The 142,696-nt window shown below is 44.7% G+C and overlaps 7 protein-coding genes across 8 annotated transcripts in view; 3 read left to right on the top strand and 4 right to left on the bottom strand.

The window, feature by feature from the left end:
- Positions 1-9,837, bottom strand: part of LOC118794448 (serine/threonine-protein kinase SBK1-like) — a 15,206-nt gene extending 5,369 nt beyond the window's left edge. Inside the window, exon 1 of the mRNA XM_036552700.1 lies at positions 8,873-9,837. Within this exon, the coding sequence (XP_036408593.1) occupies positions 8,873-8,910 (38 nt within the window). The 5' untranslated portion in view covers positions 8,911-9,837. The remainder of the gene's footprint in view (positions 1-8,872) is intronic.
- An 11,470-nt stretch (positions 9,838-21,307) lies between these two features.
- On the top strand, positions 21,308-45,839 carry LOC118794732 (exportin-6-like). Its single transcript, XM_036552993.1, has 24 exons — positions 21,308-21,796; positions 23,977-24,067; positions 24,358-24,470; positions 27,845-28,042; positions 29,661-29,820; positions 30,887-30,964; positions 31,376-31,928; positions 33,812-33,938; positions 34,688-34,797; positions 35,975-36,083; positions 36,566-36,658; positions 36,875-36,944; positions 37,133-37,292; positions 38,013-38,105; positions 38,720-38,864; positions 39,320-39,469; positions 40,086-40,275; positions 40,993-41,148; positions 41,633-41,747; positions 42,944-43,115; positions 43,466-43,627; positions 43,804-43,902; positions 44,269-44,499; positions 45,241-45,839. The coding sequence occupies exons 1-24, from the start codon at positions 21,794-21,796 to the stop codon at positions 45,340-45,342; spliced, it is 3,480 nt and encodes a 1,159-aa protein (XP_036408886.1). The 5' UTR covers positions 21,308-21,793; the 3' UTR covers positions 45,343-45,839.
- Positions 45,840-47,735: 1,896 nt separating this feature from the next.
- LOC118794819 (nucleoside diphosphate kinase-like) lies at positions 47,736-54,559 on the top strand. Its single transcript, XM_036553098.1, has 5 exons — positions 47,736-48,550; positions 51,919-52,049; positions 52,350-52,451; positions 53,420-53,532; positions 53,653-54,559. The coding sequence occupies exons 1-5, from the start codon at positions 48,382-48,384 to the stop codon at positions 53,771-53,773; spliced, it is 636 nt and encodes a 211-aa protein (XP_036408991.1). The 5' UTR covers positions 47,736-48,381; the 3' UTR covers positions 53,774-54,559.
- Positions 54,560-61,774: 7,215 nt separating this feature from the next.
- LOC118794808 (rab11 family-interacting protein 3-like) lies at positions 61,775-102,793 on the top strand. Of its 2 annotated transcripts, XM_036553087.1 has the most exons (15): positions 61,775-62,709; positions 77,674-77,767; positions 80,439-80,530; positions 83,122-83,294; positions 89,218-89,406; positions 92,082-92,216; positions 93,471-93,506; positions 93,934-94,027; positions 94,249-94,352; positions 94,715-94,855; positions 95,753-95,834; positions 96,513-96,650; positions 97,219-97,374; positions 97,821-97,961; positions 98,459-102,793. In XM_036553087.1, exons 1-15 carry the CDS (start codon positions 62,248-62,250, stop codon positions 98,570-98,572), a joined length of 2,151 nt encoding a protein of 716 aa, XP_036408980.1. In that variant the 5' UTR covers positions 61,775-62,247; the 3' UTR covers positions 98,573-102,793. The 2 variants fall into 2 exon arrangements, with proteins under 2 accessions (XP_036408980.1, XP_036408981.1); XM_036553088.1 differs by lacking the exon at positions 92,082-92,216.
- Positions 102,794-106,949: 4,156 nt separating this feature from the next.
- LOC118794815 (transmembrane protein 204-like) lies at positions 106,950-116,541 on the bottom strand. Its single transcript, XM_036553095.1, has 3 exons — positions 115,466-116,541; positions 113,908-114,063; positions 106,950-108,141 (listed from the first exon to the last, which is right to left on the bottom strand). The coding sequence occupies exons 1-3, from the start codon at positions 115,743-115,745 to the stop codon at positions 107,897-107,899; spliced, it is 681 nt and encodes a 226-aa protein (XP_036408988.1). The 5' UTR covers positions 115,746-116,541; the 3' UTR covers positions 106,950-107,896.
- A 2,129-nt stretch (positions 116,542-118,670) lies between these two features.
- On the bottom strand, positions 118,671-122,895 carry antkmt (adenine nucleotide translocase lysine methyltransferase). Its single transcript, XM_036553097.1, has 6 exons — positions 122,815-122,895; positions 122,361-122,546; positions 122,172-122,276; positions 121,824-121,964; positions 119,807-119,857; positions 118,671-119,316 (listed from the first exon to the last, which is right to left on the bottom strand). The coding sequence occupies exons 2-6, from the start codon at positions 122,520-122,522 to the stop codon at positions 119,119-119,121; spliced, it is 657 nt and encodes a 218-aa protein (XP_036408990.1). The 5' UTR covers positions 122,523-122,546; positions 122,815-122,895; the 3' UTR covers positions 118,671-119,118.
- Positions 122,896-135,988: 13,093 nt separating this feature from the next.
- On the bottom strand, positions 135,989-140,784 carry LOC118794813 (meteorin-like). Its single transcript, XM_036553093.1, has 4 exons — positions 140,430-140,784; positions 138,623-139,065; positions 137,164-137,223; positions 135,989-136,465 (listed from the first exon to the last, which is right to left on the bottom strand). The coding sequence occupies exons 1-4, from the start codon at positions 140,528-140,530 to the stop codon at positions 136,152-136,154; spliced, it is 918 nt and encodes a 305-aa protein (XP_036408986.1). The 5' UTR covers positions 140,531-140,784; the 3' UTR covers positions 135,989-136,151.
- Positions 140,785-142,696: the final 1,912 nt, after the last annotated feature.

Here is a 142,696-nt window from a genome sequence, read left to right as displayed (position 1 = left end):
CGGAAAAGCAATCACGCTCTTCGGATCCCTGGTTCCAGGTTGCGCTACCCATGGCTCCATCTGCACAAAGGATGTATGAGTGAACTCAGGCCACACGAACTGCTAGTCATCATGTGACCTCACTCAGCACTGCTGCTGGTTCCACAGAGACATCAGAAGAGAGGAAGCGTGTGAGACTAAATATGGCAGCAGATAGCTGAATGCCGGGGACAGAATGTGCGGGCTCTTCTCCGCAGAGGCAGCTGCTAAGTCAGTCCTCATCTGAGGGTAAAGGAGAAGCACAAGTACTAGGGCATTGTAGTTTGTCTTGTAACCAAAAGAATACATGCCTGAATTCTGGCCTGTGTAATGTTGTGCAAGGTAACCTGAACTTTCAGTCAATTGCATCCAATGTGGCACGCACCTCTGGTATCTGTTCCCTTGTCCAAAGTCTCTTAAAGTAAAACATTTACTTTTACCGGTATTGAAGATGGGCACAGTATGGTTGGCTTATCAAATCATTACACTTTACCAAGACATCGATACCTTCGTTCCAGGAAACACTCCACCACACTTTTTTTCTTCCTTTCAAAACTGCTCTTTTCTTTTCTTTTCCCGATATTCACATGTAAATTGACAGGAAAGAATGTGTTTACTCAGACTTTACAGCTCAATGAAGAATGACAGATAACAATACATACTTCCATGCAAAATAAGCACAGTTAGAGGTCTGTAATACGGTGAGTGTTTTCAACATTGAGATATGGAGCCATCCTGAAAACAGCAGCAATGTGTTCTATGAAGACCCCTGGGAGTTCAGCCCAGGGCAGACGCAGTGTATTCTCAGCGATGTGCAATAAACTGAAAGGCAATATTACTTCCAACACACTTAGGCAGCACATATTCAAGTAGGGACTCCATCTAAATAATTGCACAATTACTTTCCTATTAACGTGAATGCCAACACACTCATGCATAATGCATCAGTACATGTTTATGCAGTGACTCCACATAAATATTTGCACAGTTATTTTTCCATGAATGTGACTGTTTTTACTGGTGCTAATGTAGGGTTTTATTTGTTTACCACAGACTGCACTATAAACCATTCTTCCTTCCATGGATTAACTCCATCCATGGAGTTTGTGTACTGTGCGGTAACACCTCAGATGCTGTCTAGAGGGTGCCACAACACTCTGTACCACCCATTGGAAACCCTCATTCAGCTGCTTAGCACACGGAGCAGCTCGCAAAAAGACTAGCCCGCAATTAAAAATGGGACGCTACCTATTTTAAGCCTAAGGAAACTTGAAGGACTTACATAGTTAATACCGTGACATAAAATTAGCTGCTGTCAATACGCGTCACTTGTGAAACAATTTGCAGTTACTGCACTGGCACACTCTCGCCATGTTGCGTGACGTCCTACATGCGAAAGCTGTTGTAGATCCACGAGCGAAAGCTGAACAGGTCTGACATGATGAATGGGAATAAGAGGGATCTGGTGGCACACAGTGTAGGCCCACAGTGTTGACTTGACAGTGTGGACACAGTAGCGTGTCCACTACAGAAGATTATCATCGAGGATCTTCTTAACAAAGCCAGGTCTGCATGGGTTTAAGCCCACACCAGGGAATGAAGGAGTTGTGCCAAATGGCCTCCTAGAAGAGCCTTCAAACTAAGGAAAAGGTAAATGGGTTTTGAACTGGAACACAGACGATCAATACAATTCCTGCTGCAGAGACCAAAGTCTGTGTGGCACAGACACTCCACCACTGTGCATCTGTAACCTCTGGGAACAAGAGCTGCTGTGCTTTTCCACCTGCAATAACTGGGGTAAAAACTATATTTCACAACCCAAACTGGGTCAGCCTATCACAGACTGAGATATGCAAACTAGGCCTACTTCGGTTTCGTACGTCAATTAAGAAAAAAAAAAAAGCAAAGTTTCTTTGAGAAAAGGTCTGCGCGCCATGCGAGAAGACGAAATGTGCCGAATGTCTCCTTACTTTTCTGGACAAAAAGTCTGCTCCAGCAAACACACACTGACAGAACACCGTTTACCTCTCCTGTACTCTCGCGCTGAGTAATACCCAGCTGCGATCTTCTTTGTGTGTTACTCTGATCTTTCTCACAACAACAGGCATGGTCTGGAAGAAAAGACCCCTGCCATCCCACTCTATCCCTGCCAACCCACACCTGCCTCGATTGAAATGAACTGCCTGACAAAAGCACGGCCCTAATCATAGCCTTGATCGAGTACACAGAGCAGATTGCTCCTGGTCCTGTCACGACAGTTTGACTGTATGCAAATGGACTGTTTTTCAGCAGGACGTAGGGTCTGACAGCATGGCTTAATGGATGTTTTAAGTGTTCTTAATTTAACCTGCTTTTCTGTTTATGACAAATATAAACATTCATTTGCTAATGGCTAATGCTTTGTTGTTGTCTTTTAGATGTGGCTTGGGCTAGAACATTGCTTGAAAGATTAATTTGCCTTATGTCTCGCGGTACATTATTGGGCATTGCAACAGAATTACATAAAAAGAGAGAGTGTGTAGATGCTACAGCAAACCTCTACCAATCTATCTATCTATCTATCTATCAATGTAATAGATAAAGCACAATTCAAAGAAAATAAACTTGAAAGTTGCTGTAGGGCCTTGAAAAATACCTTACATAACTGTACATCTTGTAACTTGTATAAACACTATTAAACATCAGGCTAAGCATTCTGTCTGTTGGACTCTGGGTGTTGCTGGTCCTTCCACTCTTATATAGTACTTTTGCCATTGTCCTATTTAAGATGTAGGAGACAATGGTCTTTTCTGCCTTGAACAGTGACAAATTTAAGAATAACATCAGCCTCCTTTGACTTCACAGCATGAATCAGTCTTCCATCTGCTTCCAAAATGTACTTAACAATGATAAATGGTCACCAAGGCCTATATTCAATCTCACCGTAATGCACTTTATTTTAAACACTGACAGGGGAATTCAAATAAGCGTTATGTTCTTTTGTTTAACATACATTAAGCATTGACTATGGTTATTATGGAAATAATTTGGCTTTTATCACATTTACGCAATCTCCTTATACAACAAAAAGCTAAAACACAGCGACTAAAAAAGTGATAAAATTTATGCCACAATAGCAAACACATTACATACAGTATGAGTTTAAAAATACCCTTTATCTATATTAATTATTAAATTTTCAGAAGTCTAAACATCTGCAGCAGGAAATGAGTGAAACTGCATCCATCCTTGCTCAATGAAAGGACAGACAAAAAATAAGATTTCTTGTTGTGACTCATTCCACTTTACTGAGCTCCTTCTTCCTGATTAGCATTCAAGGCTACATCACCATTGAGATACCTCTCCTGAGCCTCATTACTCTGTAAAATGGTGCAGGAACCAAGTAGGACACGACCAGCTTTCTTTCTTCAAGCCAGGTTTAAGCACCACTCCCCTCTCACTGCAGCATTGCATCTGATCAGCTGTGTATCTGATTACCCATGCAGGACTGTTCTGGAGTCAGCCACATCCCTCCCACCTGTCATCAGGGTGACGTGAAGTGCTGCTCTATGGTGCCCTAGTGCAGTTTTTTTTTTTCTTCTTCTTTTTTCCTGGAAGCTTTCATGAGCTCTCAGTCCACTGACCTGCTTCTGCAGAATGACTGACCCGCAGGAAGCATTAATGTGGCGTCCGGTGCAGGTGAGTTCAAAAATAGTTTTGCGAGGACGGCACTTTTCCTCAGATCAAGGTTCAAGAAGCAGTTTGCATCTTCATTTCGTGAGCAGGGAGCCTTGATGTTGAGTTCACATTTTGCCCATAGATTCAATTTGGAGAGAAACAAAGAAAAGCGAATTCGGCCTGGGCAGCGCAATGTTTCTGAGAGCAGACTGTTCGGGACGTTTCAGTGATGGACGCATGAGTTTGTGTCAAGACTGACATAAACACAGTGAGGGGAAGTTAACTTGTAGGGCATGCTCCTCCTCGTAGTTCTGAATTCACTGCTCTGTAATCACAAGGTTACTCTTTTAGGAGACTGGACTGGGATTTCTCTTTTGGGCAGCTACGCTTTGATAGGACTGTGCAATCGGACACCGAGACTCTCAGTGCCTCCTGGACCAATCTAGGTGGACAAGCCTCCCCTCTCTCTCGCTCGCCTGCAGGGCTCATGCTCTCCTCCTCTGTTGTGAACGGGACAGGAATGTTCAAAAAGAGCAACTAGCCACCCGCGGGAGAGTTTCTGCGGCCGACCTGAACAACCGCATGTAGGACAGCGGGAGAAGGAGGCTGAGGGAAGCTTAAATTGATTGGCCTCTGAAAAAAAGAGTGTCAGCGGTCTCACTTTGGCAATTCTGGCAGGAAAGGAGGGGCCGGGCGCGTTAGAGGGGCAAGGGAGCAGAAAGGGACTCTGCCATCTGTCACCGTGTGCTGGATCTGTCAGGTCACATCCACCAAATCCAGCCACCTTCAACCCAGGCCATGAGGAACACAGCAAAACCGCCTCCTTATCCAGCGCCTCACACAGACCAGGCAGCAAAGCACCTCATCACCTCACCTCACCCGCCCCCCCCCCCCCCCCTTTTACTGACCACACCCTTCGGTGCACAGTTACAGTCACTACGAAAAAGCCCTTGATGCAAAACACACAACGACCAAGGCGACCAACAGGATCTGTTCAGTCTGAATCAGCTGGTTCAGACTGACTGTGTCACTGACACCCTTGGTGTTTTGAATACCCTGAAGACAAACACGGGTTCAGAACCTGCACCGTCCAATCCCCCACTTCCACCCAATCCTGCACTGTCTCCACCTTCAGATGACACACAGCTAGTAGTGAGGACACAGAGTCCAAGACGAGCACATATAATCTGCGAAGTTGGGTTGGATTACAATTTCTAGGAAACACCAATCTGAATACTGCAATTATCAAGACCAATCATACCAATGCGGCCCTCCTGTGGGTGCTGTTCCTGTTCAGTTCACCCAGCTACCTGTGTTCTGTTCTGGTGCAATTTCTGTCTTTCACTGCTACCTGTTTTTTTACTACACCAATAATGAAAATAATGCATTTCCCACATGATAAAGATTTCCCACTCGACACAATGAGTGTATGTAAATATATACAGGCAATTTGTAAATCTGATGTAGTTCTGGGCATGTGCCCTCCTTAGTGTATAATGTAAGTAACTGTGATGTTAATTATGTTTTTTCTCCATGATGTCAGCACTGCTCCTGCGGAGAGCCAAATTGCCCCACAACACAAGGCAGTTCGACTCTGGGAAGACTGTAAATAAGATAAGTCTAAGCACAAATGAGATCCCACTACGGGCACCGATGTGCATGTTCTTCAGCAAGTCATTCATTAACATCTACGGCTTTCTGTGGATTTGTTTTTCTGTGCTCTCCTGCTGTGAGATTTCTGCGTGCCTCCTTCGCCACAACAATACATTGCACACCAATAACTGAATTTATTGTCTCAGCATGTCTCTGTGTCGTTCGTGACAATGGAAACAATATTACAATTTTTGCAAGCTTTGGTTCCAGTTCTGGATTTTCCAGATTTAGTGGATTAAGTAGCGAATGAAGAAGACAGCTATTCAATTGACGTGGGCATCTACGAGGATGCATGGAAAATAAAGCAGTGTCTGTTGAGCCTGTATATATAAAATCTTCTGGGGAAAGTGGTCCAATATTTAATCCAAGTGGTAAGACACTGCACCAGAACAACTCATGATCTGCCTTGCAGGGAGCTGTAAAGGCCAGAGGATTGCTGAAGACATGGGCATGGCTGAAACTCTGTGCATAAAGTAAGCTTTTCCACCACGCGCCAGGGAACCTGCTGCAGAATTCATCCCAGCTGCTAATCCCTGCTGCTGAAAAAATACAGACAATCACTGGAATAAAATGGCAGCCCCTGAGCTGATTATACCTGTCTCTGCAATCAGCTGAGCATATGTGTCAATCCTTTTAATCCTACACCATGCGGCTGTCTCCCCTTTGAAGCCATCATGCAACTGTCAGCATTATCAGGACCATCTCTCTTTCTCTCCCATGCCCCTCTCCCCCCCCCCCTCAATTTTGTCTCTCTTTCTCTCCCCTTTCTTTCTAATTGTGCCGTTTTATGCACTAAAGGCCATTGTTTCAACTTTGCCAATCACTCCCTCACTCATTCAATGACAGATCAGTCCCCTTTCTGTTATTATGCTTAATATGAACTGCAGTGTGCTTCAGACATCAGAGTGGTAAGTGTCTGACCACCAGACAGTCTGCATTCACAAGTGCTCCTGTTACACGTTGCTGTGTGGGAGAGGGGTTGTTAAAAGTCAATCGTTCACAAAAATTGGTTTCAATTCATGGGACACAAAATGTCTGGGTTGGAGAAATATTAATTAACAGCTTGGTGAATCTATGATAAAACATAATCAGTTGGAAGCCTGCAAGCATAGGGGCTGACTGACCAAGGACCATCAGTTACATCACGTTAAATTGTATTGTTGTAAATAATTATTAGAATCTTTTAACAATAGAGTGATTCACATGTCCTATTCACTGTCTGCCATTTGCCTGTCCTGGACTGGTGTAATTATCCACTTTTGAAATCACGTTGCAATATCAAAATCAGTGCCACACTGAAGCCTCAGTTTAAAGTTTGCTCTTCTGTTTTTTTTTTTTTGTTTTGTTTTGTACTGCTGCATCTCACAGTCAGCATGAAATCAGCCGCGAGCACACAATATTACTTGAAATGAATCCTCATTTTCATGCAAAAATAACAGCTCTTAGATGGAGAATATTACTAATACTGCCAAGAGTGTTTGTGTGCTTTGATGGCTGTCTGAGTGCTGTCTCTGCTGAATAATGTCTCTGGATTCATCTGTGAAGTGGAAAAACTGTCAGAATTGATAGTAACCTAGGAGTGCCAGGCAACACATGCTAAATTACAGCGAGGGGAAGTGTACGTGTTTCCCTACACTTTGTTGACCATTATGTGCAGCTTATTTGTCTTGTCTAGTCCTTGCCTGTCTGGTAGGTCAATACATGCCACTGGTAGGTTCAGGAAAAAAAGCAAACAGCCCATTACTGGGTTAATTAATTAGTCAGGCATTGATGGAAACAAAGCAGAATCAGGGCTGCTACTGAACCTCTCCAAGGGCCAATTTCCATGTGTCTCCTCTGCCTCTTCCAGCAGCTGGAACTGAACATTTTCATGAACGAGAAAGGTGCTGAGCACTGGAGAGCCTAAGATGTTGACAGCATGTATCCATAGCTGACAGATTTCAGGCCAGTTTGTTCATTTGAGAAGCCCAAATGTCATAGCCAAAACACTGGTGTCGAGCTGGAAACGGGCGTGTTCAAGTCATGCCCACATGCTGTGTATGAACAACAAAGCCAACAGGTATAAAGAAAACTAACAATAGCTCTAGCACAGCCATTTATGGACATTCTTGGCTTCAGATTAACATAAGAGAAAGGTCTGTTGGTTTGGTTTTGTACTCCCGGAATGAAACACAGAGAGGAAACTCAGGAGTCTAAGAGAAAGGCTGCACACAATGCACCCACAGAAGTTCACCCTGCTGACCAACGAGTTGTCTGCCCATCATTGTTGCTGTCTTTTTGTACAATGTATACAGATTATGTAGTAGTTATGCAGTCTTGCAGTGACATTAACTTGGTTCATTTCATTTAGAAACTGATGACAAGCAGTTTTCAAAAAAATCATGTTAATGGGTTTGTGATGTTAACCCAGGGGATTGTTAACTGAGATCGCCTGTGATCTTTATCCTCAAGTGTACTACAGAGCCATTTGTTTGCATATCCCTCAAGAGGACTTGCAAGTTCCACTGAGCAATAAAAATCAATCCAGACTAGGGGAGCTGTAGGTACTGTGGTGCAGACAATATAACAACTAGATTAATAAAGCCCAAAATCAATACCCAAGCAATCATACTCAGGAGAGAAAAGCAGTGTTGAACTTAATCTGAACTGAATAAAGCCATTACACTCCATTCACCTCTGCACAATAATAGCAACCGAGTATTTTTTTAATGATAAGAGGTCCTGCCCTGTCCCACACCATTAAGATGTTCAATTTGCCAACAACGCCGTCTCTCTGATCAAAGCATCACAGTTTACCATCATTGGTGTTCTCCAATGACTTCCTTTGATTGTTTGTCTTGTGCAGACAGCTGCTTGTATACTCTTTAATGCTGAAGTAATGTTTAGCAAAGAGAGTTATTTGATTATCTTTTAAAAAGTGAGAGGAAAAACACTTCAGAAACCCATTAAGGAACTTGGGACCCATTAAGAATGCCTGTGGACAACGTCAGACAGAAGAATGCTCAATCTGAGGAATAAGCACAGTGCTCATTAATGGAAGTTCATTAAGGAGATCTAGGAGATGTTAGAGGTGTTGCACTTATTTAATTAAGAAAGCAGCAGTAAAGTGAGAATTGAACAGCTTTGTCTGAAGCATTGTTCGTGATTTGAAAAAAAAAAAAAAATAAAAAAAATCTCCTGGTACATTTCTGCCACAAGCACACATGTTGGTGGCAACACAGAGGCAGTTACAAAAACAAATCAAATGTGTTGCTTTCTTTCAAGGCACCCAACGGTACACTAAACTGTATGCGCTCATTTATCTCATCAAATCCAATGATACTGTATTCACTAGTGTGAAGACGAATATATTGCAAATGCACACTAGTATGAAATTTGCAATAGTTTTTGCATCCTGTATCAAGAAAAGTATAGTATACCTCTAGTAATCCATATATTTTGCATGTAGATACATCTTCTTCAGCACAATTAGAACCATATGTTTTAGGTAAATATTTTACTGTCGCACAGTGGCGTGTAAATTCGACGCTCTGGAATAGCTCACCTGCTGGCGACCTGTCTTTCTCCCGCATGGTCCTGCATTCACCCGCCGCGTTCGGAGCAGCTTCGCTCTCCCACTGTCGCTCCAAATGAGGGTGATTGTAATGTAGTAAGGTCCAGTTACGGATCCTTTTTTTCTTCAAGTGCGTGCGTATGTATCAGAAGTTTAGTCGCCCTTAAACATCTTCAACTGGAATGTATCTACAAAGTATCTGTGAAGGCGAGTTTAGTTTAACCGTGCACCGAGTTTTGAAAGAAAAAGAAGAGCTCCTTTATCTAACTGCTTCTTTGCGTAGTATCTGTTGATGTTCTTCTAATGGGAGGAAATTAAATTCTCAACTGTATGATTGTAAGTGTCCTACCATGGAGCGTTTCCTGTCTGTGCTCTGTGCGTGATTGTTTGCCTTCGGATTCGCCCTCGATTCTCTTCAGTCTGCTGTGGGTTGACTCTAGAAGCAGGTGACTTCGGCATTCACACGGTTCGCATAGTTCATCCAGACAGTCACAAAGCCGTCGACTTCCTTCGCGCAACTGAAGCGCACTAAAATCTGCGAAAGCAGTCGTAATCAATTTCACGGGCTTTTCATTTTTCATCGCCTGTCCTACGATGAAATCATCTCAGATTTGCAAACCCCAAATTCTTAACATCCCACTTCAAATTCATGCAGTAATTTCAAGTGCATTTTTTTTTGCCTAACAGTGCAAGTTTTTTTTTCAGTTAGTCTGAATAAAACGCGTTTTCTTAATGCCAGGTAGACTAATACAATTAATGCCAGGTCGAAGTTTATTTTTATTGTTATTTCTTGATTTCTTATTTTTCTTGTTTCCTGGGATCAACTAGTTGGTTTATCCGCGTCGTCTCCGTCCCGTCTGCCTTCTCTGCTCCCTACACTCGGGTTTGTCTCGCTTTGTTATTGATGTTGGTCTCTAAATTGGAGTTCATTCACTTGCCTTTCGTTTTCATTCCTTTTCATTGTTCGTTTCTGTCTCGTGGTCTCCACCTCCCGGCGACAGCGCAAGCGTTCACGGGCGCTGGGTCCTAATGCCACGGCTAGTGCCGGCGTTAAGTAATTGACGCTCCGGGTAAGCGCTTGTTTTTGTTCCAGGTTTTTGAACGGAGGTTAATGGGAGTGGGTAATCCGAAGATAATAAAACTAATTATGCCTAAACAAACTTTTGCGTTGAAGGGTAACTGAACAGATTATAGTGCAAATTTTCACAGTTTTTAGATAACTAATGAAAATGGGGATAAAATACATAGATAAATGATGAGAAAATCCGAGGGTGATTTCTTCAGCAGAGACCTTGATCTCTCAGTCTTAAAATACATTTCCAAAAAATAAGATCATCCAGAGAACAGCCACACGCATAGTTCATTTGAGGTCAGTCAGCTTAGTCGTGGATGTTTTTTCTTTAATTTATTTACCTCATCTCTTGACTGCAGGCATATGGACAGTGGCTGTTTGGCTGAAAGATGGGGTTCAGAACAGATTGGACTGGGGAAATTATATTGGTGATAACTTCATCAACTTGTGTTGAGTTACCTCTCCTAATCTTAATGCATCATCAGCAGGGGTCTGTTGATGGTCAGTTGGAGCAGGCAGCAGCTGGCCTCCAGCTGGCTGAGACAAGTTGCCACCTGAGACGCAGAGCTGTAGATGCCCTCCTGGACCATGGGGGTGGTGAGAGACTGTGACCAGTGCACAAGCGCAGTGAAAATTACAAGGTGATGTAGAATAGAGGATGTTCAGCAAGAGGGGGAGGTGTAAAAAGAGATAGATGTGGATGGATCCGCAATCATCTTTCATATATTCCATTCTGCGCTCACCTTTTATTAAAGAACGCCGTAAAAATGAAAGACCGCATCGTCTTTGTGCTTCCAATTTCATTTCTCAGTGACGCGTTTCCCTCATTCTCGCGGGGTGTTCGGAAAGTGTGAGTGAGATTTCCCTGAAGGTTACGCGGAGCAGCAGCCTGTCATGAATCACGCTGAAGGTCAAGCACTGCTGCAGGAATACCGCAAAGGTGCGAGCGGAATGAGAGGGGAGACAAAGCTATGGTGGCAAACAGCCCTGTTTCCTTTTTTTGCCGTACGTTTGTCTTTTTTGTCTCAGTTCGTCTTGTTCTTTTGGCTGTTTTCTTTCGCCTTTTGTTGCTGTCACCTCTATTTCTCACCGCATTGGTTGCCCTCCATTTCTGCTGATTCTTCTCACACCATGGCAGCAAGCGTGGATAAGTCTCATAACCCCCAGGGGACGTGTTTAAGCGCCCACATGTTGTGAATGGGCCTCCTCTAAATGGGGCACCGCTGAGGTGTCAAAGTCACCCACAGACAGACAGAATGGGGAAGAGATGTTCTGTAGACATTGTTACCTACTCAAGAAGACCAAATGTACAGTGACTTACAAACTCTGTGGTATCATTACTTCCCAGAATGTTTTCGTTGTTGTTTGTTAAATAACAAAGATGTTTTATTTTATGGTACACCTCCATGCTTACAAATGAAATTTAAATATTGAGAAATTCATATGTAACCCTTTGTACAATTAAATTCTGGACAGAGCTGGTCATTGGTCTGGGGTCTGGATTCCTTCATGCTGTCAGGCAGGGGTTGGCCTGGGTTGGGACACTGGCTGAGGTGAGACAGAGACACTGCAGGCCCAAGTGAAGTGGTGGAAGTCTCAGGCCTGGGCAAGGTGGGGGAATGTTCAGGTCAAACTGAAGTGGCAGATGCTTCAAGCCTATGTGAGGCCACCTCACAGGCGGGATCCACCTCAGCTGGGCTAAGGAGTGCTTCCATGTTGTCTGGTGCCAATTAGAACCTCTTCTGGACCATTAGTAAAGCCCCTACTCTTTTGTTTGTCTAGTTTAGGCCTGTGGTGTCTTTTTTATCTTAGATAACAAAATCCATCTACCAAGGATTGAATAAATAGTGGCAGGCTGTTTTGCCATACATGTTTTCCGTTTCATTTCGTTTCCTAGGTTTTAGTTGTAGTTTGACTTCAGCTCCATTTTTCTTCTATTTTTCCCTGACAGCTTCCTTTGTTTGTCATTTTTACCTCATAAACCTCTTAAAAACCCATTGCCTGACTACTTTGTGTCTTCACTGACCATATTCAATAGGAGTTGTGGTGAGTGGAATGTTGGAGGACACTATCCAGCCTATGTTTGGAAGGTAAATCTATCTCTTTTAAAAATACCTCCTGGATTTGTAGCTTTTGCCTATATATTATATTCAGCAGAGAAACAGGCACATAACTGTTTATCACAAGTTCTTCTTCTTCTTATTATTATTATTATTACTATTAGATTGCCAAAGGAGTATACAGACTACTACACACTTCAGACCTTGCTGACAGAGAAGCCATAACTGTCAGTTTGTTTGTTAAAACTAAGCTGATCCTACAAGCGCTTACTGACTTTGAAGCAGTTGGTCGCTCAAGCAACTAGAGGCACATTTAATCCAGGACAGCCTTATGTAATCTGCATCTGCTGTGGTGTATGTAAGCTTTAATTAGAATTTTGAAAAGAAGGAAAAAAAAAACAATAAAGAGCTTGCTTCATCAAAAACATGAAGTTTGAGAGGCAAAGTAAAAGGACTCCGTGTGCTGGGTTATTTATACACCGTGGCTCACCAATTTGGGAGAAGTCAAACTTGATCTCCTTGGAAACATAGCTCATTTAAGGAGCAGATGTTGGGGTGCTGAAAGGTGTTGCACAGTGGAGGTGTCCTCTTAGTGTCAAGAGTTAAAAAATCACAACAAATCACTGAAGCATTGGTCCTTTTTTTGCAAAAAGACAGCATATTTCTCTATGTATTTGTTTGGTCATATTCAGATTGAACATGGTACATATCAGTACTGTAGTCCTGTAAATGTCAGAATTAAGCCTTGAACACATGATCAAACCCTTATTCAGCACCAGTAATAATTGTTACACTTTTACTATGAACATGTGCAAGGATTATTGTAGAATCTTAGCGGCTCAGTCAGCTAAAACATTTGTTCCAAGCACAAACTGAGCCCTACACCTCAGGTTCAAAACCAGCCGTGTCATGAGCTGACAATGACTGGGTGCCCACCGCAGTGGAATAAATTGGTTTCATTCCACCTGGGGTAGGGGTGGGTATGTCAGCGGGATCCCCTCATCTCTCCACTACAGTGCCCTTTAACAGCTCATGAGGCACCTACCGAGTCCCTCAGTGATGTCAGTGGGGATGCTCTCATCCTCCATTTGCCACTTACCCTGCTGTGGTGCGCTGTGGGACTGGCAGTGTGAAAAACAGCTGCTGGCTGTGGTTAGGGGGATTGTGCTCACCTAGCTTCAGCACTACTGGAAGTTAGGGTGGGAAGAGACGAGCCTAATGTACACTTGGTGTTTCCAAATTGGGTGAAAAAGGGGGAAAGGCAGAAAGAAAAAGGCATAGATCATAGCGTGTGTGAGGTTGTCTGTAAGTGACCATTAGGTCTCTGAGATACAATTGCTAAGAACCTACACGTTGTAACTCACTTTATGACAATTCAGAAATTTTCCACCACAGCTGTGTTGCATGCTGGGTTTCATGAGCTGAGCTTGCAAGGAGTACTGTCGACTGCCAAATGAAAACTGGCCATTCAATAATGTAGTGTGCCAGCAGCTGTTTCTGGCAAGTGGTTTTCTCTAAAACAACAACATGAAAAAAGCGGTGAGCAGTGAGAACTGCAGAGGAAGAAAGACACAAAAGCAAGAGGACATGGCTGCCCCAGGAAAAAAAAAACACATGGGCACAAGCTGACGATGAGATTATTGAGCTTTGATGAGAACACGAGCATTTATTTTAACCACCGTATATTCGGTGACACCATCTGGCTCAGAAATCATTACATCCTGAGGTCATGACATGTGGTATCCTACAACTCTCTAATTTCAACCAGCTCACGAAGTGTGGCACGTTCACTCGCAGTATGCTTGCGCAAGATTTTCAAAAACTCTGCTTTTTATTCTAATGTTGACGGTTCAATTACTACATGCTTTTATGTGAATTCAAATATAAAATGCATTGTTCTCTGCCGCAGTTTATCAGTGTGATATTCACGTACTGTAAATTCACACAGCATTCTGGGAAATCTGCCATCTCTTTGGTGCCCAAAATAGCATGTGTAACCCAGGATATGGATGTGCTGTATTTGCGAACAGATGCAGTGTTTGGGTGACAGTCATAACCAGCCACACAATCTGACAGGAGGCGCTGAACCACTTGTGATCAGGCCATCTGTGAACATATGCCTGTAAATCGCTAAGCTAGGTTACCAGAGTTCAAACAAAATTAGACCGCAGTGTATGTATAGCAACATCAAATATTACAACTTAACCACATTTACATTATCGGTGTCTATTTTAATACACAGGGTAACAACTTTGTTTCAGCACCATCTGTTTGTGTTTCTAATTTCATGATTTAGTGAATAATATGCCAGAGAAAAAAATGTTGACAAGGCTTGCTACTGCCATGCAAGATCACTGTTTTTTGCTGTTTGTTTAGAAAGTGCATGATTGGTTGGTTGTTGGTTATGTCTCTTTTCTTTTCTTCTCTCTATTCTTTCAGCAATCCAAGTAAGAAGAGAGGTACCACCTCGGACAAAATGACGCTTTCTGGCTTTCTGATCTTGGAGAGGAAATTAGACAAAAGTGACCATTTCTCATCATCTCCACTCTAGGTATGGCATAACAAAGAATCTAGATGCATTTTGGGCTTATGGGATTCTACCTCCAAACACTCTTATTCCATTCAGAAGTATCTTACACCAAATGAGTCAATTTTTTGTTCATTCTCAACCATCCTTTTCTGTGCAGCTGGAGTTGTGTTCGTGCAATCGGGGAATTCAGTGCAACGTGAAGACAGAGATCACATCGTAAGGTGGGTCTTCCCACCATTTTGTGATCAAAAGTGGATTAGGCAGGCAGGCAAGGACACAGGGGTGAAACACAGTCGGGGTGAACATTGATTCTACTGTGTTCTGACGTGCACTGGTGTCGCATAAAAGCAAAGATCGTATTGTGCAGGTTCTGCGTGCACACTGCTCCTACTTCATGCATCACACATCCCTATGTGACTGAAACGGTACAGGAAACACCCCTGTTTAGTCCTTGGGCTGAAGTGACATTGCTACTCTGGTTATGTAACAATGAGATGGAGTCTGCAGGTCCATTCAGCTCCACAGACAGCAGCAACTCCAATGAGACTGATACCTGATAACAACATGCCTCCTCTGAGAAAGATGGATTCTTCTCGTTTTCTGTTGATCTGATTGCGATGATCTGCTTTTTATAAAGACCTTTTGAAGTGATGTTTCTGTGTTTTTGTATTATTGGTTTTCTACAGTAAAGGCTGCCTATTATTCTAAAATTAAAATCACCCCTGCTGTACTGCTAAGAGCATCTACCAATTATCGATAATCAGTTCATCTTCCTGCCACCATATCACTCAGGGGCTGTTCTGAGCATTGTCTTGTTTGATACTACGTCTGATGCTACTCCAGTGTGGACACAGCGATTACAGGTTAGGAATCTGAGAGCCTCGGGTGATCAATGACACTGCCTGGACAGAAAGTGTTCCCCTTGCGCCGGAGAAATGTCAAGCAGCGCTTACACAGGCCGCTTGACTCATTCTCTGTGGGGACTGTGGAAAGCAGGGCCCCTGCTGGTCTGCCTTTAAAGATCATCTTGTTCATCAGTGACAATCAAAGCTGTAAGAACAGTTGGGATGTGCACTGGTATTTTTCCTTGTGTCTAACACCTGTTTTAGCTCCTACATTCGTAAATGTGCCATATAATGTATAATGTAATTTTTTCACCAGTACGTGATCCTCTCTGACACGCCATAACCCAGGCTTTCTATACTGAATTTGTTGAGTGTAATAATATAATGGTGAAAGGTTATTCCGAGCAGTGCTGACATTTTTGCAACAGAATCAATCTATCCAGTTCATGAGAACACATGACACTTTAAACACTGCTAGCAAGGACTAAACAGTGAATAATAGCTATTTTACAATCCTGGAATGTTACAACCGCATTTAGCTAGCAGCATCCTGGGAGCAAATATTTAGCCAAAAACAGCTATTTGCCTTCTTGTTTTTACTAACAGGTTTTCCGGCATCTTTTTAAAGAAACTTGACACCTCTCATCCCAGGCAGGCACCATGAGCAGAGTTGAGAGAATTGAAATATTTTCAGCTTTAGAACCCCCCCCCCCCCCTAAACACTCCCTCCCCTCCCCCCAGCACCATTTTCGTGCTCTACACCTGCTGCCGCTCAGCTTGCCTCTGCACCTGTCTCCTGCAAGGTTTCCATAGGAAATAATGTATTGTATTGTGTAGTGGGACTTGTCAGTTTGTACTCAGCCTACCTGTCAGCTTACACCAAAATGGTAAATAGTACCCCTGCCCCAGATAGCTGCAGATATTGTAGAATGACAAAGGGTGGATGGGTCTTTTTGTTAAGCATCCAGGAAAGGTAGGATTATTATAGATGCATATTTCATGTATTAAAATGCAGAACAGTTGTGTTTGATTTCGAATTCAGTGACTGATGTCTGTATAAATAGTGATGTTGCAAATGTCCAATATGAAATTAAGTAGTAATTCTCTTATCAAGTGATATGTGTAGCCATAAATTCGCAGAAATTTCTTGGTTGTATCCCCTGTGAACAAGAGATTACTGTCATTAAAACAGTATGGTGTGATGATTTTTTTAGCTTATTTTGTGCTAGTGATCATTATCCCATTTTCATGACAGGATTCCATGTTTCCCTTCATTTATTTTGCAGCAGGGATTCAACAGGGCCCTACAATAAACCTCTAGGGGCAATGAAGAAGGTAGAGTGGGCTAAGTGCTACAACAGCTCCCTCTGCTGTTTAGATTTACACAGACCTACATGTAGAAGATAAAAGGGAGGCATGAGAAAAAAGGGGAAATATCTCTGAACAAATGCTATTCCACCATGTTCTTCTAGTTCTCAGTGTGTATATATTTTCATTCGCATCATTATTTCTGTACTGTATACAATACTTTGATGCTTCTGGTAGTCAGCATGACTAAGGTGTTTGGAAGTGCAGTTCTTGAAAAAGGCCTTTGTGAAAACATTGAGTCAAAAAAAATTAGAATAAAACACTTGCATGTAGATTTTTATCTAGGATCAGGGAATCTAAAAATAGGACATCATGCATGACCCCACTCCTACTCTGTTCTACAATACAGCTGGCCAAGAACTAATGGCCTCACAAATCGTTTTGACAATGTTCAGCCAGGGTCAGTCATAAAAGACTAAGCAAGGTTTTACCAAACCTACGTCTGTGAACTTCAGAAGTGAATGTTGAGATGATTAACATCTTGTCCCCCTCCTCTGTATAGAACTTAAAATGATCTTTCCCTAAGAGAACGTGTTACCAGCACAAGTAGGCAGAACTCAGAAGGAATGGTCACAGCAATAAGTGTTTGAGGGTTATTTCACAAGAACCTCTGACACTGATACATGCAGCGATGCTGCAAAATAACTGTATTAATCATGATGACTGTGCATTCCGTGTAAAGGTGTCAGATCTTTCAGAATTCAGGGAATGTCATTTGTGTTATGTAAATGTGTACCTGCTCTGTATGGTTTTTTTTAGATTGTTTCAGTTTTAAATTCAGCACAATCTTCTCTGATCATGTCTGTGCCACACAGCACAATGATCCTCAGATTTTGCAGGGTTGCAGCCATTGCCAAAGGCCTACCACAGATGGGAAACTTGAGCAAGTTTTTTTTTGCCTCTTGAACTTGACACCCTGACCTTTTCCAGACTCAGTGCGGCTGTGTGGGGCTCCAGTGCCAGGTCCTCTCTTTTTCCATGCGCAGAGCGAGTAGCTCACAGTTAGGCCCTCGTCTGACCAATAGACAACCACTGCAGCGCACCAGTGTTTCCCTGCACTCACAGACTTTTTTAAGCTTTTACAAGCTCTTTTATCTAGAGTCTGTCTGTACTCTTTCCTCTGTTTATCTCTCTGTCTTTCTTTCTATGTGAGTGTACAATGCTTAGTACTGGTTCAGCACCTATGATAGCCTTATTTGATGTACTAATGTCCACTCTTTCCACAAGGGGGCATCTCACTAGTAAATAAAATGGTCTTACAGCTCAGCAGTGAGATGTCTGCGCTCAGGGTGATTCAAAGAACAACAAGAATCCATTAGCTGTAACAGCAATACCACTTCAGGGCAGGCCTGCTTGTTGTCTTCATTCTAATATAATCCTTACAACACAGCGTAAATTGTCAGACAACTGCTGCGATGCTGACACATTCCCCGCTCAGCACAAGAGACAAGAGAATCTACTAACGCAACACTTGGTAGGTGTAAACATACACCGGTACATGAATTTCAAATGACAAACAGCAAGTCCTTCTGGGATTGCAATGATGAAGTGAAGCCTAATAAGTTTTGCCTATTAAAAGGATACAAAAAGGAAGACGACAGAATACTCCCTTTAAGAGGACCTCTGTCTACACCATTTCTCAAGGTACCTGCAGAGCTCAGTTTAACAACGCTGACAGGCTAATTTAGTAAATTTGGCAGATTACACTCATCAGCAGCAGTTGCCAGATGGTTGCAGTTCAGTGAACAGACTGGTCTGTTTAACCCTGTGCGTCATGTCAGGGGCAGCATACTGTACTGACAGTAACATCTGCTACAAAACAAGACCTCCCTCATAGAGACATCATCTAAATTAATTGGGCGTTTTTAGTTTAGCTGCACTGAAGCAGCTACAGTTTTAAGGAGTGTGCTTTTTTTGTAAAAAATCAACTTGACACCTGTGATTATTCTGAAAAGCTATATATGACTTTTTCTGAAAAAAAAATCCATTTTGTTTGAAAATAAATTACAAATGTTTAGTTAGTAAATACCAGATGTACCAACTACACACTTTTAAAGGCTCTTGTAAGGCTGATTTCAAAATGCTCATTATGTCTCATCAGTCACATCCCTAAGTTTTATTTTTTTTCTAAGAAAGACCATACCCACTTTTTGAATAAAGGGTTAAAATTCTTTAGTACAAAAACCTTTTTGTAAATGTTATTCTAGTGGCTAACTGACAGTTTTACTTCCTGCTCAGTCACATTTCTCTTTCCAAAGCTTGTTTGATTTCAGTGTGTGTGGCTTGATTGAAGCGGGGGATGTTTTACACAATTGTCCCTATGGAAATAACCTGAGTTCTAACTTCAAAATGGTACTTATCAAAAAGATGGGTAAGCAACAATCCAGCACATGCATTGTCAGACCACAACATTAGACCTCAGGACCACCTGGATCACAGATCTTGTTACTTTCAGACCTTCTGGAAAAGACCCCACAACCCAGCGAGTACAGAGACAACGCACCATCTTTAATGTGACTCCACCATCAGAGATAATCATTCACGTGTCCTGCGTACTTCTAGTACTCATAGTCACCAAGTTCTCATCCCATTGAAATAACAAGCTCTCAGAAAAGAGGGCCAGTCACCAATAATCAGAGGAAATCTTCTTTATGAGTGCATCAGCAGGGCTGAACAGCATTTGCCTCCTCATTCATCAGTCCTTACTCCACAAATGATCACATATCCAAATTTTTGTTGTGGGTGGAATGAGACTGTTTACACGCTCTCTCTTCCTACCATCATTCTCTGAGTGACAGGAAGCAGCAACGGGGGGTAATCATCTCTCTAAAGCTTTCTTTTGTCCATCTGTTCACAGCAGTAATGATTAGTTCTGCCATGTTATCTGAATCTGACACAGAGCATGAGAGAGGCTCGTGTCACCAAGGGAAGGCTGTACATTGTAAGGTATTGGCCTGATAGGGATCAACGGGGAGGGAATCGATGGGATTATTGGGTAGAATAGAAAATGAGCCACTGTCTGTTTTCACTCGAAAAATCGGGCTGTTAGATGTTCACAACCAATCAGTGAGAGCTCTGTATGAGAGGCTTAAAGGTGGGGCTCACACTACAATCCATTTCTTCTTGTTTTGTGTCTAATTGACCACAAATTCACACAAATCTGCACCTTTGTGACCTCCGTATGCTGATTTACTAAGGATATTCTCCAGAATTACAATATTTTACCAGTTAGACCCTTGCAATAAAATGCTTTCATTGTGATTATCCTGTGATGTGGATGAGACTGAGGTGAGTGCACAGGCTGGGTAATGGCTGTAAGTGACCAGAGGAAGGGGAAAGAAAGCTGGTCGCCTGTAGGTCAGTTTTTTGCCTGCAATGCTGTGAGTTTTCTTACATAATTTATAGGAATATATGAAGGCCTAGCGAATTAAAACATTTAGTTATCAACAATTGATTTTGATACTTAAGATCACAAGCTTTTAAAGCAGGAAAAACACATTCCTTTGTTGTCATATATCCATGGAAATGGAAAATTGGAAACAGGACATGAATTCCTGAGTTTTGAAAGTATCCATTATAGTATATCCAATAATATTAATACATTATATTATTAATATCATTTTAACTGAGTGACTGACTCCTGTTTGCACTGCTAGCCAAATTTCATTTACTGCTTGAATAACATAGCTGTGAGAAAAATGCACATTACAGTTTACCGGCCAATAATATCCATATTTTACATTTACATACAATTAAATTCTTGCCAGGCCGCTATGGGCAAGGCTTTATTAACAAGGACAACTAGCTGAATTTGAATTTGAAACTAGAATTTGAACAGATCTACCCAATTTCAGAGGCACAATTGACAATCCTCTACATGTAGCCTCTTCCTTAGAGAATAGGCACCCAGTTCAAATCAAGTTATTTCATGATGTGCCCTTTGATAAATGTTTTGTGTGACCGGCTTTAGTGCATACTAAAGGCTTGTGTTTTGTATATGGCTTTGATTCATCAATAAATAAATAACCAATTGTGAGTGGTGTATTTCATGGTCAGCTCTATATGTATTTTAAGTAGGTATACAGACTGTAGATGGGCCAGCAGTTTTAAAAAGTACTGATCTGAATCTGGGTCCGAGCGTGTAGGCTATGTATTGGTTTAGTTTAGTAACGTGACAGAAGCTGCTAGACTACTTCTTAGGGACCCACTGACGGGACTCTGTGCTGTGAAGCCTGTCCTGGTGATCATGTCAGCAAGGCATATTGTCCATAAAATCAAACATGGATCCTGGCCAAATTCTTCACGGATCTGCAAACTCTTTAATATATGATCCGGAGCAAACCTCCCTCTACCAGGTTACTATGTTTTATTTTCACTTTGATATCTTGCAACGCTATCATCAGTAAAACGCATACACTGGTGTAAAACAGGAAGACACAGGACCTTTAAACGAGGTATACACCTCTTGCTACAGCCGGTTCCATCCGGCCCGAGATTAAGATTTCACTTCCGGCGGGGAGGGGCTGCTACGCGGAGAGGAAGCTGCGATTGCAAGGCCCGAGAGCGCTGATCAGCCAGCGAACGCGATACCAGGGCAGAGGCTTCCAGGAGAAGTTAGAAAACAGGGACGAATTTGGGTTACAAACTCAGTGTTAAACATTTTTTTTCTGCAATGCTAGGGAGCTGAGGCTTAAACTGTTGCGACAGAATAGACGTAGTTCATGCTGTGTTTTGTTTCGATTTTCACCCTTTGATCAATCGGCAAGTAGTTGTCACCCTCACCGGACCCGTGTAGCAACATTATCAATAATAACAGCAACTGTATCAGGTTATAAACGTTAAATTGTCGATCTTAGTGTCTCGGAACTAGCATTAGTTAGCTAGCCAGCTGATTATTATGTTACAGAGTCACTGTTTCTGCTAACAGTACACAGGCCCTGTGTTTCGGGCAGAGTATGAACGTCCGCCGGAGCAGCCAACACCTCAAGTAGCTGCAAATATAAATTTGAAGCCAGAGGTTCAGAATTCACTCCGAGTATGGTGAGTACTGGCATCTGATACCTTAACTGGGTTATTTTATTAATGCAATGAGTTGTTATGTGCGGTTCCTGTTTGCACCTGTCTAAAGGCATCGCCATCAGAAGCTTTTCATATTAGGCGAGGCTTCAGGTGGAGCTAACGTTAGCTAACTAGCTGTAATCATAGCGTTCATATTGAATTCTAGCTGTATTGTCACTTGATTTTGAATCTAACGCGAGTCAGTGCCGCGTTCCCTCTAAATCAAAGTCAGATCTCTTTTAATTACTTCATACAGGTAAATATGACACTTTTTTGTGGTTGTGTTGGCCCTCAAGATATTAAGCACGAACCAGTGTTTCTTCGTGGCATGCCATTTCTTTAAACCATTATTCGATTCAGTCCATACAAAGTAACACAGTCTATCAGAAGCCCTAGTAGCTAGCTAACATTGCAGCTTAAGGTAACGGTCCGGTTTTCAGGAGAGATGTATAACCTGTGGGCACAGGGCAGAGCAGGAAATGAAGTCGATTTCCATTCGTCAAGCCGCGGTACGAGCCGCCCAGGTTGTAAAATATTTGCATTGAGCAATCCTTAGCATGTACCAGCACATTCCAAAATTCCACAACTGTAAACAGAACGCAGGGCATCAAAAGAGCGACATCTTTTTTCACATGACGCAATGAAGTAAAATGTCAGGAATGCTCCAAATGCCAGGTCGTGCCTATATTTCATTTGGCCTCCTCCATTTCGTCACCTTGCCTTTGTATGTATCAGACATTTTCGATCAGCGGTATTATTACTTGCAAAATAGTGTGCATGTCCCCACTAGTATAGTGCACGGTGGTATATTTCCATTACAGATATTCTGTTTTGTCAAAATTCTTCTGATGTAGCTCCTGAATTCACTGTTTTCTTATCTGCTCAGGGGATGCCAGACTCTTAGTGCAAGTCTTAATTATTTGCTCCATCCATGTATAGATAATTTGCCGAGATGCACCATTTATGCATCAATAAATGCATTGTTTGCAAGGAAAGTCTTAAAGCAGGAATATATTTTGTAACATGCGCAGAGACATTTTTTTTGTGTGACTCATCGCCCAGTGCATTACCATCACGGTGAGCTGTGGTTCGATGCTCAGTGCGTCATAGACCTGCAGGTCTCTGAGCTGAGTCAGCAGGAATTGTGGTGCTTTCACAGTACAGAGGGATGATGGAGTTATGACTTGAAGGCCTTCAGAATATCTCTGAACTCTTGTGCTGGGCAGTTCTCTTACAACTGTTTGGCCCAGAAGCATAGCCACTGACAACAGAAGCGCTGCCTTTTTTATCTTATGTTTTTAATCGTAAAGCTGTTTGTGTGTCTGTACCAGAGCTTATGTCATGCTGCAGTATTCACACCTCTTGTGCAATGCCTTCTACTTGATGCGTTCTCCATCATATGGTGTCTGCAGCAGAATGTTATTTTTATTTATCTGTAGTCCATATGTAAAACCGCAGTCGGTGTTCACTTTTCTGTCAGTTCCTTGATGCATCACTGCACACTTAGTTCCACTTGCACGGCAGCAGACCTCAACACCCTTGTCTCTGTGCACTGCTGGTCTGCTTGAGGAATGACCCTCTCGACACCAGAATGGCACTCAGGCTCTTGCAGGAGTTGAAGAAGAAAGGCCACAGAAAGCTGTAGTCGCCACATAGAATTTGCCTGGTTCTGGTTCTCCTTTTCATAATAGTTGTTCACAAATTTGTGCTCTGTGCCTGCAGAGTGATGTTTGCAAAAAAAAAGGCTTTTAGGAAATAGGCTTAGTGCTAGAATTAGGCGTGTTTTTCTGTTAGCATCACATTTTGCAATATTTACTCATACCCCACAGAAGGAAGCACATGCTTTTTGTACATTCTCGGTAGATTTGTGTTTTGCTTGAAAATCCTGGCATATTTGTTTTAGGAGTGATAATTTTGATCTAAAATAAGAAATAAGACATCACCTATTTTAAAAATAATTATGTTTTAAGGGAGTTTTGCATGTTTTGACACAGCTGACCCCAGTTGCCGTGACATTGAGATGAGCTTTAGTGTCTTACAGCTATGGAAAAGAGGAAAGGTTGTGGCCTTGAATGTGCCTTCGCCCTCCGGTTCACCCTCCTCTCTGCACCTCCCTGGGCTGGCCCCTTTAACTCTTCCCCTCCCCTGTCTGTGTCGCCCAGGCGTCGGAGGAGGCTTCGCTCCGTGCTCTGGAGAGCCTCATGACCGAATTCTTCCACAGCTGCACGACTAACGAGCGCAAGAGGGAGATCGGTGAGTCGGCGGCGCCGCCAGTCAGCGTTCGCCTCGCCAAAAAAACAAAATCTGCTGAAGTCATTCGCTCAGCATTCCATCGGTGGGCTTGATTCATGTGAGGATGTACCTAGGATGTTGCATCCAGATTTTGATGTTTGACCATTCTATTTGACATTTTACCTCTCTTGCAGAGTAACAGCGGTCCATCGGTTTAAGTATGATTTTTCACAAGACAGAGAATTGTTCAGTGAAAACACTTGTAACCCCACTTGTCCTCTAAGATATTTTTTTTCCTTCATGTTCTGCAGAGGAGCTGCTGAATAACTTTGCTCAGCAGATAGGAGCATGGCGGTACTGCCTCTACTTTCTCTCCAACACTCGCAACGAGTATGTCATGATGTACAGTCTGACAGTGTTTGAGGTGAGTGCCTGACGTAGTCTTGGTTTCTGTGCGGTGTTTTTGTTCTTCCTTTGCTGTAAAGCTAAAGGTCGGCTTCAGTGTGGAGCTCAATAGAACAGAGCAGGTTACGACCTGTCGTGGTGTCTGGTATTAGCAGGAGTGTGTCCCACGTGTTCATGCAGCCACTAAATGTTCTCTCAGTTCTGGAGCTTCTTTAGCCAGTTCACAATTTTATTAGACATTGCTAGACGTTTCTTTTCTTTCTTTTTTTGTTTCTTTTGTCTCATTGTCACTGTTCTGAGTTCTGATAGCTTGGATATGCAGTAACCATGTCGTCTGGGGAGGCTGATGCAAAAGAACTGTAATCCTTTAGTGGTAGCAGGAACATTGGTTTTGACGCCTGTCTTCCAAAGCGGTCAGTGCAAGTGCGGCATGACTAAACACTCTGCTTGTGGCCGATGCACCATGAACAAAGTAAAGGACTTAAAGCAAAATTTAGCACACTGTATATGACAGATGTGGCAGACCTAACTTTGTTCAGAGTCCAATTAAAACAAATATGTGTTTGATTAAAAAAAGCCAAAATGAGGGTACTTGGAGCACAAATTCGAAAAACCTAAAGCGCACAGCCAGGCCACTTCCACACTGTCCTCAGTTGGTAGAGTCCAAACTATTTGAATAGTCAGAACATGTATTATAGCACACTAAGAACCTTAGTACAGCTCCAAGATCATGACTGTACCTTGTGCAAATGAAAATGATGGTGCCTTAAAGGATTCTTGGGTAAGCTTAAAAATAGCAAAAATTACCACCCCTGTTAACACTGTTTCAATAGGAACTGCAAAGCAATTTAGGAATTTTGCCTACATCTAGGTTAAAATCACCACATCTCAGATGTATGTGCCAGCCTCCAAGAAAATCTGAGAAGGTCACGCAAAACCCGATTCGGTTTTCGCAGGGAATGACCCCGTCAGGTGTCTGCACACCCATTGTTTTTTTTCCCTCCGTGTCGCCATGACGACGGCACAGAGGTTGCTGCGGAGAGCATCGTGAGGGAGAGAAAGGGCCGCATGCGCCAGTCTGACACGGGGCGTCGGGCTTTCACATCCACCCACACTCTCAGGCCCCTTTTTAAACATGCTCTCGCACAGCTCCTCGGTATAGAGGAACAGGGTAGCACTTCCTTAATTTCTCATTGTGAAAAGGCATGCTTATGTGGTCATTTTAAGCAGAGGTCTGATAGAGCACAGTGTATTTTGAATTTTTGACACTGGGCTCTAAACAAGACAGAAGCAAAAAAGAAAAAAACAGTACTCTCTTTGCCTAAAAGTGCACATCATTAAAATCTGACGAATAGAAATGTCAGTCACCTTTATTCCAAAAAGTGTTGATTATGTGGATGAGTGATTGTGTGCCTCAGCGGTTTATTTGACGCTGAGCCTAGCACTAGCGTGCATAGGGTCCCAGCGAAATGACACCCGGTAAAAACGCCTGTGCAGGCAGGGCTCACATGCAGGGTGCCAGAGAGAGGGGTCGCGAGTGCGTCAGCAGAAAAGCCCTGGAGCGTGAGCTGCGGAATAGATGCCATCTTCTCTAATCCCGTTCCGCTCAAATGAAAACACAGGCGTGCAGGGGAAGCGGACAGATGAGCCAATAACACGTTTAACCCCCCCCCCCCCCCCCCCCCCCCCGCTGTGGTGATTACATGTTTCCATTGATTTACTTACCTTTTCCAACATATTTGTCCTCCTTGTGATGACAAAAAGCAGCAAATGGTAGTAATATTTACATTTATCCACATGACCACAGAAATACGGAAACTGAAGGAGAAGAAATGATTAAACTACAACAGTGCTGTGTTGCATCATTGCACGTACACTTTTGAGATGTTATCTTCTTTGTCATTGATTACTGCAGCCATACTAAAATTTAACTCAAGCTGAGATGGCAGCAGTGAAATCAGACATAATTAACATTCCCAATGTGCAGTAGTTGAAATGTAATGTGTTTGTTTGACGTTAGTTAAAAATACTCATTTGAGGAAACTATTGGTGGAAATTTAGGTGGGCTGTTGGCTTCATTAGTTGAACTATGCCATATGTCTGTAGATGAGTTCTCTCCAGTCCCCACTGTAGCACATAGCTGCTTTCCACAGCTTTCCACAGCTTTCCACTGACCAGAGGCAGCTAGCTAGTTGCATTGTTCTGTGGTCTCACACAGTTATTGCAGTGCCATCCATAACAATACAACTCTGGAGCAATACAAATTGCAGTAATCTAATGAATTTTCTTACCTTTGTCTCTGTTTTTTATTTCCTGTAATACAAGAAAACAAAATGTAAAGCTTTTTATTTGCATGTGAACAAGAACTTCCTGATTCCTCGTGCCACAAAGTGGTACAAATGGGTCTTAGTTCTGCTTGGCCAACATCAGCCATGTGGGGGATCTTGCCAGGAAATGAGCAGACAGACTCTTGTCCGCAAGTTTACCTGAAGGCAATACCAGCCCTACAGAAACGAAGGCTATGTTAAATCCTGTTGCGAAGGATCTGATACCATCAGTCGCCATAATACTGCTAGTTACACTTGGAGAAATTATCTGAATTTAGACCATACTAGAACTGCAGGCATTTTTTAAAGCATTTCTGCAACTGTAGAAGAATGTGTGAGGGTGTTTTTATTTCAGCTATGATGATGTGGTTATGTTAATGTAGATTAAGATGTGCAGTCAGTTTCTGCAGTTCATGTGTTTCAGCATGATATGCCTATCCCCCCTTCCATCCATTTATGTAATTTTGTAAGTATTTTTATCACAGATACACTTTAGAAAGTTGGTCTTATTGCATTTATTAACTTTTGATTCACAGACCTGCAAGTTTGTTTGTTTCCTTTGTTAAAATATTCCACATTCCACATCACAGTCCCATTTTACTAGATCAGTTTTTCCTGCAGTTGTTTGAGGAAGATGATCATTTGAAGGGAACTGTAGCAGTGTAAAAAGATTGTAAAAATGCTGTCTGTCTGAAAGAGCACTTGCAAGCCCTTGTTTAGTCTTTCACTCTAATCAGCTGGATTCAATTCCTTTGTACAAAACTAATGTAAACAGAGGGGGGAAGGAAGACAATTGTGTATCATGTGAACAGTTGTTTTACTGTCTTACGAACTTTTCCCTGGGTCAATATAAGGCTTACCTTACAAAATATATTGAAAATAATTTCTTTTGGGTTTTTTTTAAATACCTTGTTAATGCTGGGGAATTTGGAACAACAGTTCATGGCAGAGTGAGGCAGTACTTATGTATAGTGTTGTGACTTAGTAGTGAGGCAGAAAATGGTGTCCGCCAGCCTCCTTCGGGTCCCTCACACTGTCGTCATCACCTGTGTCCCCCTTCCTGCAGAACCTGGTCAACAAGATGTGGCTGGGCGTGCCCTCGCAGGACAAAATGGAGATCCGCAGCTGCCTGCCCAAGCTGCTGCTGTCCGAGCACAAGGCCCTCCCTTACTTCATCCGCAACAAGCTGTGCAAGGTCATCGTGGACATCGGCAGGCAAGACTGGCCCATGTTCTACCACGACTTCTTCACCAACACCCTCCAGGTACAGCACGCTGGTCTTCAGAGAGAGAGCGCAAAGGGGTGTGCGGGGAGTGAGGCCGTGTGGTCACGGAGCCTGCCATCAGGGTGCAGAGGGGGTTTGCGGTGAAAATGAAACCCAGGGCAAGTGCATGGCTGGACGTGCCTACCTTACGTATATCAGTTATTCATTTGACGGCTATTGACTTGAGTGTTTTATAGTATGCCACATAACGCTCTATGGGATTCATATTCAGTTCACTTACAGGTGCATGCAAGGCCATGTAGCACTTGCACTGTTTAACATACAGCTTAACTTGTGCTCTTGTGCCTGTTTGCTTTATGGAGAAGCTGAAGCCAAATTGTTCACACTGTCAATCTCTGGTTTCCTAGTGGCACGTCAGCTCTTCTCTGGTAGAGTAATTTTAGCTTAAATAATTCAGTATAGATACTGTGTACTCGGAAATTGGAACTTATCTTGGTGTTTCACAAAAAGGGAAGCTGTCAGTCATGTTTAAGACATTGCAGCGTGCTGTGGCGTTTGTAGCGAATATCGTGGCAATATATTGAATGTTTGCTCAGAACCGAAGTGTGGTGAGAAAATTTGGAAAAGCAGTAGCCTCATCAGCTATAGCCTCTGTGTTATAAGCGAAACAGCAGAACCACAAGACTAGCGTTGTTCTCTTGTAATCCCTTTTAGACATGTGATAGCTGAAGGGGGGGGCGGGTGTAGCTACTGAAGTGAAAGTTAGTCACCATAGTCTGCAGAGAAGGAAAAGTTCGTTTAAAAGCTCCACCTAACATAGGAACACTTAGTGCTTTTAGTTATTCTAAAGATACATTCACATTAACCCAACAATGACTTGTGTAATAATTGTTCAGATTATTTATGTTTTTTTTGAGAGAACATGGGAACCTGTGTAAGATGCTGAGTCATATGATGTTCAGATAGGGGAAGTAACTGGTCAGGGGAATGCTAGCTGAAGCTCTTAGGACCTTTGTATACGCTCAGCTTTCCACAAAATGACAGCTCAGTCTGAGCATTGAACTGTGATTCCATCTAAACAGCCCCATAAAACAGGGAGAGCTGTAATGACCATAATCATGGTGTGATTGGTGATGATGGTGTGTGGCTAAGCAACATTGCCCTATGACTTTATGACCTCTATGTTAGTAGACTGTCGGGTTTACTGTGCACCAGGCATGTGAATTAATTATATGACATTACATTACAGTCATTTAGCAGGCGCTCTTATCCAGAGTGACTTCCAGCATAATAGAACATAAGTGTATCTATTCAAGTTAAATGAGCAACAGTGTCAGACGAGGCAAACAACACTCCCACACCAATGAGTGTGAGAATAAACACTATTCAAGCCCTTGCACAAGTTAACTTGTGCAATCACTACAAACTATAGTTGTAGGTAGGTAACGCAAGGTAACGCAAGTATTAGCTTTAAATAATGTTGTTTACCCTAATTGCCTTTCGAGAATGAAACTAACCTGATCTAGAAGAACACCGGACACTTGTTCTACAACTGATGAGACGCGCTGTTCTGATTAATTATAAATAATTAACAGCGCGCCTTTTCCCTGCCCCCCCCCCCCCCCCCCCCCGGCCCTCCCTTTTTGGCGCATTCCAGCTGATCCAGTCTCCCGCCATGGCGCCGCTAGGCCTCATCCTGCTGAAGACCACGTCGGAGGAGCTGGCGTGCCCGCGGGAGGACCTGAGTGTGGCACGGAAGGATGAGCTGCGTAAACTGCTGCTGGAGCAGGTGCCCACGGTGCTGAGTCTGCTGACGGGTAAGAGCCGGGCCCGGGGGGGGCAGGGGGGGTTATTGTGCCAATTGCACCGAACGCGGAACTTGGATCCGCGCCTCCGTAAGAAGCTCAGAGAGCTGGTTTTGTCGCTAGGGAGCCGGGGCAGGTTGTGTGCTTTCCAGGTCTGGCTAGGGACTTCCCATTGTTGCGTTAGTCGCTGGACCTGAAGAAGCTTTGCTGATGGAACTTTTCTGGGGCAACAGTGCAGGGAAGGAATCTTCAACCTGGAGTCCAAGGAGGCTTAGAATACAGTTCTGAGGATCAGTGCCAGATCACAATAATGTCTATCTCATTCATTCTTTGATGAATTGATCCATTGTTCACAAATATACCTTATACAACACTGCTATATCTAACCAGCACATTCACAGGCTATGTCTGTAATGAAGAAAGCTTTTTTTTTATTCTGCTCTTGCAGAATATATATGTGGAGGGCAAGGGCTTTAGTGTTGGACATTTTTATGACAATGGCACAGATAAATTCTGATATAGTAGCTGTCGCAGGTTTTTATAATGCAGTTGATGCAAGTTTTTATGTTTGTGTGTGGATACAATTATATAATATTCTAATGTCTGTTACTGCTTTCTGTTAAATTGTAGAAAATTATAAAATGGCTGACTGTGCAATGCACTGCGGGAGGACATGGGCTGGTTGGTGTTATTTTGGCCTCTTTGCTGAGCAGAAGGCAGCGAGGCCCAGATTCAGCAAACCACAAGGCTGACTATCCTTATCTCTAAGTTACCAGGTTAAGCAACTGTCTGTTTTTTTTTTTTCACAGCAGTGAAGTTCACAGCAGTCTGAGTTACGCATTAGCTGAAATAAAAAAGCCCAAGCACAGTTGGTCTCTGAAAGTAAAGGACAAAGCACATTGCACAGGGATTACATCTGGGCCCAAGCCTGTTGTGGTGTTTTTGCCCATGGGTGTGGATTAGTCCCTCTGGGTTCTGGCCCTCAGTGATGATACGGTACAGTGCAGCGCAGAGCGGGACCTGTTTCAGAGTTTCTCCCCTTGGCTTTGCTGATGTCTTTTCTCCTTGTTTCACGCAGGTATTCTGGAGACGATCTGGGACAAGCACAGTGTTACTGCCGCCACCCCACCTCCATCTCCCACATCAGGAGAGAGCGGTAAGATGGCCGTCCCTGGGCCTGTCTTCCTCACCCGCTGTCTGGAGCGCATTTTCAGTCCAGACAGAAGGACCTCTTCTGGTAGTCGTGCTTATTAGCACCAACAGGGTGTAAATCAGCAACAGTGCAAATGCGTGGAGTGCTGGAAGCGAATCAGGAATAGTGAAAAAGTTCAAGCCTTGGTGATTAGAGTGAACGAAAGTTGAAAATATCTATCAAAGCTTCTGCTGACGTCTGTCATTGTGAGAAGTAGATAGTACGTGTCATAAGAGCCGGAAGAGCACAGGTACAGAGCAGAAAGTAACCCATTAGCGATACACTGTCAAGGTGAAAAAAAAATAGTGTTATAGTGTGAGCATAATGGTATTTTAAAGACTTTGTATAGACAGATATGTGCTGCTTCCACTGCAGGAGAGTTGCTGGGCAGCCTGCTCCAGGGCCCCGTCTACTCCAAGCTGCTGTCGCAGCCCATCCCACAGCTGGACGAGGAGAGCCTGCAGCTGTGCTCCCTGGCGCTGGAGTGCCTGGCCCACCTCTTCAGCTGGATCCCCCTCTCCACCAGCATCACGCCCTCCTTGCTGGCCACCATCTTCCACTTCGCCCGCTTCGGCTGCGACCTGCGTGGCAGGGGCAAGCTGGGGCCCTCCATCTACTCCTCCTCCTCCTCCTCCTCCTCTTCCTCGTGCTCCAACGGCAACTCCACCGGCAGCACGGGCGCCCCGCCCTCCTCCGGGCCGATCAACGGCAGCACGCAGCCGCCGGCCGCCAGCAGGGCCGACAGGGCGCGGCTCGGCGTGCTGGCCATGACCTGCGTCAACGAGCTCATGTCCAAGAACTGCGTGCCGCTGGACTTCGAGGAGTACCTGCTGCGCATGTTCCAGCAGACCTTCTTCCTGCTGCAGAAGCTCACCCGCGAGAACAACGCCCACACCATCAAGAGCCGGCTGGAGGAGCTGGACGAGAGGTAAGCCCCTCGCCCCCTGCGCCACACAGCTCTCTCTTTAAAGCAGGTTCCGCCTTCCCGCACTGCACAGCTTTCTCTGCAGGGTAACGCTGGGAGAAGGCGGGCTCTGCCTCTCCACCATCTAGCTCTCTCTGCAGGGGAATTCTGGGAGGAGGCAGACTCCGCCTCTCTGCCGCCTAACTGTGTCTGCAGGGGAACACTTGGACAAGGCTTCCTGGTTGTCTGGATTTTCGGTAATGAGGCGTAGGCCTCTGTGTGTTCTCTGTCCCGAGGGTTCCGGGCTCAGACAAGTTGTGACCTGTCAGGATTGCTCCTAACCTGAAGTACCTGAGGGTACTTCTCTCTGGGACAAGAGGTGCCTTTCGTCAGACACAGGAAGGTCTAGTGTGTGTGTGTGTGTGCATGAATGCCTCCCCCTTTCCCACCCTTCACTTTAATCTGTGCCCTCAGCAGTGGGTGCTGCTGGTAAGTATCGGTGTGCGTTGGGTTGGGTGCGTGTTCCGTCCCGTGTTCCGTCCCTCCTCACTGCTCTTACAGTCCCAGGTGCTGTCAGCCAGGGAGAGCCATTTTTAATTCATCCAGGGGGGCAGGTCATCATCAGGTAAGAGGACGGTTATGTTCGCTTCCTCTGCTGATACCCGCCAATGGTGTACAAGATCAAAGGGCAGGTGGGCGGGCAAAGTGCCTTCTAACAGCTCCATACTAACCGCAACACATTCAGCCCCTCCGAGCTCAGCCAGACGTCAGGCTCTCTGGGTCTCTGTCAAGCACATAAACACGAGGATTAGCAGATCTCCACAGGGCTTTTGTCCAATGGCAGGCTGACCCCATACATATGAAAGAGATTGGTGTAAGAGGAAGAGTGTTATAAACCCTGGAATATATAGAAGAATGTACGCTCATAGCAGTGTTAAGATGACTGCAATAAGGGAATTCTGGACTCATTTCTGCGTTTTATCCCATTTTGTGTAAATTTGAAATCTTCTGGCCCAGGGAGTTGTTCATACAGGCTATTGAATAAGCCCTGGAGGAATGCATTTGACATCATTGGAATGTCGTCCCGTGCCTGGAGATAAAGGATGGCCATAACCGTGCCCTGTGCTTCTCCGGTTTCATTCACAGCAGTCAGCGCGAATGGAGGAAAAAAGGCCTCCGTTCCAGCCAGTAATTTCTTTTTCCTGGAGTCTCTCAGAATGCAGATCAGTCCACAGCAATGCCTGCGTACCACGTGGGGATCGAAGAGAAAACCAGTATCACAACTTTCACCTTTTTGTTGTTGAGCAAAAATCACCCCCTCCCTTTCACAGTATCCAGACTGGGAAATGGTCAATAGCAGTCCTGTGAATGCATATATATCATGGAAGTACTCCATAGACACAGGGTGGTCAGAGTTTCCACCTGCACAGTGTTTTCAGGGAGCACATGCACGCACACGTGTGCACACACACACACACACACACACACACACACACACACACACACACACGTGCCACACCAGTACACATGCACGCGCAGGCAGGCTTTATCGATCTCTTTCTGGCTGAAACTGGCCCTTGACTAGCCTGTCTTTTCTACTGTATTTCAGGTGTGTTTGGAGTCAAGGGTTGCCCATCCCTTAGGTAATTGTCAAAGGGGTTTTACTTGTATTTAAAACTATTCTTAGTTTTAAGATACTTGTTGTAATTTGATTTTACTATAACTGGCTGCTTTCCTTTTTTTTTTTTTCCTTTTTTTTGTCCGCAGAAATGGTTCGTTAACGAGTGTGATTTTGTTATTGAGCACAGCTGACTTTAATCTTCATTCTGCTCAAATGAGACGTTTTAATGCTCCGAGCATGTGGTCTGATGGCCTCGTGTCGTTCTTCTCCCTGTGTTTGTACCCAGCTATGTGGAGAAGTTCACCGACTTCCTGCGGCTGTTCGTCAGCGTTCACCTGAGACGGATCGAGTCCAACGCTCAGTTCCCCGTGGTCGAGTTCCTGGCACTGCTCTTCAAGTACACTTTCCACCAGGTACCACACGTGATAACGGTCACGATGTCTTTGAAACTCAATTCAGTTCATATTAGGACAGAGTCCACCACTGGTTATGTGAATACCTGAGTCTCAAAGGAGAGAGGGAGGTTGCTGCTGCTTTGGAATCTTAGCTAAAAATGTATGTGGGGGGGAAAAAGAAAACTTTGTGAAAAATTCATCAAATATTACTGCTTTCATGTGTTGAGCACTTTCACGTTAGGCTTTTGACTACTAGCCCTTTGGATGTCGGATGTGTCACTTGGGCTTGAAAGGTGAGGAGATTGCATGGTTTGACATGCGAGGTGGCTAGTTCCAGATTTATTTCATCCGATGAATGCTGTGGGGAGAAATCAGGGATGTTCAGTGGTAATTCTTCATGTGAAAGTACTCATGGTATTCTGGTGTTAAAACCCGGATTGGATGACGACACTGTTATTCTGTCACAGCTTCCTGTTTCTGTGTAAGATTTCCCAACCTGTATTTCAGGCTCTAATGCAGTGCAGTTACAGTAGCTGTTCTGTGCTCTTGTGCTGTTCCCAAAAAGGAGTCAAAACCGTTTGTATATATCAAAACAAATAATGTGTGACTCAAATCATTTTTCTTTCCAGTGTATAGATACATACAGTGATTTGGTGGGACTTTCCTGTGATGTGAAATTAGGAATATGTTATATGAGTTTTGTAGGTGCTTGGTGAATATTGGGGCATTCACCATTTTAATCCCCTTAAACCGTCTTGTTTTTGCAGCCCACTCATGAAGGCTACTTTGCTTGTCTTGACATCTGGACCATCTTCCTGGACTATCTGACCACTAAAATAAAAAGCCGACTGGCTGACCGGGACAGCGTGCTCAACAGGTAAATGCGTTTGTTTCCATAAGGAATGCCAGTGCACGTCAGTTCTGTTATTTTGGCCTTTCGATGTTGTGTGCTTTTGGGAAGGATTGCATGAATTGAAATGGTGGTTAATTGGTGGTTCAGCATGCTGCCAGACAGTGATCTGTCTCTCACGTGCATTGGGACAGCTGGACGTAGCAGACAAGGTTACCAAGCTGTGCACATGATGCATTGGAAATTTTGAATTTTAACAGCATTTTTTTGTCAGATTTGAGTATGTGACATCCCGCTCTGAGTCACGCACCCCGAGCTGGAAACCACAGTGGCGAGCTGTGGGGTAGAGGTGTCTCTCCCGTTTCCTTCTCGCATTGTTGGTGTCAAAACCCAAACGCGCCCCAATGACGCGATAACCAAGCTGTATGGCGAAAGCCTTCGCTTTCAAAACGCAGCCTTGAGACCAGCCTGTTTCAAAATGTAAAACACAGAGGAGAATTGGCACAGTGTGCTTTTAGCGTCTGTCTCTCGCACTTTCGCAGTTTGCGCCTCGCGTAATTCTGTATCGCTTCCTGTCCTCCGAGCCTGGTAGGACAGAGTGTTCTGCCTCGTCTTTTTAAAGTTCCCTCAGGGCGCCGCTGTAGCTAAGCGTCACCAGCAACAGATGTCAGCGGCGGCAGAATCCGCACTTTCCAGCCACTGTGTGTGAATGTCCATGAGGACAAGCCTTATGTCGTAGGCCTGCATACATTAGTGTAGATTACTTAAAAAAAGGACTTTTGTTCCGTTTTCCGAAATTATTTCATGTCAGTAGATGTCAGTAGCATTATATCTCAAAGGAGTTTTTTTATAATACAGATGCATTTAGTTTAGTGAGGGGGACAGCACTATCAAAAGAATCTTTAGGAAGCAAGCTAAAAAGCTGAAAAGTAAGTCATATGTCATTGATGTTTTAACTCATGTTACATGGTTACTGTGAGACATTGTTTGATTACTTTTTGGCCTTTGAATCACAATGAAAAATTTATATCAGTTTGGATTCAAATTACTGGACCTTTGTGTGTCTACAGTTGTCACTAGGTTTGAATGTGAACAATCTCCCTCCACTTCCCTTCATTGTTGTAGCCTGTGCATGGGCAGGGTGTTGTCTTTCTCTCGTGCCTTGCTGGGTGTCAGAACACAGCCCTCCATGTCTGTTCTGCAGGTATAAGGATGCCTTGGTCCTGCTGCTGAGAGAGGTTCTGAACCGGATCCAGTTCCGATACAACCAGGCCCAGCTGGAGGAGCTGGACGATGAGACACTGGATGATGACGTTAGTTCACTTTAAGTGCCTGTTGGTTGCACCGTGTTGCAGCTTATTTTGTGTTGTTGGGAAACAGTTAATAAGTACAGCATGTCAATAAGCATGACTTATTAAGCCAGAAGAGAGTTCATAGTAAGTGGGTAATGTTTGCCATTATCTAGTCTATTTTAAAAGCGTACTTCCAGCATGTTCAGATTTGTAGTTTTGAATTCATGTCAGGTTAAAACATTGATATAATAAAACGTGTCATAACTAATATTGTACTGACAGTGTAAACAAGCCTTATAAGGAACAAGTGACCATGCTCATGTTGCAATAGATCCTTCGCTATCACACACAGTAATGCATGGACAAGTGTTGTGCTGTATTTATGCTGGCAGTTGCTTCTTTTCATAATTCATAAGGCACTTGCCAAAACTGCGTAGAGCATCAAAGACTTCCTGAGTTCATCCAGAAGGCATCCTTACAATATGCCCCTCTGATCTCCATAGCAACAAACAGAATGGCAGCGATACTTGCGGCAGAGTCTTGAAGTCGTTGCCAAGGTGATGGAGCTGCTACCCTCTCATGCATTCTCAACACTGGTAAGCCCCAACGTCATCACTGGGCCTTTGGGAATCTACTCCATGGGATATGTTTGTTTTCCTCCTCTTCTCTCTTCTGAATCATCACGATTTGAAGTTTCTTTTTAACTTGATAACAGTAATGATGGCGTTTCCACAGCTTGCTGTAATGCAGCTTTTGAGCTGCGTTTCAGTGGTAGAGACGGGTTAATGGCAGCTGTCCTTGTCCTGTCTCAGTTTCCAGTGTTGCAGGAGAACCTGGACGTGTACCTGGGCCTGCAGCAGTTTATTGTCACCACGGGTACAGGTGAGGAGCGGCTGAGATTGTCTGTTGTCAGACTGTACTTGTTAGTGTACTGCAGTCCTTTGATGTTTTACCATGTCAAGGAATTGTGCGACTGGATCACATGAAGTCCATTTAGTCCCTTTACAGTGTGGCACTATCACAGGTGTTCTTGCTTAATGCACAGATTCTCGGTTTGTCTCCCCCTTCAGGCCGGAGGCTAAACATCACCGCAGAGAACGACTGCCGGCGGCTGCACTGCGCTCTGCGGGACCTGAGCTCTCTGCTGCAGGCCGTGGGGCGGCTGGCCGAGTACTTCATCGGGGACGTCTTCGCCGCCCGCTTCAACGACGCCCTCACTGTGGTGGAGAGGTGAGGGGAGGCGATGCCAGGTCCTCTCGTACACTCTCAGCGAAGGGCGCGCACATTCACGCTCGGGGAATTCGCCGCGGCCGGGTTGTTTTTCTAAAAGGAAGGAAAAGACTTCTCAGGCCATTCACTGCTTTTCGTCAACAATGGAAATGCGATGCAATGCACCAGCAGTAGAAAAATGAACAGTAGCTGTGGATGTTCTCTACATTGTCAAGCAACCAAGGGAACTGGAACAATGGATGCCCTGTGTGACAATTAAAGTTTACACATGAGGCGTGAGTGTATTGTAGTGGTAACCTCACAAGAGCAGGCTTTCCGAGCAAGTTGATTTCGAGAAGCATAATGTATCACAGAGGAGATTTTAATCATTATTCTGTTGTGCTGCACCGTACTATGCTCATTAAATTAGATTGATTTTTTTATGAGAAATACTCATCTCTTGTTTGTTACTAAGCCAGAATAAGCCAATATTTGTTCCTTGATATTATAGCGCATATCTGTGAGGAATTGTGCATTTCCCTTTTTCAGATTTAGTTTCCCACTACACTAAATGAATATACTTGTTCCTGACCCATACTGTAAGCTGTACCCTCTCTCCTTTGTTACAGAATCACCCCTGTATCTTTGAATGTCTGAAGAAATGTGCTGATAGGGACGCCATGTTTTTATGAGGATGTTCTTTTGCCTGATGAGACATTGGTTGCTTTTCCCCAAACACAGGCTGGTAGAAGTGACCTGCTACGGCTCCCAGATCAGCCTGTACGACCTGGAGACAGCAGTGCCATCCGTGCTGAAGCCAGACCTCATCGACGTGTGAGTACTGAGCACCATGACCGCGGTCACATGACACATGCAGCCACTTCCAGCCAAGCGAGAGTATAACGGGACCAAGTACCCCGCTTACCCCCGGCTCCCTCTTGGGTGTCTGCTCTTTGACCTCTTGTGCTTAGTGTGAGCTTGCTGAAGCCTGTGAGTGACACTGCATGCCTGTTCTGTATGGCATTTATTTGCCTCGTAGGACCTTGTATTGTATGTACTGTATTTACATTACATAATATTATTGTCACTTAGCAGACACTCTTATCCTGAGCAACTTACATAGGTTACATGTTTTTAGATGTTATCCATTTGTACAACTAGGTATTTACTGAGGCATTTGTGGGTCAAGAACCTCTCCCAAGGGTATGACAGCAGTACCCCAGCAGGGAATTGAACTGGCAACCTTCCGGTTACGAATCCTGCTCCTTACCACTATGCTACACTGCCGCCCCCATGGGTCCTACATGTCTGTTCAAGACCTGTAGGAACCATGGGGATTCAAAGGTTTTTTGTCGTTGCACAAGAGGTTTGGAAAAGGTGCGCGTTCGCTTGCATCCGCGGGGCAGCGCTCTCCCCCCCTCTCTCACGCGTGTCTGCTCGCGTTTCAGGCACGCCCAGTCCCTGGCCGCCCTGCAGGCCTACACTCACTGGCTGGCTCAGTTCTACAGCGAGGTGCAGAGGCAGAACCAGGCACGCTTCGTCAGCCTCATCACCTCCGCCATGGACGCCACCGCTCCTCTCATCAGTGCCAAGGTGCGTTCCCGTCTCCCAGGGCAGGAAGGGACCGGCAACGTGGCGCAACAGACAGCGTTTAAAACGAGAGAAGAGTCACAGTAAAGGCATTTATTTCGCAGCCAGACACAAGCCTGTGCCTCAGTGCCAGGCCATTTTATCAAGACAATTCTGAAGGTGCCAAAACAAAAATTACGTGAGCAGGGGTGTTTTTCCTTGTTTGATGCATCTGTTTCTTTCGCCATATCTTGCAGTACCTGTATGTCCCCTTATTTAAACATGTTGAGGCAGAATTTTCCGTTTTAATTGTGGTTGCTGCAGTCCTGATTTCTTTTCAGTTTCAGTTTCATGACGGCTATTGGCACATTGGCAATTTTTTGTCTCGCACCGCAAGTCACGACTCCGATTTCGGTAGCCGCTCGTGTCGTCCTCCGTTCTGCGTTTTCATGTGTTGCCCCCCCCCCCCGTCTTCCCAGGTACCAGAGAAGCTGCTGCTGTCAGCATGCCATCTCATGGTGTCGATTGCCACGACGGTTCGGCCCGTCTTCCTGGTGACGGTCCCAGCCGTGCAGAACATCTTCAACTTGATCACAGATCACAGCCTTGCGCGCAGGCTCCCCCAAGAGGTCAGAGTCTGCAACTACAGGCCACAACCTTTCATAATTCTAATCCCTTCAGAAGGTTACATATTAAATCCCCACAGCTAGTTTAAGCATAGCACATTGATTCAGTGCTGCAGATGAATGGTAAACGCATATCTGTCTTAAGACTTAAGACTCCTTAAATAGCTTGTCAGCTCTAGGTGGACATTTCATTTACATGTTGACTTTCTATAGCCCTAGTCCAGTGTTTCTCAGTCCTACTCCTGGAGGCCCACTGTGCTGCATATCTTCTATCTATCCTTGCTCCTAACACACCTGATTAGTGTGATTAACATGCTCTTCATTAAATCAGGTGTGCTCAGCTAATCAAAAGTGCCACTGATGAGTTCAGTCAGGTAGGTAGAGCAAGGAAAGCTATGCAGGACAGTGGGCCTACAGGAGTAGGATTGAGAAACACTGCCCTAGTCCATCAATGTGTGTGTGTTATTTATTTATCAGTTACATCCTAAAAGGCAGACTCATGCATATGTATGTGTGTGCACAGAGATGTGTGTGTGCATGAGTGGGCATGTGTGGGTGCGTGCGTGCCTGTGTATTTTGAGACCCGCCTGACAGACCGCCCGTCCCGTCTGCCTCGCAGGCCCAGGTGCTGGTGTGCAGAGCCCTGTCCAACATGCTGCTGCTGCCCTGGCCCAACCTGCCGGAGAGCGAGCAGCAGTGGCACACGCGCTCCACCAACCACGCCAGCCTGCTGGCCGCCCTCACCCGCAACTACCGTCTGCTCCGGGGCAGCTCCAGCCTGCAGCAGCGCCGCGTCGACGTGGAGGACAGTGAGTCCGGCCTCCCGCCGCTCCGCCCCATCGCGGCCCGTTCCCCTCACGCCGGCGGGCCTCCTCCGCGGGCGCCTCACCCTCCGAATTTGTGGAGCTCGTTTTCCAAACACAGGGGACACATTCTAGAGCCCGCTTGTGTAGTGGGGTTTTGCACCATAACTGCGGTGTGTTACCGTGTAGTGCAAACAGGCGGGATTGGCGAGATCGCTCCTGTGCCCATGAGCGTGTGGAGGCTGTTGGTAGCGGCACGGCTAAAAAAAAAAAAATATTAGGAAACGGAGGACTCCAAACACCAGCCTACTGAATGCATTATTTAATGATTGTTCCCTGCTGAATGATTCAGTCTCTTTGCATTTTCATTCTGTTTAAGATGGAGCAGTGTTTACTGGGTCAAGGGTTCACTTAGCTCAGCTCTGTTGCCATAGTTTCTCTGCACGAGTCCTCTCTGAGACTCAGATAATGTTTTCAGATGGTAATTCCACTAAATAAAGGGGAAGAGTGAAAGCAGAATAATAATGGGAACCCATTTTCAGATTGTTTTCCCACTGTCAGTCTGAGGGTGACCTCCCACTCAGAAACCAGCCTGGCCACCTTTGGCTTTTGGGTTATATCGACCCGTTTGGGCGCCCGCCTTTCGGCCATGTGCGTGAGGGCGCGGGAGTCCCCCCCCCCCTGCCGCTCACCCCCACTGTCCCCTCTCCCTCTCCGTCGCAGTGAAAGCAGAGCTGCACCAGACGCTGCGGGTGCTGAGGGACATCGTGGACAGCATCTCGGGCGAGGCCACCAAGTCGCGGCAGATCTGCTACCAGTCGCTGCAGGAGTCTGTGCAGGTGTCGCTCACCCTGTTCCCCGTCTTCATCCACCAGCCAGGTACAGGCCCCACACGAGTCCACCTGACGGGATCTGAGCTTGGGACATTTTAACTTTGGCGGCCTTCCGTGTTGTTTTGATTTTTGTTCTTGACCATTGACATTTGGGCATGAATGCCTTTTATAAAAGACTTGTTTCACATAGGCGCGCGCTTTGAAGAATATACAGCATTCAACCACATACGTTAAGCAAGATTTGTTTTGGTATAGTTTAGCTGTAGCAGAGCATTTCAACAGATGCCTAATAATCTCTACACAGCGACATTTTGTGGTGTGTACACTATGCAAACTGTTACAGTGAGTGCTAGCGTTAGCATTAGCATTGGCTAAATGGTTATAATATCATGGGTAAAACGAGGAGTAAGCGGATGTAGAGTAGCAGGGAGTTTTGTGGAAATTGGCCTCAGTGCAGGCTGGGGATGGGGCACGTGTCTGCCAGTGTTTTCAGTGACTCAGTAAGGAGCCGTTCTCCTCCTCTCTCCCAGACGTGACGGACGAGATGCTGAGCTTCTTCCTCACACTCTTCCAAGGCCTGAGAGTCCAGATGGGGGTGCCGTTCACCGAGCAGATCATCCACACCTTCCTCAACATGTTCACCAGGTACACCGAGCTGCCCCATCGCTGTCGTATTACTCATGTCCACCAGGCGGGAGCCCGATGAGAGAAAAGAGCCTTAACCAGAGGGTTGCAGGTTTAAACCCAGACTGGACAGCTGCTGTTGTCTCCAGGCTTAAGTAAATAGTTTGGACACATCTGATAAAGTTAATGGGAAACATGCATTCAAAGACATTTTGATCTAAAGACTTGCACTTAAATGCTTGAAATTAGTTTCTTAGGCACCAACTTCACTATTTATATTTGTCTATGCATGCATTTCTTTCCAAAACTTTAAAATTCAAAAAAAAAAAAAAAAAAAAAAATTGGCTACTTTGAAGAATCTAAAATATGAGAGTTTCGATTTGTTTAACACTTTTTGGTCACTGCGTAATTTGTGTTATTTCATGATGTCTTTAATATTGTTCTAAAATGTGGAGAATAGGAAAAATAAAGAAAAACTCTTCTATGAGTAGGTGTGTCCAAACTTTTGACTGGTACTGTACATAAATGGATAAATGGACATAAAAAAAGTCAGTTATGCACTTTCCCTTGGATAAGGAGGTCTGCTATGGAAGTAAATACAGGAACGTAGCATACATAATATAATAAATGAGGAACTTCAGAGCTGTTCCAAGAGTTAAGAAATGAGGTAACACTGTCATTCCTTTGAGGTTTTGTATGGTTCCTTTAAAAAAAAAAAAAAAGTTTGTTGTGGTAAATTTCGCAAGAACACATTTACAGTAACATGAGAAGCAGTTTGGCACGGTGTGTGGGAATGTTTTTTTGTTTTTTTTTTTTTTTTCCTGTGCATTTGCACCTGTTTTGTAAGCCTCAACATGTGTATTTATTTCTGTTGCTACTTATTCGTATATAAATAGATGATAATTTTCAAATTTTCACGGCTATATTTTATGTCAGGGGTTTCATAATTACAGTGGCAACACCAGCTGGTTCATAATTTGGCTTGTTTTGTGGGATTTTTTTCCTCGTATTATAGAATCCATTTTATGAATGATGAGGGTTTTGTTTCACTAGAGTTGTCTTTGAAGTGTGTGGCATATTTGCATGTCACCAAGGAGTGACCCAGACGTGAGGTGTAAACCGCATTGTATCCATTGCGTGTGGTAATGGTGCTCACATCGTTGGGACGACGCTGGGTTTAAATTTTGGTCGGTCTGACCGAGTTGCGTGTTCTGCAGGGAGCAGCTTGCGGCCAGCATCCTGCAGGAGGGCAGCGCCGGGTGCAGGGTGGTGGAGAAGTTCCTGAAGATCTTGCAGGTGGTGGTGCAGGAGCCGGGCCAGGCCTTCAAGCCCTTCCTACCCAGCATCATCTCCCTGTGCATGGAGCAGGTCTACCCCATCGTGGCAGAGGTGAGAGCCCAGCCATGAGCCACAAACACACACACACACACACACACACACACACACACACACAGAGGATGCACCAGCGAGCAGCCAGGCACCAGGCCTTTGGCTGAGGGGGAAGTTGTTTTAGAGGGGAACAATTTGATCAGTGGGTTGACAGTTCAGTCAGGACAGCAGAACAGGGTGGAGCCACTTTGGGTGTGTTTATGGGGGAGTTTAGAGGAGTTTTAATTATCTGAAAGACCTAGGCCGAAGTCTATTTCCTCAGCAGCTAATTTAAATATTGTAAACAGTGTGCTGTGTGCCTATAGCCATCTGTCTGACTTTTATCTGCTTCTGTGTGTCTGCGGCAACAGCGTTCCTCCCCAGATGTGAAGGCGGAGATGTTTGAGCTACTGTACCAGGTGTTGCATCACAACTGGAGGTACTTCTTCAAGACGTCTGTGCTGGCCAGCGTGCAGAGGGGTGTGTCAGAGGAGCCCATGGAGAACGAGGCTCAGTTCATTGCAGCCATGCAGGTCAGCGGAGAACACGGCCCATATTTATCATCATTTTCAAGGGAACTGTTTGTAGTTATTGATTTATTAGTTTATGTAAATATTGTCATGCTTACTTTATCGCTTGACACATTCTGTGGACCTTATTTGTTTCCCTTGGTTTCCTGACTGTGGTCCTCAATCGCTTTGTTTTCCAGGCCTTTGGCCAGTCTTTCCTGCAGCCAGACATCCACATATTCAAGCAGAACCTGTCATATCTGGAGTCTCTAAACAGCAAGCATAAGCTTTACCACAAGGTGAGTGACAGTTGAAGGCCTCACCCCCTCACCCTCAGCACCATGGCTACGGATTATCCCCCCCTGTAAAGGACAGAGAGCTAGTGACATTATGCAGTCCCTGTAGTGACCTGCACAGAACTGAACAAAGCTGTTAACACTCCAGTGGGAGTTCTGCCCTCATAAATGATGTCAGGGCACCTCGGGGCAATTGGGAGCAGTGACATCAAACTGCCCATAATTAGCAAAGGAAGTAAAAAAAAAAGGTTTGGTACATTAGCACTTACACACCCTGAAGGTTGCTGCTGTTGAGCAGGAGGCAACAAAGTGCAGAGCAAAGAGAGCGTGCATTGAGATGGATGTGCTGTGTGTCCCCCCCCCCCGCAGAAGATGTTCCGCACCACCATGCTGTTCCACTTCATCAACGTGCTGCTGCAGGTGCTGGTGCACAGGAGCCACGACCTGCTGCAGGACGAGATCGCGCTGGCCGTCTACAACATGGCCTCCATTGACTTCGACAGCTTCTACTCCGCCTTCATGCCCGAGTTCCTCAACAGCTGCCAGGGCGTCGACGCCAACCAGCGCGCCGTGCTGGGGCGCAACTTCAAGATGGAGCGGGTGAGGCGCCGCCCCAAACTCTAAACACCATTCAGCAGCTGGTCCTTTTTACCCTCTGTTGATAAAACGTCCTTACTGCCATTCACTCCCGAGGGCCGTGACTACTTCCAGAGCCACATTTTCACTGACAGAGGAGATCTGGAGGCATTTCCACAGAAACGCAGTGTAGGCTGGCAGTATGCAGGCCAGCCTCAGTTGTGGCTTGAAGGCCAGGCGGGTCAGGATTACTTCCTCCAACTTGAGGAACTGTTTATCTCCACAAATTTAGCCACAGACCTCGCTCATTTATTTAAAAACAAACTCAATATAGGCTGCCGTAGGCGGTACCAGAAAAATCCAAGAAATGCTCTTGGTACAGCAGCCCTTCAGCACTAGGTGGCACTCTTTGGCCTGTGATAACAATGAAATATTAACGGCTCAGTATAATTTAATTTATTCCATAAATTGTGCTATTGATCCAGAATACAGATGATTTAAATGAATAGCATACTATATAACATAAAGTACATTGTAGTTCATAGATAATGATAATGATTATCCAAATACAAAGCAGAATTTGGGATCTGTTGTCTGAATGGCTCCTTCCACACTCCCAGCCAAGAATTCAGTCAGACAACTTGTAAGGGTTTGTAGAGTCCTGTTTTAGGTACATACGTAAATTAATGTTTGACCCAGTGAGCAGTAAGTTATTGACCTGTGTCCCTCTGTCTCATGACTGCCCACTCTGTGTCACCTGTACAGGACCTGCCCTCCTTCACACAGAGCGTGCACAGGCTGGTGAATGACCTGCGCTATTACAGGCTGTGCAACGGGAGTCTGCCTCCCGGGACCGTCAAGCTATAGCAACGCGCCCAGCCCCAGAGCCGTCACTACCACACTCCCCCCACCCCACCCCCTAGCCCAGCCTCCCAGTGCCATGGACACTGTCCCAGCCTCTGCCAACCCCCCCCCCCTTGCCCCGCGCTCCGACCTCCTACGTCCTTGCCTGGCTGCTCTCACTCGAGGGGGGGACGAAGAGGACTCGACAAAGGGACGCCTCTGGAAGGACTTGCACCTTAACGTCCGCACATTTCAGCGGGTCCCACGCCCGGCCCCCATTTCAGCGCTTCCCCCTCCTTTCTGACGTGAGCGCATTCGCCAACAGTCACAAGGCCAAAGCGGAAGACGGGAGGCACCAGTGCTCCTGCCGCATTCCACCGCTCCCAGGAGGGGCTACCTGGGGCTCAGCACTTTCCTCACTCACTTCTGTCTGCAGTTACGACGTTCACCTTTAAATAGGGTCTGCCGTTTTTCTTTATTTTTTTTTTTTCTCACGTTGCCTTCGCTCATTTAACTCCAAAGGAGCCAGACTTTCAAATTCAGTTTTTTTTTTTTTTTTTTTTCCTTTCATATCATTCCATTCAGATACCGTAGGCATCATGCTTAAATCAATAAAGTGCTTTGGATATACAAACTTCTTTTTTAAAAAAGAAAAAAACAAAAAAAAAAAGGTTTTCTTCATTTGTTTATTTGGTCATTGTTTTTAATTTTATTGTCATTGAGGTTTGTATTATGACGGTCATTTTGGACTGTTGCGGTTTTAATTTGAATGCGTTTCTCTCTTAAATCTTATGTTTGTACAGTTCTCTTTTCTTACATTAAGGAGGTTTATTAAAAGCTTAATACTTTTTGTTTTAAATGTGGAAAAACTTGAACTGGAGCCCTGATTCTTTTTTCATGACTGATAAAGGAAAAAAAATCAGGGAGAGAAATTAAGGTAGAGTCAGCCAAATTACCTGAGAGGGTCTGCCATGCAACCAGATGGTGAGAGAGACAGAGAAACAAAAGCTGTTATGTATTGACTGTGACATACAACAAAGCCCCCTGTCGTGTTAGACATGATTTTATATTTGAAGAGCTCCTTTGGAGAGTTTATAAGATTCTTTGTGAAAATGTAAGAAGTACAAGTGGATCCTCTCTGAAAGTGGATGGGGATGTTGTTGAATTTCTGTATTGTCAGAACTTTGTTCCCAGATGCTTTGATCCTCATAATGACACAGTTTTTATGTGAAATAAGCCAGGAAATAAATCCTATAAATAAATGTTAAAAGTGCAGATTTTCCGAGACAGGTTTCTGTGTTTTCAGTGACAGGATTCTCTACACCAGTATGTATGTGTATACGTGGAGCCGATGGGTAAAGACACAGACCAGCCTCTGTTCAGTTGATAAGCTGCCATGTCCCCTAACCATGCAAGTTGTGTTTTAGAACCTCAGTTGCTCAAATACTCAATAGCCATGTAATGTGAAAGTATGCATAGCAAAAAGAGCAATTTCAGCAAGGGTGAAGAACCCAATGCAAGTAGTAAACTCTAGAAAAGGCACTTCTGTTGCAATACTGGAATTGCAGCTATAGCGGGATTGGGATATGTTATTTTCTTGAAGGGTGGTGATGGTCTTCAGTGAGGGGGAGAGGTGATGTTCCCCTACCAGTAGGGGCAGTGTTTAAAAATAGAATGGCACATCGCTTGCATTTTGGAATTGGAATTTATATTGGAGCTTTCTAAATGGGAATCAGTTAAACTATGATTATTATTACATTTGCATGGAGCTCCAAGGGGTGACTATCTGTGTGTGAATGTGATTTCCTGTCCCATCTGTTTTTATCTCCAGCTGATCTATTTCCTATATGACTTAAAGTAACTCCTCAAAATTTGATCCGTCCCAGCTCTCCAGTGCGTGCCCCCGCAGACGGAAGTCATATGACTCCACTTCCCATATTAAAGCAGTTTATATTTGGTATCGTCCATTTTCTCATGGGGGCTTAGATTAAATCAAAATCTGGACACACTTGCTAGTATAAATTGCAACTCTTATACCCACAGAAAGGGCAGCATTTTGTCAGTTGTACTGTAAACATGAATTTTCATCTGGCTGATGAGTGAAAGTCATTGCATTGAGCCATGTGTAGATATATACTACAGGCTCAGAGAGTCATAACTGGGTCATCTCTACAGAACTGGGTCATCCAGTGTTGGCCTTCACACCGAGGGTATTGACCCAGTCATGTTGGTTGACTGGAAAAGTTTGTTTGTTTAAGGGGGTGTATTGTGGACTAGACTCCTCGACTTCCATCTTGTGCAACTGCAGGTAAAGGTGACCAGCACGTGGAAAAAGACCTTTACCCTGAAAGTGTGAACAACCCTCCCTTTGGTTCACTTTATAGGCATTACATGCATTACAGGAATGCCACCTTCCATGCATCCAAGAGCACAGTGATGTTCCTTGACGTGGACGTTGATATTTGGGATGAAGTTTAACATAATAGCCACGCTGGTAGAAGGAGTTGTTGCCATTGGATTTTGGAACTGTGGAATTAAATATTGTTGAAATTTCCGCATGATTTTGGTGGGTCCCTTTCACAATAATATGAGAAATTGAGCGAAACTTATTCCCGTTGTTAATAGTATATAGTATAAACGTTGATGCTTCCAAAGCAGGCTTGTAGGAACGAACCACGTGTTCAAAAGTGTTTGTAGCTCACTGTATTGTCAGATGTGTTAGGGATTTGGATTTGCTCCGTTGTTGCTGGTGTGCGGCAGCTCATAGGTTAAAACACTCGTCCCACCCCCCTCAGAAAGTTACGTTTTCTGTCAGAGGTGGGGTTCTCGTTGGCGAAAACGAGCTAATTACATTCGTATAAATGAAAGCAGGGAGACAGGCATGCTGCAAAAATAGACGTAGAACTTGCAACAAACCGTAGGCAGCTGCCACGTAGTGTCAGCAGAAGGACGATAGGAAGCTGCAAGAGTGAAAAGTGACAGGCGTTGGATCCAGATCGGCTTTTGCTCTAGCAGTATAGCTATCTGTAGGAAGGGTCTCCCTTCGTTTCTTTGTATTTCACCATGGTGCTATTACAACGTTGTTTGCTAAGAAAAATTGCACTGCACGGGCAGCGGAGCTGTGTATCGCAACTTGGAAAACAAAGTGCCAACCCGGCGTGGGCTTCTGCCAAACTCCGTCACTCTCCTAGAGGGAACTGCGGCTTGGGGCACTGTTACAGCACCACCTCAGGTTGGTATATGAGATGTAATTTGAAACCATTCATATTTAATCCTGCAGTGAACATGTAGCATAACCTTTTGTAATGTAACTGCATGTTTTTGTAGCGCCTCCCTTCCACCACCGTGTCATGGTTTAAACTGTGTTTTGAACGGTGTGCATGGGAAAGCGTTTCAGATTTAGTCAGACCTGCAGTTTGACAGAGGAGACGATAGTCTAGCTAACAGGATGCGCTCCCCCATTCATTCTTTTGTTGACATTTTGCCAAACATGGCAAGACAGCATCCATATCAGCGTGCAGAAACCAGCTGTCCAGCGACAGAAAATAACCTAATGTTGTGATGTCGGTGCGACGCATATTGTGTTTTTTTCCCATTCATTCACCGCAAAAACTTTGAACTAATATGCAATCGTGTCTAAAACGCAGAATATTGCATTACATAATTGCACATTTAGTTCCGGTAGCACTTACGCCAATCCAGAGAAAAAATCAAAATGTTAAGCGTGTTGAACAAGATGAAAGCAATGTAGGGTTACCACGGGGTCACTTGGCAAAGGCCTTCTCCTGAGGAGATCATGGTTTTGACCACTCATTTGAGATCTAAAACGGATTTTAATTAAGTTCTAAGAGAAAAACAAAGCCAACCCCAGAGAAACTGCGAGGGAGAAGTGTTTATACACTGATAGCCAGACAGCTGTTTTATCGTGGGTTAGTGACCTGGATTTTTAAAGCAAGTTTAGGGTTGGCCATTTTACATATATTGTGCAAGTTTTACATCTAATCATAAAACATTGGCTAAAATGATTTCAGTTTGTTGGCTTTATTGACAATCGGCAAAACAAATCGGATGGTCATTTTGAAAACTTGTGACTTTTGTTAATAAGAACTATTTTTCATTTGGCCTGCTTTCTTGATATTTTATTTTTGTTTGTTCTTCTCAGCATGCATCACATTTGTTCACCCGCACAAGCGCTGAAGTGGGGTGTTTAGTCAATCAGACAGCTAGTAGAGACCACGCCTCCTTATCAGTGTCACAGCCCGAGCCCTGCGCTCAGATAAAGGACACTGGCAGGTTCACAGGTTCCCATTCTCCATTCTCGGTAGAGCTATGGACATGCAGGGCCCCACTTCTGGACTTATCTCACTACAAAGTCTCCAACTGAAAAAGACAATGTGTTCCCTCCTTCTTCTCTGTTATGTTGTTTTACCAGCAGTGGAGGAATTATGTGTTTGATTTCTACAAGCTGGAATGAGTAAATGGATGTAATGATCTGTGGCGTGTTGTAGCACAGCCATTATCATGGTCCCTGCAGCAGATTGAGGTGGGAAATTAAACGGTCTTGGACTTTAGGTTGTCATCATTTTTATAGAACACAAACCTGCCATCTGGTAGGGTGATAGGAATTTTGAAATAAGTGAATGGTGTTTCAGTAGCATGCCATAGCATCTCATTAACATAGCTTCAGGGCATGTACATGGCTAAAGTTGATTGCTGTAGAGACTGGAATGTGGGGATATTTGGCCAGTCATGCGTTGTTAACATTCTCCAGTTTTGCAAACAGCACTATGCTTTATTGGCCCATAGTATGTTGCATCGTTAGAGCATTGGTATAGTCCAAAGTTAATGGTGCAGACTTCCATTCACAAAACTCCCAAAGAGTACCCAGTTAAATGCCAACTTTTGCTAAATGGATTCCACCTTGATAAAATTATCAAAATGTGTGCACCGAGTTTCTCTGACTAAATTAAGTCTATGGCTCTTTTTAGTTGGGTAAGTGAATCCTGGAATATGAATGTTGTGTCCTGTGGTACCAGTTGTAGTTACTGGTAACTTGACCTACCTAGAATAGTTTGTTCAGTTCAGCTAAACTGGCAGGAGCCTCCCATTTCATTCAGCAAGACCATTTGTAGTCAGCATTCTGTTTAATACATTATTTAGGTACTTCCAAGAATGAGTGGCAGATTTTGATGTTAATAACTTGTGTAAAATGGTTCTTGTGTGGTTGCTTTTCACTTTATTCTTCATGTGACTTTGCACTGTTACCATCAATGAAAATATTTTAGCAAGTATCTTTTTGTTTCAGGGTTATGTAAGATAATATTACTGTTAAAAAGGGCCACATTACTTTGTCTGTTTCAGTTCGTGCACACCACCCCCACATCTCACAGATCCTTGTTTACAGACCAGCTCAACCTGTCCAAACCTGTCCTGCTGCTCTCCCTTTACCAGCAGCAGCCCCACAGGTAACCAGAAGCAAAGAGACAACCCCTAGCTCATCATTTGCCTTCCGACCTGTCTATATCCATTTGCCACCTATAGGAACCCCAACAGAGCCAAGGATTTTAGACATTATAAAAGTTATGGTGACCTCCCCCACTTCAGTGCTGTACCAATTCCTGTGGGGTTAGAGCTAGAGACACCAAACTCCTTGTGACAGATTGTTGTGTTGTTGTGTGTCTATGCTGATGACCACATACACGCACACTCAATAAAACGCTAAAGTGGGTGCCTGGCTCCAGTTCTGACGGACACACCACTGTGACAACAACCCTGAATCCAGTGAACGGATGAAACTGTCCCCTCAGTTTCAAGTTTCAATTGATGCCCAATTATTCTGTGTCTGTGCCTGTGCCTCTGTCTCTGTTTGTGTCTCTGTCTGTGTGTATGATCGGGTGAGAGTGGAGAAGAGGGAGAAGCTGTTAAAGTGTGAGCACGTGTAGGCACGTGTTTCCTCAACCAATCCACTGGCATGTCGTACTGCAGAACCAAGACAATGACCAGAGCTGTTCCCTTAATGTAATTGGATTTAGAAGCCTGTTATTAGATACCATGCCTGTCGTGACTCCCCCCGATTGATTAATGCTCCTACAAAATGGTCTTGTTTGACCAGGCCATCCATCTCCCCTTGTGTTAAGATGAAGTTGGGAGATGCTGTTTGGGACAGAGGCAGAGCCAGATAAATGGATTCATTGATCTCAGAACATCTACAGTATCTTCTGCTGCTCTAGGTTCTGTACATGCTTCTGTATTTTTACTGTTTTGAAGTCGCTCTGATTGGCTGGGACTGACAGGAATGTCACTGGATTGGTCCAAACATGCAACAGACTGAATTCCAGAATGCCACAGGTCCCGAAGCAGAATTAGGAAGTCTCCTTGTTTAAAGACAAGCTTATCCCTCTGTTGGCGCTGGACACTGGGCACAAAAGTTGTGAGTGGCCCGGTTTCATATATTCTGTTTGGTTTGTGGGCCAGTTCTTTTCAGGAAATCCTTGTGTAAACTCAGCTCCCGGGCGCAGGCACCAGAAGCTCTGCTCTGGCTGCGATTCCCTCTGTCAGCACACACTGATCTGGGTGCTTTTTCTCTCCCGTGCCCCGCAGGCATCCCGGGGGTGAGGGAGCGAACGTTGATCGCTGTGAAGCCGGACGGGGTACAGCGCCGCCTGGTGGGGCAGATCATGCAGCGCTTTGAGCAGAGGGGCTTCAAACTGGTGGGCCTGAAAATGCTAAAGGTGAGAGAAGCATCGGGTTGGCATGGTGAGAGAACTGGCCAGAAACAGGGTAAGCTGTAGAGAAAAGGAGCTGAGAGATATCAGGGGTCACTGGACTTAGTGGTTGCTGGTCTTGGGGGTGGCTGAGATTAAATATGAGAGGTGACCGGTTATGAGGTGCAGGGACAGGAACTGGAAGGTAATTGCGTGATTTTTGTGAGCTGACCGGATGCTGTGGAGGACAGAGGGGAGTGGTAACAGCGCAGATATCGTGATGAATATTTTGGAGGCTGTGAGTGCATTTCTCTCTGGTGTTTGCAGGCGTCTGATGAGCTGCTGTCCCAGCACTACCACGACCTCAATAAGAAGCCTTTCTACCCCAACCTGTTGCGCTACATGAGCTCTGGCCCAGTGGTTGCCATGGTGAGTTGACCTCACAGAATGTGAAATATGGGGCTATTGCATCTAAAGTAAATAGTCTAAAGCCAATCATTTCAGGAAAGTAATCCAATCAATACTTTTAAGAACACTTTTGTTTTGCTTCTATTTTTGTGATCAGTCTACCTTTCAATGACCTTTGGGTATACTGGGCACTTTTAAAATATACTTGAATTGGCTGTGATTTCAACTGAAATTCTCTTGATATTCTCTTGATAATTCTGTGGAACAGGCAGATTAAGTAACACTACTTAATTAGAGTAAGAGGTCCCTTTGTGTCTGTCAACAAAGTTCATAATGATATGATGTAGGGCTTTTTTGATTAAATATAAAAAAAACCTGATTTCTAATTGTTTGTGGTGTAGGAACAAATATAGTTAACATGAAATCTATGGTTTAACAATGGTTTAAAAATGTGCTTTGTCATTGAAAGTGAACAGATTCATCAGTAGATGAGAAAGAAAGTGCACCCGCTAAAAATGGAAGTGCATTACTCACCTTGTTTGTTTGGAGCATAGTACCCAAGCATGGGGCTGGCATGGGGAGCAGGGTTGGCTGTCTGCATATTGTTTGTCCCTTCACCTCTTTCCTTCAATCACACCTGAGCTGGACAGCCAGAACCAACCTCTTTTTGTCCCAATTACCTCAGGAGCTCAGACCCGAAGTGGCCTGTAAATCGCAGTGGAATTTGGCAGCCGATCCATACCAGACACACTCCACACAAAAGCAGGTCCTTGGGAACTGTTCCAGCTAGGGGGGCAAGAGGTCTCTGTCTGACAGCTCACCAAAGAACCCCCCTGCCCCCCTCTGTTCTAATGCAAATATTTTTTCAGTTTGACACAACAGTTGGACTGTTCTGCCAGCTGCAGGTTTGTTGGCCAGTGTTGATGGCTGGTTGTGCATAAGAAGCCTTGTTCGAACTGAAGTAAGGTCTTTTTCCCTCTGCTGTGCAGGTGTGGGAGGGACACAATGTGGTCAGGACGTCCCGCATGATGGTAGGGGACACCAACCCTGCTGAGGCCCACCCTGGCACAGTTCGGGGGGACTTCAGCGTCCATATAAGCAGGTGATTTCCCCTCTGCTGTGAAATTTCACACCACGCCAAGATAGATCAATATAAAGGCAGTTTCGGTAAGGGCTGACGCGTAGGCTGTTAATCTCAAGGTGTGGTTTCTCCCTCCATCAGGAATGTGGTTCATGCCAGTGACTCTGTGGAGGGAGCCCAGAGGGAGATTCAGCTGTGGTTTAACCGCAAAGAGCTGATGGACTGGGACTGTTGTGACCACAGCAGCACCTACCAGGTGTGAGAGAGCAGAGGTCAGAGGGAGGAGACAGGAGTGCCAGGGGTTGCGTCACGGCTACATCACATCTACCTCTACCTGCATCCCCTAGGTGCTGCCCACAGTTCCACTGTCCTGCTCTCAAGAAATAACGCAGTGAGAACCCAACATCCATTGCTGCTCTGGAGAGGATGTGTTGTTCTAGAAGGCTAGTGAGTTCTCCTCAAGAGTTGCAGCCAAGTTGGGGTCACTCCTAGTATGCAATATTGTTTTAACTTCTTTTAAAGAAAAAGAAAAGACCTTTAAATGTATCCCGACAGATGCTCCCTTATTCTTGATTCTCAAGTGCCAAAGCTATCCGCAGCATCTAAAAATCAGAACAAAAGTGGAAAAGAGTAAAAGCTCAAGTATTCGTTTAGTTATTGATACCACCGATCACCATAATTTTGGGCTTAAAAGTATGTGTGGACTGTTCTGTTACAGTTGCATCTTCCTGGGCATTGTTAGAAATGATTACTTGCTAGCAATAGTGCACACATGCGGTCACCACCCATAAGAAAAAAGGTGGCCCCCCTCTTCAGTGTGTTACAGGTTATCGGTTGGGGCCCTTCAAGCAATGGTACCTTGAGACTGGAAATACAGTGAAGTGCCTTAGTTTACACTACAGTAACTGCTGTAAAGTGGTATTCAAGTATTTATGATGATTGATAACATTTCATAGGGATACAGCAGCTGTTCATCTGAGTTTTGCCATGATCATACTGTACATTCTGGTAGTGTAATATAAACCGGTACGTTGTAATGTATCCCTTGCCTGAAGTGTTTTTAAAATAAATATTTGCCCATTAAGATGTTTTGTGTGCTTATTGTCTACTTGTGTTGTATTAATTAGTTGTATTGTTGACAATCAAAGAGACAACAGCATGGAGGAGAGCCTTGACCGCAGTTTAAACACAGCACAACACATTGCTGCCCCCCAGTGGGCATGATGTAGCAATGATGGTTTCACCTGCTAAATCAGAGCAGTAAGAAATGTGTAATTCCAAAGTGTTTGTGTGAATTTGAACGATTCAAAATCGTTTCAAATTATCATAAAGTAGAGACAGTTCTGGCACTATAAATGTATAATTGTGAAAGTGTTTTATGACAATGAAAGTTGCAATGGAATGCTGCAGCTGTGACAATACAAATATGAATTTAAGTTTTTTCCTGAAGCCCTTTCCTGCTTTAGTCAGAGTTGTGAACTCCCCAGCAGAGTATGCATCCATGTGCCTAGGATCTACAGAGTATGGGCTGCTTGTTTGCCTTGCTCTTGGGGCGGCTACCTTTGCCTGATGGCTACAGCTTAATTTGCTTGAATACCATAATGACAATAGAATAGACCAGTTATCCCAGTAGTTATAGGAAGTTTTGCAATGAAAATAATTAGGCAATTAATAGCTGAATACCTCTAAATTTAGGTGAGAGTTTTCAACTAAAACTGGTGTAATTTTTTAAAGTGCCATGTGGGTATGTTGAAGAAATGATGCACATTTGCATTTGAAAATGATACATTGTTGCTGTGCCGGCTGAATGTGGTTGACAGTAGAACAGAACACTGCCTGAAGTCACCATGACTTCAGAACCACCTACACGCTACTGCTCAAGTGAGTCAGAATTAGTGAAAGCCATTACTTGCCTTCGTTATGCCTACATTCATACGCCTTATTTAATTGCTGCCATTCTGTCTTAGAATTCAAGTGCATATTGTGCAGCATTCTTGGAATAACTGCCATCAAATTAGGGTTGTTTGACCACGAATAGTATAGTAACATGTTATTATAAGCAAACAACTGCCTTTTTAGTGGCATTGCAGTTAATTTCTATAAGGTCTTCCTCTCCTACACTCCTCAACGTTCCAGCGCCTCTCTGTCTCTAGGCATGGTGTGGGTGTCATGGCTGGACGACAGGCAGTGGTGTGGTGCGAGAGGGCACTGAGGGTCAACACCATTGCACTTGGGCTCCAGGTCAGACACTTGCCTGGAGACCTCTGGGAGAAGCTTACTCTCCCACACCAAAAACCCGCTCATGTTCCCAGTGTACTGACCTCAGCTCCTGCATGTTAGGTTTGGAGGACCAGGCATAACATCTTTTTTTTGTGGAGTAGAAAGAGTTATAGCCACCATCAGAGACTCATAACAAGTTATCAGGAGCTGAGCCAGTGTCCAATTGTTTCTGCTATCTGGAAAGATATTAATCATTTAGTAACAGATGGCACAGGGCTATAGGTTGATTCTCTCGCCCACAGCTACTGGTCACCAAATGGTACAGCACTCCTGTGCTGCTCCTCTTTCATGTTGTCTTCTAGATTTTTGATGTGACTGATCAGGTCATCATGTGAAATTTCCGTTGACTGTGTCATTGACGATGCTGTATATTGTGATATTCTGCACATTTGTCACAGCCGTTACCTGAATTACCACAACCGTATGACCCCTTTTTCATTTCAATAATACGTGTAAATGCGACTGTCCACACTACTGCTCTACTAGAATAAGAAAAATAATGGTGAAGATGAAGACATGGTAATTTAACCGAAATGAACTACCTGTTATAATCAGCCATATATCAGTTGAAAGAGACAAATGGTGCATCAGGGAGTCAGCACAGGAAGATATGCAGCTTCAAACAGTCCACAAATCCCCGTGAGAAGCCCGTGACAGCACAGATTCTCATTCTTCATTCGACAGCTCCCAGATATGACATTGAAATGCTGATATGCTCTGAGCAAAGCAAGGGTTAAGGATGACTCAAACAAGAACAAAAAGTATAGGTAGACGTGGGCCAAGTGGACAAAACATATTCATAGCCCTAATGTTCTAAATATATACGTAATATATTTGCATACACCTCAAGAAAGATATACCTGTGCGTATGCCTTTGTGCATGGTGGCATTGTGCATTTACCTACATAGCTATTTGGAATACAACTACACCATTCCCCATTCTGAGACTGAAGGATTAAAATACAAATGAACCATTGCAAATCATGTGACATATCTTTTTAGGCATTGTGGTATGCTCTTCATTTGGAAATACAGAAATAAAATTTAGGTATTTGCCAAAAACATACAAAAGCCTGGACACTTTTCTTTAAGCCCACATAAATTCTCTTCTGTCAAGATTGCCTAGTTTGTTTAAAAAGGTGCAGCTTCTCAGGTAAACCAGACATGCCAAAACAGGTTATGCTTTTACTTTTGTTTCTTCTGGTAGGTTTTGAATGGAAAAGTGTGAAGAACATACTGAACAACTTCATAGCATTGTCATAGATTTAGATGTATCACTATTGAGAAGTTTTATCAGGATTATTTTCACTCTCCTAACGTAAAAAAATACAAAGATAAAGGATTAAGTTTTAATCTTAAATATGTTTAGCAAGACTGAGATGATGGTAACATGAGTGTCCATCATCATCGGAGGTTATGGATATATTTACGTTTTTGATGTAATTACTAATTAAATTAACCAAATATGTGAGCGTCTTGGTGTTAGTTTTTTACTTTTCACCTTACCTTTTTTCAAGTTGACTGGGGAAATCACTGTCAGTTCCATGCAGATTGTAAAATTGGTGAAATCACAGCATTTTACTTCCTGACCTCTGACCTCACCGACGTGTATTGCAGAAAACTTGAATGCAGCAGAGGCGTGGGTGTTTAACTGGAAAACAATGGATGCCCTACACGTTAAAACACAGCAGGTAAAACATGCATGCATACAGCCGATGGAGTTATGGAAACTGGTACGACCTCGTACTGAAACCTATACCTTGACATCTAGTCAATAAAAGTTTTTTGAGTGGTTTTAATTCAGGTATCAATGAAATACCTTATAACTGACCCGAGAGCATGGTTGTGGAACGGCTTGCGTGTTTGCAAAACTGCTGAAAACATTTTTGATTCTATTTAAGATGTTTTGCAGTTGTTTATAACAACTGACCAGGTTTATTCAGCGGTTTTCGTGTACTGTATGTGCTACTGTCTACGGTTTGCATGAATGTGCAATCCCTTGCACTCAACGTGACTTTTAACGTGACTCGGGCAGGCTGCAAATTGTCTCAGTTTTATTTATTTATTTTTTTTCTCATAATCTTGGTTTAAAGATTCTCAGTTTTCATTCTGTGGCTGTGATATTTTGTGTTTCAGGTGTGGGACTATTAACAGCGGCTTTTCAACATAAACATCTATGTATCTTTTGCTTTATGCGCACCTAAGAATTAGACTTGGGATTTGTTGGATACACCAAACGTAATCAGTTGTGCTCTTCCTCCATACGAGGGCGCAAGAGTATAAAAAAACAGGCATACTTTAATGCTCACACGGTGAGCATTCTGATATCCTTGAATAATGTTTATGTTGTGTCGTTTTAGCAAATTATTTTCATGAAACATGGATGATCTCACCCTTTTTGAACAACCTTTTATTTTAACGTGTTTTGTGGTACACGTTCAGATAGTTATCTATATGCTATATTAATCAGTCACTTTGGAACTCATTAACTATCGTGTTATACATTCACTTGCTTATTATTTAAGATAGTCTTTAGCAGGCAGTTCACTGAAAATGATGAAGGATGCCTCGCTGGAGATTTTTTACAAGGGCTTGTTTTGCGTCGGCAGACTGCGGTGGGCTCTTGGGCGTGCGCGTTGTTGAACGTTGACGTCACTGCTGTATGCGGCTGGCGATGGCGGAGCAGCTGCTGATGAGAGAACGACATCCAAAGAGAAATCTTGTCATAGCAACAATTGCGTCTTTACGTTGAAGGGCATCCTCAACATTGGTCGATTAAAGGGCGATGCAAAAAAATACCAACAATATCTTCCGTTTTATTAAGGAAAATGCCTAGCTACAAAGTCATCGCAGGTGGATGATTCAAATCCGGTCGAGGGGCGCTTTGGGAAAAGAGGCTGAGCGAAAAATAAAATTGTTCTGTAATGTGAGCAGATCCTCTCGGTGGTGAAAACCTGGAGGAGAGATTAACGATGAAGGGCGTCTTTTTGCGTGATTGCTGTCTATGGGGATTTTAAAACCAGCGATGAAGGAGCATAAATGAGGGAATAATGCTGGTATCGGACAATTCAATCGGAGGAATCGTAGCAACCAAGAATTCAGGTACCCAGCCACAGCTACAATTGAGAGCTAGATCAGCGAGAGGAACGGATGCACGTTGGTGGATGGGGTCATTTATTCATCGTAGTTACATTATGACATGTAGCCGAATGGCAGTTTTCTTTCATTGAAAGGACACGGGCAAAGAGATTGGCGAAATCGGAAAGGTTATGGATTTCGAAGTGTATGAGATGGTCTTAGAAATATGGGCTGTCAAAATAGCTAGCTAGCCACCTAGCTAGCCGGTTATATTTGAAAAGGCTACGGAACCATATGCGCTGTGTGGACCCTGGAGACTTCAGTGATGTCCTCTTGGATTAATATAGCATTGCCACCGACGGGCCACTTCGTTCGTAACAGCCAGCAGCTATCTGTCTTGATAATAATGTATTCGTAATATTAAAGGTAGCTAGCTAGCACAGTACTACAGTAGCTAAATGTAGCCTACCTTACGTGACTAACAAGAAAATAGCCAGCGGTGATGTTTAACGTTTTCTTGCGTGCTGTACTAGGGTAGTTTTTCCTATGAGAGTCTAATCATCAGAGTAATGTAATAAAAATGCAGACATTATGGCACAGTTAATGTAAAAGTGTAAGATAACGGGATCAGCTGTTGTGTTTTACGCAAAAGAAGGTGGAGTCTGGCGGCTTGAGAGTCACAGCACACTGAAAATGGGGTCTCCTGCTGTGGGAGTTGGGCATACAGATAACTATATGAATTTAGTGATTCATGAACACTTTAGGACCTGTGTTTGAGGGAACATCACCAAAACTTTTGCAAGAATGCCTTTTAATCTCAAGAGAGGTTAGGTTTCTGATGAGATGTTTTAATTTTCAATGACAAGGCAGCAAATTGTCAAAAAACATATCCACTGGCTGATCTGGAAGGGCACGTTTCAATCTTTGCCCTTATTTCCAGTTTGTACGGTGTTCAGTTTTTCACATTCCCTCAGGATAAAGTCATAATTTGCTTAAATGGAACAGGTCCTGGTGTCTAGCCCTACTGGGCATTCAGAGTGGGAACTGGAGCAGAACCCACCTCTGGGATTCCTTCTCCTTGACCCGGACAAAGGGGCCACTTTACCCCAAGGGAGTAAAGAAAGCCGGGACTCAGGCCTTCATTTCCGAGAGGCTGGGGAGGAGCTGGTGTCTCTCAGCCTGGACGAGATTCTCCAGGAGAATGCCTTATGTCTAGACAACCTTTTCCGGAACTCGAGGTACCCCAGCGTGGACCAGATTCTGTCCTGGGAGAAAGAGACAGACTGCCCTGTGCTCCAGTGGGAGACACACCCCATTCCAGCTCAAGATTTGCTCCACCGGGAACCTGCGGAGTTGCTGAATAATTGCGACGACCCAGACAAACTTGCGCAGCTGGGCAGCTCTCCCTATGTGCAGGTTTCAGCCTGCACTCAGGATTTTGGTGGAGAAAGTTTGTCAGGCCAGGAAAATGATTTCCACCACAGCACTCCTGCTGTGCTGATGAATTTCCACAGCAACCCTGGGGAACTTATTGATTTCAGTGACACTCAGTCTCCTATGCAGGATTCAACTAGTATACCAGAAACTGAGCTGGGGCTTGATTGCAGCTCTGCTTACCTGTATGTCCTCCCTCCCTGCGCGGCTATCCCACAGCATGGCACCGAGGAGCCACCTCTGTTGTCACAAGACAAAGAGGGCGGTCTCAATCCCTCGTCACAAGGGGGCGAGTCTCTGTCACCTGAAACCAAGGACAAAGGCTTATTCAGCGAGCAGGGGAGGGACCTTCTCACTTTGAGTAACTGTATCCTAGAGGCTTCTCCTGGGAGCTCTGTAGAGGCTTCATGTGAGTGCCCTGTAGAGGCTTTACCTGAGAGCTCTGCAGAGGCTTCACCTAAGAGGTCTGTAGAGGATTTATCTGAGAGCTGTGAAGAAACGTCAACTGACAGTTCTGTAGAGGCTTCACCTGAGAGCTCCGTAGTGGCGTTACCTGGGCACTCCGAAGAAACTTTACCTGACAGCCCTGTAGAGGATTTACCTGAGAGCTGTGAAGAAACCTCACCTGAGAGCTTTGTAGAAACCTCACCTGACAGCTCTGTAGAGGATTTACCTGAGAGCTGTGAAGAAACCTCACCTGAGAGCTTTGTAGAAACCTCACCTGACAGCTCTGTAGAGGATTTACCTGAGAGCTCTATAGAAGCTTCACCTGAGAGTTCTGAAGAAACTTTACATGAGAGCTCTGTAGTGGCATTGCCTGAGAGCTCAGAAGAACCTTCATCTGAGAGCTCTATAGAGATTTTACAGGAGACTTCTGAAGAAAATTTACCTGAGAGCTCTGTAGAGGTTTTACCTCAGAGCTCTGTAGAAGCTTCACCTGAGAGTTCTGGAGAAACTTTATCTGAGAGCTCTGTAGTGGCATTGCCTGAGAGCTCAGAAGAACCTTCATCTGAGAGCTCTATAGAGATTTTACAGGGGACTTCTGAAGAAAATTTACCCGAGAGCTCTGTAGAGGTTTTACCTGAGAGCTCTGTAGAGGTTTTACCTGAGAGCTCTGTAGAAGCTTCACCTGAGAGTTCTGGAGAAACTTTATCTGAGAGCTCTGTAGTGGCATTGCCAGATAGCTCAGAAGAACCTTCACCTGAGAGCTCTATAGAGATTTTACAGGGGACTTCTGAAGAAAATTTACCCGAGAGCTTTGTAGAGGTTTTACCTGAGAGCTCTGTAGAGGTTTTACCTGAGAGCTCTGTAGAAGCTTCACCTGAGAGTTCTGGAGAAACTTTATCTGAGAGCTCTGTAGTGGCATTGCCAGATAGCTCAGAAGAACCTTCACCTGAGAGCTCTATAGAGATTTTACAGGGGACTTCTGAAGAAAATTTACCCGAGAGCTTTGTAGAGGTTTTACCTGAGAGCTCTGTAGAGGTTTTACCTGAGAGCTCTGTAGAGGTTTTACCTCAGAGCTCTGAAGAAACTTCATCTGAGAGCTCTATAGACATTTTACCTGAGAGTTCAGGGAGTGACCTCACCCTCTCTAGCTCTGCTGAAAAAAGTCTGCCATCAGAGGTTCAGGAAGAGGAAGAACCAGTGCTTTTCCCTGATGAGATAAGCACGGACTGTGATCACTGCCCCAGCTTTACAGATAATGCCTTGCTCATCTCTGAAGATGTGTGCTTGAGCTTGTCTGAGGAGGTTCCAGAAGGAGGCATCTCCTTTGAGACTGGATCTTTGAAGGAGGTGGTTTCAGAAAAAGGGGAGGGCAGCTTCCCTGTCCCCTTGCTCCATCTTCAGCCCCCTCAACCTCAGGTTTGTGAGCAGCCATCAGATGGAAATGTCTTGGATCAGAGCAGTCCAGATGTTGGCCAGGGCTCAGGTGATAATGCCTTAATGGAGGACAGCTTGAATGTGGGTCTACCTGCTGAAGAAAAGGGGGGGCAACAGATCTTGGGTCAGTGTTTGACTGCTGATGCCATGCGAGAAACTCTGGACCTAAAAACATCAGAGGACATGCTGCATGAAACTGCTCCTGGCCTGGAACTGGATGGAAAGAATGGGGCATTGCACATTAATCTGGAATTTTCTAAAGACATGCTTTGTCATGAACAGCACTGCTCCAATGGGCAGTCCCGGGATCCTGGCTCTTTACGGACTAGTGAACAGACACTGGGAGGGCTATCGTTGTCCGAGATGGGGATGTCTACGCCCCTGCCGATGGGGGGCAGAGAGTCCCAGAGGGAGGAGGACTTGTCCCCTTTGAAGGCTGTGTTTGACGCCCTGGACCAGGACCGTGACGGCTTTGTGCAAATTGAGGAGTTTCTGCAGTTTGCCAAAGCCTATGGAGCTGAACAGGTAAGAACCCCCCACACACACACACAAACCCACACTCACACCACACACACAGTTCTTGATTCTGTATGAAATAAATGTGGCAATCGCTTGTCTTCCCCTACCATGTGATGATACGGTGCCTTACAGAATGCATTAGTGATGCATTGGTGCAGTTAAGCAGACAAGGCACAGCTGTCAGCACACCAGGTCATTTTTGCCTTTTTGCGCGGCGGCAGACTAATGCCAGAAGTATGCCGCACATCTAAATACCGTCCCTAAGCCACAGGACAGGATTTATTGCCCACATATTAGCCATAAAGCTTTGAAAACGGGTTTCTGCTAAAGCAGCTTGAAAGGGCTTAGCGGTGTCATTCAGGCCGCGGGAGCCGCGGTGTGAGTGATCGTGGGGCTGGAGTGAGCGCTCGCTTCGCTAGGCGCCCATACCATCTGCTTCAGCACAAGGTCGAATCCCCAGTTAAGGCTGGAAAGGATTGGCTGCCCCTGCACTTAGCTTCTCATGCGCTGCTCTTGATGCTGAACAGCAGGGCTTAATTTTCTGTTGATTTACAGGAGTTTAAACAGTTTGTTTACATGCCATGCAATGAAGGGCATCCCTGTTTGTTTCAACATAGATAAAGCTTTGTAATCTCATCAGCTTCAAGTGTTGGCCATTTGTGGACAGAGCCATGGTATCTGTGAAGTGGTGGAAACTTGTTTGGAAATGCAGGAGACTGAATGTGTTACCATGTGTTAAATCTCATTATGGTACATTCCTAATCAGCCTCAGAGGTCACTGTCAGCTACACTGAGACCATTGAGTTTCCCTTTGTGTGATTATTGAGCATGCACTGTATACGAAAATGAAATCTTATTTCAGATTAGATAAGTTTTGTGACGCATTTATAAATGCTTAGTGTGCTCAGGTAAGGTTTTGCTTTTTTATGCTATTTTAAATACGCAAATACGATTACATGTATCATGCCCACTCCAGTTATAGATTGTTCTGTTCTGAGCCTATTGCAGTGTGTTCTTACAGAGGTGGCCTGCCATCAAAATTTCCCCTTATTATCTCTCGTTGCAGCTTCAGGCAGTCTGAATTATGGGTGTTAATATTGGTGTTGCTTATTTGGCAAAGAGCTGTATTTGTTTGGCAGTCACACATTGTTAAACTCTTATTTGGATTAAAATTAAATTTTTTTTTGGAGCCTTTTCACAAAGCAGGGATTTGGCGGTTAAAATTGTGTGGATATCAGCACCCACCTAAGACTCTGAGGTGTCTTGTGCCATATTGCAACCACCCTTGAAGTCAGATGATTTGAATTAGATGTAGATGTTTAAGGCTAAAATCAGTTTGCAAATGTTTTTCATTACAATACGGGTTTTTTTTGTAGTAGTAGTAGTACTATATTTGTTAGCCTAAGTCTATATGTTCCCATGCATGTAAAGCATAAATTGGTATTAGTAACATAACCATAAAACATAAATATATAGTATTGGTATTCAGAATATTAGTCTCCTCATATGCCGACCTCCTCTACCAGCAGTGGAATTAAATATTAATGTGAGGATATTGCATCATGTTCTTTGTGCAGTCCTTTGCGTTTCTTACTTTGGTCTGGATTCCCTTGGAAGCTACAGTACAGGCTTTGCAGGTTGATTGAGGAGCACTGTATCTGTTCATGTGTTCAGGATTACAAATCATGACTTAAAGGTTTATTTGATGAGCCCACAGAGGCATGCTGGCAAGGTGCGTTAAAAATAGATATGCCGGCTGCTCCCTGATGTGAAAGCAACCCAAATACTTAGATTGAGGCCATTTTTTTTTCTTCACCCCAGAAGGTACGTTATAAATTCAAAACTAAAACGTTTCTCTTTTTTCTTTTCATTTCACATGCTGTGGTGTGGTGGCTTGGCCTTGTGTTTGTGTTCCCCTGACAACACAGTTGACTCGGGTTAGAGCCTTAGAATGGGGACTCTCCCTGAGGTCCTGTCCCAAAAGGAACGTGCCCGCAGAGACGAGGCCCAGTTTCGCCACGGGGCGGTGCTTGGGCTGGGGTTTCCACAGCTTCCCTTCAGCCTCATGATCCTGTTCCCGCCTCCATAGAAAGTGTTGCGGTGCCATTATGTCAGCCTAGGTCATGTTACTCTGCTGTTTGGGCTCCGCATTGTTCCTGCAGGGATCAGACTTCAAAACACTGGCAAAACTGGTGTGGATGGAAATGTGATCCAGGGACAAAGAAGCGATTTCTCATTTCACAGTGCATTGTCAATGCGGTGAATGTGCACTTTAATCCTATACATCTGATTGTGGTGAAATAATTTTTTGAAATATCTGAAACAACCAAATGAAACTTCATTTGGAGGTGTAAACTCTTCAGGCGCACAGTTACAGCTTAATTCTGATTCATATGCAGTTCTGGACATGACATTTGTTTTAATAAACAAGTAAATCAATAATGGCAGTTTTTTCCATTAGCGGCAAGGAGAGTTGAAGGATATTCAGGCCAGGGATGCTACAGGGTGTGAGGACTGGCAACAGGATGTAGGCAGAGAGGATTTTGTGTTTGGTCAAGGACTGGTTTTAAGTGTCTGCTAGTATTCAAGGAACTTTTGCCCTGCTAGCTTGTCAAAGCTGCTGTATGACTGTTTATCTGATCCAAAACGGTCTACAGTCTATGAAATATTAATACGTCAAAATAAAGTATTACGTCAAAGTTTGCACTCTCTGAAATTGGGCTGTGGTTTTGTGATTTACAGAGATTGACAATTTAGACATGGATTTGTGTTAACTTTTTCACAACACTTTTTGGTAGGGCTTGGTAGAGTGAGACTTTCTTTTGTTTGGTCTGTATTTGTGCTAGGTCTGTTCTAGTTCTTTTATATGCTTACCAGAAGTAACTGTTTCACATTTAAATGGCCTAGAGTTACTCATATCTTCTCCAAATCACTGGGAGGTGCTTGTGTTAACGATTAACATGAGTGACAGTCAGCCATTGTACCTGTGGTGGAGGTAATTATTAAGGAGCCTGAGAGAGAGAGTTTCCCAAAAACTGTACAAGCACTATAGCCGACATTCTAAGGGGAGTGATTAGGGACTTGTTTTTCCCCAGCTAATCAGGCCATGCTACATCATATTGCATTATTCCAAGGAAACCCTTTGTAGACTTGCGTGTTCTTTTGAGGAATATGACCTTGATCATTTGAAATACCGTTGTTCTTGGGCATTCACTGCTGAGAGACTTATGTACACTGAATAAAGCAGAAATCCACTGTAGTCAACATCACAACTCAGAGCGCTGCTGCTTTAATGGGCCACAGTGAACATGGAGCCCTGGTGATGCTTGGAGCTGGTGACGCCTTGGACACGCTGGTCAATGCTGTTCAGCAGTAAATGATTCTGCCTTAGTCTTGTGACGGTGTCTTCCTGCCTTTATATGCTAATCCCCTCTCCCTGCATCCTGGTGCTGTGTGTATGTTTCCTATGATTCAGGCAGTTACTTGTGTTTTCTTTTGACAAAGAACCGTTGTTATTCATTCTCTGTTAAGGCAGTGTTCAGTGCAAAGCAGTCCAAATGCTTGAATGCTTATTTGACTCATTTTAAAACATTTTACAACATTTTGAAAATGGTTGCCTTTCAAGTGGTACTTTATTTCTCTCTCATTGGGATGAGAGTGTTGTCTATATTGAGAATAGGACCATTTCTGGGATGAAGAACATCCAGTGCCTCGATGAGCTGTAGATTTAGGTTGTTTCAGCGTGCCAGTGGTTGGCACTCTAGAAAAGCTAGGAGTGTTGTCAGATCTAAGCTTAGAGAAGTATACTGTGGCAGCAGAGCTGCTGTTCAAAAACCCAAGGAAAAATAGGCCCAACACACCGCCAAATCACACTTCACTGCAGAAGGTGGAGTGTGCTTCAGAAGTGAACAGTAGCTGGTGTACAGTGGAAAGATTGCTTATGCCTTTGAGCAGCAAAACCTTAATTTTAGTGTAGCTTTTCAAGTAGCTAATATGGTAATTAGATTAGTAGATTTTGTTATGACCACATTTTATCTGGATGTTTATTTACTGAAACATGGGTGGAAGGGAGAAAGGGCCTTCATGAATTGGTGTTGCTATGTTATCTGTCACTGATGTGTATGAACCAATCAAAAGACTTTGCTCTTCCTAGCAACACACAGTAATTGGTTGATATCACTGAAAACACTCATTGGTTGAGTCACTGATAATACAAGATGGCTACAGCAATTTTAGGGTTTTTTTTTTTAAAGATAAACATTCTGTCATCATTCCCTCTGTGTAAAAGCTGATTTTTTGACACTTTTGACGAAGTGGCTTTTTTTTTTGCATGTAACAACCTTCCACAGCATCAACAATGAACAATAGGTTTCGCACTGATTCATTTAGTGTTACAATGGCTTCCACCCCTTGGTTGTTTTTGCATTGTCTTAATGAAGCCAGCGAGATTCTCTTCCTCCTCTTGTGTTCATTAGAGCTCTGAAGAGCAGACAGACTGTGGAACGTGGGGTTGAGCATGAACAATTTAGCCTTAAATATATGGACATGTTAAAAATGCTTAGAATTTGACCTGTAAATCCGATCCATCTAGGATAAAATATTGGCAGTGGGATTTGTTTTCTTTGAACAGTATCTAGCACCTGATCCTTAGTGGTATTGTTGTGTGTCCTGTTTATTGAGGAGGTCAAGGGCCATGTCAGCCTTGCTTACCAGCCATGTGTCTGGCCTGCCTCATTCAGCCTTAAGTATGACTGGTGACAGCTGTGTGCTCAATGGAGATTATGTACAGGCCATCTTGAATTACAAGCGGATGTGTTACTTTTTACCCACATCTGTGTTGTTTTTTTCCTCCTGATCCTTATCAACTCTAACAAGCCCTGGGAACATTTAATGAGAAATGCTTTCTTTGCACAGAGTAAGATGGTGAATCATCATGATTGTGCAGCCTCTGGCATATATTGTCACAGTTTTGAGCTTGATTGTCACCAGATATGTTGTCGGACTTGATACACAGCTGGTAATGCAGGCTAAGGTCATGTGTGGCTGGATCTGCTCCAGCTCTGTGGCTACCCCCCCCCACCCCCCATGCATGGGGAGGTGTGGCTTGTGGGGTGAGGTGATGAGGGAGGATTTTGCAGGAATTTTAGTGAGATTAACAGAGCAGTGCTACCGGCCCCTCAGTCAGGTGCCCCAGCTAATCCCCCCCTGCCCCGACACCCGTAAAACCCGCACGCACCCATGTGTGTGCCCGAGGCGTGGCTGCTAAACAGGGGAGTTTATGGGATTATGGGAAGAATGTGTTCTCCTGAGTCAGGGAGAGTGGTCCAGACCGCCTGTCTATAGACCCAACCAGCTGTACCGCTCCTACCATGATGTCAAGCGCTTGTTTACTCGAGTCCCATCCCTGTCTCCATGGGAAACGATAGATGAGCACAGAGCAGCTTCTTTGCCAGCCTCGCATGTCAGTTGCTGCACTTTGTGTGTTCAGCTAAACCGGACTAAACCAGTTCAGTCCTGCAGTCTTGTACAGTATCTGATTTCTTTCTCATCAATTTTTGTTTTTGACCGTGTGACAGGAGCACTGATGTTTGTGTATTTCACTCTCAGAAACTGTTGCCTCTCGCAGTTTGTCCCAGCATGGCGGTTAGGCAGTTTCTCCCGATGTAATGCGGTGCAGCTGGTCAGGCTGCTCTGTAAAACCAAGCCACATGTTTTTTTTGTTTTCCCCCCGTGTTACCAGCGCCTTCAGAATCGGAGCGGTGGCTGGAATGGGAGAGGGGAGGATGCTGCTTTCACACTGCGATTTGGATGTGGTTTCAGGGGAGTGGGCAGCTCGCCTGAGCACTTCGTCCATTCATCCATCCGCGTGCGAGAGTCTCGTACGGGGTTTTCTCCACCGCGGAGAGAACGGTAGGGACGGAGAGGGAGAGGGACGGAGAGAGAGAACAGGAAGACGAAGAAGCTCTGTCCTGAATCTGCTTGTACAGCTCTGGCCACTGCCTACCCTGTCCAGTTAGCGTTTACCACCCTTGAAGCTGGGTGTGCTGTACACTGTAATGTCAGAGAAATCTCTAGCATAACGTTCCTGTCCTGATACAGCGGGGCAGGCTGGTAGTGCTACAGTGAGACATCACGCTGTCTGTTTTTGATGGCAGGGGCTTGGCGCTCCTGCCAGGCTGTTAGCTCTTGCTCTCTGTCTCCTTCACTCACACTTGGAAGAGCACAGCAGACCAATAGCGCGACAGTATAGTTGCTTGGACTGATGGGGAATGGAGAGGCAGAGAGGGTCATTTCCAAGATGTTGATTCCATGTAATTCACACTGCTTCAGGAATTGTCTTGCTTTGGTCTCATCTCATCTCAGTGGCATGCATTTCATCACAAAAACCCTTATTACGCTGATATTATTACCCAGGCTTTTTGCTCGACAAACGCCTCTTTTCCAGGGTGACTTGCATGACTTTGTTTCTTTGTTATCTGTTGATATGGCTGGATATTTACAGAGCAAATTTTGGTTACGAGCAGTGCTCAAGGATACAAAATGTGACCTTTTCACGGGTTTGTTTATGTGACCACAGCACCACAATGCCCACCATCACTAATGAATTGGTAGATGCAGGAATTACAGGTCTTCCCTCTGCTTACGTTATTAATCCCCTTAAACAACACATAACCTTTTCATCTGTTCTCCCAGCTCAAACCTCACTGTAGCAGCTGACTTTGGATTAGTGTCACTCAGTTTGCGATTATGATATTATTGGCTGAGTTCAGAGTTCCAGACCAAATGCATCTATCGTTTTTTTTTTTTTTTCCTTTTCTTGCTTGGCAGTTATTGTCTTTTTTCAATTGCAGGACTTATTCACATAAACGGTGCGGAGGATAGGCATTAGCACTTGCAAAAGATTCATGCAGCTATTAACTTTCTGTTGGAAATCTGCTCTTTGTGCCTATTGAACATCTTAAGCAAATTCATGAAATGATCGCCAGTGAATTTCACAAAGCAAATGTGCTGTAAACTCTCCCGGGTTTGTTTACTGTGCCTTTGGTAACTGAGTTTGCTTACCAGTTTGAACATTAACTATTCTCTTCCAGGTTGGGTTTGCTGTGATGTTAGCCATCTCATTATAAGCAGTAATAGTGGTGGTCTGTGCAGTGGGAAGTGAAAACAGGGAAATGAAATCTAATCCAGAGCACATCTTTCAGGCCCCCTCAGTGCTGGTACTTTCCCCGTTCAGTTCCTGGGAGAGGGATTAGGCAGAGCAGTTTGATGGTGACTGTGGTGATTCCACTTCCCTTGATCTTATATTCCAGATATTCAAATATTCAAATACTGTTGGTGTTTACATTTACACCCGTGCATTTTGCACAAAATGTATAGCAGTATGGCTTTTCTCCAGTATAGGCCAGACGGATAATGTTAAGATCTGATGTAAAACCAGACTGAGTAATGATTAAGATTGATTTGCAAAGCAATTAAAGCTGAAGGTTTGGAGCTTAACCAATGCTTATATTTGGTCTAAGAAATGAATTTGACTGCAAATGCTGCCTTACCACTGTAGTCCAGTTTGTCTGTTCAGGTCCATGCCTGATTGATTGAAGTTTAAACTGCTAAATCTAGTTTAAAATACATTCTACTTTAAAATGTTTTCAGTATTCAGGCCATCCATGGATATCACAGTTTTACAGCAGCCATCACTGTAGGGCTACCATCTCTCTCAGGTTAATACGGCTCTGAAAACCCACCTCCCTTCCGGCTCATTTGCGTGCTCTTCCCGAGCATTGCTGGTCTGTGATGGTGCGCTGGAGCCGTCCTGTCCCGGCCTCTGCCCACATGCAAATTCCCGTCCAGGAAGTGATCCGGGAGCGCGGGCCAGCGAGGCACTCACGGGAAGGGGGAACCGGGAGGGGGAAGTGGACTCTCGTGGTTGGTTTGGAAAAAGTTTGGGTATCGATTCCGATTTTCTGCCTTTTCATATCCCACATGCCTTGCCATCTCACAGTCCCCCTGTCTGGGTCTCTCTCTGCGGGTGGCGTGTGCAAAAAATAAGTGCAATGTTCTGGTGATCCTGCCCTTTCTTATTTTCAATTTGCAGTGTGTTACACCAAGCCATGGTACCTGGACACAGCATATAGTTTTGGCGCATATACCTACTCGGTTCCAAAAGTGTTTGATTGAACAAATGTTAGGTTACAGTATCTGGACAGCAGCTGAGGTGGGAGAAAGCAGCGGGAGCTTCACAGGCTTGATGCAAAATGTAGCTGCTGTTCCACAGGGATCAGCAGGGGATAAAAATGTAAACCATGGCTACACGCACTCTTCTTTGCACTGTGAAAGTATATTTACATATGCAAATATGCATGGATGCTTTTATTTAAATGCACGTGAACAAGAACTTCAATCCAAATTGTTTTTACCATTACAGCTTGGTTCAAGTTTTGTACATTGGTGGGGATTGTGTGGCTTTAGTGTGGCTTTAAGGATGCCCCATGTCAGTGTCGAGCTCCAGACACTCACATTCACATTTGTGCATAACCGCAGCAAATCTGTGAGAGGACTTTTTTTTAAAACCTGTGGTTACACATTAGCATTATTTTCAGACAAACCTAACCAGAGCATGCTGTCTTATTGGCATACCCTCTAGATCTTAATGTTGATATCTTGTTGTTTCCGCCATATTTACCAGATTATTGGCCCCGTGGCAGTGTAGCATTGTGGTTAAGGGGCAGGACACTGGGGCACTGCTGATGTACCCTTGGGCAAGATACTTAACCCACAGTTGCCTTAGTAAATGTCCAGCTGTATAAATGGATAACATTGTAAAAAAAAAAATGTAACCAATGTTAGTCGGTCTGGATAAGAGTGACTGCTAAATGGCAATAAAATAATTGGAAAGCCATTAACTGTGTTCAACAGATTTCCCTTATCTTTTCAGTTCATTGTATTATTTTTTTTGCTGAATTATGTTTTTTAGCAGAATTTTGTTGGTTAGGAGCTTATCATCTCATCTGAGCAGAGCAGTGCCGGCAGTGCGCTGTCGGCTCCTGTTCGGTCTCTGGCTGTGGCGTCTTTGATGTGCCAGGGGGGGCCCGTTCTGCAGTAATCCCTGCAGGAATGTCCCCCCTGTTCATTTCCTGGCCTTGTCTTTTGTGGCTTTATAAACCCCAACCTACTGCAACGGCAGCAGCCACCAGCTCACCGTGCAACCAGCGCTGCGGATATGTGTTTCCTCATGTTTGCCCATTGTCCATTTTTTTTTAAATTCTGCACTGTGGGGGAAAAAACATGGTGTTGTTTACAAAGTGGAAAAGCCCGAAACATGCTTTTTGGGAACGTGTGCAGAAAATGAGTGTTGTTGAGCATCTTGGATATAAATAGGCAGTGAGTGTTGCATATTAGCTGTAATCCTGCTGTTGTGTGAGCTGGCGACAGCCTCAGGATTTTTTTTTTTCTGTCCTCAGCTGTAGGCTTTGCATTCTATAACTCTATTCTGTATCCAGCTTTATACAGTCAACCCCATTTCTTATAGCTCTTACTTACTGAGATGATTTGGTTTGACTCTTTATGTGGCATTGAGGGGGTCTCTAAAGATGGAATTGTTGGATGTTTGTTGGATTTTGATGCTTTTATTTTGCTCACTGGTAGAATTTTCTAGATTTTCCTGAAAAGGGCTGATGTTAGGATCCTGTCATATGCCCTGAAATGGAGTCTGTTGTATGCTTTTGGATCAGTGATGAAGCACCACATCCCGCCCCCTGCTCTGGTCTTCTCTTCAGCCTTAGCTTAATTTGCACTCGTCAGAAGAACAGGATAGCAAGCTGCATGAAAGACATCTTGCTCTGTGCTCCAGTGTGCTTTTTTTACAGCTTTCACCCATGTGTTTCAGGAACACACAGATGCTCTCTCTCTCACTCACTCACTCACTCACTCACTCACACACACACACACACACACACACACACACACACACGCACACAAAAGCACACAGGCTCTCACCCACGGCGATGCTTCCGCAGTTTAATGGGACCTGTCGTACCCTGGCCCGAGCAGCCGTTGTAAAGCTCCAGGAAACAAACAGCCTGCTTGTGTAGCATCCTTCTCCCACAGCGCTGTGAATGGGCAGGCACAATAGCGGCCTGTAACGGGGCAGTCAGCTGTGTGGTCCCTAATATCAGTGATTAGATCTGCTGGAAGATGCTTTCAGGGGAGTTGCTTTGCTGGTGGAGATGGAGGCCTCTGTTCTATTGAAATGCTTCCCAGATGTCTTGAGGTTCTTTTGAAGCCCGTCCTGGTGGTGTGAATTTGTTCTGTGTCATCCTTTTGGAGTAACCCTTGATTTTGCCACCTCATATGTAATGAGGCTGTCGTACACCTCCAAGGAGCAGTGGAGTTGAAGTATCCTAGCGACACATGATGAGGGTTGATATTCTTTGCAGCCATCAGCTCTGATTTAGCACCTCCACATGTGGTTCTTACTCATCACTGTGTGCTGCTGCTCTATCTCTGAGGTTAAGCTTTCTTATGTGTGTGTGGAATTCCTGTAGGAAGACGACTGTTCTCTGTGTTGATGAGGGGGTTCAGACTGTCTTTGCATAACTTGGCACCTTGCCACCTTTCTGTCCCCCACCAGAATCAGCTAACTCAGCACTTGCGGTCACAGCGCTGCAGCCAGCCGAGACAGAGCACAGCGCAGGACTTGTGCTAGACTCCCTTTGTCAGGCCCGTGTGACTTTAATGTTGTTTGCTATGGGCAACGTGTGAGAACAGAACTGCAGGAGAACATTAGAGACAAATGTAGCATGGAGGAAGAAGTGAAGTGGCTCGTGACCCTCACGGCTTGTTTGTTTTTCCTGTGCTTTTTCTGTTTCCCTGTGCTGGTGTGAAACGGGTTGGTGTCGAATGATCTAGCAGTCTGCTCTGTGGACGGTAAAGCTGAGCTGCCTCCATGGGGCGGTCTCCAGGCCACCCCTGAGGCGATACTGTGATAAGGCCCTCCTGCCTTAACCCGGGACCTGAGCTGTATCTGACCAGCGGTCTATCTGTCTGTCAGCGGAAAGGCCTCAAAGCCACCTGCGGACACCCTGTGAGGCATGTTAAAACCTCAGGTGAAGGTGTTGTGTTGAACACACCAGGTTTTTGGCAGGCAGACTTGGAAGGCCCGTTCACTTGGCATGTGCTTTTCACATTCGGCCAAACGCCTAAACTGGGGTGTATTTCCAAACTCTAACTGACCTGAAAATTCAAGCAGCAAATATGTGTTTGTCTTAAGTGATCATAATAGATGAGGTTATCATGAAAAGAGGGTTATGTTCAAGTGGCAGTGCCTCTTACAGGCACATGTGTGTGCATGCAGGGAGACACACACACACACACACACACACACACACACACCCCTCCTTACTGAGAAAAGGAATGTACTCCTTCCATATCTATGTTGACTTTCATCTTTTTTAATAAATGCCATTTTTAGTATCAATGCACATTATAGTGAAAGGAAACTTAACATTAATTCAAACCCAAATAGAGGCAAACTAAACTTTACGATCTGAACTTTAATAAGGATATACTTGCCGCAACAGATTCACTCCTGTCCAGACTCATTATGGTCTCCTTTTTGCCTCATCTATTGTAAATTCACTAATCCGCAGCAATGTTGCTGGACGAACGGAGCCATCATACCATTAAATCCAGCCTTGAATCCAAAAATTCTACTTGTATAGCTCTTTGTCTGTTTTGCAAAATTGAGATTTTGTTGTGTCTGTAAAACGCTGCGCAGTGCAGACTCTGTGTCTAATGGCCAAAAGCAGCCGTCTTTACATCACCCAGCTCTTCACATGTAATGCTGCAGTCGACACGTTTTAACAGTCCTGTTTGAGCACAGTGCTTTTCCGGTAAAATGAATAGCAAGAATGCAGCTTTCATTACTGTGGCTAATGTCACAGTAATAGGACTGCCATTTGTGTGTGCCTGTAGATGGGCAGGATGCTGTGAGGCTTATCATGTACGGTCTACTCCTGTTGACTCTGCACGCTATGCTTGGGACTGTTGTGACACTGTGCACTTAGCAAGAGTGTGCACATAACAGCATTTAGTAATGTTACTGGGATTATTACAGAGGCAACTGCAAACTGTGTGTTTAAACACAACGTGAAATCACCTGACATTCGATTAGGGAGTTGATTGTGTCTGCATGTGTCCATGGTGGATGGTGATGTTTCACCTTGGAGTCTGTGATGAGAGCTTGAACAGTCATCTCTGCAAGGTTTCTTTCAGTGCAGCTAACTTAAACCTGCCATAGCCAGCAGTCACACGCTTTGCGGTCGCAGTTTCCTGGTTCAGATCCCTCAAGAATGACACGCTCTGTCAGTCACCAGGTAAACATCAGCCCCATTTACCGACATTAGCGGATCGCTCTTACGGTCAAAAATGTGCAAAAATGTGTATGATCTGAAGTATGTGTGTTGCGGTGACCTGACAGGGCTGTCGGTAACAGTGCGCTCTTTCCGGCATCCCTGGCTGCTTGTGGTTTCAGAGCTCCTTGCCGCACCGCGACAGCAATGCAAACCCGCTGGTTCCCGTAACGTGTAGATAATGCTGGCTTGCACAACGCGGAGCCCGACGTGATAATCTGGTTTTATGGATTACTCCAATGGCATTTGCATTGCAGAGATGATAGAGTCCCTGTGCTGTCAAAAATAGTGTCCCATTTTCTTGTCTGTTTTCTAATGGGGTAAAGATAGATGGAGCTTTGTGTTTGTTTCTCTGTGCTCCGCTTTTTAGATAAGTAACTGTGAAGTTGCTTTAATTATCGGGATTTGTTTCTTGGGAGAAAAACCTACATAAAGGCAAAAAACAAAAACTAGGGCACCTTAGCACTGTGTTTCCAATGCCTAGTACCTCTGTGAATGCTGCATTTGTTGTAAACTGATTCTTATTTACGTAGTTTTAGTGGATCTGTTATTTGAACACTGGTCTGGATGTGGCATCTCTTGTCTCTTGACTGGGATCTGTGTTGTGTTGGATGAGAAGCTAAACATAAAGATGTTTCTTTAACTTTGTTCCCCTCTGAATTGCGTGAGTTTTCAGCTCTGAGCTTTTTATTGTGAGGCTTTAATAGTCTGTTTCTAGTACCCGCCATTATGGACATTGTGCAAAGAATACTTGCACAGTATCCATTCATATCTGAAATACTGTATGACTTCATCTAAGTGTGGTTATTGACTAGAGTGGTTAGGTCTGGCTTCCGGAAGTGCAGCGCCTTGTTTCTCTTTTTTCTTTGCTTATTGCAAAAAGGCCCCCTCTCTCAGCTGAGCCTCAAGCCACAATTGAAGTATCCTTGGATACCTGTTCACCTGTTGCTAGGCTACGCACTGGATGGTTACTAGGAAACAGAGGCTTGTGTACCATGTGAGTGCTGTGCAACAGATATTGGATGGCAGCTTTCCTGTAGAAGATGGTAAGAAGGGGGCAGGAATCGGTTACGTAATGTACAGCGTAAGGATGCAGCTGAAAATGACACATGAAACAAAACAGTTTACAAAGTGTGTAGCTATACAAACTGTTAACTCTTCCTCTTCTATGTTAACTTTATCTGCCCTCAACCCGGAAACCTCACTTGGCTGTTTTAAATGAAATCTATTATGAAGAGTGGTTTTCATGGGTGACCAAGTCTGTCTAACTGTATTATGTGAACTTAAGGATCTAATGCCGTGCAGAGTTCATTTATTTACAGGCAGATGCAGGCCAAGGTGATTTTTTTTCCTTTGATTGGACAAGCAGTCCCTGAAAAGAACACTAACTGTGATGTTTAGGCCAGCAATGGCTTTCTGGTAAATGTCCCAGTGAGATGGCAGGAGTATGAATGGAAAGAGGGTGGCCACTGTACCCCCTGTTTAAAGGTCTGTATCTGGTATCCCGTTTTCCAGCAGTGTGACAGTGACCCAAGGTGGAAGGGAGGATTGAGGGGGCAGGACTGTTAAGAGGCTTACAGCGTGACCTGGACTTTCTGGGTCATTAGATTGAGGTCATTGTGAAAGTGGTCTCTGTCTTGTTGGTGTGGTCTAACCTGGGGTGCAGGGCAGTGAGCTCAGTGCTAGAGCATGACATCTGCAGTGGAAAGATCTAATCATACTCCCTTATGATTAGAAGAATCCTCTCTCTACCCTGCAGCAGCTCTCCAGGTCAGAGCTGTTTTAATTGGTACCGTTTGGTCCCCAAAATGCTCCTGATGCTCCCTTGTCAGCATCCGTAACTAAATCAAAGTGGCGTGTGTGGTACAACATGAAACGCATTCTATGGCCTCTCTGTTCTTCCCCTGGCTCTTCTGCTGGGTGTTACATAAGGAATGCATTTAATTAAAGGCAAAGGAAAATTTCCATATCAGCCGTTTCCTCCGGGAAGCAAACGTCGAGCCGGGCATGAAACCACAAGATAAGAGCAGAGTCCACTTTCATATCTTCTGTTCTGGACTGTTGCTGACATTAACTGAGTTGTGAGGGTGTATAGTGTGGCAGCTATGTTTTTAGAGGTCTTAAATAGATTGGATACAGCTTTAATGTGTGTTTTGTGCCATTTTGTTTCTTGCACATCATTATGCATTTTGCAGTTTCCAAAATTCATGTAAAATATTCTGCAAGAAACACTAACTTAAACAATTTGTGGTCAGCTGGAATCTGGCCCAAATGGCTTAGTCTGAACGCTTGTGTAATGATGCCACGTGATGATGGTATGCAGATGTGGCATGTGAATTTCAATGGCAATATGGCTTCATTGAGTAATGGTCGGGCAATCGATATCTGCTCAGTGGTGTTTGTGTCCATTCGGTGCATTGGCGTGGAGGTAAGTTTTCACCTCTCAGACAGAAGGCTGGACTACAGGACTGACGCTTCCTTTTTTTCATAAATTCAATTGTCTCTTATCTGCCTGTCATCTGTCTGAAACTGAGAGTCTTATCCGGTCCCATCTCTCCAATAGGTGAAAGACCTGACGAGGTTCCTGGACCCCAGCGGTTTGGGAGTGATCAGTTTTGGGGATTTCTACAGAGGGATCACAGCCATCAGCAATGGAGGTGAGTGTCCATGTGTCTCTCCACAGGCAGAGGAATGTCCAGTCATCCCTATTCCTACAGTATGTCAGCACTGAGAAGTTATTGTAACAACACCACAGAGAGTCCATTTTAGTCCAGTCCTACACTTTAGTTTTTCCAGAGGAAATGTCCATGCTGTGTGTGGCTTCAATTCGTTTCCACGTCATGAGGCTTCAGTTACTTCAGTTACTTGCTCTTTCAATTGGTAATGTACATGTGAGTCACAGATGCGCAAGGCCTTGGAGGGGCAGGGTTAGCTTTCGCTGAATAATTCACAGAATCTTGGAGCTCTTGCTTTTTTAACAGCTTCTGTGTGTTTATACATTGTCAGGGAAACAGTCTCACCATCTGAACTCACTGTTTAGAATTCTGTTTAAATGACTAAGAGCCACCATTTGCTGGGCTGTTTGGAAGTTCTGTGGTGAACCGTGATAACCACAGTTGACCTGAATGGGACAAGGGGGAGTTGGGGGAGGAGCTGTAACACGGCTACTCTTGGAGGGGCTGGGGAGTTTGGGGGTTTAGATATAGGGGATTTGTGGGGATTTGCTGAGTCAACAACAAGCTCCACCCATCAGCAAAAGGGTCCCCCCCTTTTTTTTGAAAACACATTTAAAATGGGGGGAGCAAGGGGTGTTTCTTTGGGTGTTTTCCAGCTTTCCTGGATATCTTCAACCCCCCCCCCCATTACTATGATGATGTCAGCTTCTCCAGAGCATGAGTCTGGCGCAGGGTCCAGCAGGGCCAGCTACCCCAGTCAGCCACATGCCTTTGATTCAAAGGAGGAAGGAAAAAAATGTTCTATTTCCACTTGTCTTTTTGTTTCCACCTTTTTTTTTATTCACAGTTAAGAGAGAAGTTTCCATTTTTTGTACTTTCGCTCAGGGTTTTAATTAGCTAGCTATTTTTTCTTCGCTCTCTCGGGACAGACCTTTTTAGTCAGGATGTCTACGTTTAGAACATCCTAGCCGAAAAGTGCCCCGTAGGCAGAAAGTCCCCACCTGCAGTGGCACATTTGTCAATCTGTAATGGGGCTTGTGTGACGTGCAGAGGTAAGTCCACGGGACTCTTGTGGTGGATTGAGGCTCTGCTGCCAAGACTGCAGCAGTCTGTCCATGCAAGGACACTGTGAGCCACCTGTGGGGATTAGCGGTCTTCAATAGCGTATGCATTAAAGCAGAAAATTCAAACCTAAATACATCAAAGAAGATTTTATGCATCCCTACTTCAGTGCCATTAGCACTTCAGTGCCTCTTAGCTTGCTTTTTTATTTTTTTGATCAGATGAATGTGGTTTTTTCAAATCACAGGGAACATTGCATAACTGAGTACACAACAGCGGCTGGTCTGGTTGAGCTGGCTCCTTGATCTGTAGTAGACGGCCCTGTTTGCATGCTCAGTAGTGCCGGGCTGTTTGCAAAGCTGTGTTTACTAAACAGAAAGCCTGGAGGCTGGAGTGGCTAATGGGGGCCTTGTCATCGGGGTGTTTCAATGTGCCGGTGGCCTGTCATCACTGATCCATCTCTGGGTTTCAACAGTTCAATGGTTTAACAGTTCTGATTTTCAGTTTGTATTTGGACTGTTACAGCTGAATGCACAGCTCAGAGGTGATCAGCAAGAGACACACACGCCGCTTAGCACTCCAGAGTTTTCAGTAAATTCACATCACATGGAGGGACTGATGTAGAAGCACAGCACTGGAAAGTAGATTTTCTCTGAACGCGGAGTCGCTGCAGAGAATCCTCCCGGGACCTCTCAGCTGTGATCAGGTGATGGCGTGAGTCACAGTGCACCTCGCATCCCGTGATGTGCATGTGCCAGGTGTTAACGCATGGGGAAAATGCCCCACTTTCGGTGTGAAACTGAAACCAAACATGGCGTGATCTTGCATTCATTACATTTTTCCAGGGTGATGCAGTCTGCAGTACTTTCCCTGACCTCCGAAAGATCTGTCAGCAGGTTAGGGCATTGTCAAGACCACAGATTTGTACCAAGGATTCTCTGTCAGTGGTCGCAGAATGTCACAGTATCACCGACTTTGCACTGAGTATTCCATCATCAGATCCATACACTCCTTGATCTGTCACCTTATGTATTGACTCCTTATACAAAACAACGAGAAGCACAGAGTACACACTCTCCCTGGCAGAGAACAGCCTGATTGCTCACCCTGTCTGTGAATAATGCAGCCCATTACCTCAGAGTGCATTGACTGATTCAGAAAGGCCCGCATAAGAACGCCCACACACCTTCGCTTGTAAGATCACACAGAGACGAAATGCACACACATGGACAAGTAGTTGCCACTGATTTAGGACATCATGTATTGGTTTCTAATCAGAGAATTGGGTCAAATCAGCGCATCTGGGTTTCCATGACTGCTCATAATTTGGGATAATGTGATTTGTCTGTATCCTGTGTTTCTATTGTATCTGCTGTTACCCACTGATTCCAGCTTTCAGTACAAGGCTTGTCTATTCTGAGTTGTTAATGTGTGTTCGACCTGTAAAAGGTCAATCCTGTGTAGTGGTTTATTTACAATGTGCAGTATAAGTGGCTCCTCCCTCTTGTTTAGTCAAACCAGGGCAAAATTGTCAAATTCATGGCCTGTGTCTTATCCCACCCACCCCCCCCCCTCCCCAACCCACCCCCAGGCTCAGACCCACAGCTCTGCGACGTGCCCTTTCACCCCCGGGAGGAGGCCGCGGGCTCCGCAGAGGAGTACGATGACTACGCCGTCTTCGAGGTGAGGGCGCTGGTGTGTCCCTGTGACGCTCCCACTTTCACCCCACAGGTCAACACAGAAGATGCTAACACCAACTGCCTCAGGAACGAACCACAACTCAAACATGACTGTGTGCCCGCATTTGCACTGTATTCATGTGAACAAGGAACCACAGGGGCAAAGACAACAAGGTGCAACAAGAACAAGTGTTCATTGAGTGACACAGCTATGACTTTGATTATGTGAATATTTAACATGCTAAACAGAAGGGTCTGGCACAGCGGCCTGACATCTGGCTGAAGTTCACTTAAGCAAACATTGAAGTGCTAGAGCTCTTTTCTGCCTGTGTTATTGCATGTGTTGAGCTGTGGTCAGCATATCTGGCATTCCTCGTCCTGCCTCTGCTTGGGTATGTATATTTAGTTTTTAGTTCTGTTGAACTATGGCAGATTAAATTATTGCAGTTGTATAGACTGAAAGAGCTTTGTTTTGACCTATACAGTGTCTGTTCTTTCTGAGCGGAACTCTTAGTGTAACTGCAGTACCCTCTACTGGTCAGGGATTACAGTGCTGTGTGCTCAGCACTGCTTGGTTCATATGTAATGTATGGGAAAATGACATTCATGCTTGATTTGTGTTTAAAAAATGCTTACACATTGCAGGTTGAAAAACATTATCCCTAATTAAGATTACAAAGGGAATGTAAATACTGAAGGTACTGGATACAATTCAGTCAAGACAGCTTGCAAACTGCAGAAAATTTGAAACTGTGTATTGAGATTTTATTTACCCCCTCAAACTGTCGTTCATTACATTTGAAATGCGTCATAGTTTTCCATCTGATTAAAGGTAGATATCTTCTCTCTCCAAGACACCAATGAATACAGCGCCTGGGTACACTAGTTTGCAGAACCTGTTTGAGATATACTGATTTCTATTGAATTTTTCTAAGAGGAGAAATGGGTCCCTGAGGACAAGGCCATGAAAGGTACTGCAGACTGAGTGTGATGTCTGAGTGCCCTGCCGTCCCCCTCCCAGCCTGAAGGGCGTCTCAGGGGGCCCTGGCTCTCAAAGCGGGGTGGAGTCGTCGGATGAAGCCTGTGCTCTAACCAACACTATGTACAGAGCCCAAATGTTCTTGTCACAGTAACCCAGGGCCTCTCTCCAGCCAGGGCGCTGCCATTGTTGTCTGCTTCTCTGGCCAGAAATAAGAATTGAATAAGTGTTCTCTCTGGTGCGCAGAATAGTACAAGGCCAGGATTTTTAGTGCCAAGCTCTGGCATCCGTGTGCTCTCGGCAGCTTTGGGGACAGACATGCACAGTAATCAGCTAGTTGGCACTAGCTCTGCAGGTCGATTTTAATCTTTCCTGGTTGTAGAGTGCTGTTCAAATTTTATGCCTAGTACACTAAATGCCTCCATAATACACTAAATACTCCAGAGCCACCACCTCCACGTTCTGCACATCCAGCTAGTCTGTGCTGGCCACACCCATTCCCTCCTCTTGGACCAATCAGTCTTGTTTCCAGCTGAGTAATGTCTAAGTGAGTGTTACGGAAGTATGGAGGGGCTTAATTACCTAATGACCTAAGTACCTAAGCATACATGTTGGAACCTTTGAGCCCATGACTCACGTTGGGCATTACAAGGCAAGGCATTTAAGACAATGCTTGTGATGTGGAGAAATTACAGTAAGGGTGATGTAAGGGTTAGGTGGAGGGTTACATACTCTTGCAGCTGGTGGGGAAAAGAAGACGAAGTGGAGCCATAGGTTTTGAAGGTGACTTGGTTTTAGAGGTTTGGTAGTGTACAGTGTCGGGGTAGTGTACAGAGTCGTGTCCTACTTGGAAATGGTTCACAGAAATTGTGACTAGATTTCACTGTGCAGCAGTGGTAGCAGCAGCCGTGCCAAGAGGATTGGCGTTGCACTGGAGTGTCTCCTCTCTAACAGGGAGTGGCCCCACCCTCTTAACTAACCCATCATCCCTCGTGCCTGGATGTACCCAGTCTAGCAGGTGTTGTTGGTCACCCTGCTGGCCAGGGGTAGCATGCAGATGGCAGCTGAGCCTCTGTCTGCGCTGGACAGCCTGTGTGCTTTACTCATGCCTCGTTGGAAGCCATTCTTGTTTTGTGCCTTGGAGCGCAGGTCACGGTGATACAACAGTACAACAGATCTTACAGCACATGCTCAAGGGTGGCCATACTGTGTAGAGCAAGGCTTTTTGAATGCCAGATTTGAACTTTATTCATCGCAAAGATGCATTTGGCTCCTGATGTGACGTGAATGTTGCCTGATTATCACTGTCAATCACATACCACAGACAGATATAGTAACTAGTTCAGAGTTTTGCATAAGCCGCATTTCAGCATGACATGCCTTGATCGGGGTATGCTAAGACAATGAGGCCGCAAGGCTAAATGGGCTATTCACACATTCAGCCGGCACCAGGTGCGGGAAATCATCTTCACCACCGCTGTGGCAGCATGGGTTTTGTACTTTACAAACAAGGAAAACAACAGGGTGCTAGATCTGAGATGTAGGGGCTGGTGTAGCTGCGGTGTGCTGCGTTCTCACAGCAGAGGGCATTGACAGCCTCCCCTCTTCCCCCGCAGCAGAACGAGGTGACGGACAGCGCGTACCTCGGCTCGGAGAGCACCTACAGCGAGTGCGAGACCTTCACGGACGAGGACACGGGCACGCTGCCGCACCCCGAGCTGCACGAGGACGTGGAGACGGACAGCGCCATCGACGCCGCTCTGCACGACCCCGAGGAGGGCGGGAGAAGGTGAGGGGAGCCCCGCTTTGCCCGCGCCCCGAGCGCCTTGGCACTGGGCCCTCACCACGTCACCTGACTCAAGAAGCCCCTCCTCTTCCCCTGTCAGAGCAGCCTGTGCGCTGCCATAAGGTGTACTTATACGTCACTCACAGTCTTTAAACAAGCCAAACATCCACCACTCTACTCGCTAATGACAGGAGAGGCTGCGGTCCCACTTTCTGCATTTCCTGCATGTTTTCTGCTTTAATTAGGACCGCTCCCAGGGTCTGGAGGCAGCTGCTGATTAGATTCTGTTGATGCTTGTGGTCTGAGAATGCTTGACCTTTGACCGGCACTCCTGTTCTCATTATTAGACTCTCTGGTCACGCCACGCTATTTTTAAACTCAGGTTATTAAAACCCCCAGCCAATCGTTGTGAGTGTATAGCTCTGTATGCCACTGTGTCTCATCTGGACCCTCTGTTCAGATTGAATTTCCTGCTGGTCCAGGCTCCTTGTGGAGTTTTAGCATACCATTGCCAGATTGGTATTTTTACCTGTAATACAGCTGTTTGGTGTTACTGGACTCCATTAAGTCCAGTAAGACCACCCACCTTTTGAATCAAATTCCCACAGTACCTGTGCCTATTATAAACCGGTATGTGAATGAATGAGTGCTGTGTTTGTGTGTCGACGTCCAGCCTAGATTAGTTTATAGGATCTTAGAGCACACGATGAGTGGACACCTGTCCTGTAGATGGAAGACCAGAGCCTTCCGGTAAAAGAAAAGTTGCAAAAGAGCTAAATGGTTCAGGTGCAGTAAATGCGAATACCCATAGCATAGTGAATTTGACAACCAAATAGGTAGGGACTCACTTGTAGTACACACACATCAATGTACATTTTCATGGAAAAACTCGATAAAGGTGTTGGCTGGCATAATTACAGTACAAGGTGTTGTCTGGTTATAGTTAGACTGTTTCATGTGACAAAACTGTGTACACAGTTCTTTCCTCTGCATGAGACGTTTTCAGTACAATTAGCAGGTTCACGGCTCCTTTCTTTAAACAAAAACTGGAGATCCTCCTGCTGAAAGATATTGGGACATTTTTGACAACAATGCATCTGGTAGGCCATTGTAAAATGTCCTGTAAAAAACTATTTTCAGCTTGTCCAGGTAAAACACTTTTAATATTCTTCTGGTAATGTAAGACCTGCTTCAGTAAAATACAAAGTCGTAATACCAGATCTTCGTTTTGCACATAGTTCTGTGTGGTTTTAAGAGAAAAATCGAAGGTGGCATGAATCTCATCTGAAAATTCCTCCTTAAACGGAGCACTTGCCTCATCTCAAGATGCCCCTGAAGCCGTTGCCTTTGTAATCAGTCTTGCCTCCCCTCTCAGCCTGTTGAACTACACACAGTCTGTGTCAATGTCGCAGAATAATTGAAGCTTTTCCCTGGACCTTAGGTGATTATAATCAAGGTCCCTGTTAAATGTTCCTTCATTAATCTTTTCTGTGACATGCACTGTGATTGATTCCCTCAGTGTCACACCTTTGCTTTCACCTCGGCTTCACAGCATTTCCAAGGCATATCTACAGCCACAGCAGGAGCTGGAGCACATTTATGCACCCCATTAAAACAGTGCTGTCTCACTCTGTCTGGAACAGTACTATTTTTACAGGGCTCTTTGAATCCCAGTGCTCCTGCGGTATAGTCCAGTATTGGGCGTGCACATACGTTATACAGCTGGGTAGACGCGTGCTGCCAACCGTCCCGTTCACTGAAGAACGGGATTACAGGCCGCCACCTGTTTGGCAGCAGCTCACGGACAGACGCTGCTGTTTACGCACTGATGTCTGAGCCCCAGGTGTTTCTCAGAGAAAATGCCACACACTCGAGTAACCAGCACTGATGGCGGTGTTCAGTATGAGCCTGAGCACACATACCCTGCTTCATATCACAGTGATTAGTATTTTGCAGTTAAGACCAACAGGAGCAATCAGCGCCGTAGCATATCCCCACAGGTGAGAGGGATGGGTGGAGCGCCCGGGTACCCAAGTGGGCAGCAGCTGTGCCCATGGGGGTATAAGCACCCGCCACCTGTGGGACCGGCTCGCCAGGTGCTGCCATTGCAGGATCTACAGGTCAGCGACAGGACAGGCCAACGGGGGATGATCGTTTGAGCCCAACAGCAGATCCTTACTGGCTGGCTACTTGGTGTTTTTGCTTCCCTTCATCAGAAAGCCTTGCGATGCAGGGAGTGTGGAGTTGGCATTTGCTTTTCCTTTTGATTGGTTTTATCAGTTAACACCTCATCTCGCTCTGACCCAGGAAACTGAATGGCCATGCCAGAGCTCAGAGCCTCCCCCTCTCTGAAGACTACTCCGTTAATCCCATTGAAAGCCGGACGCTATAGAAATTAGCTTCTTGAATACGGACATTGTCAATTTTTAATTAATTAAAAATGATCAGGAAATTAATTTATTTGCAATCATTTAATAGGCTTCCTCTATCGGAGCTGTCAGACCGGCCCAAATTAATTTCCTGCTCTTCTTGATTGCTCAGTGGGTCGCCTCAGAATGGTGTGTTCCTCCTTCTCTCTCTCTCTGTATCCCCTCTGTGTTGTCTTAAAATTTCCACCGTCACTGAAGTTCTTTTTTTTTTTTCCCATAGTAATTTTCTTGGCTACATTCTTCAGCCCATTTCCCAGAAGCCTCGGCTTAGCTCATGCAGAATTCCCGACGTTATGAGCCTCCCCGGCAGGCTCTGTGCCTGGCGGGGCTTTGCACGAGAGTGTCTGCTCCTCTGTCTCAGCTTCACGGTGTGTGCGCTTTTTTCATTAGAGATGAATGGATGTGCTGCCATACTGTGGGTTTACTGGCTCTCTGAAGCCATTCTTTCTGTTTCCTGGCCCATCACATTTTTGTCATTTCCGGCACCAGGGTGGATGCGTAAGCGAACGTCCTTCCTTGTTTAGTGAAGGAGAAGGGGGTTGTGTTAAGTGTAAATCCAAAAGTATTTTATCCTGGAAGGCGCTCTTTCAGGCCGAGTGTATTTGTTGTGAAAGCCGTAGCATACAGCACTAATACTGTGCTAAAAATAAGTAAGGACACAACTCTTATGTGAAGTGTGCACGTGGCCGGACCACGGCCACCGTTTTCATTCCCTGCCACGCGTGGTTGTGTAACTGCCGTGTCCAGCGCTTGCTGGGCGGTGTTAAATCGCAGGCATGGAATGGAACGACGGTGGGTGTTTGTTCATTAAACCTGTTAAGCTCTCGCCTCGGTTTTGCAATGTACCCCAATGGCCGCGCGAGTCTGGAGGTTCAGCGCGTCTGCGTGTGAATGCGTGCTCTTGTGCAGGATTAGAAATTAAACAGGATTAACCCCCGTCCCCCGCTCACACGTCCCAGGGCCCCTCTTATAGGATATAATCGCAGCGGCTACAGTCACTCCGCTTTATTGTAAATCTGATTAACCTTCCTCCATGTGCGGCAGTCTTTATTCGAGGCTTGAACGGAACAGACCCCACAGAAGGAGCAGCGTAAGGAGCTTGTTTGATCTAGCAGAGAGGGTGCGTTTGGGACCAGCGCTCTGTTTCCAAGTGGTGGTCGGGTAAACAAGTGAGAGACGTGAGGGATGCGTTCCCTCTCTTCGTCCGCGCTGCCCGCTCTCCGTCTGAGCGCCTGTGTGGGCCGGAGCCGAGGGTAAGCAGGGCACACGCGCCGAGGAGACGCACTTTAGGCGTCTTATTTTGGGTCCTTTGGCTGAAGGTTGTAGGTTGAAACAGAGAAGGCAGGTTCTGGCTGCTTCAGAGCACTGGCTGTTCACGTGCCTGTTGCAGTCACTCCCTGCTTTCACTATTGCCTGCTGCACTAGTGATACTCTGTCTGAATATGCTGTTATGAATACTGTAGTTTGTGTATTTGGGAGGTTTAGGGCATTTTCCCCCTGCCCTCCATTTGCTCTGAAAATGAGGGCCAGTTTGGCTGGTTTGGCTTAAATGTTTTCCTTTTTGGGTTAGCTGCGTAAGCCTCTTGAACTAAAACAAGCTTTCTGTGGGGGGGTTTAACTAAATGAAAAAGTTGAGCCTTTTTCCATAGACAAAGAACCTGGTGGATTTAGAGGAACTGGCATGTTAGCCTGTACTGCTAATTGCAAAACTTGTACAGATTGTGCTGAAGACAGTCATCATCTGTGGAATGAGTCATCAGTTAGATGCAGTCATGGCAGGCTGAATCAGCACACACAATCAGGAGAATCTGTTGAGTGCAGTCATTACAGACTTGATTGTGACCATTTGTTCTGGGTAAATGTACCATTTCAATGTTCTACTAACAATTTGATATGTGAAAGGCTAAAGGTATGATTTTTCCCTTTACTTCCCTGAAGGGTTTTTATGTTAAATGTATTGTAGGGTTGCCATTAAAGGAAAGTTTTTTTTTCTCAAATGCAGTACCTTTAACAGTGTAAACATACTTGACTACTTTTCTCAGAGGATTTGGGCAGCAGCTCATGTTTGGATTGTCTGGGTTGGATTGAGTTTGAAACCTGACTGAAAATGGTAAAATAGCCAGTAACTGTTATGGAACTGTTATGCGACTTTGTGACCTGTGAATAGGTGGAAGTCACTGTGTGAACACTTGTGGAATCTTCAGTAACAACCCCAGCGCTTAAAGACTAAAGATTTTACCCCCTGTATGTTTGTGAGCTTTGTTACTGTTAGGTTAGAATAACAAAAGGATATTCTTGCAGTTGCTTTTTCGCTTTGAGTTCATCTTTCACATTAGTATTGTTTCCTATGACGTCTGATGAAGGGAAGGAAGCCCTATTTTGTATAGCCAGGTTTTTTTTTTTTTTTCCAGTTAACGTTTACCTGAGGTCAGTGACGTCACATCACCTTGGCAACATCCATTCCAGCAGATGAAGGAAGCTGCCTCACTCATGACACTCTCTCACACACTCGTTGCCATGCTGACAGTCATTTATTTAGCTTCTTAACACACTTTTACAAAGGCAGTGCCCTTGTATAAAAAAGGCATTGAACGTGTTCTTTAAATCGTTGCACACCAGGTGATGCAAGGTAATATTGTAAATACGTATCTAGCTGTGATCTTGTTTTTCTAGTCACCTCCCTATCTTTCCCTGCTGTTTTGCAGTGTTAGTAGGAGGAATTGAAGTGATCAAAAATATGTAATGGGCACATTTTTTGAGAATCTGTGTAATTAAGTAGGAAGTTCATTTCCAACATTACAGCTGTCTGAGATTGTTTGACAGGTCAGTGTGGCCCAAGGTGCAGTTAAAAAAGGTTAACAACGCCAGCTGATTCTTCCTCTTTCAATGTGCCCGCCTCTCATTATCTCATACTTCGAATAACCACACCCTGCTCTGATCTGATTGGCCAAACCTCACAGTATTCCCTGTACTCTGTTAGCCGATTCATCCTCTACACAAAGGGGTGGGGGAAATGCTGTGGGACTGGCCTGTACATGTCCCATGGCGTCTAGCACGCTGTCATTTAAAAGGCTTGAAATGTAAATGATGCCAAAGGGACGGCTGCGTGCGGGCATCAACTGTGTCACATTCGTGCTGATTTATCTCTCTCTCATAAATGGCAAATGGAAATAAGGCCCGGTTCACGAGGCCCTGGAGGAAACACATGTGCCCTTTTTCTCAGTGCACAGATTGGTTTTGATAAGGCCGAGTCTTCATTAGCATGAGAGCAACCAAAGCATGTGAAAGGGGCTGCAGTGTTTCTAAAGTATGAGAGGTGTGGTGTGTGTGGGGGTGTGTGCCCTGACATACCTGCAGGATGGTCTGATAAGAACAATCTGCTCGTCAGCTCTGATTATGTCATATTTTAGTGTCTGCTATGAGTACTTCCGATGTGTGTATCTCTACAGTGCAGCAAGTGTGTGCTCACCAGCCCCCCCTCCCCTCCCCCCTCCCAGGCTCTCCTTGGGCTCGGAGCTAAACAGTCACTCCCTGGTGACGGTGGTGGGCGGCGAGGAGGAGCACTTTGAGGACTTCGGGGAGGGCCATGACTCGGAGCTGGCCCTGGACAGCCCAGCGGGGGCGACGGAGGAGGAGGGCAGCTCGGCTGGCCAGGTGCAGCGCCCCAGCATGCTGCTGTCTCCCAGGTGAGGGACCGACACGGCCATGGCCTCAGGGAAATGACAGTGTGACGCACTCTCCGTGGCGACGGACTCCACCCGCCTTAGAGTTCAGCCAGTCTAACCATTCAGCCCGTCTAACCATTCACACAGTAGTTGCTAGCACTTCATGTTCACAAATTATACAGCTATGCATTTCTGCTGTGAACCAGAGGAGTTAATAAAACAAGATAAACAGAAGTATTACATTTTGAGCTGCAGATAATGAAGGAGATCAGTAAAAATGTAATATTTTGCCAGGATTAGCTCAATAATTCATACCAGCGACAATGAAACAAATGTCAGTGAGAGGCGGAATGAACTAAAACAACTTTAGGCAATTTAGGCAGAGATAAGGTTCGGCTGTAGGATAAAGATGAGACAGATATTCTCACATGTGCCAGTAACTAAATGAGTGTTCCAGATACAAGGACAAAATGATGCACAGAGCTTGCCTGTCAATGAGCCTCTGACACATGGTTGTAGAGTGTGTGTCAGTCAGTGGTGTGTCTTTGTGTGTGTCTAACACGGTGCACTGCTCTGTCCCTCTCAGTGTGTTCACACCTGTCTCTGTGTTTCTCTCTCTCTCTCCTCTGCCTCTCCCTGCCTGCATTCTGTGTTTTTATCCAGGATTGGTAATGTGGGCTAATACCTAATTCCTGTTAAAGCCATGTAATATAATCCAGCACTCTGCTAATCTTTGTTTCCCGTTTTTATGGTATTAACTGACTGGCTTGGAACTTACGTACTGAATAGGTAATTAAGTTGGGTCCGGTGATGAGGCCTGATGCCTGTCGCCACCTGCAGGCTCTACAGGATCAGTGGTGCTGTTCTCTAGAGCCCGGTTCACACACAGACCTGAAACGCCTTTTTGCAGAGTCGCCCCTCATGCATAGTAGGGTCGAATACATCTGCAGGACAGGGCAACTGAGTCTATTGATAGTGACACAGTTAAAGTGTCTGACCATGGGGGTGTTGCACTGTTGGGAAATTAATTTCTGGAGGCCAATTTCTCTGTAGTAGCAGTCGACAAAGGGCCAGATCTCACGTGCAGACAAGGCTCCCAGACTGTGGGAAAATTGGCCGCTGAAATACTGGGCTCTCCATGCAGACTCCCCTCAGGGTGAGGCTGAGTCATGAGTTCTGCTCTAGTAAGCAGCGTTATTGCTGGTGATGCCGTGCCAGTTGAGTGCAATAACCCCATAGGTCCCAAAAGCAATATCGGGGCATCACTTAGTGCACACTTCAGAATAACAGCCAGTTTGCGATTTGCAGAACAATTCCCATGGCGCCATTAAGAAATTTTTACAGTGTCTGGGATGGGGTGCATCTAGACGCGGGTAATTGTAATGTATCGAATAAACAGAGCACTGATCATCTCTCTTGCTGAGAGTGAGGTGTGTGAGACGGTGCAGGGTGTGAGGGAGACGCTAGCAGCCAGCGGGTGAGTCATTTTGAACCCCTCTCCCGTCCCTGTCATTGGGTATTGGTGCATTAGGCCCAGAGCGAACACCAGTGCAGGCTCACCAGCACAGCCCGCCGGGCGTGAGCGCTTCGGCTTTTGTTGCCGCGATCGCGCCAGAAGCAGGCAGCAGTATTATGTAATCAATAGGAAGGGCTTTTAGCATGTAATGGCCGGACAGGAGGCCGGTCTGTGGGGAGCATTCAGACCCGGCTGCAGCACTCATTGGTGCTCATCAGCATGTCTGGAGGCACGCTCCCTCATTAGCTTCTGGGTGAAGGTCTGTTCTGGGAAAGCTTGGTTATGGTGAAGTCATCAGTGCTGAACATCTGCCCAGATGTTAACCTGTTACATCACGTTTATGCTTGTGGAAGAGAGCCTAATGCTAACCAACTTACATTTTTAATATTATGCACTTATACAAGTAGTTTCTTGAATTGATGGCTAAGTGCCTTCTTCAAGGGCACAGCAGTAGTAATCTCAGCCAGGAATCAAACCTGCTGCCATTATCAACCATTATCGTCGACCCAAGTGTGAGGTTTAAACTGGTACCACTATGACTCTGGTCTTCTGACCCATTGTGAGGTGCTCATCCTGGATAAGAAACAACACAACTCCACTACAACCAAGTCACTGTTCAGCCCCTGTGTAACGACTGCTCACTCACCCCCCCACAGCTTCTGAACTGGGGTCTTCAGCTGTGTAACCGTGACTGTCTAGTTCTGACACATTGGCTTCTGTCTGGCATGTAACTGTACTAATTGTTTTCTAACCACACGTTGCATCTGTGATTAGTTTGCTTCAGCCCTAATCATTAATTTCTTCAGGTCACAGTAAGACCAAGCCTAGCTGTATCCCACATTCTACAGCGATGCAACCAGGACTATGGAACAACTACTTTATGGTCAAATGAGTTCATTTCATTTGTTATCATGATGGGCTGTTGATCAAATAACGGGGAAACTTTATTGGCCTACTCTGTGTCAGCGGTTCTGATACCTTTACTGTAGGTATGCACATCTACTACTGCATATGAAATGGCTGTAGAAATTCCCTGTGGACATAAGCCAAAGTGTCAGTGTTATGGGGGCTTTTCCCGAGCCTCGACGGCCCTGTGCGCATGAGCTCAGAAGCCGACCCTTCTCTCTCCTCTCGTCAGTCACTCACCCCGTTCCCTCCCTCTCTCTCTCACTCTCCTCAGCGCCGATCCTTTCCCTGCCAGCTTTCAGAGCTTTCTCAGGGAGGAGGTGCTTGACTTTTTCTGTAGCCAGTGTCACAAACAAATTAGTCGCCTCGAGGACCTCTCCACACGCCTGAATTTCCTTGAAATGAATAGGTAACGCATGCTCCTCCACGTTCTCCCTACCGCTCCCTGTGTACGTGCGTGCATGCGTGCGTGCGTACGTGTGTGTGTGTGTGTGTGCTGCGTGCGTGCGTACGTGTGTGTGTGTGTGTGTGCTGCGTGCGTGCGTACGTGTGTGTGTGTGTGTGTGTGCTGCGTGCGTGCGTACGTGTGTGTGTGTGTGTGTGCTGCGTGCGTGCGTACGTGTGTGTGTGTGTGTGTGTGCTGCGTGCGTGCGTACGTGTGTGTGTGTGTGTGTGCTGCGTGCGTGCGTACGTGTGTGTGTGTGTGTGTGTGTGTGTGTGCTGCGTGTTGGGCTTAGATCTGTTTCGGAGCTTCTTGAATCTGTACTTGCTGTTCTAGCTCTTTGTCATGGCTGTAGTTCAGAGGTAGCCCAGGTAAGTAGTTGTATGGCAGCGACTGCTTTCTAGCCTGTAAAGCTTCTGTACAGTGTTGTCTGGATGCATGCGGTGAGGTTTGTGCTCATTTGTATGGTTAAGTCAAAATGTGTTCGCCGTTACTTTTCAAATGTACGCGCTCCACTCTCTCCAAATGAGCCGTCTGGGTCACTGAATGAGACCTACAGTAAGTGAAAGCGTGCTTGAGAGGGCCACACCTGTGCCTGCCCCAGGTGCCTTATCCACGATAGCCCCCTCTCGGAGTGCACAGAGCACAGGACTGACGCTGGCCACAGCGTAGCATTCTTTATATATCTTCGTACATTACATTGTTTGGATAATTCACAGTAAGATCACTTAACAGTTATATGGAGCAGTATTCATATTTGTTGCTAAAAAGTAAGTAAAGTAAAATCTAGTTTTATTATATCTTCACATTTATGTGGAGCCTAAGAGACCTGCATAAGTGATATTCCACATGTTGGGAGTCATATCAAAATGTATAAACAGGCCTCTGTGTGGACGGCAGTTTAGGCCCAGTGACCTCTGACCTGGAGACCCCTCCAGGTCAGTCCAGTTACAGGAGCCCATCTGATGTGGAGTCTGTCAGTTTGGGCAGCTGACAGCACTGCCTAGTGGCTGCATGCCGTGCTGGCACGTCTCCTTGTTGAGCTGTGTGTATGTGTGTGTCTGACTCTGGATGCCCTCCCTTCCCCCCCCACTCCACCCCCTCCTCTCTGGCTGCTTTGCCAGAGGGGTCACGGGGTCGTGGGGTCGAAGGAGGCTCTTTTCTCCTGCGCCTCCTCTTCTACTCTTTCTTTCTAAGATTCCTGTCTTTTTCCACCCACAGCACCAGCAAGAGACTCTCAAGCAAAAAGGTGGCAAGGTATGTGAACATCACAGTCCTTATGACTGTTACAAATACAGAGTAGAGACTGCAGTACTGTGTTGTATGTGAGACAGTGTGGACTTTCAATGTCTGTGGGAAGAGAAGGCTGCACGCTTACCTTATCAGCAAGGAAAGAGAGGGTAGGAGAGCAAGGGGGCCCACGACACAGGCAGGAAGCCTGAGGCTCAGTCATGTGTTCAGCATTACAGCAGGGCATTGGCGAGGCTTAGACAGGCTTGCCCCACTCAGCCTTTTTCTACCTGTCAAAAGAAGATGAGGCTTATACAGAAACCGCTGTGTCTGAGAGAGTTTGAAGGAAACTGAATGCGTTAGTCCTGCTAGGAACTGGGAAGGAAGGCCAGTTGTTTGTCTGAGGGAGGAGTTTGGGAGTGCTTACGGTCTTGGTCCCCTCTCTCCTCCACAGACACCTCCTCCAGAGCGGTACCTTGACCCTGGACCCCATGGACGACCTGTCCCGTGACATCCTGGAGCTGGGTGACACAGACCTCACGGACAAGGTAGAGCACTGTACCGCAAGCCATCATCAGCCCCACATACCCCCGTTAGCAAGGTGTTGTTTTTTCAGGGTGGGATTATGGGAAATGGGCCAGGTGACCACAGATTGAAACACTGCAGTACTGTACATGAGCACATGATCCATACGCAAGGTCCGATGAAGTGATGGAACTAAGCATGTAGTGTGGCTCCTGCCCTGCCACCGTCCCTTTTCCCCTTGCAGGTGATGTTCCTGGAGAAGCGCGTGTCGGAGCTGGAAAAGGACTCGGCCGCCAGTGCGGAGCAGCACATACGCCTGCGTCAGGAGAACCTGCAGCTGGTGCACAGGTGAGCGGCGTCGGCTGTGCCTGGGTGCTGCGTCACAGCGGCCCGCACAGTATAGCCAGCAACCTGCTGTGTCTGGAGGTGCACATTTGAGCAAGTCTGATATTTTTCAGTTGTTATACAACATTGTCACATCTTCAAGTGTTCCATTATCACTGAAATTAACAAAGAACACTGTGCAAGAGCAGAAGGAAATACTTGCTCAAATTAGTTACTCAAATGGTAGGATAAAGCTCCAGAGGGGTTAGATTTCGCATTTGGTTAGCATTTTAGCTTTAGCATGTGTCAGTTATTCTTCGAGTCGTGAGTGACGGGTCACGGACATCCCGGTTCACCAACCGCGGCCCCCTGCCATGTCTGTGCAGGGCCAACGCTCTGGAGGAGCAGCTGAAGGAGCAGGAGGCGGGGGCGGAGGAGGCGCTGCAGTTTGAGGCGCGCAGGCAAAAGGAGGCGCTCTGCAAGCTGGAGCGTGAGCGCGGCATGGAGCTGGAGAACCTGCAGAGCAGGTGGGCCCTGGCGTCGCCACGGACACGACCCCTGAGTCTGTTTTTCACCATCTGCACACCCACAGGGGCCGCAGGAGCCCACGGAGGGTTCAGAATTCCCTAATAGGCTTTGGGACAGGAAACCAGGAAATGTATTTTGTCCATTTTTATTGCTTCATCAGGAGCGCTGTCCTGAGGATATCACGTTAGTGGTTTTTGTTTTTAATATGCGCTCCTGGACCATGTTGCATTGCAGAACAGTACAGCCGTAGGCCTTGTTGAGTGTAATAACAGATAGTCTATAGCAGGAATTTGATTGGAATAGGATTGCTTTTTGTTTTTGTTGACAGAAGATACATTTCAGCTTTTTCATATTTTGAGGTATGTTTAATTTAAAACAATATGTTACATATGTTAATATGAGCCAGAACCACTGTACTCTATTTAACATTGTTATCGTAAGTGTGCAGGAGCTTGAGAGCCACTCTTCTGGAAAAGGCAGCAGACACTCACTGCCATCTAGTGGCTGAAACCAAACCTGTGATACCAGACAGTCTAGAGTCTAGCCTATTAACTCCCCATATTTGTATTTCTGTTCTGTGTATGTTTTAGTGAAGTCATTAGATAGGAGGCAGTAGCCATTGTCTCATATATGGTAGTAGTAACAGTAGTTCAGTTTTGCATCAAAAATAATTTCTGATAGGAAAAAGCATTTAAACACAATTCCATTTTATCAATACAAGTATAGTAAAATGCAAAACCAACCTAGTTCATCTGAAAACATTGTGAATTTGTTCTGATAATACGCAGCATTTGCCACGGTTGATTGTGAGCCGCATGGATTTAGAGTGACCGCTTGCGTGCCGTACTTTGGCAGAGTGGCCATTGAGTGATGGCGGCTTGTCGGTGCTGTTTCAGACTCCAGCAGCTGGATGAGGAGAACGCTGAGCTGCGGTCCTGTGTGCCCTGTCTGCGCGCCAACATCGAGAGGCTGGAGGAGGTGAGGGCAGCGCCAGGCTCGGGCAAACAGTGCAGCCGCTTTCTCCTTCGGTTACTCTTCTCATTACCCCACACATCAGCATGCACCGTTACTATCCTCCATCACATCAGCATGGGCCATCGCCATACTCCATCGCCATGCCATATCTTCAGGCTCCAACATATTACCATGCTCCATGACATCCCCATTCCCCACTGCAATGCAATATCACTACACTCCATCACCATGCTCCATGACATCACCATGTTCCATGACATCATCATGCTCCTCTTCAATGCACCATGATATCACCATGCTCCATGGCATCATTATCTTCCACCACAACGCCCCATGATATCACTATGCTCCATCACCATGCTCCATGCCATCACTGTGCTCCATGACATCATCATGCTTCATCTTCTTGCTCCATGACATCACCATGCTTCATCTCGCATTGAGGATATAACCAGGGGTACTTTTTCTCTCCAGTCAATATCCAAGGGATAATCAGGATAAATGGTGACATTAGTGGCATTTTATGTGGTACTTTTAATTAATGCACATGCACACATATATAGATAGATAGGTGCTGCTCTCTAAGTCCCTCAAGTACAGTCAGCATATAGGATTTAGGATACAGTGTATAGTGCGGCTCTAAGCTGCTCACCCCGATGGAACCCTCCATACCCCCTGCAGGAGAAAAGAAAGCTGCAGGACGAGACGGAGGACATGACGCTGAGGCTGACTGAGGAGTTGGAGGTGCGGAGGAAGGTGTCGGACAAGCTGTCGCACGAGCGGCACAAAAACCAGAAGGAGAAGGAGTGCACGCAGGAGGTGAGCTGTGACCTCAGAGCTGCTGTTCTCAGGTCAGCCTGTGTGCCATGCCTTTGCTCATTTGTCAGTGTGATCTCAGAGCTGCTGCTGTCCTCAGGCCAGCATGTGAACTGAACCATCACTCACCGTGGGTAAAACAAGCAACTCTGTTCAATTCCGTTATTCTCCATCACTCAGGTCTATCAGGTGATATGTATTCCAGTTGTTAGATTCATGATTGTTTTTAGACAGCGGTTTTTAGTGGCTCCCATTGGCTGAAGCACATAAGCTAATTACTTTGTTAATTGAACCAATTTTCCCAATCCTGACAATCCTGAGTTGATAAGTTTAAAGAGCTGGTAGACTTGCTTTAGCCCTGTAGGCTATTTGTTGTTTGATTGACAGGTAGGCATTGTTATGATTTATGATGTAAAATACCTGTAGTGTTCTGCTGCATGACGTTAGATACTGTGGTGTGCGTACATGTACTGTCATTTACTGGCCTGTCATATGGTGGAGTGCATGTGTGTGTGTGTTAGGATCTGTGGTATTTGCGTGCTGCTCTAACCCCCCCGGGTTTCTCCCTCAGCTCATCGAGGACCTGCGCAAGCAGCTGGAGCACCTGCAGCTGTACAAGCTGGAGGCGGAGGCCAAGAGCGGGCGCTCGGCCAGCGCGGGGCTGCAGGAGTACCAGACGCGCGCACGCGAGGCCGAGCTGGAGCAGGAGATCCGCCGGCTCAAGCAGGTGAACAACATACTGTATACAACAAAGATACGCACAAAATGCCCCATTGAGAAGCTGATTAAGCAGGAATGCAGTATACATTCCGGTGCTGGGCATGTGGGTGCTGGGCCCGTGTCACTGTTGCAGTGGGCCCAGTGTCACCTTGGTGCAGTCACAGCGCAGCCCGTCCCTTACCACATCACACACAGTGGCCCCAGGTGTCTCGCTACAGCCGCGGCGTGGCTCAAATGCCAGCACCTTGACCTTTTCAGTCATTCATTCATTCATCTAGTCTGCTGCTGTGGAAGGGGATTTGCGAAATCGCTGACTGCACACCACAGGTGACCTGGGTTTTGAGGCTGGCACAGCATTCTTTTGGGCTAAAAAGGAGAATGAGTGTGTGTCTGTGTGTGTGCGCGCGCAAGTGTTTGTGTGATTGCTGACTGACGGTCCTCTCTCCCCGACAGGATAACCGTGGCCTGAAGGAGCAGAACGACGAGCTGAATGGGCAAATCATCAATCTCAGCATCCAGGGAGCCAAGAACCTGTTCGCTGCCTCCTTCTCTGAGTCACTGGCCGCAGAGATCAACTCCGTGTCCCGGGACGAGGTGGGGCTCACCGTCACAGCGAGGCATCCGTCTGTGCATTATCATCTGATTATCACAGCGTTGCCTCAGCATTGTCTTTCTCTTATCAGCTGATGATTACAGTATAGAAGCACTCAGCTTGTGATCCATAGTATAGATGTTCTTTTTTATCAGGTACCAGCTGATGACAACATAAGAGCTCTCGTGAGTTGTCTCAATGATGCTGAAATAAGATAACAATAGAAATGCTGCATGTAAAACCTATAATATTTTTATAACCCATTCCCCTCTTTTATATAAGCACTTCATTTCCGCAGTAAAACAATCTACATCCGGTGCCTTCTGTATGTTTCTCTCTTATTCAGTCAATTTTGGGAGAGAAATTAGAGGCTTTTCCTTCTCTTAGCTCATAAATCCTGCCTCTTTCATGTCTCTTCCTGTTTTGTGAAGCTGAAAAGGTCGAGAACATTTAACATCAATGCTCATGCATTATTTCTTTGTCCTTTTTGTCTTCGAAGCTAATGGAAGCTATTCACAAGCAAGAGGAGATCAACTACAGATTGCAGGACTACATTGACCGCATCATCGTTGCCATCATGGAATCCAACCCATCCATCCTGGAAGTGAAGTAATGGCCATCCTTAAGCCCACCCCCATCCCACCCCCGACTAAACCCTTCAATCCACGCACCACCTCCCTGCACTGCCCCTGGCACAGCGGGCACAGTGTCCTTGGCACAGAGGGGCAGTTAGCGCCTGTGCCGCAGTGCACAGTACACACCCGATGGTAAAAAAGGAAGGAAACTCTCACTCTGAGACAAAAGCACTCTGAAGATTAAAATGATTCCTGCTGTGCCCCCTGGTGGTGGGCTTTGTCGTTGCACGCAGGAGTTTGTTACTGTTATGTTTGTGTGTGAGTGCGTGGGTGCACTGTTTGGCCCCTGTGACGCCCCTGTGTTGGGGACGGAGGGGCCGCCTCACTGTGTGTTCTGGATTGGGATTCTGTGTGGTGTGCTGTCCGCCCCCACGGGTGGGAGGCAGCAGCCGCGTTGTGGATGTTTTGCCAGTGTAAAAAAACCCAGGGGCTGAATTGTTCACTGTAGACTTATGCTTTGTCTTTAGTCCTTTCGATACGGAGCTGCTGGAAATATTTCTAATATGTGACGCACAGTGGGAGGGTTCCTCCCTATGGTTAATGCAGTTTGCTGCTCCCTCCAAACTCTTAATGCATTAACTGGTTACGACGAAGGGAGCTGTACACACCTGGCCCTCCACTGAGACAGAGGGAGAAGCTCCGTGCAGCTGTCTTACAAGGATGCACAACCAGAGGACCAAAAACATAATTCGGATTTACACACATACCATCATATTCGGTGTCTCAAAGCAATCATATTATACTGCACTCTTGACATCGCATCCTTTATCAACTGAAATAAAAATCTGCAGTACTCCTCCTGCCACCTTTTACCAGTCTCTCTCTCTTGGTCCTGAGGGCAGACTCAGTCTGAGAATGAGAAGGGGTTCCTGTAGCACATATTAGACCAAACCCTATTTCAGTGTGTGTGAAGCACTGCCTACACTGGGGCGGCTGTGGACGTGAGGCTTGCCCTTTTAGGGAGAGTTCCTGTTACAAAGGGGCCAAAATTCTTCTTTAAGCCACAAGCTTTGATGGCTTGTTAGCCATACTAGTTTTCTTCTCCCTGTGAGTCACCCCATTTTAATTGTGTGTGTGAGGCAGCCCTTTTAAATGAGGCCCGTTGGCCTGAGGGAGGGAGGTTTTCGGGTTCAGGTACAAAGTGTAAACACCACCCCAAAGGCCAGTGTTTGTGAGAATATCCTTAGGGACTTGACCTTTTTTGGGCATGTGTGTTTGTGTATTAAACGCCATGCCCGTAATGCATAGAAAAGTCCAGAGTGAGGGGGCTGTGTGTGAAGGATCCTTGTGTTCTCATTACGCACATGTTGGAGGGGCTGTGTCATAACCTGGGGGCTCATGGGATATTAGTGGGAACTGAGGGCTGAGCTGGGAGTGTAACCTTAATGGCAGAACTGCTTCAAGAAAGCACACACTTGGGGGAAGGCTTAATTTCACCTGTCTTTGGTCCTGTTTTTTTTAACCCTATTATCACTGGTCACTTATCAGCCATACACACAATCTTGTCACTACCTTAGTGAAACTTCTGGCACAGGGTTGTCACTGCTTTCTCTTTGTTGCGGCCTGTCTGGTTGAGCAGAGGGTTGTGGGAAGTGCGGTCCTTTGAGATGGAGCCCATCAGATTTAACTGTGTGTGATCTCCAGCAAGAGAAGGGGAGCCTGGCTTATGTGAGCTGTATGGGAAACGCTTCAGTCAGCCCTTTATTTTGCTGATCGAATCAAATCAAACGGATCAAAATGAGTTCTTCCCTCGTATTTTAGGCAATAAGCCAACTTCATGGGGTCCCGGACTAGCTCCCTTTTCCCCCCACCCATATTTTCCAACAGGGCAACTCGACCACTTATGATTGATCTGTGCACTGCATTGGTTAAAATAGTATTGTCAATGGCCCACTCAGAAAACAAAACAACTTGCCCTTTGATTCTCACATTCAACAAACCATGCCTTAAAAGTACAGGAACGAAGACCAACTTTATTAACATATGGATGTTCATAAGCAATAAACAGAGAGAACATTACAGGACTACTAACGGGACTGGAGGAGGGGATGGCTAAGAGCAACCAGTGGGACAGACACAGGAACTCTGACTCTGTGAGGAACAGTCAACAAAGTGCTGCGTGAGCCGCTCATGAGAAGGACCTTCGTGGAGCATCAACACATCTTCAAGGCGACTGGCAGATTTGTTCAAACGGGACATTTAAAGACTAGCCAGTGCCACTTGAAAACAGCCTCGATGGACTCTCTCGCCTGTTCAACGACGGCCGCGATTGACGCGTTGGCATCAGACAGGCGTATTTACCGCCAATGTTAGTGAGGGATGGCATTTGGAAGTGCTGTCGGGCATGCTGGCATAGCTCTGGGATTGGAGTTACAAAGCCAGATGCGCCATGTGTCCGACTCGCTCAACACCATCAGAGGGGACGGGCCTTGGATGAGATTGGCTCACTCAAGCAGCTAAGCACTCCCTGCTTAATTCTTTCTTCATTCAGTGCTAAAATGAAATGGCCTTAGATGTAAACTACTGTACATGGAAATGGTTGTTTTTTTTCTAATCTTTAGATGTAGTTATTTTTTTAATGAGAGGAAGAAGAATGAGTATTTAGTTTGGCCCTCTGTCGGGAATTAGCTGTACCCAGGAGGAATTTGAGTTCCGGTGCCCCTCCCTGGTGTTAGTTTCACACACGTGTATATAAATATGACACACAGGTACACTTACTTCACTTCTGTTCACTGAATCCATTCCTTTGCCTCCCTCTTAACACAGTGGCTTGTGGGATGCTTTAATCTGTTGATATATTTTATTTACTTGCGAAGGGAACTTAACTTCTGAGTGGCTTGATTCAGTGCTGTAAGTCCAGCTAGACGAATTTGGAAATGCTGTCCAAGGAGCAAACTTTTTGTGGGCAGGTTTTTCCACCAAAACGTCTAACCCCCCCCACCCCCACCCCCTGGGAAGCTGGCATGGTAGCACTGTGCACTGAGACCACAGTCGTCATTTAGTCATATAAGCACTATTTATTTATTTGTTTGTTTTATCTTTATGGGTAGCTGCTCACTGTATAATGTCTGTAAAAAAAAAAAAAAAAATGAGATCCAGAGACCTTGAAAGGCTGTGGTTGTAGGGTCCGCACCTGCCTGCATCTTCAGCCTCATGGGATGTGGCTTCCCATGAGAGAGACCAGAACCCACTGAGCCAATCAGAGGCCAGAAGAGACGGGTCAGAGAGAAGCACTCTGCTCAGCACACCTGTCCGTTCACCTAGAACCTTAGCTTCAACGTGGTGGCTGTTAATTGCTGCATTCTTAATGCCTGGTGGAGGACTGAGGGGAAATTCAGCACACTTTGACGCAACTGTTCAGACACCTGGTGCAATTAAAAGGGAGAGGAGAATCTGTAGTTTGTCCAAATCTTTCTCCACCACAGGATTGAACTTTACCTAACTAACAATTTTATAATGCACTTTAACACCACTCGTAATTCACTTCATTTAACTGCTTTCAAAATTGCCAAAGAACGATTTTTGACCTGAATATGACCATTTCATGGAGCAACTGCAGTGAGTATACCTTTCTTTAGTGTGGTCTGCATGGTCATGACCACACTTATTTAGGACACACTTAAACAGGCGTATTTTTTAGTTGATATGTGCTGTAACTGTACACTTAAAATGAGATTCAGCTGAGTAATTAGATTAAGTAGATGAATTAAATAAATGTATAGTCATCGATCAGTCAGACTGGAATCACTGGCGAGGCTTTATTTCCTTTATCTCCTGACCCGTCCGCGCTGAAATGTTGGTCAGCTGGGCCGACGCTATGTTGAGCCAGCCCTCTCTCTCAGAATCGGCCCTCCTGCTGGTCTGAACAGCGTTTGAATGACCGTGACTTTTTTTCGTCTGTCTGTGAAAGAAATACAATAAAGTTGAAATGTACACTGTATATAAATGGTTCCTTTTTTGTAAAAATGAAGACTTGTTCACAATTTAGCTTCCAAGTGCCCAAAGAGCGTTGTCTTGAAGGCACGGGCGTCGCTCATGGGTGCTGAACTCACTGCTCACCAGTTTAAAGACCCAAGAGAAATCATTCATTCACATGGTAACTGAGGATTATATTGTAAACTACAGTTTATTCTAATTGTGGAAGATATTGTATTAATTAAAAGATCAGTATTGTTTACTGCTGTATGTTACCATTTTCTCTGAAGAAATCCTGAAAGATGTAATCATATCATTGTTTGAAGAATAATAGACTTTCCAAGTTACTGTAAAAATGAGGGAGAGAAATGCCCTGAATAAGAAGATATTTGAAACCTAAATGTGTCCTTCGTTGTTATTTGTGGGCTCTAGTTTTGGAATGGGGGGGGGTCATGTGTGCTTGTGGACTGGTTGTAAAATGTGACAGGGTTCCAGGTGTGAGATGTGCAACAAGATCTGTTTGTAAGGCAAGAGTGAGTTTGATTGTAACGTGTGATTGTAATGTGAGGGATGGGTTGAGGTGTGATGGAAATGTGAAAGGTTTGCCATGATATGTAATTGCAACGTGAGAGTGAAGCACGAGTGGGAGTGAATGGTACGGAGCAGCACAGCTGCTTCTTTGCCTCTCAGTTACTGTGATCTCGGTCAGTGAGCGTGCTGCAACGCTCCAGTGCTGTTGGCTGCCTCTGGGATGGGGGAGCAACGCTTCAGTCGGGGATGTCCCGCCCCCATCCAGAAGAGAGAGGACAGCTGTTGTGGCACGGCACTTCTGGGAAATGGCGAACAGGAAGTGAAGAGCCATTACAGGGCATCCTTCCTCAGTGTGAACTCTATGTCACACACTGTAAACTGAGATTCATTTCCCTTTCTAGGGGATATTATGGAAAGAGGATATAATAGAAATGCATATCTGTGACATTTTTGCCAGTCTTTACCTGTTGAAGTTATACATAGTTGCTCCACTTGATAGCTTTTATTTTTAATTAACTTTTTTTTCTGTTGTGAAAATTGACCCTAGGACATAATGTTATGGTTGGATGCAACAATCATTTATAAATCAGCCTTTGAAGGGTCATTGACTTATTGTGTGCTTCAGACATCCACGTTAACACTTTTCCTGGGGTTCACTGATTCATTTTGTAATAATCTTTGAGTTTTGTCCAGTCATTGAGTTTCTTCCCCACATTTAAGGATGCACTTGAAAACCACTTCAGCTTTTACAGAGGACTACATCTGAACTCACCCTATCCCCTGCCCACGCGCGCACATACACACACACACACTTGCCTTGTGGCTGATGGAGACTGACTTGTTGCTTTCCCCTTGCTGTCCCTGAGACTGTTACAGTATAGAGATGGAATTAGGCCATTGTGTAAAGGCAGTCAGGAGCAGCAGCATTTAACAATTATTTGACACAGCAAGGAGGGTGCCACTAGAGGGCAGCATCGTTCTCAGACCAAATAAATCTTCAGTTTCATGTACCACATACACACTCGGGAGACCAATCAACATGCAATCTGTGGAGCCTTTCTTTCTTTTGTGTTCCAGTATTTAGGCAAAGCCCGTCCTTCACCTTTATGGTTCTCTTTTGTGCCCCTGTCCTTTGTCTTCTCCACACCCTGCTTTTAACCTGGATCTCAAGGCTTCACTGTTGAATTGCCTCTCGCTTCCATTTGTGAAAATGGTTTGCCGGCACAGGCCTTTGTAACTGTCTTCATTTCAGTCTTGGTCCCTGGCCTTGCAGAGGAGTGAGGAGTAAAGCTTGTACGGCCACTTTCCCATTCTTGTTCGGAAGACCTCTTTCCGTCCGGGTTGTGAGTATCGGCTGTCAAGACACAAGCATAGCACTGCATTGATTCACCCACCTGTCCCTGAAGAGTGAGAGCCTAACTACACCGTTTTGTCTCTCATGTAATGTCTGGAAGACATGATATATGCACCTGTGACACTAATTCTCAATTTCAGTCACTGTCCTATTAAGTTTAATCTGTTGCTGTCAGGACTTTGATTAGTTATAGATTGCATTCAGAATCAGTGGAGCCGGTTTTAAAAGAACTGTTTCAGGAGATGGAGTTGTACTGAAGTGAGCTGATCAGTTCTTTTAATGGATGCCTTTGTATTTCATACAGCACCTGTGGTATTATTTCATATTTAATACCTCTCCCTAAACCCTGCATCCAGGCCACTGGCTTCTTGCAGGCAATTTCTTCTCACAATGGAGAGAGTAGGACGTGCTGGATGGCACAGGCACAGCGGGGCATTGTGCAATTTTTCCGCAGTTTGGGGACACGTTGATCTGTGTTCGCAACATATGATTCAAAGTAGGAGGAAATGTTCTGTGCTATTTAGTGTGGCCTTGTGTAGGGTCTCTGTGGGCTTCCAGCTGTGTGAATGCTGATGTGGGAGCCTCTACATGTGGCCTTTGAGGACATGTTTGGCATAGGTTTCCTCTTTCTCTGAACTCAAACCTCCTCAATGTTAAAGATTGCATATTTAGGTAATATTTTATGCATCTATAAATCACTGGCCCACAGAGTGAAACAAGAGCATTAGACTACTAAATGTGTTTGTGCAAATGCTGATGATGATGACATACTTGTTAATATTTGTACTCATTGCATAAATTTTGTCATTGAAATTAAGAGGAAGATACTCTTAAGCACTTTTGCATGAAAGGAAGAAACAGGTAAACACTATATTTTTTTCCCCAAAGTTCCAGAATCTTCTGGCAGAAATATAAAAAAAGATGAGTACTTGGTGTGGAAAATCTGTCAAGCTAAGACGGAACAAGGTGGGTAAATTTAGGTCAGCGGATTGCTTTATCGCGCGATCATGGTATTTTTAAAACGGAACAAAATGCATGTTTTACAATCTAGGACAAGAGGAGGATGTGCTTTTATAAACAGACCTGCCAAACAGATTCTACAATTTCACATAATGGAGTTCGGTTTCCATTTTAGTAAAACAGAAAAAAGACTAGGCCAGGGAGGGGGTGTATGTGTGCACGTCACCACGTGGCTGATGACAACACTTTTAATTTATTAGCAGATTTATTAGAGAAAGGTCATCTGTGTGCCTCCTGGTTCTCACTGCAGGCCATTCTCTTACACAGTCCCACACGACACAAACTCAGTGCATGTAGATGTTTTTTTTTTTGCCCCATACCCCACCATCACCACCACCTCCCCACACCACACACAGAAAAGAAACAACAGTTACAACAAAGGAGGAAAGAAACAGTACATCCGATGTACCGGAAATCGCACGGGGCTTAATAGCCCCGATGACAACTTTATAAAAGTTTCTCATTTTTTCACAGCTATTTTTATAGTTCATTCTGAGAACAGCCTGTAAAGTCGGTTATTGTGCGCATTCCGGCAAGTCCCCGCCCCCTCTGGCGGCTGTGGATCCTGCTGAGGAGACCGCACTGCACATGCTCTGCGCAGACGGGTTACCATGGAAACGCCCAGGGACCCGCAGGAAGACGGATCATCCGAAGCGCTGTTGCGTCATACGGAGGCATGTGTCTCGCTCCCTCGGACGTCTACGCACATTCTAGCGCTGCAGGGAAGCAGCCTCCTCGTCACCACATTCATGTTTTTCTTCATTCTGAGGTGGTGGTATTGGACACAGCCCCGGTGGGACTGAAGATGTTGCCAGATGAAATTAGTGCATGAGTAACTAATGGCAGTTTATATTCAGACCAAATAGCAGGTTCTGGGAAATGAACGTAAAGGTCATGGTAGGTCAGGATCTTTTCATATTAAAGTCATTTGGATGAAATTCCCTGAAATTGTTGCCTTTTGGATAAATGAATATGGCGCATGTTTTGTACCCCAACGAGCAATGATTAATGGGTGATCAAAGTTGAGTCCCCCATCTGAAGAAAGCATATAGATTACAATTAGAGTATACACATATACAATCATAATCACGTCTTTGGAGAGAAATTAGACTCACAAACTACATGACCCTTATGACCTTAAATGATACCAAAAATTGCCTTTCTCTTCTACTCAAGGATGAATATATTACAATCAGTCTAGTGAAAGAGGGTTCTAACAAGATCAAATTTGACTACAAGTATTTCCTTAACAAGCGGTCTCTTAGTTTCTAAGTTTGTGTACCATATATGAATTGGCATGTATACAATCAGCCCGTTAAAGATAGTCATGGTGTTAATTCAACTTCCTAAAAATTCATAGAGAAAATATGTTTGTCTCACTGAAACCATAATAGTATCTGTATCAAAACACAAGTGATGACTTTCTGATTTCCACATATGTGAACTAATTGCGTTGGACACTTCCAGCCAAGGTGAACTTAAAGGAATACTACTAACTGGAAACAAGAATCTACAGACTCTTTGTGACCTGTATACAAAGATTTCAATATTTTTATTATATACTTATTATTTTCATTCATTTCTTCTGTTAAGTGAGGCAAAAAGCACAACCACACAAGTAACAGTATGACAAAGTAACAGTATAATTAATAATAGGTTTCATCAATAACTGTACCACAAGCGAGCATCTTATCAAAAGGAATGCATCCATGAGTTAAATGTGTTGCTCCCTCCCATCTTAAGTTCTTCATTCTTTCTATCAATGCAGGCCAATATATGGAGAACGTGCGTCAATGCAGTTCATACACATTGTCTGAAATTCAGAAGGGTGGGTCCTAATGTGGTACCAGAATAACCTTCAGTGAATGACATACTGCGGAAGGAAATGATGGAGGGAATATAATCCTTATGTTAATGCTCATTGGAACCTCGATGTTTTCTACACGTTATGCTGGGTACAAAGAAACAAAATACACAGCATAATCTGCATTTTGGTTGTTCTGTGATTTAGCTAAGTGGCATTAGCAGCAGATTTGCGGTCAACTGCATTTCAATTCAGTCAATTAAAAAAAAAAAATTATGGAAATTAAATTCACTGATTTAAAAATCCTCACATAAAATGAATTCATTTTCAGTATCTATTTATGAATCGAATTTCAGTTCGTTCCCTGAATTGACTGAATTGAAATGGAATTGACCACAACTCTGATTAGCAGCATATTCAGGTTGTAGCATTTTAATGGTAAATTGATATATTTTTCAATTTAATAAAGACCTGCAGTCGCTGCTCTGATGTTCAACCTTCCCTCTCCTAAACTGCCACAGTGTCAGTGTAGAAGTTCAATACTGTTCATTAGTCAACCTGGCAGGAAGAGGATGTTACAACTTAAGCACAAAATTTAAATCAAGGTGGTCTGAATATGTCTTTGCTGGCGACTGCTCTTCTTCTGTGGTGCCGGGAGGGAGGAGGCAGGCGCGTGGCCTAGCATGGGGACTCCACGTAGTCGTTGTCGAGGCGGGGGCGGAACGGCGCCGCCAGCGAGCGGCTGATGACGATGACGCGCGGCGCCAGGCAGTCGTCCCGCTGGTGCAGGATGTTCCAGATGAGCATGGCGGCGGACAGGGTGGCCAGCAGGCAGGCCGCGATGTCCACGTAGCACGAGTAGGACAGGTGAGTGTAGGGGCCGATCCGGTAGAACGTCACCAGCCCGATCACCAGCACGAAACCTGGGGGAAGCGAAGAGACATGAGCGCGTGACTCACGGCGCACCGACAGAGGATACTTGCCAGTTTTTTTAACCCCAAATGTATGTCAGTACTCATAAATCTAGTTTGTTTGTACAGAAAAAGATCCTCAATTTATAGCTACTAGATGCAGTTCTTTTAAAACAAGTGTTGCAGGATTGGATGGCCATCGTTGACAGGGAAAATTCAAGAGAAAATCGGTACACTATGTATGTGCAGAGTACAATGCCAAGCTCACAATGTTAAGCTGAATACATGTTAGTATAGACCAAGTGCAAGAACAGCTAAATAATATAATTCATAACCACTAAAACAATGTAACTGCTTCTAGGAATTCCCCCAAGGGCCATGTGCATGTTACAAAATACAATTCATATTTAGATGCACTCCCTGGAGGCATACAGAGTATACAGCATTCTTTTGCTTGCTTTTGGTGAACTAAACATACGGTATGTGGCCTGTTTCCATTTCTGACCTTTCCTCCAGACGTTTCGGTTTTTCAGTTTCAGACAACAGGGACGAAGAATGACTCTTTTTCATTTTTCCTTATCCATTCATAAACACTTTGAAGTGGCTGGCCTCTTTTCTTTTGTTGGTTGCTTTGCATAACTGCCAGTGAAAACAGCTTCGGTAAACATGAGCAAAAGACAGGGGTTTGTATGCGCTTGTTTTCAAGCTTTTAGCTGCAATGTGAAATTCCTTGTAGCCAACGCAATTCCATGGGGAGTAATACGCATAGCCCTGGGAGGAGAGAAACATTTCCATTAAAAGAGATGCGTGTAAGACTGCAAGAGCTGGGTACGAGCAGGTTGAGCCTTGACAGTCCTATTTAAATGCTGCTCTGCTTACTGAAATACGAGCCTGAGTCATTATTGCACCAGAACAACTTTATTATTCATTTATATTCCTTTAATGTGCATACCGAGTTTAAACAGCCTAGTGCATCAGAGAGACAAAGCGAGAAGCAGCCCTGAGGTATTCTGTAACATCAGCTTTTTTAAACAAGTACCCTTTACTATGTGAAAACTACCAGTCAAAGCTGGGATAAAGTGTACTGTATGTTGTTTTAGTTGAAGTGAGGCCCTAACACACTGATCAAATTAACTCAACAGACTCTGGGGAAAGAGGCTGGATGTGATTTCATTTGTCCCTCTCTTGCCTGTGTTTCTCTTCATGTTGTGAGTGAAAACTGAATCTGGCTCAGGCATAGTTAATTCCCCCCAGGAGAAATGGGGTCCCTTCGGGGGGAGAGGCCCCCTGCTGATGGTCTACCTTCGGGAGACAGGAGCATCGCTCACCCGTCCCGACAGTGTGCAACAGGAACACGGCTCCCCCCCATCCCCCTCCAGCGGCCCAAAAATAAAGCCATTTATCTCAGCGGAGTCATTTCCCTTCACAGGCCCTCTGCCTGAACCTCTTCAAGGGGAGGCGTAGCCAGGCAGGTCCCAGAGACCTGTCCTGTCTGGGGACAGCAGCGCTGAGCCGACCTCAGGAAGCAGGAGTCTGCTCCCTGCAGGCCCTCTGAAGCATGTTTGGAAACGCTCCCGTCGGGCCTGTGTCACTGCGTCCGCTGGAATCATTTGTCACGATAAGGGAGGCTTTCTTTTTTTGGGGGGGCTTTTATTTTCGTGGGTGTGTCCCTTCACCTCTAAGAACTTCTCTGGAATGTCTGTGATATTATCTCCCTATTCGTTATGGCTGTCATCTTGTTAATGCCATCATCTTTTAAATATGGAAACTCCTCAGATGATATTAAACGGACAAAATGTATCGTAATTTGATTGCGTAGCAAAAAATAAATAAATAAAAATAAAACCTACCATAACACTGGGCATAGTGAAGCTGATCAAATGCAACTATATTTAAAGAGTTTATACTTTTTGAGAAAGACTCCCCTGAGGGAACGCTAAGGACATAATTAAACAATGGAATAAGGTACTCCAAATCCATCAATGTACTTTTACAAAAAGCGGATATGAACAGATTAGGATATGATTCAGATGATCTCCTTGACTACAAGGTAGCACAGTGCTAAATGGGTTTTATTTAGAGCCTGCCTGTTTACCTTGTCTGTCTCCTTTTCCAAGAAAAAGAAAAACGTTCTTCCCAAACTCGTGGGCAGGGCCAGGGGGTCGGGGAGCTGTGTGAAACACTTTTTTGGCACGACGGAATCTCTTCTGGCTTCCTTCCCTTGCTTTCCTCTTGCCGTCCTTCCTTCCCTCCCTCCCTTGTGCCCTAATTGTTGAGGGGCACTGGCAGTGGGAGTTACCCGCTCTTTCTTCAAGCCCCCTTCATAGAGTCTACCGGCTCTGCGCCAGAGCCTCCAGCTTCATAGCCCAACGTGAACTATGCCGTGTCGCCTCCTGTCATAGCCCCAAACAACAGGTGAATTCACACAACAGGTGAATTCCCTTGGCATTTGAATTCACGCGTCAATCATTTGATTCGCTGAAAGCTATTTAGGGGTAAATTTAATTCTTTTCCTTCTCTTTTACAAGGTGAAGGCTGTGTCAAACCAATGGCAGCCCAACACACTAACAGAGCTGGACTGTGTGCAGCTCACCCATATCAATCTGTCTCTCTCAGCACACCGTGGCACCGTTTTAAAGATTAAAGACCACTAAACCCCAATCATTTCAGCATGTCTCTGATATTGCTCTTTCGTATTTCTTCAGAGGATAATGCTGGCTTATGTGAAAATGTCACCAGGTCTGCACTCCAACTGTTCTGCCAAGAAATACCTTTGAAAGCCTGCAAATCAATCGATATTACCATTTCAGCATTGTTTGATAGCGAATTATGACAAAATGTCAGCTGTGTAAAGGAGATGCATGGCCCTGAATACTGAGGTAGTGACAACTGCATGATTTCTCTCATTTTTCTTCTAAACAGAGGTTTGATCTAGATTTAGATCTAGAGATTTAAATTTAGTACACTGAATCACAGTAGCAGTTTTTTATTTTAGCTGTAGTTGCCGACACAGAGTGTGGTAAAATATTTACGTGTCTATTACATTGGTATTGATTATCCAAAAGGAGTAAATATTTCATTAAAAAGAGGTAATCTGAATCTTTGTCATTGTACGTCCTGGTACTGAAATAATTCATCAACATACATGTAAGTACTGGCATTCATATCATATGTAAATTGTCCATGTATGTTAAATATGAATCTCCATAGAAGTCCAATTAGCTACTGAGTGTGTGTGGCCCATGTTTCTGGTGACAGCACCCACCGCTGTGATGGAGAATTGCCTTTCACCTGATATCACAAAGGGATGCTTTCTCTCACTCTTTGTAAGGAGAAATATAAAAGATAAGCCTGCTTATCTAGACAGCAGCCGGTCCCATCCCACAGTGATCAGTGAGCCGTGAGCTAATTGTTTTTTTTGTTTTTTTTTTTTGTAATTGACCATATCCCCCCCACTCCCTCAAAACACAAGCTCTCTCTCTCCTGCCCCAGTCCCGCTCCACTCTTGGTTTGCATAACAGGTAGTAACAGGCATTTCCTGGTCCTGAGCAGGGATATCCTGGCGCCCGACAGTCGCTCCCTGCATGTGGAGTTACACGGGCCTGTAACAGGGGGGCTAAAATTAGCCGCCGGCTGCGCAGAGCCTCGAGCCCCGCCACCCAGTGCACTGGGACAGGACAGCGTGGCACGCCTCCTCACCAGGGAGCGCGGGCCTTCAAGGGATCGTCCTGTCATGTCTGTCTCCCTGCGGGTTCGTTTCAGGTCTGTCCTCTTCTTTCAGGACTGTCCAAGAAAGCCCGGCCCTTATCTGATGAGCTTCAATCGGCCCACATCTGAAAACTTTGTTTGCGTGCTCTGCTTGAAATGATTCCGTGTTGTTTGATATTGTTTGTATGTGTGTGTTTTCTTGCCAACAAATCCCCAAAAGGCCCATTTTGAACCTGAAGAGCGGAGCGGAACACATTTCTTTTGTGGAACTACAGTGAAATATACAGCCATGTATGGCTGAGTGCAGCGGCACAGCTTTTGAGCCCTTGATAAATGCATCTAAGATGTTGTAGTTATATCCATCTATATAAATGAGTTGCAGTGTGTGAAATGTAACTGTAAATTTGTTAATTGCCCTAAATAAGACCCTCTATAACAACCCTCTGCTATTCAAAAAATTTGATGGGCGAGAGATCAATAAGGGGGAGAATTACAGCCCTCAAAAAAGTAGCCCTCACAGTAAAGCTTTTAGACAGTACCATACACTTCCCTCTCACAGTTTCACAGACACATGTTTAAGAATGAAGATATGGCATATAACTGGAGTGCATTGCTGGAGTTGCAAAACTGCAGCAATCATATTCCATTTTTTCAATAAAACTCCATTTTGAGCCAGAACCTGCACTTTACTGATGAATCCTTCATTAAATTGCAACTAAACAGGAAAGAACTGCTAAAAACCAAGTAATTCATAATTGTTTTACGTTGGACTGCATGGACTGCATATGTAACGCAGTGGTAAGGAGCAGGGTTTGTAACCGAAAGGTTGCTGGCTTGATTTTCTGCTGAGGCACTGCTGCTGTACCCTTGGGCAAGGTATTTAACCCAAAATTGCCTCAGTAAATATCCTGAATAACTGGATAAAATGTGAAAACTGTAACCTATGTAAGTCGCTAAATGGCAATAATGTAATAATGTAATGTAACACTCAATGGAGTCTAGACTCTCCTATCTATTCAAAACAACAAACCATACTAACATGCTGTATAAATCATCTCTGACAGGAAACTAAACTTAGTTGTTTTTTTAGCTATTTGCAAGGAGTGAAATAGTTTATAGGTAATGCACCGGTTGGCACAGTGGTGCCGAGGCATTTCCTTGCTTCAGGTCTACTTCCAGGTGTGATATGTACTTCAGTAGCAAGAAAGTGCCTCAAGAATTCTTTGGTACTGCCTCTACCTTCACATGAACCTTACTGAGATACCTAACTGTGAAAGAAAACATAAGCATGACATGCATGCAGCGTATTTCACTCCATCTATTCAATTACAAAAAGTTACAAAAATTACAAAAGTTATATAAGCAAGCTGTAGTCGTTATCATATAAAGAATCGTTAGTCAGAAAAAAAGAGATTAGCATATAAAATTTGTACTGCAGGTGATTGTTCTCATTGTTCAGAAATGAAAATAAATAACCCCTTTCTATTCAACAAAACCTGAGTATCATGTTTGTTTCCACTAGGATTTTATGCAATACAGTGAGGAGAGAGGTCTGGTGTGAGCAAAGAAGGACTTTTGTTCCATTGATATTCACAGCCTGTAAATGTTCTAAAAACCACAGCAAACACAGATGAAAAAATTTACAGCCAACAGTCACGGTTCAGGGTGCAGAACACCCACGGTGGCGCCACAATCGTCAATCAGATTACTCACAGCAAAACAGCCTTTCGCAACTCCACATGAAAAATGTGGAGCAGATCTCAGACAGGCCTTTTATCACTGTTATTTATTTGCTTGGTTAGTGTCCTTACTCAGGGGCAATGTGCAGCTGATGTTTTTGTATACTGTCTATATTAACTTGTATATTTTCCTGAAACAATTCCCGCCAAGGACCTTGCTCAGGGGTACAATGGCAGTGCCTCGTCTGGGAAATGAACCCGCAACCTTCTGGTTACAGGCCCATTGCCCCAGACTGGCCTTCCGTGAGCCTGCATCGTATCTCAGCAGCCTGTACGTGTTTGGGTGGCGTGTCCGTGTGCGGTGGGAGGGGGTGCAGGTGCTCTTACTCACTGGCCAGCTGGAAGAGCGCGGCGATGGCCTCCTCCCACCACTGGGAGTCCTGGGTGATGAAGGGCAGCTCCAGCAGCCCCAGCAGGAAGATGAGCTGGCCGGCCGTCAGGGCCACCGTGGCCATCAGGTTACAGGCCCGCATCATGTCGAACTGCACTGGTGGGGGGCAAGGAGAGGGCCGTTACAGACTCTCGTGAGTGTCTTCAGGCTGTTCTTTTCTTTTCTCAGTTCTCAGTTCTTGTCACATAAACCTTGTCATGGACAGGAAAAGTTTAACTTTAAAAGAGGCACAACAGCACACTAAGGGAGTTAAGTGAAATGTCTGTCGCTGGCTGTGCATTGACAAATAGTGACAAACATGAGTAACATCAATACAAAGCCTGACCAATTAACAGCCAAAAAGAATATATCAGTTTGTTATTATGTAAGAACCATGTTTTTGTTTCAGCTAGCTACATAGCTGGCTATGTGTGATGTATTAAAGTGTTGCTTGTAAGATCATTTTATCGACTGTTAGTTAGCTATCAAAATGCCTGCAATGCAAGCTGTCTTGAATATACACATGCGCTAACCAGCATGCATGCAGACTAACAGCAGTGGCAACTTTTGGCAGTACATTTTGATAGTCCCACCAAAAAATGCATAAGCCTACAATGCAGTTTTAAAATCCATTGGACAACTATGGTGCAAGTCTTTGAACATTTCTCGATCTTAGTGGGCAGTGAGAGCAGGCAGCACAGACACCTCTAGGGTCCTTCTTCCCACAGTGCCCCTATCCTACTGGCCTGCATTCCTTCACACAGAAGAAATAGTCCCAGCTGTGTTTTGATTTAGTGAGTATGTGTTTATCCTCCGGCTTTACACACGCTTTCACTGTGACCCCACATTCTTTGGCTCATTTTGCGGACCAAGGGGGGGCATTCAGTCTAACTGCTTTACGGCTCTGTCCTCAGCTTTGATTAGTGCATGTAAGTTATGTTTTGTTAGGTATTTGAATATCACTATATCTCACTGATGTCAAATGCCAAAAACTCTCTAGGCGTTCAACACAACATTTAGTTTAAATGACCCATCCTGTGATTGACAACTTACAGTCTAAAATGTGTGGCTCGTTTGGACTCTCCCTTAAAGTTCTAACGGAATAAAGAAATCGTGGAGTAAACAACAGATTGGCAATGAACATTTGTCCGGCAACAGTTCCGGTACTTGACAGATTTGTTGTTTAGTAAGTCCTAATACTCTGTTCTCCACAGTGTTTCTGCTAATGTTTGCTTCCATGCACGATTTTATGAATACAAAGAACTGGTACACAGCACTTACTGTTGTTCAGCTAGCCACTGTCTGCTGGATCATGCACAACTCATTCATGATGTTTCATTTCAGTTTTTCATTCATGATATTGTTCCCATCATGCATTTCCATTCACAAGCAGGACATTTTGAGTGACAGAACGAATCTGGTTTCATTAACGATCTAACAGACTGTTCAAGTTATATCAAGACCGTTTTTTGTTTAAAAGGGAAAGGACCATCATGCAAACCCCCTCCTCCTCACTCACACTTGACAGTGCTGCGGGACTCCTGGAAGCCGGCGTACTCGGAGCCCCATCCCAGCGTCTCGCAGCGGTACCTGGCCCCCTGGCCGCGCTGCCCGGTGCCCGCCTCGTCCCGGCCGCGCTCGGCCACGGGGCACATCCTCCACAGCCCCACGCTGCGCTTGCGCCCGTCTTCCAGAGCCTGCAGCACCCAGCTGGGCGTGAAGGCGGCCACGTTGTTGAGGACCAGGGACAGCAGGGCCACCGCCACCGCCGCCACCACCAGCCTCCGCCGCACGGCCATGCGGCCTCCCCCCCCGGCGCCCTCCACGGGGGCAACACCGTGTCTCCGTCCCGTCTCCTCGCCCTCCCCCTCCGCCGCTGCCGCTGCCCCGGGACCCCGACAGTCACCGCTGGCACTGGGCAGGCCACCGAGTCGCGCCAACAAAAACGAAAAGAAAACACTGACCGAAAAGACACGACTGTTCTCAGCTAAAGGACATCTCCGTTCATTCTCATCCAGGGTCTGATCTCGGGTCAGCGGGAGGACAGCTGGAGCGTTTACCCTTCCTCCTCTGATTTGGGCACCGAGGGCAATCGCGGGTTCCTCCAGCAAGCAGTCAGGTCCATTCCACTGGCTCTGTCTCTCTCCTGCTGCCGATTCCTCGCTCTCTCTCTCTCTCTTGCTCTCTCTCTCCACTGTGCTTTTTTCCTCAGGTTCTGTGGGCTGTTTTGAGGCACGCTGTGGAGGAGGGCGCCTCTCTGCTCCTTTTTTTCCCAGCCCTCTGCAGGGGTGGAGGATTGGACGGACGTGCGGATTAGGCAGCGGAGGGGGTGACGGTCGTGCCCTGCAGCTGGGGGTCGCTCTCCGAGCTGGACGGCCCCCCCCTTCGGCGCTCCCCTTTTGCAGTGCGGTCCCCGGGGCAGCTGAGCACCAGATGTGAGAGGAGAGGGTGCTTGTCTGGGGTCGCGGCAGGTTTTGGTGCAGAGTTTCGACGCACGCGTGTGTGTCCGTGGAGGAGAGTGTTTTGGACAGAACAAGGGGCGTGCTCCCTCACCGTGACAAGCTCTGCCCCTGCAGCCAACCAGCAACAGGATGCATTTCCTGCATGGGAACGGGACTAGGAACAGGGGGTTGGATGGGGTGAGGGGGGTGGGGTGACAGACTTCAAACACCCCCTCCCCTGTTCTCTCTCTGTCTCTCGCTTTCACTCAGTGGCGAAATACACCATTATTGGGAACAGGGGACAAGAATCTCTCTGTCCTACAGTTCAATTTTACAGACTAACGCCCTCCTCAAGGTGACACAGGAGACGGGCAGGGGCTGCCCGCGCTCCCATTAACTTCCCAGTCTGTCGTAGGGGCCCCTAAAAGATTCCGGGAATTTCCTGTTGCCTGGCTTTAATAAACAGCCCACATCTGCATCTGGTAAAGAAGCGTGGGGGCGGAGGGATTCGATTCCAATGGGGAACAGATGGGTGCGGAATCCGTGGTGGTGGTTCAGGGAGAACACTGCGGAGGAGGGCAAAAGTGCACCCTTCTGCCCCACTCCCACGCCACCATCCTCCCTACATCCCCCCCCCCCGGGTTCCCTCCCTGACTTTTAACAAGTCCGCGCATGAATTTACATTCCACCGAATTGTGTCAATATTTGTCTGTCGAATGATTTCACACTCGATTTCTGATGAAAGAATGCGCTTGAAACCATTAAAAACTGGGCGCCTCATGGTTTTACAAGTATCAGCTGCTGAGAGGATCAGACTACCCGCCATTGCTGCCAAAACCCCTGCTTCTCGGGTGGCATGAGGTTGCCTAGAAAAACCGTGTATTACTTCCAGTATACGCCAAGTCATTCAGTGGTTCTATTATGAGTAGTGTTGTATGTATTAGGTTTGTCAAAAGTACATGAGTACCATATAGTGCTGCAGCTTAGGCTGATAGTAACATATTTTACAGAGCAAGACCGATGTACAGCTAATCTAAGAAGCATCAGAAGACTACCGCATACGTCACAGATACTACTATCTACAAGCACCAAGCATAATCTTACTGGGATAATTATGTTTTATGTGGTACATTTAGGTTTTGAAAATAACAAAATTGAAAAATAAATTCGCTGAGATGTTTTCATACTGGTTTCATCTTTGTATACACATCTTTTCTCTACATGCTCTTATGCATTGATTTTCATGTTATGGGTAAGTGTAAATTAACAAGATCCTGAATATGTAGCCGTACTTTTTATCAAAAATATTTCTGCAGCCTTTCTAGGAAGCATTTCAGTGATTTTTACTTCAAATATGCATCACATAAAAGTGAAAACCTATCATACTATTAGCTCCCAGCAGTGGAATTCTGACTGATCTCCTTAATGTTAAAAACGATTTATATTTTATTCAAGAAGGCATAGCATTATAAGAAAATATTATGATGTAAAAAGATGCCGGTGCCAACCACCGGCTTTACTGCTAATCTTAAGAATATGGATAACAGACCTGTCCTTTGCTGAACATCAGAAAAATGACACAGAACATTGAATTCCACTGACAAAACAGAGAGTGAAACCAAAACACTGTTTGGAATAAATTCCTGAAATGCTACCAATGGCAGTTTGCACAGCATGAGCTTTCCAATGTGTCTGGACTGTGAAGCCTGTGTTCCATATTTATCTTGTATTTATTTCTCTCATCAAAAAAGAAGCCTGACATAATTTGCCTCCGGGTTAGTTTTGTAGATAGGCAGTTAGAAGTTGGCTTAGAAGTTGTCAGAAATTTCTGCTTTACTTTACCCCACAAATAAATACCCAGGTGTTAACATGGCAGATGCTACTAAAACCTGTGTTAAAAAAGACAACTATACAATAAGTATTGTATTTACAATGAAAAAACAAAAACCACAAGTCTGAAATAATGTCCAATACCTTATGAAACAATGCTGAATTGTCCTCCAAAACACAAGTTTCTCAAAAGAAAAGAAAAACACACCTTCACACAAACACACCTCATGCCCCACATACATATACATATTTTTAGGCACACACAGAAGCAAAAACAGCACTGTTGCAAACAAGAGTATTGTATTGGATGCTATCATGAAGTAATACACTGAACTGCTTCTGCGAAATGTCAAAATATTAGGCACCTTTATCAATGTGATAAACTAAGGTAACGTTACTACAAATTACTTTTGAATGGAATATTTCTTACAATAAATAAATGTACAAGTGGGTTGTGATAAAAGACAGAGATAAAATTATTTGTTTATCTTGAACATAATAAAACTATTTTCTATATTTGCAGATAAAAGGTAGCAATAAAGAAATAAAACTTATTCCCACTGGTTCAGCAATTTGTGATTAGCAATACTGTCCACATTCTGATTCAGTTCCAGCTCCTGTGAATCAAATCACTGGAGTCTGCCAAGAATCTATAAAGAGACTCACACTGTCTGGGATGGCAATCCACACACATCTTGCGGTATAATTTGTTATGGTAAGTCATTTTGGAGTAAAAACTTCAGTACAATAAAAGTAAGAACAGATATTAAAGACACCTGTATTGGGTGCGAGGCATTGAGTCAACAGACATCTGCAGTCAGAGGCGTCACCTCTTCTGAGGGGCGGCAGGCTCAGGGACACCACACACACAGAGGGCTTTCGGAGGAGAGAGTCGTGTGTGTCATGAGGCATGGCCAGCCTCCGTGGGCTCCCAAGGGCCATCGGGCTGCCTCTGCGCCTGTATGTGGTAGGCCCAGGCCCGGTCTACCCCTTCACCCTCAATTTTAGAAGGGGTCCAGTTGGGGAAGGGGAACCGGCCCGCTACCACAATGGCATCTTCAGGCAGCTCGGCAAGTAGCTTCTTCTGGAGGAGAGGCAGCTGAAACAGGAGGCAGCAGCAGCATGATAAACGGCATCTTGGGTGGGTCTATGATGACTAACTCTGTGAAAGTGTCTGGTCATACACATCAAGCACTGATAAGCTCTGTAAGGTTCGTTGGCTTGGTGTGTGCTTGGTACAGCCAAATAAGCACGTTCTTGGGGGTACATATGTTCTTACATTTTAATGTAAAACAAGTATTGCATTAAATTTATTTCAAGCTCCAAGCTTGAAAGCTAAACTACAAATATTTTTTTCAAAACACAGACCTGGATGTCCTTTAAATGGTGAAGCCAGATCTAAAGTTAATAGAAGGGTGTCAGCACCACCTCTGAGATATGCAATGTTTTAATATGTGTGTAACTTCTTTTTAATAAACGGTTTCACTTAAAACTGAACTTGATGTATGTATATTTAAAGATGACATACACCTTCAAATGAGCTCTGCGTGTTTGTAGCAGTTCTCAAGACTGAAGTAGTATGTACTCACCACGCTAGGTGCCAAGAACACAGTGACATTCCTACAGTCTGCTAAACTGACCTGTGAAGGAAACGCCAGCCATCAGATTCAGGATAAAGGAAATACACAAACTTCTCTCTGGTGTATAACTTTACACACCAGACTGAGGCCTGGGCCGGTATTAATAAATGCCCTTTTCACTGAAAGTAGAAATTAATTTCAGAAGAGCGGAGAACAATTAATTCTAAGAATAGGGGTTTCCTCTTATACTGACTAATCAAGCTGAGAGTGATTCATCAAGTCATTCACCTTTTCAAACATTTCTGAGTCCTCATAAGAACTCCTAATGAACTAAGAATACTGCAAGCCTTGAAACAACTGTTACAGTACAAGAACATATAAGAACATCACATACAAGAACATTAGGTTCAGACTTGAACTAAAAAGGAACATGTTTTGAAGCAGTGAAATGACAGGGGGCTACCCAGAATGTACCGATTAGATCCTGTAGGAAAGGTGTTTGCTACAGATTTACGTAGGGGCAGACATCCTGACAGCGGACATCCATGGGAATAAAGCAGCCCCTCCCAATCGCACAAGCTGTAATGTCTCTGAGGTGTTTGGCAATGAGACAGATGCAGTACTGCAACAATGACAACTTGGTATTGTGTAAGAATGTACAATACTAATATACTATTATCCAAAGAAAAGAGTCATTTATGATCACTGGCTCCACTTCAGATAAATAATTTAGGACAGTAAGCTACCATTCAAAATATGCCTGTGCCACTGACTTGGTTTAAACTGAAATATCCTGTCTAGATTTTTAAAAAAGCATACTACGTAATCACTTCTCACACTTCTAGCAGGAATGCTGAGTATGAACCGAGGTTCAGGACACGCAGTAACTTCTTTAACAAGGTTTGTTACAATGTTGTGTTTCCTCTCCTCCACCAGCTTAGTTAGGAGTAAATGCTGTGTATGTGTTAAATGAGATTTATCCTTTGTAACTATACATTTGTATTGCCAGCAATCAATTTTTGATCTCTCATGTTAATAAGGGGACTTTTATACAGTCCTTTCCCTTCAATAAAAACTTCAATCAGCTAGATTAATGGTCAGTTATGAAATGAATGCAGTTATCTTGTATAGTATTATTATTATTATTATTATTATTATTATTAGCCAATTTCCAAAACAGTGAAAACCTATTTAACATTCTACCAAAGCACATCCATTAGACAGATTAGCACATATTAGAACTCTAATTCATTCTCTGTTGAACACATTCCCTTGAATTTGGAATGGTGGTTACAAATAATTACTACAGCAGTAAATTATATTTCTGTCAGCATAATTATTGACATGGGGCAGCAGTGTAGCATAGTGGTAAGGAGCAGGACTCATAACCAAAAGGTTCCCTGCTGGAGCTATCCTGCTGTACCCTTGGGCAAGGTACTTAACCCAGAACTGCCTCAGTAAATATCCAGCTGTATAAATGGTATAAATAATGATATGATAAATTATAATGATAATAATGATAAAGATATAATAAATAAATAGTAACCAATGTTAGGCGATCTCGATAAGAACATCTGCTAAATGCCAGTAATGTAATGTAATAATACAGAAAACCTAAAAAATGTCTGATCAAGCAGAGACGAACCCCACTTTTTAAAGGCACAGAGCTGTGCATTTCTCAGGACAATAAAGACCATAATATTCCTGATTAGCAGATACGTAATATGTGCACGGTAATGAAGTGCTGAAGTGCACAATGATGGTTAAGACTTTGAAACTGCAGGTCGCAAGCCACACTGGCAACACTGAGTGTCTATAAAATTATGTGGTTTTCAATTATTCCAATTTCATCCGTATCCTTGTTATTTTTTCAGCTTTAAAAATACTCCATCATAAGAGTGAAACAATTCACTTTCCAGCAGACCCTAAATGTAAGGATATACTCCCAATTTTGCTTAGAATTTAAATCCTCACAGCACTTCTTCTGGCGCTCTGAGTTTACATGACTGTGACTCCTGACACTCACCTTCCAGAGGTCCTTCTGCAGATAGGAGACTTTCCCATAATGCCCTGCTCTCCAGGCATGAAAGTGGGCCAAGCGAACCAGCCATGGATTGAGCTCATAACCCACTGCTGGACTAAACCCCTTCCTGTATGCCTCCAGCACCTATCACAGACATATTTGGAAACAAACCTAGTGGCAGTTGGAAAATATGGCATAACCAGCAATTCAAAAAGTAAAAGATGCAATATTAGCTGCCGCTGCAACACAATGAAGAGCTACATCAGGACCCTCTGGTCATAAGGTTTCCACGATTAAAATATTGAACCTGGTGAATTACCTGGGTGGACTTAGAAGGAACAGGATACTCACTATTCTGCCATCCCCTGAGCCCAAGTCAGCAATGCCTCCAGATCGTCCCTTTAGCAGAGTCATGACATTCCGAACTTGGGTCCTGCTGGCTGGGAGGTAGGGCACCTGCAAGAGGGTGCAAATTTGGACTCAGCAGACCTCCCTGAGGTTACACCCATTCACCCTATACACTCCTGACCTGTGTCTTACCTGTAACTTCAGAGGTACTCTCCGAAACCCTGGCATGAGGACCCCCGCCCACATAGCGTACACTGCCAGTCCAGTGCCTGCGGTCACCTGCAAGAGGCCCCAGGCCCCCAGCCGCCTCTCCTTGAACTCGGCCAGGACCTCCTCTGGAGTGTCCTGGTCCATTGTAGGCAGGTAACGCTGCGGTCACTGACAATGATATATAAAAAGTCAATCCTTATCCAGCTAGCTATACAGAAAATATAACTGAGGTGACATAAATTAATCAGCTGTCGTTACATTTTTAGGTTCACAAGCTTTATCGCTAACTAGCTGGCAAGAGAACAACTAACAACTGTGCCCCTAGCCGTGGGCATGCCAATAGTAAAAACAACATGAACGTATTGTTTACGCCCATGATAATTGAGAGGTTAATTGTTTTGCTATAGACATGTTCCGTTGTTAAGAGCTTTGCTACCTTATCAAGAATTTCTTCTCATCTTCTGTGTTTAGCCAGTAACCTTCCGCAGAACACACTCTGCTTCCCAATGGGTCCGCTCCTAAATCGGTCCGACAGGAAGTCTTTTCCTTCTCAAGTCCATTGAAAGCTAGGTTCCTGCCGTTCCCCGTAAAGTCAGTCAGTTTCGGTCCAGAATATCTGATGAATCGTGTGGAAAATTCACACTAAAACTAACATAAATTAAATAAATTCCTCTATTTCAATAACTGATACGTCTCACTAGTCAGCTAGACTAATAAAGTAACGTTAATAAGATAAAAAAAAAAAAAAAGTCTTTAGTTATACAACGAGACCAGAACTCGTAATAACTAGTGAACAATCTACAGAACATCGTAGAGGATTGCAAATTCCCTAAATCGTGTGAGACCTTTGGACTAGGGCGACTAGGCCATTCACTGTGACGGACAACTGAAGTAAGAGGAGGTGAACATATGTCAAAAGAAATTCTGGACTGCCTATTCTCACCTCAACCTGCTTCGTCGTACTTTTTGAAGTAATTACTGCTACAGTGATTTATGTCTGCACATAGCACAGCTGATGGCCACCTACACACATTACTTTGGAAATATAAAATACATGTATACGTCGTGTATTGCGTGAAAATGCCATGTGTTTTGCGTATCGTGTGACATTGGTGCTTGGCAGCTCATCTCAGAGAATAATAATTTTGCAGTGCACGTTTACTTTCGGGCTCAGTAACGACCCATAGGCGGCTGTCCTCTGATGGTATTTCAACAGTAAAATACCTAGTTGTTTTGCCAACTATCGAAATTTGTTCATGCAGCACTTCTAATGTTGTGATACCATGCATGGCTTTCGCTTGTGTTGTACTCCTAAGATAAAAGCTAAATGATTGTAAATGAGTAAAAGACGTAGAGAAACTAAACTTTAACACTAGGTGTCACTGTCTACCTAGATTGCGTCTGGTAATCCAAGAAGAACCATGGACAATTTTGAAAGAATCAACAAGAATGTTTAACGTCAATTTCATATCAGAGAAGATACTCTGAAAATAATATGTAATTCCATACGATTTAACTGGTGCTAGGTGGATTTACATGCACAGAAGCATGAGCAAAGATCAAAACAAATAATTAGAGCACTTAGAGCTCATGGAAACTTGGTTTTCTGATTTTTAAGTTGATCTTTCACTCTCTTTTCTCACAATTGAATGTTAAGAAAAAAAAACTGAATGACTGAATAGAATGAATGAATAAAAAAACCTGTTAAATCCTTTCAAAAACAAAAGGAAACGGATGGAAAAGTATTGCCTGAAAGAGAGAAACAACTCAATGCCAAAATAAACTAGGTAAAGAGCACACTATGTAACCCAAGCGCAGTGGCCAGTCCAATTTGTTATTTAAAATGGTTGTTGATATTCAACTTGGCATATCTGAAAATGAACAAGAGTTTTTTAATGATCTGAACTTTGGTGTATGCTCGGAATAAACAGCTATCTGTGCAAAGAAACTACTAACTGCGGAAACCATAAAAAACTAGGTGGTTCTGCTCATGCACATCATCCAGATCCCTTCTCCAGAGGCGGGGGGCCAACTGTAATGGGAAGTGGGATTATGTCAGTAATGCATTTCTCTTGCGGACCCTGGGAAAGGAGAGGGATGGCAGATTGGGCCGATGCCAACAGACTTTGTGCCAAACATAAGGGGCAAGAGGGAGAGGTGGGTGTGTGGGCGAGTTCAGCTGGCCATTTGATTAGTGGAAAAAACATCGGACTGGCCCAATAAAGAAAGCTTGCCATACACAATTGGAGGACTCCCACTGTGTATTCCCATGAACAACAGTTTGAGATAAGAGTGGATGACCTTCGACCCCACATCAAAGGGGCCTGCCGGCAGCTGCAGTCATCCATCCCAAAGGATGCCTTGCATTGGAACATGATCAGCTTTTTTCTCCATTTTTCCAGATGAGGAATGAACTTGGCAATTCTGCGTTGTTATTGCTGCTTAAATTTTAGGATTTGGCTAGGTCTTATCAGTCTGTATTTTCCTTTGGCCAGAGTAAATATTATCATAGTCATTTCTGGCCCTTTTTTTGTGTCTGGAGCCTTTGCGTAACGCCAGGCACATGCCCACACACACACTCCCCACCGATCTGGAGGCCTGTTATTGTTTTCATCCAGGGAAAATAGCCTTTTTATCATAACGTTTTAAAGATTAAGTGCCACTGGACACAAGTATAATAAAACACTTAGACAACTTTGCACACAAGAGATGAATGCTGTCAGACTTGGCTATTCTCTAACCAGCCCCAATAAATCTCTGCAGTGGGGATTACAAGAGTCCCTGAAATGCTGCGGACCAGGGAGAGTTTAATTATAAAGTCTCGCACAATTTAACTGTTAAAGAACATCTATAGTTTCACCTTGGATATATGAAATACTAGTTTCTACTAACCTGATTTCAGAAATATGCTTCATATAATAATTCCCTTTTTAATTGCATATTTGACTTTAAATAAAATTATTGCTTCCTTTAATGTGCATGACGCCACATTAAGAAGCTCAGTGTAGGCACAGCAGTAAAAACCTTCAGTGATAATAAAATAAAATCTATGTTTCCGTGTGGGAAAAGCAAAGCTCAATTTTTGCCCGTGATCTGTCGCGTTGAAAGGGGGTCTTTGTTGTAAGAGCCATCACTTAATTGATACAGTATTTACTTAATGAAACCTAATTTGCATTTCCCAGAGAACCCGGAGGGGGAGATCCAACAGGAAGAATGCCTGGAATGTCCTGGGAATACGGCCCGACGTGAAAGCGAAGTCAACCAGGATTCAAAGGGGGCTGCACGCTGTGTGTTTGTTCGCACATAATGTAATTGGAATGGACAGGCCTTGCCAGGGAAAGAATATGCAGCGATGGACAGTGAGTGGGAAGAGAAGGGGAATGGGAATGAAAGGGTGACAATGGAGAGAAAGGGGAAAAAGAGAGGGGAGAGAGAGTGAGAGGGAGAAAGATAGAAACAGGGCAAGAAAAAGACAGACTGAGATCTTATGCTGATGGTCTTTTAAAATCAACCGTTAAATATGGTGAAGAAATCCATTTTTGACATTGCCGATCAATGAACAAAAGTATACAGAAGCAGCTGGTTTTGGAATGACATAGGTTTATTAATGGGGAAATATGATTTTTCAATCTTTCATTTTTCAGTCAGTGAAGCAGTTGACACAATCAAACTATCCAGCAATTTCATCCAGACTTTAACAAAATCCATCCAGTGTTTGAGGAAATCAGAAAAAATACAATAACCAAACACTTGTTTTAAACCTGCACATACATAACAGCACTTAATAGTGATTAATATTTATATGAAATTAACTGGAGTATACAATACAGAAGAAGACTGTTCTATGACATTAACATTTTCATAATTGATGCATCCCACACTGTGATGTTATGCAGTTCTGTTTATTTATCCTAGTTAATATTTCATACATTCTTCCACTGATATCCGCCAATGGAACAAGAGATAAAAGGAAAGAATTAAAGAGTTTGGGAAAACACCTGCTTGTTACCTCTACACATTCACAAATACACATTTTTGGCAACTGCTGTTTGACTGTTGAGCACCTCTCTAAACTCTCTTTGAATGCAAATGCTGGAGAGAGGGACACTTCAACCAGCCTAGGGAAAAGAGACTGTGAGAAGGAAAGAGCCAGGGCTGTTAGAAAAAGTCAGAGAAGAATAAGAGAAGGTGAGTAGGAGAGATGGAAAGGGGGTGGATGGTACTGTATTCATCCATCAATTTAAAAGAAAAGAAATGCTGTTACAGAGTTACAAATCAAACTGCGCCCCCTAGTCTAGATTCCAGGATTATCAGATGTATCATATTGTTTGAATCCTTGAGGTAATTTAGCAAAGAATAAAAGCAAAACCAGTTTAAAAAATTGTGGAGCAATTTAGCACATGCTCTCTGGTACTCTCAATAGCTAAACAGCTATCCAATGATACTTCAAGCACTGAGGCCTCCCTTTTTCTTGTATGTTTGTATATAATTTAATGTACATATTCTTTTACATTAATTATTGTGCTGTGGGTGAATGTTGCATGTTCAGTGCTCACATAGGTACATGTTTGAAATAACCCTGAACTCACAGAAAAGGTGTTTAAAAGGGTGAGGGAGAGAGAATGAAGGACAGAATAAGAGAAGGAGATTTCTTTCTTTCCCAGACCTTGTGCAGTTCCCACAAAGGGGGCTGCTAATCCCTGTCTTAATTAGGAGTGAATTCCAGCGTACATGGGCCCTGTGCTGAGGAGCGCAGCTCCAAGCAGCAACAGGTGGAGCCGAGAGGAGCAGTTTCAGCCAATAGAGGCACAGCGTGAGGAGGGGGAAGGGAGTGGAAGGCAGAGCCGTGTGCTCAGAGAGTTACAATCAGTATGAGAAAATCAGAACACAATTACACTGTATATTACAAGAAATCGTGTTTCATTAAGAGACTCTTCTCACAGTAATATTCATTTTCTGGAAAGTTTTTCTCAGTGAGAATTCCTTTTACATGCTCTCAGTTACTTCGACCATCATTTTTATCTCAAGATTTTTTAAATCTGTATAAATGTATTTATCTTTGAAGAAAAAATGGCAGTCACTTAAAAAAAGAAAATACCTCTGACAATTAAACTGGAACATAGGTACTGTCAGACCTTTCATCTTCAAAGCAAAACCATTTTTTAGCTGTGACTTGTAACTTCAGCACAAAAAACTACTTGAATTTAAAATCTAGACTGAAATGTTGCCAAGATGATTTTGTCCCACCTGTCTTCTGTTGTCTCTTTCTCTCCTCTCTAATGTATTCTGTGAGACAGGCTAGATTGTTCTTAAAGGCAGGAGGAGAACAGAAGCTTTGATGCTCAGAGGGAACAGGACCTGTACTCTCACTTTCACTCTGGAGAGGGAGGGAGGGAGAGATATCCAATCCTTCCCCGGTTTCGGTCTACCCTGCCCCCACTCTTTCTGTGCCTCGCTCACAAAGACGTGTGCAGCACCAGAGCAAATACAAAGTACAGCAGGGGCCTCACAGGAGCAAAACAGGAAAATACGGGTAGTAACCTGAGTGTCCGCTGGCTCTGAGGCCAAGGTCCAGGGGCCAGACATCAGTAATTACCGGATTAGGGGCAGAGGTCAAAACAGTTGTTTTAAGAGGGCGGGGGGCTGCAGGGGAGCATGCACAGTCCTGGAAAATTCTTCTCCTTTTGTGGTCTCTGATAGAATCATATGGGGACACGACCCGTGTGAAAACCGCAATCCTTAGTTTAAATGGTCACATTCATGCTAGAGAGGGAACAGGTGTGTCTCTCCATCGAGGATTTTGGCCAGCTGCCTCATTCATACCTTGAAATTTGATATGTCAAAGTCTTTGGGGGGGTGAAACACAAAGGTGGAAGTAAGGTTTTTGCACAACAAGCTTTTTGACCCTTGTCAGAGGGGATGTAGTCAGCATGAATCATGTCACACACACTATAATGGGCTGTTTACACTGGCCTGGATTTAGCTGTACCTCAGCGGGGAATTGACCCCATGGATAACTCCTATCCAGAGCGACAAATTACCGAGAACTCTCATTGAATGACATAAGGAGCATAGACATCAGCATTAAAACAGGAATAAGCGAGCAACACATTCAAATAATTGTAAATGCAATGTGTTCATTTTCAGTTCACACAGTGACATGTCGTCCCACAAATAAATAACACAGCAAGGAAAGTCTTAGCATTTTGTTGCACTGTGAACATTACAGAATTTTGTTACGTTGCATGTTTTAGACTTACTTACAAAGGTTAACTACCAGCTTAACAACAATTAATTAGAAAACATGGATGGCAGTGGTAAACAGTTAAGACATAAACACCTGTCAGAGGTGTTTGCAAAGTGATGTACACAAACACTGGCATTATTATTCATTATTATATATATTGCTTTCAGTTTACATATTTGCAAGCACTTTTCTGTTATACTGCATCAGTGGCCATGAGGGGCAGAGTGACGGACTGTTGGTCTCTGATACTGATTGGAGGGATCCAGAATCATGGACTCTATACCTATGAACACTCAACAAAAAAAGCAAGCCAGTGCAAGCCATTTACACCTGACTGTGAACAGTAGCAATTGATAGCATGGACCCAATAGGTTGATAGGCAGCTGAGGAAACATTCAGTCCGAGACTGCTCCTTGGCCCTCTTCAGAAAGTGGACAGACAGCAGGTGTTCCAAGCAAAACAACCCGAGCTTCAGAACACCTACCCTTCAAACAAGGACATTCTTCAAGGCTTATTGTCTCCAACAGGAAGCCTCTGAGACACTCTAAAATACACAACATTCTTTAACTAACCACCATTCTGGCAAAATATAAAGGACACAAATTCCAACATTTATAAGTGCAGCAAAGTCCAACCAGCCTCTCCAATCCTTCAGGTTGTTTGACAATAGATTATCCAGTGTTAATCAGAAAAATTTCTCAACCATGCTCCATGTCAACAAAAAAACATCTCCTGGTCTACTGGGGAGTACCATATTCAAGAATGTGCATGTCTGGCAGGTAAGCATACAGGAAAAAGGAACCAGTGTTGGTGGGAGGGTTTTCATACTTTCTGCTGCTTCTTTCAACTCTTCCTGGCTGCCCGGCTGATCATGCTGAAATCAATGTAAAGGTTCAGTCAGTGGTTTGAATTTCATCCAATGGAGTTACCAGCCTTGGTTTGGAGTATGTTTTGTTCACCCAAAAGACTCTGTGTAGACTTGACGCTGAATCACCAAGACTGTCCATGAACAAGGCAGTCCAAATCAAACATGTTTAGTGTTTACGGGTATTCTGCCCTTGATGTTCACTTAGTTGTTCTCTGTTTTTCTTTGCCTACGATGTGCAGATAGTTCAAGAATGCAACACACATTACCAGCACTGACTCGTCCAACATCAACACCCTCCTAAGAATTCCTGCTCTGTGCACCCACAGGACCGTGAAATACAACAGGGATTCAGCCTGTAACGTGGAACGCTTATGTCATGGGAAAATCTTGTAACAATGTGTCCGTTACACTCAGCAGATGTACAAGGACCCTTCAAGGGCTTCGATAGCATGGCATATTTGGAATGGAGGCTTTACAAAAACATCCGGAAGTTGTACATATACAGTCGTATTCATTAAAGCAATGACAATGTGTAGATTTTTCTTCCTGACACAGTTCAAATTGCTTATTTTGACATGCATGTATAGCTATTAAGTGATTGTTTTACAGTTTAATTCTGATAAAGGCCATATTGTAGCCCCAGTTGTTTTTTTCCATTATGGATGTCTTATAAACAGCTTGGGGAGACACTGCACCTGTGATGGTGTCACAGTAATCTAGTAGCCAACACTACCATTTCACAGATTGTATACAGTATACTGCTATTTTCATCTCCGTAGGAACTTGCATTTATGGGTGCAGGTTTGTTTCCCAAGTGAGACTCATGCTGTGAATTGCTTCAGTAAATATTTAACAGTAAATATCTATGAAAGAAAAATTTGTCAAAAATGTAAGCTATGCAAGTTGCCCCAGAGAAGGGTGTCCTCTTCAAAAGGAAAGAAATCATGTTCAAAAATGTCATGGATTCCGCTGAAATCGAGTGAGACAAAATACAACAAACCCTAAAAATCACAGCTGAGGATTTGCACCCCACATGAAAGGCTGAACTCATGTTACGTAAAGCCTGAAAGTTACTTTGAAGAAACCACAAGGACCTTGGGGAAACCTTTTCATCTAGCTGCTGTGGGTCACAATGCAAAGAATCCGCCGTATCTTAGCAGCCACAGAGACCCGCACCATGGCAACGCAGATGTGCTTGGATTTGAGGCAGAGCGAGGAGTCCGTGTCTGCGGGGGCAGTGACGCAAACCATTCTCTGCATAAAAGACTGCTGCTGTGGGCCCACCAACACGTTCCCCACCGGTCTCTCCCTGCGTCCCTTGTAAAAGAAGGGATCTGCATAGTGGGAGAGCAGAGAAAAGCGCCTTGGCCCCAATGTCAGTTCTCATGGGCTGTTTCTGATCTGTCCGCCACCCCTCATCGTACATAAATTCCCCCTAACTAGGCTGTGCACTCTCTGGGACAACAATTGCCCACAGTTCACGGAGGGTGAGATGTGGTGCAGGCCAAGTGCTCCATGTTGCCTTTTCACTTTTTGCGGGAAAGTGAGGTCTCTCTGTTGTGCCGTCCACCCTCTTTAATCCTTTTGTCGCCCCTCCCTCAAAGCCACCGCCCCACCATGACAGATTCCCTCTCCGCATTCTGGGCAGGATTACAGCCATCTGCGACCTCTCAAGAAACAAAAGTGGCCCCTTGCGCGCGCCCCAGCCCGCAGAGGGATAACAAGTCCATTTAAACATGCTCTTGACCCTTTCCGTCCCTAGTCCAAGGCCCTGCTTTCACCTCCGCTGTCACTCCCAAGGTTTCTCCCCCCTCTCCACTCTCTGAAGAGTTCACTGACCCAGAGGCATAGAATGAAGCCATGCGCTTTATTGTAAAAACAGCACACACAGAAACACACACCTGCACTCTGTGAGCCTTAACACTTCTGTTAAAACATGTCACATGGGCAGCCAAGACAAAAACACGTACCCATCTGTGGCCTAACTGGCATGCTCCACAAGACTGAGGCTGGACATACCTACGCCAGGACATATTCGAGATTCGATTGTGGAAAGTTTTTATATGTATGTGCAAGTTCATTTTTATGTGCATTGTACAGTTACTGTCTGTTGTAATGAACAAGCCTCATCATGACTGGCTTCATCTTTAGCAAAGGCAGGCCCTGCATTGGCCCATCAGTCATATTATACAAGTGGATTGCCTTCAAACTGATCAACTAATTGGACATTGTTTTGTAACTATTGTTTAATTGTTTAAATCCTTTTTATTACAGCCAAAAATAGGTGTATTTCTCTACAGAGATTTATTGCCTATGGTGGAGAACAGGAACTGGCAGGACTTCATGCTGTTTTTTTAAACACTTTTTTCATAAGACACATCCATGGCAAAGGGCTGTCACTAGTGAAACAAATTGTTGGAGTGTGCTCTTCCAGAAAATGGAGCCGTATTGATATTGTAGCGTTGTTGTGATGGTGGGAGTGTCTGCCCTAGCGGACCTCATTGCTCAGGAGCTGGTCTCCATCCGCTTCCCTCTGTCTCCCACAGGGGCTGACAGAATCGAACCCCTCCCAGCCACTCCCTACCCTCCTGACTCCAGTTCCCTGCAGCTTCCTGTTTTCAACCTCACCTCAACTGCACCACACGTCAGGCAGCTGAGACTCTGACTCCTCTTTGACACCTACACACACACACACACGCGCACACACACACACACACACACACACACACACACGTAGGCGCACACATACACACACGCAAGACACACTCACACATACAGACACAGACACACATACACACATATAGGCGCGCACACACACATATACACATGTGTAGGTGCACACACACACACACACACGCACACACACAGGCACACACACACCAAATGTGAGTTGGCCTAACATTCGCTGTTCATGAATTAAAGGGGGACTGAGGGGAAGTGGGGACAAATATATAAGTCCCTCTGCTGGTACTCCCTTGTGCCTGATGGCTCAGCTGAAATGCAGCCACAGCCAGGAGGTTCTGCTGCAGCCTTAAATGCAGAAGTCTGTTGACAGTTTGCTGAAGGACGACGTTGACTTGTGTCTGCGCTTCCAAGAGCGGGCTGCAGGAATTGAATAGAGTCCAGGAAATCTGTGAATCCCTTAACCCCTGTGTGTGTACGTAAAAGAGAGAGAGGTAGGAAGAGTCAGTCTCAACATGTGAATGGCGGACAGGCATAAGGCCTGACTGGGTGACTCCCTTCCTTCACAAAACATCGCTAACTGGGTCATTTAATGGAAATGAATTGTTTTCCATGAATCCAGAAAAAAGTGGACTGTACTGATTGCAACTATTACATTATATGTCTCTCTTTTGTGCGTGTCCTCCAGGGACCAGCACCCTGATCACAGCGCAATCTGTGTGTTTGATTACCTACTGCTCTCGACTAAACTCTAACAGCAGCGCTATTTACAGCAAGGGGGCCTTACACATACAGACTGAGGCAACAGTGCTGTACAATGTTATCCTTAAGGAGCTGGATTTGGACCTTAATGCTTACACATACACAGCTCCGCCATTGTTTCGATAAACTTTGAGTGTTTATTGTAGGCCTCGCTTTACTCGTGCTGTTAAGAGAGTTTCCTTAATCAAAGCTGTGAGTGAACATAGTGTGATGGACCTGAGATCTTCGGAGGGGGGCCCCTCATTTTGGGATTGTGAGAAAGCCGTGAATTATCTGGGGTAAAGCTGACACCCATTCCCATGAGAATAGAGGGAGGAGGCAATCATGTAGAAAAGGGGAGGTAAGCAGGCAGGGAGGGTCAGATTGAGGCTGCTGTGTGTGTGTGTGTATGTGTGTGGGGGGGTTGTCTTAATTGCAGGGTGAAATTAGGCCTGCCTGCAAAACCCAGTGAAATATTACATGACCTAATTGACTTCATTTCACTACTGGTGAATGAATAATGGATTTCTTCTTTGCAAGACCAGACACTACATCCTTAGGAAAACAAATCCACAGGACCACATTGCTTCTTTTAAAGATTTTGTACAATATTTTATTCACAAATACTTTGCAACACTAACATTATGCTTTGTTTTTTTTTCATAACTTCCTTCCATTATTTTTGCTCTTAAATCTTCTTATATACATTTGTTGTACAGACATACACATTTACAATGAGACAAACATTTACACAAAAAGAATTTTCAAAATGGCAGTACAGAGGTCTTTCAAATGCTACTAGAACACACCTTAATTTGGTATTTCCTCTCCCTTCAAGAATTTAGTGCACTTCGAAGACAATGAACAGTAAACAAATTATAATTCATTTCTTATTAAAGTGTGAAGTCTTACTAAAGTGGGCATGGAAGAACAGCAGCACGTATGCTTAAGAATCTAAAAAATGTATATGTTTAACAAATTACAGTTATCTTGAATCTGAGCAACACAACTCATCTTCTGTATGTAACACTCATAAATACACCAGGTTGTATCAGCTCAAACCTGTTAAGACATTCAGAAAGATGTTCACACAATCTGTGGACTTAAATGGCCAGCACAATTAAGGACCTACATTAAAAGTACTTTAGAACACTGATTTCATCTTGGGTATATCATTTAAATCCTAAAATGTGTTGTGTGAACTCCAGCATTTTTTGTTCGCATGACAACAGAAACCTCAAAGAAACCACCTGTGAAACAGGGAAGTGCTTGCAAATTATGGTTAACAATAACAATTTTAAATGAAATAAAATTAAAAGAAAAAAAATGTATCACCTGGATATAACATAGCTACCTCTTATTGACAGAAATCCTAGCCGAGATTCCCCTAGTCTCTCAGTCTCTCTCGCTGTTCTTGAAAAAAGTGACTGCAGCAACTCTTTCATCAACCTTCAGGATAATGCGCTTGTATAAAACTACAGCAACCTGTGAAGTAGTAGTGGCAATATGCTAACTGAAGTCTTTTCATGAGACTTTGGAATTGCCTCCTGGCCTCGACCTTCTGAAGTTGCAAGAAGTCAGCTGTCTCAAAAAGCCATTTAAAGACTAGCTAGCTAGCTTGCTGGCTAATGTCTTTTTTCAACAAACTGATAAAAGAACAAATAAAGCAGACATTACAGTGCATGGTGTCCTTATTCACTACTTTGTTTCTATGAATGGGTTATCATGCATGAGTCAAGCATTCACTTATTCACTGTCTAGCTAGCTAATTCAGTTTTGCTAATTGATTGAAGTTGCCCTTTTTTCTTTTGTAATATCACTTATCTATCTAGCCAGGTAGCTAGCAGGGTATAACTTTTTAACTTAGAACTACTGGAGTGGTCCTGAATAGCCATCAGAGACTGGAAAGAGCCATATCCTAATTGTTTTTGGTTTCAAACCACTGCCTGTGTGCTGTCTCCTAACGTATTGTTCCATGCTCGGTTTATGAGCGTGAACCAATGACTGGTTTGATGTATTGATTTAACTGATTTAACTGATACACATAACACCCAATTCATACCCCCTGACTGCATTTCTAAAAAAAATAAAATAGCTTTATTTATACAGGGTTCTCGAGAAAAAGATGCAACCCTGTGTTTAAAACAATATGAGCACATGCATACGTCAGCACAATAACAGAAGGGCAGGTACTATTCCAATTACAATTCCAATTTCACACAAATCTGCCATCACGGAAGCCTTGCAAGCTGTCCAAGTCAGAGAATGCGTGTCACCGTAACAATAAATTAAGTTCTGATCACTCAGCTAGCTACATAAAATCCATCCATTATTTGGTTTCCTAATTTGTTAGTGCGTGCAGCATATGTTTTCCTGCCAGTTACCTTTTCCTCAACAGTGCAAATCAGTGTTCCAAGGCCAGTACTCCCTGATTCTCTCCCAGTGGAATTTTCTCATATTGTATAGATCACTTGGACATCATGACTGGTCCAACTCACAGACAGGGGGTGGTGCGACATGTATAATGTATCAGCTTTGAACCAATCTATAAAATAAACATTTCAACCTTAAGAACCCAGTATCAATACCTCAGGAACAACCATAAAGAGACATCACAAGACAACAAATTTGTGAGCCCAGGTAAATTTCTCCCATCTTTCCAACACTGTCTCACAGACAACCCAGATATTTGGTAGATGGGTCATTCAACAAATTATTCATGGGATTGTGGAACATTAAAATCACAAAGTCATTAATTTCCTGAGTATTTCAACCTTTTCTTGTTGCCCACAACCCACAGATATAATGACAATACAGGGCACCTGACGGCTCCTGTCCTGAATAATGTTCTTCAGCCACAGAACTGCAGCTCCCACTCTGGAACCTGTGGTATGGTTGTTCCCACAGTGGTGAGCAGAGAACTGACCAACAATGGCTCTTCATCTCTTCACCTACGATGTTCTTCAATTGTCTTAGGGGTCAAGCAAAAGAACCCCACGTCAGCTCTCCCAAGGCATATGGTCCTGAGAGTCCAGCTTGGGCAGTTCTCACCCAACACCCAAATGGCTGGGACTGGGTTTCCTCTTCACCTTGAAACCGTGGGTCTCGTTCTCTCCCAAACTGCAGAAGGGGTCTTCCACGCCAAAATGACACCCTTTGACAGGCGCCCCAATGGGTGCTCGGAGGGGCATGGCTGAGCAAAGGCAAGGCCTTGTCTTGAAGCGGTCACCTTGCCTCAGTCGGATGCTAGCTCACAGGGAATCTGCCGTGCTTCTTTGGCCAGGTCATAGGCCCGCTGGAAGTCCTTGTACCTCGGTGCGCAGCCAAGCCACGCCTCCCCAAAGTGGACTTGGCCCGTGAAGAGGAAGCTTCCCGCCCCGGGCCTGACGCCACACTGCAGCAGGGTGCGGATCTCTCCAGCCTTGCTAAGGCGGCTCGCGCCCGAGAAGAGAGCATATTTCTGCCGAAACACCCGTGTGGCGCTCACCTTGATGACCGAGGCCTGCAGGTCCCTGTCCTCCACTACAGACTGGATGTTTCCCCGCACCACTGCGAATTTAACAGAAAACGCATTACAAACCTAGGCTCATCCAGATGTCTTTAAAAATATCTTCAAAGAGACAAGAAAATTACAAATATGCTAAGATAATCTGGCGATGAAAAACTGTCATGTGACACCTTCAGCTGTGACATGACATGAACATATAGGAATATGCATGCTGGAACACAACCTCTTCCCCCAAGCTTTGCAAATGAGAAATTCCCTTACCCTTACATCTCAATTAAAGCTGTCAGGATTATTCCACCACAATAACTCAGGGTGGTGGGGGCTAGCAGGAAGAGGAAGGCCGCTGTTTGAACCCTGACCTTCAGATACATCGGGGGCTAGGGGAGCAGCAGGATTAGAGCGTTGCCATTGGCAGTGGTACTTAATCCTTTGTTTTCCCCCTTTAAGCTGTCAGAATGGGAGCTGTACACTCCCCCAGCTTTGACTAGGCATCTTTTACAGTTGGAAATTTACATCACATTACACATTTGTGCAGCGGACACTGCTATCTAAAGCAACTTCGATGCAGGCTCCTTTCATGGGAAATCAAGCCTGTTGTACTAAGTAAACAAGCCCTGCTAAATAAGTGCTGGGAAGGTTCTATTTCAAATAACACAACAGGCCTAGTAATGACCAGTTGTGTGATACAGGCTGACAAATGGGGGTCATGTGGGTGCCATGGTGAGGAGCGGGACCTCACCGAAGTCACTGGTGCAGACAGCCATCAGAATCTCTGTGTCATTGCAGGGTCTGCAGGCGCCTGTGGGCAGAAAGGAGGGGAGAGGGAGTTAGACCAGGAAACCGACACAGACACACTACAAATAGGCTGCGGGTAACAGCACACACCAAAAAAACATGAACGCATCACCGCTTCCAAAGCAAAACAATGGCGAAATGAAGATTTACTGCCCTGAAATGTCTGCACAAACAAGGGAATGCAGAGAGAGGAAGACAAGGGACTGTTCAAATGCAAAAACAAATAAAAACACTGTGAGCCCTTCCAAAAAAATGGGTCTGCAAGTACAGTCTGAAACCAGCTCCCAGGTGACTGTGCTGCAGAGGGAAGAGGAAGCACCCGCCACCCAGTTAGCGGACAGCTGTTTGTTTTATGGGCAAAGTCTGAGGGGCAGAAAGGCGGGACGGAGGGCCGCAGACAGACTGGCCAGGCCAGATACTTTGAAGGTGGCATAAAACACCTCCACACCGTGGCCCCGGGGTGGTGTTGTCAATTGCACCCCACCTCAGGAAACAGGACGTGGGTGTGAAAGAGATCAAATGATTTACACGGTAAAAAAAAAATTTACAGCTCTGCCCCTCGTCTGAGAGGAGACTTCCTCCCATCTCCAGACCTTTACATACACAGCTGTTTCGCATGCATCTGAGTTCAAAAAGCGCATTTAAAATGTCTTATGTGGTTGCCTCCTCAAGTTACAGTGAATTTGCAAATAGCCACAAAACTGGAACTGCTGTGGTGCAGTCCTCAGTTTCAGCTTTGATTCCACAGAACGAGAGAAGACAGTCTATTTTTAGAGACCTGTTTATTTGATTGCTGCTGCAATGAGTTTCCTTCCCTATTACTAGTGTCCCATCCCTTAAACCCAGATCCCTGCCCATAGTCACTAATCAGGCTGGGTGAATTCCTGGAGACAAGCAACCCTGCTGGGGGAAGACAAAAGATAGGGGAGCATCTCAGCTGATGAAAGGCCCCTCTGTCGCCAGGGCAACTGGGCTAATCCCTCAGCTCTCATGTGCCTGAATGAAAGGCCTGGTTCAGCACAAGGCCTCCTCATACTGGGCTTTTGTTCGGCACCCCCCTCCCCTCCCCTTCTTTCGGGGCAGGAGCGGCCAGGGAACTGATCCGAAGGCCCCCAGGGAAACTTTGGCAAATTTTCTCCCCTCTTTCCTCTCCATTTCCTGTGCAAAGGAGGAGGGGGAGTTTTTCACAACAGTCCATCAGGAATGCCCTGGTGTCCAGGATGAAAATGGTCCTCCATTTGATTGCATTTGGGGACATTTGTGGCTGCACCTTGCCAACCCCAATCAGGGCTGCAGGCTTGGCTGCAGTGTAGTGATTTAAGGCTCATATACTTGACTACTTGTTCCCCCATCTCTACAAAGATGTAATTAGTTGTTAGCACCCACTGCTGACCACCACTCACCTTCGCTGCTGATGGGGTCAGAGTCGAGGGACAGCCGCGTGTTCCAGTCCCCTCGAAGCTCGTATCGAAAGGCAGCGATGCGTCGGCTGATGTCCTGGTGAGGAGTGGCCTGCAGGAAGAGGGCCACCCTCTCCCCCGGCTGCCTGCTGAAACAGCGGACCCTGGGAGACTGGGTGGAATCTGGACGGTCACTCACAAGAAGCTCCAGGACACCGTCGCGCTCAAGGTAGAGCTGGGCCCCGCGGAAGTTCTCGGCGGGCTTGATGCAGGCAGTGATGTGGCCGGAGCTGCTGCGCTTGCTGCCCCCAGGCCCGACCGCGGCCGAGGGTAGCCGGGGGGACAGGGTGAGCCGCAGCGCCCCCTTGGGATACAGCCAGTCAAGGGAGCCCTCTGCACAGTGCAGTGAGATCTGCTCCACACTGCCTGGCTGCTGAGACAGGCCACTGTAGGTGAAAGAACACACAGCGTCAGAACCAGGATGCCAGGCTTAGCTTTTTACACATAATTTACTGAATTTGCCTTGATTTCTGGGATAGAATAGCCAGCCAATGTTTTTTTTTTTATATACAAACCCCACACAAATTTAACAAAACATTTTTTGAGTTACAATAGCAAGACGTAATGGTTATATGTGTGTTTTCCTAGGGACTAGTTTGTTTTCAGAAGGCAATTGGCAGTGTGGACTGTATTTTGGCTTCTCCCAAAGTGAATCCTTTTATTTTGGCAATGTAGCATCACGGGCTGGGCTTTTGTTTTTTGGCTGACTCATGACGGCAATGTCGCTTGAGATTGTGAAATCAGTCTGACAAAAGTGATTATAACCCCTGCCAGAACCTGTTAGATCCTTGCCAGAATCTCTGTATCTCTTCAAATAAATGCACACTAAATTGTTAGTCTGCACTGATTTTTACGAGCCCTCCAGTAATGGAGAAATACTTTGCGTTTGCCAGACTAAATACATTCTCCCGGTCTCCCGGTGAGCAGTGTCACCACCTGTTTAACCATGACGAAAAGAAATGTTTCCAAAACCACGTTAAGAGACACGCATGTGGTAGCAACTCATTCGAAATAAAATGACTTTTCTTTTTCTGTTATGAAAATATTCTGCTCACATTACCGTTATTTGGAAAAGTGCATTACGCAAACCCGCACATGCATGAGTACCACTGACATGTTTTCAAGCAGGTATGAGTTCTGCAAATCTGTGACACGCCATGTTCACTGTTTTACATGATATTTATTCAACGTGAGATTTTCTCATTTCGCCTGGACTTAACGAGCTCTCAGAAAAGCTTCGGGAAAAATTTAATTCTACGGTCACAAATAATTGTGATGAAATTACAACATATACCATCAACAACATACAACTGCTTTTGAACCTTGGTGTGTGCATGTACAAGCCATCTCATTCTGAACCTCAGTTTATACATTATATAATGTACGGTGGAAACGTCTGCAGCTATAAAATGTAACATGCAGGATATTCTTACGCACGCTAGCTATATACACAATTAAATGTAGTTAGTGTAAATTACTTTGTAGTTTATTAACAACTGCATTGCTAAGATTTCTGCGAGTTGCGAGAAACTACCGTCTCATTGTACTTGCGCATTTTAGTGCGCAAATGAGTCCTGCCAGTGGTACATCCAAGGAAGAGGACAAATCTACCCGGTGAGCAGTTGACTAATGATAAGGGGAGATCGTCGAAAACCAAAGCAGGCAGGTTTGTCTTAGAACGAACTAACCAACGAAGTGGAAAATAAAACATTTTGCATATTATCATTATTCCATAAAATGTTCAACTTGCCTTCCTCTCCAGCTGCACTGATCCTCCGAATAGCTGGAAAAAGCCATGTCAAGAATTGACAAAAGTAGGATCCACACGCTGCATATCCAAAAAGAGACCATTTTCTCTGAGAGGTAATTGTATTAGTAGCTACTCTGCTTGTCTGCAAGCCGAGTGTTGACAAAACGTTTAGATCTTCTCTTGCGTTTCCTTTCGTAACATGCAAGAAATTGTATTTAATCTCGTGACAGCAAGTAGCCAAATTCCATAAGTCGGTCTCATCGTCTAGGAGTTATCTGCTTCTCTCGGACTTGCAATCCACAAGCGGCAAGAGTCACTAACTTTTAGGATGTGCATGCCTCAGATACCCATCGCTCCAAACTTGACAATACTTGTGAATGGTGGTCTGCGGCGAGTGGAGTTTTACTGTGGCGAAGGGAAGTGCGTCATCCAATTGGAAAGAGGCTAGGACAAGTGAAACTTTAAACCATTCACAACACACAGGGGTACCAGAGGTGTGGTTTGAGACCCAGACCATGAAGTTTTTCTATGACCTTTCTTGCTACCAAAACAGAATGCTCTCTGTTTGTGGTGTATGGATGTCGGTGTTTTGTAATTCCTGTCAAATTCAGAATTCAAGATATATTTCAATTCTGGAAAATTCTTAGGAATGGCTAGTTTCGTGGGTGTGTGGAGTGTAATGATTTAAAACGTAATAAATGATATTAAGTGCAATTTAAGAGTTCTCAAGAAGGAAACATATTAGGCTAACGTGGCAAGACATTATTAACATGGGTGTGGGCATCATAAAACAAGGCAATGAAACAGACAAAGGACCACTGTTTTCCTTTTATAGGCCTATGTGTTTATTTCCATTGACGTTCAACGTAATTTCCAGTGTGATATATACTAGCGACATTTTGCTTTTGTACATATTGATAAAACATTTGCACATGCTTTCTGGGAAACTGACATTCTTGTAACGCTAAATCATAGCAAAACTGGAACCTACCTTTCTCTTTCGTACAGGCTAAAGATTTTTGACATTGTAAGCTGATTTTGTTGATTGACATACATTTTGAGAGACCGTACTCGTTTAATTGCTTACACGTAGCAAATAAAAAACTGTAAAAATTAACAAAACTGTGTTGTTGCGAGTAAAACTGCATTTTCGTGAGGAAAAAAACCGCCAAAATAAACCTTTTCAAAAATCATTTCAATGGGGCTACCCTTTTGTTGTTAGGATGTGCATCCATGGATATTTAAATGAGCTTACAGAAGGGGGTGTGCATTCTCGCCTACTTCCAAAACTGAAAGGAAAAACGCGGGCAGAGGCTAATTATATCCATGACAAGGTAATTTACGTTGGAAACCGATACAACCCTTTTAATTGGAGAGCAATCGCTCACGGTTCATAGATGTAAAGGCTGCTGTAAACTATATAATGTGATATTGTGGTTTGGGATAACTAACTGATACAAATGCGTTGTAACGAGTTTATTTTGATGGATTGTTTGATATAAATAATTGCGTCTGAGAGAAGAACACTGGGTACATATTTGGACCTAGCCTAGTCAACACTTTTCCTGAAACAACTGCAGCCTTTATGCAGCTGAGCAAAGGAATCCAAACGCATCTCCCGTTGCCTCCCGTTTGATGGATTGGACAATGTGCATCGATCGTGACAAAGACTATTTCATTTTGCAATCGATACTGTGACACCATTTTAAAAGGACGCCTGACGTGATACAAGCAACCCCTGCTTTAGCCCCGTTTCAATACAGCAGCTCAGCGAATCACTACCCAGCGCGCCCAAACGGACAAAGCTGAGGCAACTCAGCACTTTTTTTTCCAGCAGCAACGTTTCAATGTGACAGAGCGCTCTGATTAGCTGCATCGCTTTAACTTTTAAAAGGCCCCTTAGACATCGCCAGCACCCCGTCCCTTGTTTAGAATCAATCTTTTGTACTCCTCTCTTGGAGCACCGAGAGAAGGGGCGGTGTCGACCAATCTCCGCCGCGCTGCCTGCGAGACCGAATGCATTTGCCGGGCCTAAATCAAATATTTAAACATTCTTTCACAGCGCCCGCCAAAACTGAAAACAATAGACCTCAACATCTGTTGCTGAAAATAGCTCAGCTGAAAACGTTCTTTATGAAGCATTTGCTATAGCCAGCTAATTTAAATAACGGTAAAACTGAAGTTTATGGTCATCATTTATATTTTAAACGAACACGTTTGTACTTTTCTTTACAGCATTCGTAAAATACTGTACATCCCTCTCGAAG

This window comes from Megalops cyprinoides, chromosome 19 (assembly GCF_013368585.1).
Source record: "Megalops cyprinoides isolate fMegCyp1 chromosome 19, fMegCyp1.pri, whole genome shotgun sequence".
Taxonomy (NCBI): Eukaryota; Metazoa; Chordata; class Actinopteri; order Elopiformes; family Megalopidae; genus Megalops; species Megalops cyprinoides.
The sequence above is the reverse complement of the archived record's forward strand: the minus strand, read 5'-3'. Positions and strand labels throughout refer to the sequence as shown.

Coding starts and splice junctions, on each gene's coding strand:
- LOC118794732 (XM_036552993.1), top strand. Junction 37,293..38,012: donor GCCCTCACTGTGGTGGAGAG/GTGAGGGGAGGC, acceptor CCCCAAACACAG/GCTGGTAGAAGTGACCTGCT. Junction 41,149..41,632: donor CGTCTTCATCCACCAGCCAG/GTACAGGCCCCA, acceptor CCTCTCTCCCAG/ACGTGACGGACGAGATGCTG.
- LOC118794815 (XM_036553095.1), bottom strand. CDS start 115,745: ATGGCCGTGCGGCGGAGGCTGGTGGTGGCGGCGGTGGCGGTGGCCCTG. Junction 114,064..115,465: donor GTCCCGCAGCACTGTCAAGT/GTGAGTGAGGAG, acceptor GCCCCCCACCAG/TGCAGTTCGACATGATGCGG. Junction 108,142..113,907: donor CGCGCTCTTCCAGCTGGCCA/GTGAGTAAGAGC, acceptor CGCTTCCCCCAG/GTTTCGTGCTGGTGATCGGG.
- LOC118794819 (XM_036553098.1), top strand. CDS start 48,382: ATGGTGCTATTACAACGTTGTTTGCTAAGAAAAATTGCACTGCACGGG. Junction 52,452..53,419: donor CTGGCCCAGTGGTTGCCATG/GTGAGTTGACCT, acceptor TCTGCTGTGCAG/GTGTGGGAGGGACACAATGT. Junction 53,533..53,652: donor TTCAGCGTCCATATAAGCAG/GTGATTTCCCCT, acceptor TCCCTCCATCAG/GAATGTGGTTCATGCCAGTG.
- LOC118794808 (XM_036553087.1), top strand. CDS start 62,248: ATGGAGGACAGCTTGAATGTGGGTCTACCTGCTGAAGAAAAGGGGGGG. Junction 77,768..80,438: donor CACAGCCATCAGCAATGGAG/GTGAGTGTCCAT, acceptor ACCCACCCCCAG/GCTCAGACCCACAGCTCTGC. Junction 92,217..93,470: donor AATTTCCTTGAAATGAATAG/GTAACGCATGCT, acceptor TTCCACCCACAG/CACCAGCAAGAGACTCTCAA.
- LOC118794813 (XM_036553093.1), bottom strand. CDS start 140,530: ATGGTCTCTTTTTGGATATGCAGCGTGTGGATCCTACTTTTGTCAATT. Junction 137,224..138,622: donor TGACCCCATCAGCAGCGAAG/GTGAGTGGTGGT, acceptor TTCTGCCCACAG/GCGCCTGCAGACCCTGCAAT. Junction 136,466..137,163: donor TGTCTGCACCAGTGACTTCG/GTGAGGTCCCGC, acceptor TTAAATTCGCAG/TGGTGCGGGGAAACATCCAG.
- antkmt (XM_036553097.1), bottom strand. CDS start 122,522: ATGGACCAGGACACTCCAGAGGAGGTCCTGGCCGAGTTCAAGGAGAGG. Junction 119,858..121,823: donor TGCAGAAGGACCTCTGGAAG/GTGAGTGTCAGG, acceptor TTTCCTTCACAG/GTCAGTTTAGCAGACTGTAG. Junction 119,317..119,806: donor TGTTCTTGGCACCTAGCGTG/GTGAGTACATAC, acceptor CTCCTGTTTCAG/CTGCCTCTCCTCCAGAAGAA.